This window comes from Sarcophilus harrisii, chromosome 4 (genome assembly GCF_902635505.1).
Source record: "Sarcophilus harrisii chromosome 4, mSarHar1.11, whole genome shotgun sequence".
NCBI classification, from domain to species: Eukaryota; Metazoa; Chordata; class Mammalia; order Dasyuromorphia; family Dasyuridae; genus Sarcophilus; species Sarcophilus harrisii.
In genome coordinates this window covers 448090556-448219408 of record NC_045429.1, presented here as the reverse complement: position 1 = coordinate 448219408, position 128853 = coordinate 448090556, and the positions used below count along the sequence as shown (strand labels likewise).

Here is a 128853-nt window from a genome sequence, read left to right as displayed (position 1 = left end):
GATCCGTCTAGATCCCGGACCTAGATTCTAGGGCACTGGAACTTTTTGGCCTCAGGATCTCTTAATATTCTTACAAAACCGAGACCACCAAGAGCTTTTGTTTCGGTGGTTCCATCTATGGCTGTTTACAGTCTTACATCACAATATTATTGTGAAAATAACGTTTGATTTTCTGGATCCCCTGAAAGGGTCCTGGGGTAACTATTGACCATATTTTCAGAATCATTGTGGTAGGCGACCCCCCCCCTTTACGATTTTAATTGGCTACCCTCCCCACAACGTATAGTTTTGGAGCAGGAGTGTATGAACTTTTAAAAACTGTTTTAAAATGCATAAAATAGAGGATTGCAATATCCTCTATTTTATGCATTTAAAAGCGACTTTTTTCTTAGAAAAGATACAGAGCAGAGCAAAAAAAAAAAAAAACAAAAACAAACAGATACAGAGCTTTCACTAGACTGTCAAAGGGGCGGAGCCTGCTCAGACATGCTTGTGAGAGTAGATTATTACCTTTTCTGAGGGAATATTACATCTAGGAAAGGGACAAACCCAACAAATCAGGGATTGGTTTATTGTTTTGTTGCTTGTCTAAACTTAAGAAAGTGATGGAGAAAATAGTAACATGAAAAAGTATTGTTTGGAGAGTCCATCGTTAAACATCCACAGACATAGCCTTGGGGCCATGACACACAAAAAGTCTAAGGATTTTTAGTAGAATTGCCTAAAGTAATAAGAGATTTAGTGACTGGCAACGGCTCACACCACAGGTCCATGTCAGAGGCGCACAGTAGGTGCTTAACAAACATTGCAATTATTATTATGCAAGTAACTGAAGCAGAATTCAAACTCAGACATCTGGATTCTAGCTCTAGTGTCCTTGCCAGTACCCTTCCCTGCCTGTAAATCTGTATTTCTGGAAGTCCTCCATTCTTGGGGGTATTACTGAGGAAGAGTAGAAAAGGGGGATGATTGAGGTTAACAATGATGGCTTTCAAAATGGAGAATAAAAGCATAAAAGACAAGTCCACGTTGGGAACATACATGGCTAGAGAAGACGGCCAGAGGGTTAAAGCATCCTTCTGACCCCCAAGATAATAAAAAGAAATAGAGGGAGGCCTCCAGTTTGGTGGGTAGACACTCTGGGGAGAATATAATGTATGACATGAGCAAGATTGATACTGGATAAGAAGGCCCAATGGGGAGAGAGAGGACTGTCCTGATGAAGATACACACTAAGAAGAAGCTCCCAGATTTACCCCAACTCTCTAAATGGGCACAGAGTGAGAGGAGAGCAACTTCTCTCACCCACTCTCCAACATCTCACCCTACTTTTACTATATTACTTGCCTGTAGCCTAAGCCATTCTTATTAGGTACCTGAAAGTATGGAAACCCAAACTTTCCCTTTCCATTCCAGCTGCTGATTCTGATCTTCTGCCATGAGGTAGTGATGTGTGTATATGTATAGAGTTAGGGAATATGTATTTGTATATCCTCTGGCTATGTAGACCAAAGCTTCAGGGCTCCAGTTAGTAATTAAGGGCCTGAAGCACCAAATGACAGATTTCCCAGCCTTCCCTGTTTGCCACCTGCCTTCCTGGGTTCCAAGACACCATGGCTACATCATATTTTCACATCAAGTCTCAGAAACTCCTATCTGTCCATTAGCCAAACCCTCCAGCACTTTGGGTATCAGAATCACCACCTGAAATGAAGAGGCTACATCACCTAACAGAGAGGTAAGATATTTTTGGACATGGCCAATGTGGGGATTTCTTTTGCCTAACTTTTCATGTTTTTTTTTTTTTTTTGACAAGAATTTTGTTTAAAAAAGAAAGAAAGAAAGAAAAGAAAAAAGAAAGAGAGAGAGGGAAGAAAGGAGGAAGGGAGGGAGGCAGGAAAGAAGAGAGAGAGAGAGAGAGAGGAGATGATGGAGGGAGGGAGGGAGGAAGGAAGGAAGAAAGAAAGAAAGAAAAGAAAAGAAAAAAAGAAACTTGGACAATCTCTAAGTGCCATGACAGAAAACTGAACCACTTTCACTTGAATTGTTTCAGGAAGATCCTGAAGATTATCTGGCAAGATAAAGTACCAGCTCAGGTCTTTTCTTAAGTTGAACTGCCAGGCATTCAAATTCTACTTCAGAGAGCTCAACTCCAATGGTTAGCCCACATAGTCTGAATGCCAAATGCAACATTACTTAAAAAACAGAGAATTTGCACATGGCAAACACCCACACGCTAGTCAGAAGTGGTACAAAGACACTCTCAAGGTCTTGCTGATGAATTTTAGTATCAACTGTGAGATAAAAGAGATGGGCACAGGACTGTCCAGCGTGCCACGCTCACATCAAAGAAGGGATTGTACTCCATGAGCAAAGCAGAATCAAAGTAGCAAAAAGGAAATGTGAGCTGCACAAATCTAGAGACATTTTCATCCCAAATGTTCTAATGGACTACTTGTTCTTGACCTATAGTAAAGCCTTCTGAACTCATATTATAGGACTGCCAGTCACAGCCAAACACATTGTACCCTGATCCCTTCATTGTGATGTTATCAGTCCTTTTCGAAAATGAAGGATGAATAACAATATGTGTATGCACACACACTCATGCACACCCAAAAGCCATTCCCAGGAAATAAGTGATCAAAAGATATGAATAAATAGTTCTTAAAAGAACTGCTAAATATTCAAAACCACATGAAAAATGCTTCACATTTCTAACAATAAGAGAAATGTAAATGAAAACAACCCTGGATTTTACCTAATATCCTGAAAAATGGGAAAGATGTTAAAATTTGGGAAATAATGTTGGTAGGATTGTGGGAAAACAGGCACACATGCATTGGAAAGCAATCTGGGTTTGTTTAAATAAAGCGATCAAAATACTCATAAAATAAATAAGTTTGGTCTTTCTCTTTTTTCCTTTACAGGGGGTGGGAGAGAGAAAAATAAATGTTTGTGAGGTAAAATGAAATAAAAAAAAAAACTTCTAAAAATGAAGGTATTGGACCCAGAAGTGTCTAAGTTCCTTTCTGGTGTGAGCATTCAAGGATTCTGTCATTTAGTTGAGAGGTTTTGAGCCTCAAAGAAATGAGAGGCTTATGCTGCCTGCCTCACCTATTTATGCTGCTTTCTCCTTCATTTCTTTTGAGCCTACCATGCCCAAGGCTTTCTATTATGCTTGTTTTCTCCTGCCTGTTCGCTCCCTCAATAGACAATTCATAATTACTCACATTTTAAATTATAAGAATATTACTAAGCATTTACACAGCCTTTTAAAATTGTGCATCTCATTTGAGCCTCACAACAGTCCTATGAAATAAATACTATCATCATCCCCATTTTATAGATGAAGAAATAGAGGTGCAGAGAAATTGAGGTTGATGTTATTATTCTCATTGTATAGTTGAGGAAACTGAGGCAGAGAGTAATTGTGACTTGCCCAGGGATAGACAGACAGTTAAATGCTAAGGCAGGATTTAGATTCAGATGTTCCTGTCTCCAGTTCCCATGTCTTACCTGGCTGCCCATTTGAAAAAGCATACATATCTTTCTTCAATATAATCCTTGGAAATAAATAATGGCTTTTTTTCTCCTCCCAGTTTCTAAGATGGCACTTAGAATTCAGTTACAAAGCTAGCACCCATATTTATATTGTGATCATTTTCATGTCCCAAAGAAAAGATCCCACAAACTCTGTAAGCCAACCCCCGACATGTACATATGAGGAAACTTTGTGTATAAGTAGCCATCACACCAAACAGCACCGAGCAAAGTCCTGGAGCAGATGATCTTCCTTCCTTGAACTACTTATTCAGCCTTCTTTTATTCAACTGACAGATTTTTGGAGGGTTTAGTAATAGTCAGATTTTTGCTCTGGTCATAATCAAGAACTATTTGGGGAGGGAGCCACAGAGATAGTAATCTTAGGCTAGAACAGGAAAGGTCGTTAGAGATATCTGATCCCTTCATAGATAATGAAACAGCTGTGAAAAAATTGGCTTAAATTTGGAAGAATTCAGAGAAACATTGGAAAGTTTGTATGAATTCCTACCATACAAAGAGAGCAGTACCAGATGAATTATAAATACAGTAAAGGGAAATAATACAGACAGATTATCTAACCCAAGGTTAGAACATAGAGAGTATATCAAAGAACTAGGATTTGAACTCAGGTCTTGTGACCCTCAGAACCCATTCACTCCAGGTGATGACAGAAAAATGACAGTTAAAGAGAGAGAGAAGCAAAAGACCTGGAAGCATTTGAACAGGGGTAGAAACTTTTTCTTTTTCTTTTTTTCTTTTTTAATAGCAATGGGGACAATAGGCTTGGTTCACATGTTAATTCTGCCACATTTCCCCTCTCCTTTTTATTCTCTAATGCCTGGTTCATTGGGAGGGAAAGTATGAAAGAATATATTGGGAAATAAAGGTACTATAAAAACAAAAGCTAACAATTTTTTTTGAGAAAAAGATTACAAAGATTTTTCTCAAAAGCAAATAGAATTGTGAAGTAGGAGATACAAAACTATTCATATCCTTTGAGTTTTTAAGGATTTGTCTATTTTTTATTTTTGTATCTTGACTCTTAGCACCTTGTAGATATCAAACTACATTATAAAGCAGTAAGCATTCAAAATATCTGGTATTGATTAAAAAAATTAGAAAAGTTGATCGATGGGATGGATTACATGAGAGAGAATCAGAAAAATGGAACTCAATAACCCTATATTCAATGAACCAGAAAACACAGTTACTTAATGAAAAAAATTCCCTACTTAAGAATAATTGCTGGGAAAATTGGAAAACAGTTTGGCAGAAATTAGGTTTAGACTAAGACCTTATATCATAGTTCACAATACATCTAGAATAGTTAGATAATCTGCATATTAGAGATCAACTCATGAAAAATTTAGAGAAGAAATGGATCGCATTTCATTCAAGATCTTGGTAGAACATGAAGTCTCAGCCAAAGAATAGAAGCAATAGTTACAAAAGAAAGTAGATAGTTTTCATTATAGGAAATTGAAAAGCTTTTACTCCAACAAAATTTATGCCCCTAATATAGAAAGGGAAATGACTTACTAGAAAAATATTTTTATTAAATTTCTTAGAGAAGGATTTTATATCTAAGATATATAGACAACTAAAAGAAATATAATACCAAAAGCTATTCCTTATACCAAAAGATCTTCCTTATAAGCAGATACTTTATAGGGGAAATTTAGCCTTGGGGTTTCTCGGGTACAAAGGCACAACTCAAGAAGGAGAGTCAGAGAGCTAGGGGAAATGCACCTGGCAAACCAGATCCCAGACCTGCCTAAAGATATTCTAATCAACATCTCAAAAGTTGTGTAAAGATACCCAGAAGTTGGGGGTTGGACAATGGGCTTGATAAAGAGTTCCTTCCTCACAAGGTTTTTGTGAGACTAAATAAAGATCATACACTATGATCAGGGGGATTTATACCAGAAATGCAGAGATGGTTCAATCTTTGGGAAAGTATCAGCAGAATTGACAATGTCAATAACAAAATAACCAAAAATCATATAATATTTCGACTATTGCAGAAAAAGCTTTTTACAAAATACAATATTCATTCCTATTAAAAAAACTCTAGAAAATATAAGAATAAATAACATTTTTCTTAAAATAATAAGTTGTGTTTACCTAAAATGAACAGCAAGTATTATCTACAATGAAAATAACTAAGAAGACTTCCTAATAAGATTAAGGGTAAAGCAAGGATATTTATTGTCACCACTATTATTCAATATTGGAATAGAAATGCTCATTATAACAATAAGAGAAGAAAAAAGAAATGGAAGGAATTAGAATAGGCAAGGAGATAATAAAGCTTTCATTCTTTGCAGATAATATGATATAATTAGAGAATCCCAGAGAAGCAACTCAAAAATTAGTTGACATAATTAACAACTTTAGCAAAATTACAGGATATAAAATAAATCCACACAAATCACCAGTATTTCTACATATTATCAACAAAACCCAGCAGCAAATATATATATATATATATATATATATATATATATATATATGTATATAAATTCCATTTAAAATAACTGCAAGGAACTGGAAATTGAGAGGTTGCCCATCAGTTGGGGAATGGCTGAATAAGTTATGGTGGATTAGTGTAATAGAATAAAATATGAATGTCATGGAATATTATTGTCCTATAAGAAATGATGAGCAGGTTGGCTTCAGAAATGTCTGGAAAGTTTTACATAAACTAAGGCTAAATGAAATGAGTAGAACCAGGAGAACAAGATCAATAAGATTATATAGTGATCAAATGTGATGGAAGTAGCTTTTTTCAACAGTGAGGTGATTCAAGGCAATTCCAATAGATTTGTGATGAAAAGAGCCATTGGAATCCAGAGAGAGAACTATGGGGACTTTATGTGGATCAAAGTGTACTATTTTCATCTTTTTTTGTTGTTGTTCTTGTTGTTTGCTTGTTGCCTTTTTTTTCTATTTTTTTTCCTTTCACTTTTTGATCTGATTTTTCTTGCACAGCATGACAAATATGGAAATATGTTTAGAAGACCTACACATGTTTAATCTATATTGGATTACTTACCATCTAAGGGTAAAGGGAATGGGAGGGAGAAAAATTGGGAATACAAAGTTTTGTAAAAGTAAATGTTAACCATCTTTACATGTATTGGAAAAATAAAAAGCTATTGGAAATAACTGCAGACTATAGAAAATACTTGGGAATCTACCTGCTAAGGCAAATTCAGAGGCTACATGAACACAATTACCAAAACACTTTCGTGGAATGTCAAAATTAAATGGGGCTTCTGAGACCATCTAATCCTACCCATTTGTTTTACAGATGAGAAAACTGAGTGAAATGATTCTGTCCCCTGTATGTGCCCAAATGTTTGTGGCAGCCCTGTTTGGAGTGGCCAGAAACTGGAAAATGAATGGATGCCCATCCATTGGAGAATGGTTGGGTAAATTGTGGTAAATGAATGTTATGAAATATTATTGTTCTGTAAGAAATGACCAGCAGGATGAATACAGAGAGGCTTGGAGAGACTTACATGAACTGATGCTAAGTGAAATGAGCAGAACCAGGAGATCATTACATACTTCAGCAACGATACTGTATGAAGATGTATTCTGATGGAAGTGGATTTCTTCGACAAAGAGAAGATCTAACTCAGTTTCAGTTGATCAAGGATGGACAGAAGCAGCTACACCCAAAGAACACTGGGAAATGAATGTAAACTGTTTGCATTTTTGTTTTTCTTTCCGGGTTATTTTTACCTTCTGAATCCAATTCTCCCTATGCAACAGGAGAACTGTTTGGTTCTGCACACATACATTGTATCTAGGATATACTGCAACATATTTAACATATATAGTACTGCTTGCCATCTAGGGGAGGGGGTGGAGGGAGGGAGGGGAAAAATCGGAACAGAAGTGAGTGCAAGGGATAATGTTGTAAAAAAAAAAATTACCCTGGCATGGATTCTGTCAATAAAAAGTTACTATTAAAAAAAAAAGAAATGATTCTGTCCCAGAGCACACAAGGAGTACTAGAGCAGAATCAGACTCTGGTGTTTTCACTACAAAGTTGGTGCTCTTTCTTTTATACCATATTTCTCATGTTGCTGACTGGTACTTCAGGGGAAACAATAGGGGAAAAGGGGAAATGGGAGAAAGAAGCATAATTGAAGAAAGAAATTTGATAACTGAGGCAACCAGCATGAAATGGACCTTCAGATAAACAATGAGTAATACTAGAGTCTAAATTTCAATAGATGGATCCCAGTGGAGAAGCCATCTGCACCCAGAGAGAGAACTATGAAAACTATGGATGGAAGCATAGTATTTTCACTTTTTATTTGTTTTCTTTTTCTTTTTTTTTTTTGGACTGATTTTTCTTGTTCAACATGACAAATATGAAAATATATTTAAAGGTATTACACATATTTAACCTATATCAGATATTTGATCTCTTGGGGAGGAGGGAGGGAAGAAAATTTAGAACACAAACTCTTCCAAAAACAAATGTTGAAAACTATCTTTACATGCATTTGCAAAATAAAATACTATTGAAAAATTTAAAAAAGGACAAGAACCTAGTAATACCACTTCATAGGGGCAGAGACTTGATCCTGTGAAGGTAGAAGATCCAGAGTCTCTGGGACACTATGAAACTAATGCTGGGAAGCTGCTTCCCAGGAAGGAGTAGAGTAGATCAGCTGGAGGAGGAATCCATTTGCTTTGTTGCCGTGGGGCAAGAGTATCCTATTTGGTAGCATTCTAATTTAATTATCCTTGCTAACAATTTTCTATTAGTTAATTCAGCTAACTTAATTAGATGAAAACTTGAGAATGATGTCAGAATGTATATATAACAAATTTTAAGATTACATAGCTTGCAAAATCATCATTTTAAGTATCTTCACCCTTTGAATGTCATCGCCCTATCTCAAAGCTCCAGTGTGCAACCTTAGTTAAGGTCTTGTAGGAAGTCTAGCCACTTTCCCAGAAAAAAGAGCCCCCTTCTCTCCATCCCCCCCCGACTTTTTGGGCATTTTAGTTATTTTTCCCAGATTATACTGATCCTTTTCTCTTCACTTCAGGTCTTTTTATATGCCATGTTATCTCTCTATGGGTATCAGGAAGAAAGCAAACTCTACTTTGTAATTCCACTAAATTAAACAGACACTTATTAAGCACCTGACACTCTGGAGGGCTCCAGAGATGCTGAGAAAAAAAATGAATCATTTCCTGCTCTCTGGAACTTAAATTATATTATGGTATTTATTAATTCATTCGACAACTATTGGTTAAACACCAGGCTGCCATGGAATCGAGAGTGGTGACCAGGTTAGGATACTGAGGTCACCACTCTCGTGTCCTAACCTGGTTCAAGACCTGTCCCAGATATATCCAGGCTCTGCCTCTATCTAACCTGTGTCTCAGAAATAATTCACCAGGGTTATTTGATCTACATCAGTGGAGGAAACTTTGTTGCTGGGAGCTTCCTGACCTAATAACATGAGCAACAAGATAGTGACCCAGACATCTTCCCCAAACCCCATGACTTCTCAAACATTTTCAGAACGGAAATTATGTGACAGAGATAAAGCAACTTCATCTTTTCCTGGAATCTAAAGGAAGCTGAACAAAAATGAGTTCTAAAATACAAATGAGAGAAATTTTCTAGCAGCTTATTGGCTTGGAGAGGAGTGGACTCCAAAGTGGGGGCAGATTCTTGACCCCAAAGCATATAGGATCAACCAATCAGAGGGTAGAAAGATGGTTTTTAATCTCACCTTCCATAGACAGGCAATCATGGAGTCTGTCTCCAATATAATCATCTTACTTTTAGGCCCCAACTTTTCCTATTCCTCTGTGAAAAAGTCCTAACTGCATCTTTCTGCCCCAGCCATATAATCTTTAGAGCAGGTACTTAGAGTGGCAGATATTTATGAGGAAATTCATTCCCATCCCTTCCTTCCATGCAGGTTATTTCTACTCTCTCTCCCCAGGTTACTTGTGACTACAGTAGATACCCTTGGCAGGACAGGCTCTGAGAAGCCCTAGATACACCTAATACCAGCCCTAGGTACCCCTGATATGACAAGTTCTGAGCCCCAGGTACCCCAGATATCTCAAAGTATCTAAGCAGGTACTGCTGGTAGGTACCCTTGCTATGACAGGCTCTGAGCATCAGGTACCCCTAAAATTAGTCCCAGGTAACTTCCACAGGTCAGAGCTTCCCCCCTTCTTGGTTTTCATGGAAACCATGAGCCTTACAGGAAGGGGCAGACATCAGGGGTTTGCACTCTGCATTGCAGATCATTCCTCCTTGCCAACTCCAAACTAACCAGTCTCACAAATTTTCCCATTGTTGCTGAGGGCACCACCACCATCCCAGTTTGCAATTGGGGTCATCCTCAGTTCTCCTCCCCCTCCGTATGCAATCACTTAGCAAGTCTGGATTCTACCTCTACACCACCTTTCCCATCTGTCTCTTCTCTATGAATACACCCTAGTTCAGGCCCTCATTACCTGTTACCTGGATTGTTATAACAGCCTCCTAATTTGTCTCCCTGCCTCAAGCCCCTGCCTGTTCTAGGCACCTTCCACACATTAGCCATGATGGTTTTTCCAAAACATGCAGGTCTGACTGTTATACCTCCCTCCTCAATAAACTCTAGTGGCTTCCTATGGTTTCTAGGATCAGATATTATTTTATCATGAGTGCATCCATTTCTAGTTTCTCTTTGTATATGTTTGATGATACCTATAACTATATGTAGAGGTAGCTAAGAGGTGTAGTGAGTCTAGTGTCTGGCTTGGAATCAGTAAAACTCATCTTTCTGAGTTCAAATCTGGCCTCAGATATTTACTAGCTGTGTGACCCGGGCCAAGTCATTTTACCCTGTTTGCCTCAGTTTCCTCACCCATAAAATGAGCTAGAGAAGGAAATGGCCAACCACTCCAGTGTCTTTGCCAAGAAAACTCCAAGGGGAGTCACAAAGAGTCGGAAAGGACTGAATTGAATCTGAATTGACTGAAATAATTATCTGTAAATTACAAATATATATATATATATGTTATAAAGTTATAAAGAAGTTTATAAATAAACATACATATTTATATACATATATAAATATATTATATATATATAAAGTATCTTTACTTATATTTCCTGTAAGTATTTACATTTCTATTTACTTATGAAATAAGTAAATATAGGTATTTCTATTTACTTATGACTGAGTAAATAGAAGTATTTTAGTGATTGTTGGTACATGAAGATTGTTGTTCTATCTTCTCAAAGATGACATTAGGGAGATGACACCATGACATGCAAGTGAATTGAATTTAAGTGAGAGAGGACTGTGCAAGGTCACTAGCCTCACTTTCTCCTCCAGATCCTTCTGGGTCCAGATATAGCTCAGGATAACTGGACATGACCCAGTGGGAGATTTTGGCCTTTTAAAATTTAGGTCTTTAATAAATCTTAGTTTGATTGAGGCAATCAGTGCTTAAGGATAGTTAAGAAATGAGACAGAAAACAGCCCTTTTTACCTAGTTAAAAAAAAAATCAATCTGGGAGGAAAACCCTCAAGAGTTTCTGGCCAAAAAAGAGAAATTGTTATTTACACTTACTCTGAATGGAATGTTAACAGCCTAAGAAACAATGACTGTGAAGAATTCACAGAAACCTTGGAAGACTTTTATGAACTGACAACAGCTGAAAGAAGCAGAATCCGGAAAACAGTATGTACACAGTGACTACAACAATGTAATTGGGAAGAATGTTAAATTAGATAATGAAAATAATAAAAATTCAATGTAATGGTATTGATCATTCCAGACTTTAGAGAAGAGATGAGAAAATGGATCTCCTTTTCATTAGAAAGATGGAGAATTATGGATGTGGAATGGGGGATATTTAGTTAGACTCAGCTGGTTTTTCTGAGTTGTTTAATTGTTTAATTTTAGATATCTATTACAAGGAAAGGCTTAGTGGGCAAGAAAAGGAATGTTTTTTTGACCATAGAACAATAACTGTATCTTGAAACCTCTGCTTAATTTCTGGGGGGGAGGGGGGGAAGGGAAGGCAGGGCTGATAGAAGGAAGGGCAGATTGAGGGAGGAAGAAGTCAAAAAGCAAAACATTAGTGAGGAGGAACAGGATGAAAGGAGAAAAGTATAAACAGAAAAAAAGGCTGGAGGAAAATATACAATAATCCTAATTGTGATTGTGAATGGGATAAACTCTCACATAAAACAGAAGTGAATAGCAAAGTGGATTAAAAACCAGAATTGTACAATATGTTCTTTACAAGAAACATATTTAAAGTAGAGAGATATATACAGAATAAAAGTAAAAGGCTGGAGCAGAATATATTATGTTTCAGCTGAAGTAAAAAAAAAACCACACACAGACTTTTAAGCAAAAGCAAAAATAGATTTAATTAAAAGCAGTAATGAAGGAAACTACACCTTGCTAAAGGTACCATGAACAATATCAATACTAAACATCTGTGCACCGTGGTATAGCATCTAAATTTTTAAAGGAGAAGTTAATTACAGGAAGAAATAGACAGCAAAATTAGACTAGTGGGGGACCTCAACCTCCCTCTTTCAGGACTAGATAAACCAAACTACAGAACAAGAAAAAAGTTAAAAAGGTGAATGGAATTCTAGAAAAGTTAGATATGATATGATAAATCTCTGGAGAAAATTGAATGAGGATAAAAAGAAATATATCATTTTTTCCCTTAGTGGTACATGGCATCTACACAAAAAGTGACCATATATATTAGGGCATAAAACCTCATAATAAAAAAGCAGAAAGGCATAAATATTAAATTTATTCTTTTCAGATCATGATGTAATAAAAATTATGATAAAGGGCCATGGAAAATAAATAGACTAAAATTTTATTGGAAATTAAATAATCTAATCCTAAAAATGAGTAGGTCCAACCACAATTCATATAAACAATCAATAATTTCATCAAAGAGAATAGCAATAATGAGACAATATACCAAAACTTATAGGATGCAACCAAAGCAGTTCTTAGGGGAAATTTTATATCTCTAAATGCTTGTATGAATAAAAATAGAGAAAGAGAAGATCAATGAATGAACATGCAACTAAGAAAAGTAGAAAAAGAACAAATTAAAAATCCCTGATTGAATACCAAATTAGAAATTTTGAAAAATCAAATGAAAGATTAATAAACTAGAAAGTAAGAAAACTTTTGAATTAATAAATAAAACTAAGGATTGGTTTTATGGGAAAAAAACAACAAAATAGGCAAACTCTTGGTTAATTTCATTAAGAAAAAGAAAGATAAAAAACCAAATTACCAATATTAAAAATGAAAAGGGTAAAATTGAAATTAAGATGAAATTAAAGCAATAATTCAGTTATTTTGCCTAATTGTATGCCAATTAATCTGCCAATATAAGTGAAATGAATGAGTACTTACGAAAATATAAACTGCCCAGATTAAGAGAAGAGGAAATGAAATACTTAAATAATCCCATTCTTTAAGAAAAAGAAATTCAACAAGCCAGCAATGAACTTCCTAAGAAAAAAATCTCCAGAGCCAGATAGATTTATAAGTGAATTCTACCAAACATTTAAAGAACAATTAATTCCTATATATTATTTGGGAGTTATTATTATTATTATGTTCTATTAATTATAAGCAATCAATTACATTTTTATTATTTTATATATAAATTATTTTGAAAAATAGGCAAAGAAGGATTTTTTCCCCCTTTTTTTAATGACACAGATATGGTGCTGATACCTAAACCATGAAGAACCAAAACAGAGAAAGAACATTATAGACCAATTTCCCTAAGGAATATTGTTGTAAAAATTTTAAATAAAATATTAGCAAAGAGATTTCAACAATTTATCACCAGTATAATACATTATGACCAGATGGGATTTATTCCATAATTAGGCTGGTTCAATATAAGGAAAATTATCAGTATAATCAACAATATCAACAACAAAAAATCATATTTTTATCTCAAAACATGCAGAAAAAACTTTTGAAAAAAATACAGTACCCATTCCTATTAAAAACACTAAAGAGTATAGGAATAAATGGTGTTTCCCTTAAAATGGCAAGCAGTATATATCTAAAACTATCAGCAAGCATTATGTGTAATGGGGATAAACTAGAAGCATTCCCAATAAGATCAGGGGTTAAACAAGGTTACCCATCATCACCACTGTTATTCAGTATTGTACTAGAAATGTTAACTTCAGCAATAAGAGAAGAAAAAGAATTGAAGTAATTAGAATAGGCACTGAGGAAATAAAACCATCACTCTTTGAAGATGGTTTGGTAGTATATTTGGAGAATCCTAGAAAATCAACTAAAAAAACTATTTAAAGCAGTAACTTTGAAGAAATAACAATTTTAGCAAAGTTGCAGGATATAAAATAAGCCCACATAAATTATCAACATTTCTATATATTACCAATAAAGTTTAGCAGCAAGACACAGAAAGAAAAATTCTATTTAAAATAACTAGACAATATAAAATATTTGGGAGTCTACCTGCCAACAACAGGAACAATATAAACATATTTACAAAACACTTCATACAAATAAACTCAGATCTAAACAACTGGAAAAATATCAATTGCTCATGGATAACCAAAACTAATATGATAAGAATTATAATTCTACTTAAGTTAATTTAATTATTCTGTGCCATAACAAATCATTAAAAAATTATTTTGTAGATTTAGAAAAAAAAACAAACAAAATTCATCTTGAAAAACAAAAGGTCAAAAATATCAAGGGAATTAATGAAAAACTTCAAAGGAAGATGATTAAGCTGAACCAGATTTAAAACTGTATTATAAAGTGGTAATCATCAAAACAATTTGTTACTGGCTAAGAAATAAGAGTGGTAAATCAAAGAAATAGGTTAGGTACATAAGATATAGTAGTAAATAGCTGAAGTAATCAACTATTTCATAAACTCAAAGACTCCAGCTTCTGGGATAAGAACTCATTATTTGAAAAAACTTCTGGGAAAATTGGAAAATAGAATGGCAAAGATTAGGTATCAATTAACATTCACACCCTATACTAAGATAAGGTCAAAATAAGTACATGATTTATACATGAAAGGTGACGGTAGAAGCAAATTAGGAGAGCAAAGAAGTTTACCTGTCAGATTTTTGGAGAAGAGAAGAATTTATGACCAAACAAGAAATAGAAAACATTATGAAATACAAAGTGGACAATTTTGATTACATTAAATTCAAATAGTTTTGCACAAACTATACTAATGCAACCAAAATTAGAAGGGAAGCAGAAAGCAAGGAAACAATTTTTATAAACAGTGTTTTTGATAAAGGTCTCATTTCTAAAATATATAGAGAACTGAGTCAGATTTTTAAGAATACAAGTTATTCCTCAATTAATAAATAGATAAAGAGTATGAACAGGCAATTTTCAGATGAAGAAATTAAAGCTATCTAGAGTCAAATTAAAAAAAAATTCTCTGAATCACTATTAGAGAAATGCAAATTAAAACAATTCTGAGGTTTCCTCCTTATACTTAGAGACTGGCTAATATGACCAAAAAAGAAAATGATAAATATTGGAGGAGATGTGGGAAAACCAGAACATTAATGTGTACTTGGTAATTTGGTGTAGTTGTGAACTGAACCTACCATGCTGGAGTATAATTTGGAAATATGCTCAAATGTACTCCAGTAATACCATGAATACCCACAGAGATCATAAGAAAGGGAAAAGAATCCATATGCACAAAAATATGTTTAGCAGCTCTTTTTGTGGTGTAAAGAATTAGAAATTGAGGGAATGCCCATAAATTGAGGAATGACTAAACAGACTATGGTATATAATTTAATACAATACTATGGAGCTATAAGAAATGGTGAGTAGGATGATTTTAGAAAAACCTGGAAAGAATTACATGAATTGGTGCAAAGTGATCAGTCATGATAGACTTAACTCTCCCCAAGCAATCCAACAATCCAAGACAGTTCCAAAAGACTTGTGATAGAAAATGCCATCCACATTGAGAAGGAAACTATGGAGTCTGAATGCAGATCAAAGCATTCTATTTTCATTTAAATTTTTTATCATATTTTTTTCCTTTTGTTCTGATTTTTCTTTCACAATAAGACTAATACGAAAATATGTTTAATATGATGGTACATTTATAGCCTATGTTGGATTGCTTGCTGTCTTGGGGAAGGGGATATAAAAGGAGGGGGGGGAGAAAAATTTGGAACTCAGAATCTTATAGAAATTAATGTTGAAAACTATCTTTACATATGATTGGAAAAAATACTATCAAGTGAAAAAAATAAGGTGGGAGGGAGAATAGGAAATAGTGTAGGAAGAAAGCTGGAGAATCACAGAATTTAAAATCGAAATGTCAGGTACGAAATAAGTCTCTAGTTCAACCCTAATGTTACATGATTTTTTCTTTACAATCTCCCTGATAAGAGATCTTCCTGGGTGTAATTGAAAACTTCTAGTGATAGGAAACTCAATTATTGCCAAGATAGCCCATAGTTCATATAATTAGGAAGTATCACCCTTTGCCCTTGAAGTCCAAATGGAGGAAATGATTCTCAAAAAGATTAGTAGACTACTTAGTTAGCAAGAACTAAGAGCACATATTCCATAGGAAGGGGCCAGAGAACCTCATAGAAGCTAGCAAGAGCTAAGAGCACATATCCCATACAAAGGGGCCAGAGAACCCCATAGAAGTTTTACAAAGAGCCAGAAAGGTCTTTCTCAGAAACTTGTTCCCATTGTCGCTACCTCTGCCCATTAGTTCCTAGAAAAACAAGTTAAATCTCTTTCTCATGGTAGTCCTTCAAAATACTGAGGATATGAAGATGATCTCATATCAGCCCAAACTCTTTTTCTTGAAGCTAAACATTCCCAGATCCTTCAGATGAAGCTCATAGGATGTAATCTACATGCCCCTATCATATAGGTCTTTCTGCTCTGGATACTTTCAAATGTGCCTCCAAAATGTGACCTCCAGAACCCCATAATGCTTTAATGTATTCTGACCAGAGTTGTAGACAGCAGAATCACTATTTCCTCAGTCCAACCTCTGTCTTAATGTAATCTAAGATTGCATTAGTTTTCTAGGCTTTCAGAAAACACTGTTTAATTCAAAAGATTAAATTTAGCATATGTTTGCTGGTAAGATTAAATTATCCAATTCTAGCATTCAGTGATACTATGCTGTCTCCCATATAATTGCCTAATTTTGAGTTTGTAATCCAGTAAAACCCTCAGATCTTTTTTTTTTTTTTTTAACACAAACGAATCATGTTTTTCCCATTTTGAATTTATGAAATTAATTTTTTGAACCCACAAGTAGTATTTTTACATTTATCTTTACTTAGTACATCCAAAAAAGTAAATTAATTTTTTCAATGAACAGAAATTTAATTTTCTGTTATTCCTACCTCCTAACTCCCAATTAAAAAAAAAAAAACTCAAACTCTTGCAACAAATATGTAGAGTAAAGTAAAACAGATGCCTACATTGGCCATGTCTTCAGAATACACATCACTGGGCCATCAATTCTCTGTCAGGAAGTGGGTAGCATGCTTCATGATTAGTCTTTTGGAATCTTATTGGATTTTCAAGGGTTGTTGAGTCTTTCAAATTGTCTTATTCAGTACCTTCTGATTAGATATATCTCATAATTTTAACTGCAAGGATCTCTTTGGACCCAGATTCTACCTATCAGCATGTTAGTCATCTCTCCAAGTTTTGTGTCATCTGCATAACTGACAATATAGGAGGTAGGACCTCCTGAGAGAGAAATGACAGACTAAGGATGCAAGTTAAAGCATATTGTTTGGTCATGGGCAGGATAGTAATATATGTTGTTAAATTACACATATTTATTGCAAAGATTTTGTTTTCTTTCTTTTTTCATTAAGGGAGGAGATAAGAAACAAAAAATTTTGCCAATTTTTAAAAATAGAATTTTATTTTTTCTCCAGTTACATGTCAAGAAAAAATTTTAAACATTCATTTTTACGAGATTTTCAGCTCTCAATTTTTTTTCCTCCTTCCCTTCCCTGCTTTTGAAGATGGTAGGCATTTCGATATGATTTATACATGTAATTTTTGCCAATTTAAAAAATAAGAGACAGAATAGAGGAAGGAGGAAGGGATATGGAAAGAGAAGAATAGGAAAAGAAATAGAGAAATAGTGAGAAAGGAGGTAAAAAAAAGTACTTGAAATATCTAAGCAGACAATTCAGTGTAAGTGCAATTCATAATGGGACAGTGTCTGGAGGGGATTGGAAGACACAGTGGGAGACTGAGTGAGGAGCAGGAATTTGAAGAAGGTTCAAGATGCCTCCCACATCTTAACTAAGAGGTGATGAACTTGAAGATGGAGACATTTTCAGATAAGACCAATGTTTGGGTTTGTTCTGAACAAAACTTATCTGTTATTAGGAAGGGTTTTTATTTTTATTGGGGGAGGGTTGAAGTTATGGGAGAGACCCTAGTAATGGAGATCCCTCCCCAAAGAAAGTAATTTCAAAGAGGAAAAAAATGGAGAAGAGGGCAAAGAGAAAATCAAAAGGGCAAGAAGAGCAATGTAGTTGCTACCATGTTAAAGTTATCATATATCTTCTTAAAACTCTGTTATAAATAATAGAGACTCAGAGTTTCATATATAACCTTAAATTTCTGTTTTTTGTACATAGAAGTATTCATATTGATCAAATTCATAATAGAAAAGAGAAGGTTGATGACAGTCATATAGATAGACAGGCTGACTGGAATGGCCACTTGAGCTTATTGGAGCTTATTGGATATCTTGGACCAAACCCTTTCAGACAATCCTTTAGGCTCTGTCCCTTTGCTCTTTTCCAAATCCCAGCCATGGGAATCAATGAATAAAGTAAAGGGTATTTCCAGAGCTAGAAAGGTCCTTAACAGTCATCTGCTATCAATATTAAATTAAATTCAGAATATGATCATATTGTAAACATGCTGATTTGGCTCCCAGATGCTACAGTGAGAATTACTGCTGCTCAGGTGGCTAGCACTCTGGTCTGGGAGGCAATCAATCAATCAGTAAGTATTTGAGAAGTGCCTTCCTTCATCTTCACTCAAGTTCCTAGCTATTTTCTGCCCAGCTGCTGTTGCTCTATCATACAACCTGCTCATTGGAGGACATGGCCCCGTCCATTCCACCCCTTGTTTTAGAACTCTAATCAATCAATGGAACCATTATCTCTGGAAAACGTGAGACTCCATTTATCATCCCTAGAACTTCCCAGATCAAAATAACTTTCCCTGACCACTCCCTCCTCCTCTTAAATATGTTGTCTCCTCTATTCAACTCAAAGTCCCTGAAGGACAATGACTTTCATCTTATATTTTTGTCTCTGGCTTTTAGCGTGTAATGAATAATTAGCAAATGCTTTTTTCTTTCATTCATTCATTGATTCATTCATTCACCTCCTACAATATTTATAGCAGTTCTTTTCGTGGTAGCTAAAAATTGGAAACCATTAATTGGGGAATAGTTAAGCTGTGGTGTATGATTGTGATGGGATATTATTGTGTAATGATTTTGCATAGTTCTGCCTCACTTAAATCAAATTCATTTTCAAGTCAAGGCATCACTTCCCTGCTGTCATTGATCCTCTTCAAGAATGAAGGACAAATAACATCTAGTTCTATGCTGGATACACAAGACAAATGCACTTAAAGGGCTTCTGTCCTATCAATTGGAAACTCCGGTTCTCCATCCCACTTCTTTTCTTTATGTATTATCTTGTTTGGGTTATTTCTACCTGGGATCTCAGTTTTCCTACTTTCCACTGGGGAAAAAAGTGTTTGTTTCATAGTGATGTGGTGAATATGGGACTGATGTTAGTACACTCAGAATAAAAGTGGAATTATGGAATTAAAAAAGGGAGATGGGATCCAAGCCCCTCCTTTTAGAGAAGAAGAAACTGAGTCACATAAGGATTAAAATGACTTGCCTGGGGTCACAAAATAACGGTCTGAACTGGGATTTGAACCTCAGACTTTCTGAGATTTCTTCTGTGCCTGAGTTTTTGACTCACATTGTGCAAAGTGTCTTCATTGTAAATCTCCACATTTAGGAAATCACTGGTGGATCAACCTTTCTCTTTTCCTATTTTCTTAGGCAACTAGGTGGCCCAGTGAGTAGAGCACCTATCCTATAGTCAGAAGATATGGATTCAAATCCAGGTTCAGACCCTTCCTAGGTGTGGGTTGTTGTGCAAATCAATTAAACCTCTCTGTGCTTCAGTTTCCTTACCTGTAAAATGGGAAAAATAGCAGTGCCTATTTCATGAGATTGTGAGGATCAAGTGAGATTTTTAAAAGTCTTATGCATAATTCCTGACAGTAGCAGCCCCTGAAACATAAAAATGGAGAGATGACCTTATGGCAAAGTTGCCTGCTCTCCTAATTTCTTCTTTTTAAAATTATTATTATTATAGCTTTTTATTCATAAAACATATGCACGGGTAATTTTTCAAAATTGACCCTTGCAAAACCTTCTATTCCAACTTTTCCCCTCCTTCCCTCCACCCCCTCCCCTAGCTGGCAGGTAGTCCAATATATGTTAAATATTAAAGTATATGTTAAATCCAATATATGTATACATATTTATACAGTTCTCTTGCTGTACAAGAAAAATTGGATGTAGAAAGAAAGAAAAAAACCTGAGAAGGAAAACAAAATGCAAGCAAATAACAACAGAGAGAGTGAGAATGCTCTGTTGTGGTCCACACTCAGCTCCCATGGTTTTCTCTTTGGATGTAGATGGCTCTCTTCATCACTGAACAAATGGAACTGGTTTGAATCATCTCAGTGTGGAAGAGCTGCTCTCCTAACTTCAAGGGGAATGGATAGGACAACTCTGTGCAGGTGTTAAGATGGAGGCTAGTGCTTCCATTTCGCAGATGGGGGAAACCGAGACCTAGAGATGAAATTGTGAATTCATCCAACCATTCTGGAGAGCAATTTGGAGCTGTGCCCAAAGAGCTATAAAACTGTGCATACCCTTGATCCAGTAATTTTACTGCTAGGTCTGTATCCTAAAGACATCCAAAAAAAAAAAAAGGGAAAAGGACCTATTTGCATAAAAATATTTATAGTATGTATATATAAAAATATATAATTTATATTATATATAAAAATATATAATAAAATATTATTATATATAATAATATAAAAATATTATTAGCTTTCGTGGTAGCTAAGAATTAGAAACCCATTAATTGGGGAATGGTTAAACAAGCTGTGGTATATGATTGTGATGGAATATTATTGTGTAATAAAAATAACAAGCAAGATGATTTCAGAAAAACCTGGAAAAACTTATACGAACCGATGCATAATGAAGTCAATAGAATCAGAAGAGTGTTGTACATGGTAGCACAATATTTTTCTATGAAGAATTGTGAATGACTTAGTTATTCTCAGCAATGCAATGATCTAATTGAATTCAAAAAAACTCCCGATAAAGCATACTATCCACTTCCAGAACTGATAGTATTTCAATACAGCTTGAAACATGCTATTTTTCACTTTTTTCTTTTTTCCTTTTTATTTGAGTCTTCTTGTGCAGAATAAGTAAGATAGAAATGTTTCACATAATTGCTCATGTATAACCTGTATCTGATTGCTTACCATCTCAGGGAGGAGGGAGGAAGGGATACAATTTGGAACTCAAAACTTTAAATAAAAATGTTACCAAATTAAAAAAAATTCTTGGCAACTTCCTGCTTATATGAGTTCAAATCTGGCCTCAGACACTTAGCTGTGTGACCTTGCTTCCTCCGTTTCCTCATCTGTAAAATGAACTGGAAAAGGAAATGGCAAACCACGCCGGTATTTTTGCCAAGAAAACCCCAAATGGGGTCACAAAGAGTCAGACATTGCCAGTTTTACATCTTTTGCCTGTCTCACACCATCTTAGTTCATCACTGCTTCTCTTCCTCACAGGAGTGCCCCCCCCCCATTCTTGAATTGGAAAATACAAGTTTTTGCACATAACCTATAGAAGTTGTATTGATGTTATGGAAAAAACAGGGATGAGGAGCTCCAGATATTGGCACACAAACTTGTGTGAGGCTTATTCAGCAGCCTGGCACAGTAGAAAGAGCCCTGGGCTAGAGGACCTTGACTTTTTTTTTTTTGGCCAAGCTCCATTACTTGCTGAATGACCTTAGGCAAGTGACTTAGGGGCCTTAGTTTCCCCAAGTGTCAAATGAAGACAACATTGCTGGCCCTGCTGTTCTAAAAGGGGATGTATTGAAAGTCTAACAGGACAATGGGTGGGAAATCTTGTTACGAAGATGATGGGGCCATTACTGTGAGTGGCCCCGCCATGCTGAGCTCTTTGGTGGGAGGCAGGCAGATCCTTCATCTGAGGATGTATGTTCCCTCTCCAGCACATTTATCTTTGAGGCTGGCTCAGGGAAAGGTGTCACTTATTTATTCCATTCTTATCAGTGCTACCTATTCAGGGAATGTTCTCTTCTGGGGCCAGGACCCTATTCCAAGGGGATCCCTAGTACAAAAGCGAGGATTGAGGAGGAATTCAAAGCTGGGCTTAATTTCTGCCTCTGAAACACATAGGCTGTATGATCTTGGGTAAGTCATTGACCTTAGCATTCCTTGCAACTGTCTAAAACTCTGGCAAATGACAAACACCATCCCATGATGTTTCTATCACTTATTCTGTATGGGATGGGTTCCTCCTTCCTTCACATTCACAGATAGTTAATACTCTCATAGAATCCTAGACCCAGGTCAGGATAGAACATCAGAGGTCATCTAGATCCATACCTTCATTTTATAGATGAGGAAAGCGAAGCCCAGCACAGGTGAAATAATTTACCCAAGATCACAAAGGCAGGAAATGGGAGAGTTAGGATTTGAACTCATCTCCTATAACTTCAAGTTTCTTATTATTTCCAATGAGTCACAAACAATAATCCCTCCCTGCTGTGCCTCCAGCTCAGAAATACTATGGAAATCATGGGTAAAATTGGAGGGGAAAGTGATTTGGAAAAATATTAAATGCAATTTAGGTGTGTTACCGATGATAATGATTAACCTTGAATTATCGGTAAGCCATGTATGTTTCTCGGCTGAAGATACAGGAATGAGAAATTGCAACTTACAGGACTATATATAGACCATTTTATGACCCTCAATATCTTCCTACTTTCTACCAGCTTAAGCCTTGGTCACTTTCAGATTTCTTGGGCCAGACAGTTTCTAGTTATTCTTTTTTATTCTCATCATCATCTTGGGGAGGTCTTTGAGTCAGCAGCTGAGGCTAATATCTCTGAATAGGGCAACAACCCCTTTCTCATTCTGGCTTCAGGCAGTACATAGAAGATGGGAGAAGTTTTTTTGGCTGGTTTTGTAGGTTGGCTACGGACAAGTTGAATTAGGATAGAGGCAATAGAATGATCCAGGTGAGAGAGAAAAAAAACCTGAGTGGTTTTTCCTGCATGTTTCTGGATTGTACTATGTTATGTATGTTCCTGGAGAAGTCTTGTATTCCAGATTATACTAGGAGCTAGATACCCAAAGTTTGAGCACAAAGACCCTTGAAAGGTTTGTTTGTGATAAATCTGAGTCATAAAATTAGCAATAATTTCATCCTTGACACAATCCCTGAGTCCTTCTCTATTTTCTTAGGTGTGCCTATTTCAGAGGTCATTGAATTTGGCAGTCAGAGTAATAGTACTCTTGAGATCAAAGAGGATCATAGCCTTAGAGTTGAAAGAGATCTTAGAGGCCATCTAGTCCAACCCTCTCATTTTGCAGATGAGGAGAATGAAGTTCAGAGTAGCCAAGTAATTTACCTAAAGTCACATAAGCAGTAATTATGGGAGTATTATTAATTCTGAACCCAGTTGAGTCTAAACCTCTAGTTCCATTAGGTTCCAGGGAAGTAGGGGTACATGTTGTCTCACCCTCACACTTGTGCATGTGCATTTGATGGGGGGATTGGACCATATACATACTTCTTCAGCCCTGGCTTTGAATTTCAAGCTTCTGATCTCTTAGAACAAATGTCGGGGGTGGATTCAAGATAGTAGAGAATAGACAGGGCTTTGTCTGGATTCTTGCTAGCTTCCTTCAGAATCAATACTAGATCAAGCCTCAGAATGCATTTTAGAGTGATAGAACCCACAAATATTTGGAGTGTAACAAACTTCCAGCAAAAGATATCTTTGAAGGACTTCAGGAAAAGGCTATCCCAATTGGGTGGGGAGGAGGGAGGAACCTGGCCCAATGTAGGTACAGGGAGGGGTGGCCCAGGTCAGAGAGTGGTCCTGTGCCACTTATGGTGGGAGGCTGTTAGTCAAAATATAGCAACATTGATTCTATCCTGATTCAGAAGGCCAATGGATCAGCAGACTAGCTGTGAGATCTTCACTGCAACTACAGAAGGCAAATCGTGAGCTGTGAATCCCAACATAACGAGAGGAGCTTGGCCAGGCTCAACTAACCCTGTGGGGAAGCCTGCAGCACTGGCTCCCGTTTAGCAAAGGAAACTCAGGACAATCTCCCTTGTTTAGGAGCAAACCTCAACCTTTAAAAATGAACAAAAAAGCAAAAAAAGCTCTGATCATAGATAAATGCAAATGGATGTTTAAAAAAAGCTAGCTGAAGAAAATAATTCACTAAAAATTAGAATTGGACAATTGGAAGTGAATGACTCGACGAAACTTTAAGAATCAGTTAACCAAAGGAAAAAAAGAAGAAAATTGGAAAGACAAATGACCTGGAAAATAGATCCAGGAGAGACAATCTCAGAATTATTGGACTACCTGAAAACATAATGAAGAAAAGAGCCTGGACAATATTGTTCAAAAAATCCTTAAGTAAAATTGCCCTGATATACTAGAACCAGAGGGTAAAATAGCCTTTGAAAGAATCAAATGATCACTACCTGAAAGAGACCTCAAAATAGAAACTCCAAGGAATATTGTAGCTAAATTCCAGAATTGTCAGCTCAAGAACAAATGAGATCATATTCTATGGAGTCCTGTTCTGGTTCTAAAACTAGAAGGAACTTGAAAGGCCATTGAGGCCAAACCCTTCATTTTCCAAATGCAAAAACACCCCCAGAGAAGTTAAGTGACACTAGTATTATAGGACTCATCCCTAGACCTGGACACAGATTCTCCTTTTTCCAGTGACTGATCCCTGATCATGGCTACAGGCCGAACCATTATCCTGAATCTGATCAATCTCTTTTGCTGGCCACAAAGTGCCTCTGATTTTAAGCTATTCACTAATTCTGACCACTACTGAGCCTTCAATTTAATTTAATTTGTAAGCATTTATTAAGTCCATACCATAGCTAGCTAGGTGCCATAGCACCAAACTATCCACAGACACTGTCTAGCTCTGGAACCTTAACTTCTGTTTGCCTCAGTTTCCCCAACTTAAAAGGGTGATAATAATATAATTATTATAATAATAGGAATTATAAAATGGGGGTAGAGTTGTGATAGTCGCACCTAGAGTGATGGCAAGGATCAAACAAGATGATATTTATAAAGCACTTAGCAGAGTGTTCTGGCACGAAGTAGGTATTCTATAAATGCTAGCCATTATTATTAGTTATTGTGTTCTGGGCACTGTGCACAATGCTGGGAATAAGGAAGGAAAAATGAAATTATTCTTGCCTTAAGAATCTTATTTTCCACTTGAAAATAACAATAACATAATAATAATGACAATTGACATGTATATAGTTCTTTAAGTTTTGCAAAATTCTTTTGATGGAGGTTAAGGGTGCTATTTACTCTGCCCCTTCCTCCCTCATATGTACATCTGTTGGGGTCTGCATAAAGTCATGGAGACTAGAAATAAAATGTCATGTGCAGGAAACAAGGGGGCAGTTTATCTGAAACCTAGACGAGATTTTAATTAGTCTTAACCCTAGAAACAGACTAACCCCTACATTGACAATCACCTTAACTGTAGTCACAGATTAATCTCTATCACCTGTGATCTACTGAGTCTTAATAACAATCATAGACCATACCTAACTTTGGCCACAGAGGGTAATTGAGATTATGGATGGTTCGATGCACCCCAGCCCCCTAAGGAAAAAAACCTGCTCCAAACCCACTTGTGGCTCCCTAGGGGGCAGGAATGCTCTCTTTCTGCCCAAGAGAAATTCAAATGTTTCATACATGGCAATGTGAAGATATCCCAGCTGGATGAACAAGAGCATTAGAACTAAAGGGCAAGGGAGAAATGGTCCCCCCTGAATAAGAGTTTCACTGAATAGTCTTTTGGATCTTTTCTCTTCAGGACCCTGATCTGAGCCCCAATCCCCTGCATATGTAGAAAAAGGTCTTTTGAAAGTCAGAAATCTGGGTTGAGGGAGGAAGGGGAAGCAAAGAAAAGGTTTCAGGTCAGTCACGGAAGGACCTGAATCACCTAGCTCCACCCAGTCTCATCTGCACGTAGCACTACTGACTTACTACTTACTGATTTACTACTAAGTTACTGACTTAGTAACTCCTACTTCTTCCTTCTATGGTCAAACTGATGCTGGTCATGCCCTCTGTCTGACCCTCTTCCCCAGGACTCTGAAACTCATGAAGGGGCTGTAGTATAAAGAAGAACCTGTAGTTAGAGTGGAAAGGGAACTTGGAGGTCACCCAATCCAATTCTCTTATTTTATTTACTTTTAAATTTAATTTGAAAAAATCTGAACACCAAAAGAGCTCATTTCCATTCATATAATAAAACATAAAAAGAGGATTCTCCATGAAACCAGGTATCCTCATTTTAGAACAATTGCTTTTAAAGAAGGTAAAATATACATTCTACAAAGTGCTTTCAAAACTATCCTGCTTGTCTAGACTTCCTTATGAACTTCCTTCTATTTTCTGTGCCTTTAAAAAATGTTTCATTGGCTCTTTTTAAAAAATCACTGTTGTCAATTCCCTTTCCTCCTCTGATAGCCTTTCCTTGAATTAACAGAGAGAAAGGAAAAAAATCCAAATCAAATCCTTATAACAATAAACATGGTCAAAGCAAAAACAAATGCTCACGGTGGCTGTGTCCAGAAATGTATCTCTTTGCATTTTGTGTCTATTATCTCTCTGTCAGGAGGTGGGTAACATATCTCACCAGAGACCCTCCAGGAACATCAGTTGTCGCATTTTACAAATGAGCAAAGTGGAACCAGGAGGAAAGGGGAAGTGACTTGTTTAAGGTGGCTTAAACAAGTCACCTGCTCAGTTGGAAACTCTGAGACTCCCAGGACTGCTAAATCTTAACCCAGACCCAGCCTTGAAGTTTTCTCTAAAAGGTAAGACAAGAGTAATCCTTTAGAGGAGGAAGAGGGATACGGAGAACTCGGATTTCACTTCCCAGACAATAAGAATAACCCGGGTTGGTCTATTGATCAATAAGAAATCTTCCATTACTTTCACTTATCCCAGGTGAAAAGGGCTGGACTTCTTGAGGTCAGTTTCCTTCCCCCCTTCATTCTCCTTTCCCACCAACTTGGCTGGACACCTGGTGGTTGTGCTGCTTGAGTATACCAAAGCCCAGGCTCCCCCATTCCCACAATTCTATTGCCCTAGAAACCAAGAATCTTGTCCTCCTCTGACTCAGCCATGTGGGAGCTGGGGAACTCTGTTCTCCATTGGCAGAGCTCATACCTAACATTAGTCACTTGGAAGCTGATATTTCTCATGGAAAGGGAAACCTTAAGAGTGGGGGACCTCTCTTGGTTTCCTAGAGCTGCCTCCCTCCAACCCACAGAACCCTTTAACTCCATCAGCCCTTTCTGTGGTCCCAATTCTTAGATTTCTGTCTAAGTTTGACTTCTGAGAATTTAATTAGCAAATGTAATAATAGACAAATGTAGATGTCTCCCACTCTCATCACCCCTCACACACAAATATGCAGACAAATAAATATGAATATATATATATATATATATATATATATATATATATATATATATATATATAGTAGATAAGGTGCTGGGGGCTCAAATGCTTGGATTCTTTCTTCTGTGCTTTCTCCCAAGGGCCTGAACTCATCTTTCCTAGGGGAGTTGAAGCTGAATATGCCCCATTGGCACTATAGGGGCCAGAAATTTCTGGCTCTTAGCTCCTACTGGGACTGGAGAACCACTCCTCCATACCTATTTAACAGGTGGCAAGACTGAGGTCCAAGAGGCAGCTCCTTGTTTCGGACAGCTCTTGGGCTCAATTATAGACTAGATAACCAGCAAGGAAATCATCTTGTGCTGGGGCCCCTGCTCCCTCCTTCATTAGCTCCCTCCCTCTCTCTACCACTTTTTCTTCCCTTTCCCTACTCAAAGGTTCCTCACCTGGTTTCCTTGAGAGATGTGGGTTGTAGCAGTGGCTGCTCCTTCACTCGCCCCTTCTGGGGGAGCCCCAGGAGTGGCTTGGGATGCTCTGTCTCTCCTCCCTGCCCAGGCTGCCCAGGTCACTCTGCTCTGCTCAGGCACCAGAGGGCTCTGTATGCTGCTCTGCCTGAGGCTCCGAGCCTTCTAGCAGTTCCCCACAATCTGTCCCGTGGCTGCCTGTTGCCAGCCTCTCGAAGGTGTCCTTTGACCCTCTCTCTGGTGCCTCCTTCTCTCCTTAGCACGTGGGAGGCAGCCGATCAGCGGGCAAACAGCCTGTGGAGTAGCCATGCCAGGGAGCAGGAGCTGGGTGCTCCTGCCAATCGCAGTCCTGGGTTCTTCTCGTGCCTGCTTACCTTTCACCTCACTCCACCGCCTGGGTTTCTGGGTGCCCAACCCCTAAGCTTTGGAGCCCAGGGAGGAGGAAGGAACCTCCTTGGGGTTCCTTTGGGGTATCCTACCAACCAGTGGGAGGGAGGTGCTTCTATCCTCTCTCAGATTGCTTATAGTCTGGGTTCTTGAGGTTCTAGCCCCTATGCCAGGACACAGAGCCATTCTCCTTTACCCTGAGCCCCTGCCTCTGGAAGTTGGCTCCAGTACTAAAGTTCTATCACCACATTGAGCCTTTATTCCTAATCTTGGGCTCCCATCCTCGACAACGAACATCCATCCATCTGACCCTCCATCCATCAGCTCAGACTTCTGTCCCCAGAAATGATCCTGCCATGCTCATCAATTAATAAACCAACCAATATTTATTAAGAGCCTGCTTTGTGCCAGCACCAAGCCACCATTCTTTTAAATACATTTTCATTTATGTTTTGTTTTTCTGTCACATTCATTATCCAGTATATTCCTTCTCTCTTCCCCTCACAGGGGCATTCTTTATGCCAAAGAATAAAAAATAAAGAGGAAAGAAAAACAGCTCAGCAAGACCAACCAGCATATCACTCACATCTGACAGAATGAAGGTTCATGGGAACCTAGCTTTAAAACTCAAAAGCCCTTAAGGGCCAGTTTGTCATCACCTTTCACCTTACATAGGTGGGAACTGAAGTCTACCTAGGGAGACGAATTCACTTGCCCAAGGGATGTAGTGTTTACACCCATAGTCCTTCACTTCTGCAAAAAGAGAGGAAAGTTAAATCCCTAATCTGTAGGGTTTCATTGACTGATAATTTCATTACTGAGTCCCATCCCTGACCCCAGCTTTCTCCCCAGCACTGGCCCTTTCTTGGTCAGCTCTTCTCTCTAGCATTGACCTCTCATCCTCATCTGACCCCAAACTCATTGACCCAACAGTCAATCCTTGTTTCCAACATGTTCCTCACACCCATCCCTGATACTGAACTACCATCATCCTTAGTAAGACTGACCCTTCATCCTGCATATTGAGGGGATTCTGCTGCCTAATATCCAGGGGCTTCCCACCTTCCTTTCAGAACACCTATGGAGAGCTCAGGAGAAATCATATAATCTTGCAAATTATTGGCTCCATAACTAGTTCCTCCTACCTTTTCTTGCTTGCAGTTCTTGGCCATACTGGCCCAAATCCCAACTGAGCTTTGCCCTTTTTTCTCTCTCCTAATTGGAATCCAACATTGGGTCAATGGCCAGTTAATATAGGAGTTTGGGTTGGTCTGCTCTGCAGGTGGATTCAGGACTTTCATAGAGCCAGGGAGTCTTCTAGGTTCACTGAAGAGATAAGACTGGGGCCAGTCTTGTGAGGCTTTCCAAGAGTCCATTTATAGACCAGGAACAAGAAGGGAACTAGAAGGTCATCTAGCTTAACTCTAAAGGTGAAGAAACATACCCAGAGAGATCTAGATCCTCTAACTCCAGAGCCCTCCCATTCTGCTGGGACCTGCTCTCTCCTTCCTATATCATAGCTCATTTATTTCATATTAACAAACTTTTAAAAAAAAGCACCTACTGTGAGCAGAATGAATTCTGGGCTTGGGATCTCCAGGAGAACTACAAAGCGTCAATGGGACATAATCCTTGCTCTTATTGGACTTAAGCTCAAAGAGGGGAAAATAAGACACATATATGTAATTTTTAACACAAGTTAATTACATGACAAGTAAATTAGAAAGGCCCAAGGGCCAGGTGTGGAGTCTGAAGAATAGAGCCTTCCTGTAAGCTCTTTTCTGAACTGGGGAGAGTACTGACTTAGCCTGAAGGGGCATGGGTTTGCAGTTGGGCAAGGGGGCTCCTTTCCCCATGAAGAGGAAGCTGAGGGTCCCAGGGTGAAAGGGCATCCAGCTGTGAGGTTCCCTTAGGTTACCTCGGGAATATCCACTGGGCTTGAAGCACTTTCTGGGAATGATTCAGTTTAATTCAATCAACAAGCAGATATGAACCATTTTCTGTGCTCAAAGCATTGTGTTGGGCACACCGAGAGGGTCTTGAGGTTCTTACAAACTAAAGGGGTGCACAGTTGCTCATTTTTCATTTCAAAGAGGACCCGTGACATTACAAGGTGAGGTCTTGACTCGCTTGGAAATTGGATTTAAATGAGACAGAATTGGCTAATGTCATCAGCTTCACTCTCATCCAGAATCACTGAAGTCGAGTGCTGAGACAAAAGTCAGGATCCCGCAGGATGCAGTGGACTGGCATCTTCCACATCTGACCAGGCGCTAAATATTCCTTCCTGAGCCACCTTTGTGTCTCATCCGCTCATTCTGCTGGGGAAACGCTCTCCATGCTTGGAGTAGACATCATGGGGACCATTATACAGGAAGTGATCCATGAAAGAAAAGCTAGATGGGAACCCGGCAAAGCAGAGTTTAGACTCTGAGGTTTAGTCTAAACCTCAAGGAAGGAAGAAAAAAAACTTAGCCTGAGGGAATATCATCCTTCTTCTAGCCTAGAATTAGTCAAGCAAGGACAGGGTTTGGGAGAGCAAAAAGAACAAAGAAGAGGCAGAGCCAAGATGGCAGGTGATGGTAGGGACTTGCCCAAGTTCTCCCCCAAACACTTAAAAAAAAACAATGGAAGAAGGGATAGAGACATGGGGGTAGGGTGGGAAAGAGACAGATTCAAGAAGCTTCTCAGCTCCTCTTTGTTCTTAAAATAAAGTAGTAATTCTTCTTTGGGGCTCTTAGAGCCCTTCCCCATTGGGCTCTAGTCTCTCCTTCCAGGGCAATCAGCAGCGTTATTTCCCTCAGCATCCTTATGTTCCCAGCAAACTAACCACAACAAGTCAGGTCCCATCTCTGTCCCTGTGTACAAAGCACCTTGTGCCTGTAGTGACCTTCCCCCCTCTCCCCCCACTTTATTCTGGTTTCCAGAAACCTCTGCTTCCTTCAAGGCTTAACTCAAGCCATCTCCAGCAAGATGCTCTCCCCAATTTTCCCAGTTGTTAATAACTACCTCTCTTTCCTAATCCTGCTTTTGTCTCTCTTCTGGATGTGGTTAACTGTGAATTGTATTCACCTGGGAGAAAAAATAAGCCGCTCGAAGGCAGGGAGACTCTGTGTCTCTGGTGCCAAATCCAGTGTCTGACACAGGAAATGTTGACTGATTGCTCTAGAGGTGAAAGGAGAGACAGCAATAAGAACCTGAGGTGGGGGACAGAGACACAGAGGGATGGACAAGGACGTGGAGGTTGGGGGTATGGAGGATGGGGTTGGAGACATGGAAGAAGGGATCGACAGACATGGAAGGGGAGGAATAAGGACAAGGAGTGGGGAGAAGGACAGAGAGGGACATGGGGACAGAACCACACCCACAAAAGGCATGGAAAGCCCACACCACTGTTTCCTGCCCTAACCAGGCATTTCCTTCTCTTTCCTCCTCTTCATCAATCTCACCTGAGAGCCACGGTTGGGTTCTGGATTGGATATTCTTTCCAGAAGATGACAGACACATGCAGAGACTGGCCAGAAGTGCAGCCCTTTGGGGATGGGGACATGCTTCCATTACTTCCAAACTTAGGGGTGAGAGTGAGACTAGGTGGGTACTGTGGATAAGGCAAGGAAGGAACACAGGGCGCAGTAGGAGAGCCTTCCTTCTCCTAAACAATCTTCTTCCGACTGGCTTCCTGAAAGGGGGGCATTACTTTGGAGTTTTTTTTTTTGGGGGGGGAGTTTCTCTGCCTTGATTTATCTTTTGGGTGACTGGGTAGCCCAGTGGATAAAGTGCTAGGCCTGGAGTCAGGGAGATCTAAGTTCAAATCACACCACAGACAGTGTGATTCTGGGCAAGTCACTTCATTTCTTTGTTTCTGTTTCCTCAACTGGAAAATCGTGAAGATCAAATAAAACATTTGTGAAATGCCTGGTACACAATAGGTGTTCAATAAATTCCTGGTTCCTTCCTGGTGTCTGACTCGGTATTTGGGTAGTTCGTATTTCTTTCAGGACATTCCCCTACCTGGGCTGAAGAGTCTGCTCTCTCTCCCCATCAGATTGGGCTCCCAAGGGACAAGATCTTTCTCTTCCTCCTCCCTCCTCCTCCTCCCCCCTCCCCCTGTCGCTCTGAGCGCAGAGTTCCCGGAGCAGAGCGCTTAGCACAGTGTCTGGCACACAGTTGGTGCTCTATTAATGTTTATTGACTAATTGGGATTGTCTCAAGTTCCCTCGATCAAAGGCTTCTGGGAGGCAGGCTCTCCCGCCATCAGAACAGGAGCAGGGGCTCCCCAGGGAAAGGCGCTGGGCCGGATCTTCCCCCCATCCCCCCATTCCTGCCCTTCAGGCAGAGGGGAGTGTCCAGAAGCTCAGACCATCCTGGGGTGCAAATCTGCCACTCAGTTCAGGACTCCCCGAGTGCAGGGTCGGGTCTTAACCACTAGCCGGAGGTTTCCCCAGGGCCAGGACTGTGCCTCCCCTAACAGACCAGAGCTGGGTCTATCCCAGCTGACCAGACTAAGGGCTCCTTCCTCAGTTTCCCTTTCAGTCTTCAGGCCAGGGGTTTGGCTGACTAAGGCAGGAAGTGGTGAAGCGGGATCGGGGTTGGATGCCGCTCGCCTGGCAGAGGCGACGCTTGCCGGGGACCACTGGGCCTCCGCGATTCGGGCCGTGGAGTGGGGGCTTCTGGGCCCCCGGGGTCGGGGCGGCCGGGGCGGCGGCTCCTTTAAGAGCGGCGGCAGCGCCCTCTGGCGGCCAGCCTGGGCTGCGGCCGATCCCGCGGCCGATCCCGGAGCCGGAGCCGGAGCCGGGGCCGGGCCTGGGGGCGGCGGCGGCGGTGGCGGCGGCATGTACCGGGCCCGGGCGGTGCGCGCGGGGCCGGACCCCGGGAGCCCCGGGGGCCGCTTCGGGATCCTCAGCACGGGCCAGCTCCGGGACCTGCTGCAGGACGAGCCCAAGCTGGACCGGATCGTGAGGCTCAGCAGGAAGGTAGGTAGGAGCGGTGTAGACGGGGCGGGCCGTGTAGACGCGGCCGGCCCCGCCCCGCCCCGCCCTGCTCCGCCTCTGGGCCCGGGGCGGGGAGGGAGGCGCCCTGGGACCTGCCCCTGCTGGGGGGTCCCCCCGGGGCTGGGGGCTGGGGGGCCGGGACCAGGCCGGAGCTCGGGACTGGGGGAGGGGGCGCCGAGGACGGAGGCGCTGTGGTCTGGGGGGACCCCCGGGGGGGGCGGCGGGCGGTGTGGCCGCGCCTAGTCGGGGCTCCCAGGCCGTGGGGGAGAGGACAGGTGTGCATCCATCCTCCCCGTGCTCGGGGGAGGGGCGGCTGGGCACTTGGCGGGGGGGCGGGAGGGGGCCGACCGGGAAGGCCCCAGGAGTCTGTGGGGACCGGACGGGAGGGGCGGGTGGGGGCATTCTGTTGGTGACAGAGGGGGAGGGGCCGGGGGCTCCATACGGCAGCGCACGGAGGGGTGGGCTTGCCCTATAGAGGACAGAGGGGAAGGGGCGTGTGTGTGTGTTTTCTATAGGAGCCCAAGGAGGAGGCGGTGTGTACATTCACGGGGGACAAAAGGGGAGGGGTGGATAGGTGGGTGTGCATTCTGAAGGGGACAGGCGGGGAGGATCTGGCTTCTAGAGGACAGAAGGGAAGGTGTGTGTTCTATAGGAGGCTGAAGGAGGAGAGGGGCCAATCTGTAAGGAAGAAGAGAGGGGTGGGTGTGCATTCTGCAGGGGGCAGAGGGAGGGCGCATCCTTGCAGGACTGGGGGGCAAGTGTATTGAGGGGCTCCGAGAGGAAGAGGGGTGTGCTTTCTCTGAGGGACCCAAGGCTTATGTCTCTCCTAGGTTCAGAGAGAATATATATAGTCCATAGGGGCCAGAAAAGAAGGTATGTGACCAGAGACAGAAGGAGGATGTGTAGAATATAGGGAAGGAATAGAAGGCAGGAGGGGAGGGAGGGCTGTGTGTATCTTACAGAGGGTAAAGGGCAGGATTGTTTGGCATCCTAAGGGAGAAGATATAAGTTGTCTACTATAGAAGTTAGAAGGAGAAGATGGGTGCATTCTATTGGGATAGAAGGGGAGGCTACATAGCTTATAAAAGACAATGATATGAGGGTGGTTTTCCTGTAGGAGACAGAAAGGGATATATTTTAGGGGGAAAGCTGGAGAAATGCAGGTATGTTCATCCTAAAGAGGATAGAAGAAGGTCTGTGGGGGACAGAAGGAATATCTACATTACCTCACATGGTTTTTAGGGTAATGTTCAGGGCTGATGTATTCTACAGGACATAGAGGGGAAGGGCTGTGCATTTTTATGGGCTAAAGGAGAAGGCTATGTATGTATGTATTCTATGGGGAATAGAAGGAAAAGGCACAGAGTTAAAGCCTTATATCCTAATAGGCTACAGAAAGACATTTGAGAACAGAGGAAGGGGGTGTGTATATTGTAGGAGAGAAAATATAGAAGAGATACATTGTATCAAGACTTGATACTTACCAAGCAATATAATCACTGGCCAGTCACTTATTCGATTTCCTCACCTGTAATAATACTTGGGCTCTTGAGAGGGGTATGTAGATTACAGAAAAGAAAACACAGAAGAGATACATTGTATCAAAGCTTGATACTTATTAACAATATAGTCATGGGCCAGTCACTTAAACATTCGATTTCTTCACCTGTAATAATACTTGGGCTCTTGAGAACAAAGGGAGGGGGTATGTATATTACAGGAGAGAAAGCACCAAAAAGATACATTGTATCAAGGGTTGATACTTACTAGCATCTAGTCATGCCAGTCGCTTAACATTCGATTTCCTCACCTGTAATAATACTTGGGCTCTTGAGAGGGGTATGTAGATTACAGGAAAGAAAGCACAGAAGAGATACATTGTATCAAGGCTTGATGCTTATTAACAATGTAGTCATGGGCCAGTCACTTAAACTTTCGATTTCTTCACCTGTAACAGGGAAATAATAATACTTGGGCTCCTTGTATCACAGGGTTACTAGGAGAAAAATCATTGTAAACCTCGGGGAAGCAAGTGTTTGTTATTAGGGGTTGAGAGAAGAGAGGTAGATGTGCGTTCTAGAAGGGACTTTAGAGTCCAACCCCTTTATCTGACAAATGAGGAAACTGAGGCTAGAGGAAGGTAAGAAGTGATTTGCTCAATATCATGCAGGAAGTGGGATTTGAACCCAGGTCCTCTGACCGTTTTTTAAATGATATCATGTTGCCTCCTCATATGTGGGGACAGCAAAAGTGGGTGAATGTGGGCCCTGAGTGAATGTACAGATACTTCAGCTCTGAGTGGATGAAATTTTATAGAAGGTAGAGAAGAGTGTCCTTCAGCATAAATAAAACCAAGTGGTATCTTCAACCCTCCTGGTCCAAAAGATCTCTGTGATCAGAGACATCCCCTCCTGCTCTGGGATTTGGAGTCAAAAGATTTCTGTTCAAATCCAGTCTTTTGGGCAAGTGACTTTATCTGTGGCTGGTGCTCAGTTTCTTCATTTGCAAGATGAAGGAGCTTGACTAGAATTTCTCCTAGGCCCCTTGCAACTGTAATGACAGAAGCAGAGGTGGGGGTCTCTGGGTGTGTAATGTGGTATCCTGTAGTTTCTTCCTATAGTGGTTTTTATTTTATTTTTGTTACAAGGGAAGGCTCACCTCGGGAGCAGAGTTGGGAAAGGGTATAGCTGGAAATGACTCCAGTAAAAATACAGAGGGCACCAATAAAAACAAACAAGATCCCCCCAAAAACAATTCTGTGGTGCAAGTTTTAATTCAGAGGCCCAACAAACTGGATTCACTCTCCCTTGGAAACTGTAAAATCTCTCAAAGTTCCTCCATTGTCCCATGGACAAAGGGAAGGACATGTATGTCAGAGGTCCTATGGGAAATTGGGCATTGCTCCCTCTGACCTTTGACTCCTACCCAGGCAGTTCCAAAAAGTTGGACACCCTTTATCAGTTTTCCCTTCCCGTGTATTTGCTTTGTTGTTTAGGTTCTCATTGCTTTGGGGTTGTACCTTCCAGATCAGGTATTTTGAAAAGCCTTAGAAAACGCAGTGTCCTGCTTGTAGTGCTTAATGATTCAAACTCTGCTAGCCACATGACCTTTTTCTAGTCTTCTGTGAGTGGAAGACACTGGGTTCCATCTCTGAGGTCTGTCTCTCCCAGCTTGAATGCTCCTTGGTGCTGATTGCCATCCTGCCTGTGACTTAGTGACAGGACTCTAACTGGAGGCAGATCGTGTTGGCAGATGTGCCTGCTGGGGGCTGGGGTCCTAAAGGACCTTCCCCACCCTCTGCTCATCCCCCTCTTAGACATCTGAAAGAGTGCTCCTTTCTCCCAACTAGAGAGGGTGCACATGTGAAACAAGATGAACTCTGGGAGTGTGGGGTTGGCTAATCCTGACCTCTGAGGTCATTTAGTTCAGTTCTCCCCCCCCCACCTTTTTTTTATTAGAGGAGGAAACTAGGGTTGGAGAAGTAAAATGTCTTGTGTGAAGTCCCACAGCAAATGAAAGACACAGCTTACATTTACGTTGTGCTTTAAGGTTTACAAAACCCTCTTACAATCATCCTGTGTCACCCACATCTTAACCCTGTGTAATTCTCCCCATTTGGGAGTAATTCCCCCCAAATTTGGATATAATTCACCCCATTTAGTATACTGTTCCCCACATTTGGGATGTATTTTTCCCCATGGGATACAATTCTCCATTTTGGGGGTACCATTCCCATATTTTAGGTACAATTCTCCCCCTTTGGAGTACAATTCTCCCATTTTGGGGGTGCAGTTCCCTACATTTTGACTGTAATTCTCCCCATTTTTTGGGGGAAAAGAGAAGCTGAGATCAGGGTCACAGAATAGGTTAAGTATGGCAGGATTTGAACCTGCCTTCCTGACTCCAAGTTAGGTGCCTTGCCCACTACATTGTATCTTAAACTGTGTCTCAGACTCATAGATTTATAATGGGAAGAAACTTCCAAAGTATTCCGGCTTCAAACCCAGTGCTCTTTCCCCTGTGCCACATTTGGGGGTCTCTGGTGCTCAGCCTGGTGTCTGGCACAGAGTGAAACCCAAGAAATGTTTTTTGACTGATTGATTGCATCGTGGCCAAAGCAAAATGAGATGTCGTTTGTCCGCTGACACCTGGGAGCGCACTGTACAGGTGGCTGGGTTTGTCTCTGTCCAGGGAAGGAAAACCTCGTCAGGGCAGGGACTGTGGCTTCTCCTCCCTTCTCTGAAGTATGTTGGGATACGGGGCTGGGCACACGGCAGAGGGGTTAATTTAAAAAAAAAAAGGGGGCTGGATGGGTGGATAGTTGAACAGATGGCTGGATAGACAGATAAATAAACAGATGGACAATTATGAATGTACGTATAAATGTGTGGGCAGATCAGTGGCTGGCTGGACAGATGGATGGATGGCTGGACAGACCACTTCTTTCTCTCTAGTTCCAGGGCCTGCAGCTGGAGCGGGAGGCTTGTCTGGCCTCTAACTACACCTTGGCCAAGGAGAACCTGGCCCTTCGGCCTCGGCTGGAGATGGGCAAAGCTGCTTTGGCCATTAAGTACCAAGAGCTCCGGGAGCTGGTGGAGAGCTGTTGGGACAAACAGCAGAGGCTGGGTAAGTGCAAGGAGCCGTCCCAAGCCTGCTCTTCTGCAAAGATCCCCACTGTTTGCTCTCAGAAGCATCCCCTCCTGCCCCATTAAAGTCATCGATGGACCCGACCGTGAAGGCGGGAGCTTGGTCTGGTAACACACTGGCCGGCCCCCTGTGAGCAAAGGAGGGATTAGCTCAGTGTCATTTTAGAAAGGTTGGAGCAAGGCCCTGAGAGGTTGGGCAGAATATGGGGGCGGGGGTAAAGATAAATATTGAAGGGAGGCAGATGAAGCTAAGTCCAGAGATTTGGGTCCCAGAGGCAAGGGAAGGGCTTTATGGGGGATCCTGCATTTCCGGTGGGAAGAGGCAGGGTGCCTAGAGATTGGGTTGACTTTTTGGCTTTGGGTTGACTCTGGGCCTCGGGCTCTTCCTCCCACCCCCCCTTCATTCTGGCCTGAGGCCGAGTGGGTGATCAGGAGGATGAGGGAGGGCATCCCCCAAAGTGAAGGGCTTTGGGAATGAAGTCACTCAGATTCTCAGCCCTGGCTCTTCGACACCCTCAAAATCCCCAAGTCATGCCACAGAACAACAGTCCTCCCCCCATTCTTTACTTTACAAGAAATGGGGTGGTACTGTATGGGCCTTGTAAGCAGGAAAAACTGCATCCAAGTCTTAACTCTGACCTGTCCTGGCTCCATGATTTTCCCTTGGTAAGTCAACTCATCTTTCTGTGTCCCAAGGGAGTTCTCTGAGGTGAAAAAAGGTGCTACCTGCACTGGTAGAGGGAGTTTCTTTTTCTGGGGGATCTTATACCAGTTAAATCATACCTCCAGTCCCCATCCTTTTCCCTAACTTAGGGACTTCTGATACTTATTAGAAGGATTTGCAAAGGCAAAGAAACACTAAATAATAACTAACATTTATATATCATTTACTATGTGCTAGGCAGTGTGCTAAACAATCATTGTCTCATTTGATTTTTATAACTCAGGAAGATAGGTGTTATATTATGCCCATTTTACAGATGAGGAAACTGAGGCAAACTGAGGTGAAAGGATTTGCCCAGTGTCACATTAAGCTAGTAAGTGTCTGAGACAGGATCACTTCAATCCCAGAGGTCTGTGCACTTTGGGCCCTCTGGTTTCCCACTAGAAAGGGTGAGGTGACTCCAGGAAGATAAATTCCTGGGCTCAGGGGGCCTTGGTTCCATCCAGGAGAAGGAAGGGGGGCTAGTTTTCTTTTGTTCCTGTGGTTCCCAGAGGTGAATGTGCAGCGCTGGAACCCCCAGTGTGCCCTGAACGGGCTCCGGGCAGAACTGGAGGAAGCCGAGCAGGAGGCTGAGGTGAGGAGAGAGGGATTGCTTTTCTTTTCCTTGTGATTATTATAAAATTTATCTCGTTTTTACTACTATTTTTCATTTTCACATCACATCCATTTCCAAATTATCTCCCTTTTTCTTCTGTGTAACCAATCCAGCCCTTGTACTAAAGATTAAAACATGAGGAGGGGAAAGAAGCTTATCAAAATTAAAATAAATGCTTATGTTTGACAGTGAAGGTTGTATTTCACCCCCATAGTCCACCTCCTACAAGGAAGGAGGGAGATATATTTTTCTAAACGCTTTTTCGGGGCAAAGCTTGCTCCTTATAATTACACAATTTTTACGGACTTTTGGCTTCGGTTGTTACGGTCATTGTATTATAATTATAATATTCTTTTACTGATTCTATTTACTTCACTCTGAATCCCTTTTAAAAAATCTTCCCAGGCTTCTCTGAAATATTTTATTTCTTAGATGCCGCTCTTGCTTTTGTCCATGCACCAGAATTTGTTTTGCCCTTTAGGGGGCTGTTTTGATGGGACTTGGGGAAGAGGAGAAGGGGAGGGAGACTTTGCTTGATTGCTCTAGTTCTTTTAGAGCTCTCTCCCTGTCCCCCGAGCCGTGACGGCTCATTCTGCCAACAGCCTGGCTGTTGGGGCGGCTCTGTCCTCCACTGCCATCTCTGCGTCTCTATTCCCTTCCTCTTTTCTTTTTATCCAAATGCTTCCAAGCCCTTCTCCTAGCTTTCCTCCTCCGAGGAGCCTTCCTCGACCACCGTGGATCTCTCTTTAAGCTGTTAGTGGCTATATTCACAGCCCTTGTGAGCCAGTCTTTAGCTGTTTATGCCCTAACTCCTCATGGGATCCCAAAGACCACCTTGTCCAAGCTGCAGAGGCCCCTCAGTGGGGGCAGTGGCAGAAGCTAGGATTGGTACCCTGGTGTTGTGACTGCCTTCCAGCCCTGTGCTCTCCCTCCCAGGTAGCCAGGCTCTTCTGAGTGCTGAGGGGACACAGTGGTGGAGGGCACGAGGTGGGCCCCACATTGAGGAACTGAGGTCCCCAATCTTGATTTTTGTCTCTTGATTCCTCATCCTCCTTCCTCTCTCCCACAAAGCTCTTCTCTTGTTTCCTTGTGCCCCAGGAGCAGATGGAACAGCTGCTACTCGGAGAGCAGAGTCTAGAGGCCTTCCTGCCGGCTTTCCAGAGGGGCCGGGCCCTGGCCCATCTTCGCCGGACCCAGGCTGAGAAGCTTCAGGAACTGCTGCTGAAGCAGGGGCGGCCCCAGCCCCCCACCCCTCCCCCTCCCCCCTCGCCCCCTCCTGCCGCAGCACCCACCAAACTCTTCCAGCTGCGCTATGCCTTGGCCCCCGCCACAGCAGCTCTGCTGCCCTCAGGGGTTGCCAGGGGCCTGCCCGCAGCCCCCCGAAACCTCCCGCCTCTGGACTCCCGCCCTGTCCTCCCGCCGGGCCAGGGTTCCCCCCTGCGCCTGCTCGGCCAGGCCTCCTTGCTGAGCCCCCGGCCCCCGCAGTCCGAACCCCCCCATCGGTAGGGCTTAGGATGTGGCCCCCGCTAGGAGGGCCCCCAGACAGACTTGACACCAGGCTCCTACCACCACCATCCTTGAGGAGTGAGGTGTTGGAGGGGCAGGCTCCCCTTCCCCCAGGACTCCAGCAAGGTCCCTGCCTCTGGAGGCAGAGCCCAGGAAAAGGGGCTCCAGGAAGATGAGACAGTGGGTAGAGCTGGGGGGGGCAGGGGATTTTGCCCCCCAGCTTTGAGGGAACTGCTATTTCTCTCTCCCTGGCTGGGGTGGGGGGAGGGTTTCCGGGCTGGCCAGAGCTTGCTTTTTCCTATGCCCCAAGAAGGGAGCATTCCCACATCTAGGCTTGCAGGGTGGGGGTGGGGGCATTTTCCATGATCCACCAGTAACCTGGGAAGGGGCCTCTCGCCGGGCATGACGCCAAGGCAGCTGGAGATGTCCTCAGATTTCTACCTGGTCTCTTCCTCTCCCCTGGTTCCATTCTTGTGGCTACCAGGAGGGCCTTCACCCAGGATGGCCAGGTAGCCCTTGGGACCACACACCGTCCCCCTCCCCCCATCGGCCCATCCATACACTTCAAGCCCTGGGCACCCCCGGCATGAAGGGGTGAGGGCGCTGTGGCATTGGGGGGGGAGGGGGCGCTTCTGTCCAGCAACAAGAGCGGGCGAACCAGAATGCCCGGCACCGAGAACACTCTGTCCTTTTCTGTCTTGTCTCTTTAGAATGGGACCTCCCAGAGGGCAGGGTCCTTGTCTTTGTGTGTTCTGTCTAGTGCCCTGCCCACCAGGCCCCTCAATAAATGTGATGGTGAAGATGATGATGAGACCGGCCTACTGAACACTGCATGCTCAGCTCATTCCCACCTTCTCTGCTTGCACTGTCCTTCCCCTTCCTCTGTGCCTCGCCAACTCCCGCCCGCCCGCCCGCCCTCCAGAGTCCTACCTCTGCCATGAAGCCCACCAGGCAATAAAGTCTTTTTTTTTGTGTGCACTGCTTGCCCAGTTGGAAACACAACAGAGAGGGGGTATGTGCCAACCGGCCCCGGGGCCCCTCGGACCTCATCGCCTTGTTCCCTGGGGGCTGCTTCCCCTCCATCTGTTCCAGGCCGGATCTCTGGCCACTCGGACTATCCTCTGCTGGGAGCGTGGAGGTCGGCCCGCAGACGGGGCCTTTCCCCCAAAGGTCTTTGGCTTTTGCTCCATGGGGAGACATGGCATAGAATCTGAAGCTTTAGAGCAGGGAGAGGTTCAAGAGACCATTTAGTCCAGGACCTTTAATTTACAGGTAAGGAAACTGAGGCTGACAGAGGTGAGGGGGCTTTCCAGGGTCACACAGGTGGTAAGGGGCCAAGCTGGGGCTTGAATTCCCAATCCAGGATCACTCTCTTCACTGGATCCCTCCTGCCTCTTACTGCTATGGCCCTTTCTCCAATCAGCATCAAAGTCTAAGGCAAGCCGGGAGGCCTGGCCTGGAGACCCAGCCTGGAGACCCGGTCCAGACCTCAGGCTAGTTGATACAACTGAATCTGAGGATCACTCCCACCCACCCCTTTTTTTTTGAGACAGGGTCTTCTAGGCAGGGTCCAGCTCTCATCAGCACCCAACCTTTGACCTGAGCCTTCCTCAGACCATCTTAGACCCCATTCTCGAGGGCCAAACTTGGAGTAGACCCCCAAATCAGCATAGCTCATTACAGCTCAGAACCTCACTTCCCCAGCAGTAGGGAGCATGAGCATGACCACCATGCCCAACTGGGAGTATTAGAAACATTTTGGGATAACTTTATTTTGATGTATTTGGCTCCTTTATAATGCTCTGGATTTTATGCATTTAAAGCCATTCGGCGAGGGGGTAGGGCACTTCACTGGGCAGCCAAGGGGGCCGATGGCACAGAAGAGTTAAGAACCCCTTATTTTGCAAAGAAGTGAATTGCTTGAGGAACTCGGCACAAAGGGGCAGAACTGGGGTTTGAACCCAGGTCTTCTGACCCCTAAGCCCAGTGATCTTCCCCCATTGGGGTTAAGAGACCGGGGCAGGGTTATTCTCCAGGAAGCCAAGTATCCTCGAGGACTTGGGGCATGAGCCTGGAGGCAGGTAATTGAGTCTGCAGGGTCCTGAGTCAGCCTCCTTTCCCCCAGGACCAGGGAGGACCATCTGGTGGGCTGGATGCAGGTTGGGGGAGGAGGCCAGGATGTTCTCACCGCAGGGATGGGCCCTTGGGAGGGGCCAATGGGCCTGCTAGGGAGAAGTGTTGCCATGGCAACTGGAAGGCCCTTGAAAAGCTTCATCATAGAAGGGCTTTGTGTGTGTGTGTGTGTGTGTGTGTGTGTGTGTGTGGTGGGGGGCACTGGGTAGATCCCTCAGTGATCCCATTGTACTAAAGGAACTGTGGTCTACGGTTTCCTCGGGAGACAGTGGTGGCGGGAGGGGCGGGGCTCACCACCCAGTGGGCTTGCCTCTGGGGAAGAAGGGAGAGAACATTAGAGTTGGCTGGTTAATGAGAAACTTCATTAACCGAAGGCTTCAGGATGTGGCCCTGACTGGGCAGTAGAGGGGGAGGGGAAGCAGGTGACTGGCAGGCAGAGGCAAGCTGGGCTAGGAAAATGGCTCTAAAGCTGGGAACAAAGGGAGTGCTGGGGATGTGCTAGCCAGCAGACACCACACACACACACACACACACACACACACACACACACACACACGCAGGTACCCATGCATAATGAGGGATAATAAGGAAGTGTTTGGTTATTGCAGACTGAACCACTTCCACTGGAATAAACCATTTCCGAAGGGGCTCCCTAGCACTTGCAGGATTAGGAGGTGGGCCACCCCAGCTAATTCTGATTTCTCATAAAGAAATCACATGGCGGAGTCATCAACCTGCTTCGGCTCCTGCCGCAGACCTGGTTAGAGATCTGACCTTGTTCCATGAATCTCCTTGGACCCCTTACAGATTTTAAGAAAATCTGAAAACTCTTTCCAAACCCAAAGGTGCCAGTTACTTTCCAGGACTCTGCTTTACCTGAGTTCTAACCAACGGATTTCTTTAACAAGCATTTCCCTCCCCAGGACTATTCCTTTAAAATAATACTAACATCAGCCTTTTGGGAGTCCTTTTCTTGCATAAAATGAGGCGTACTAATGGCACTGAAAAAGAAAGATCACAAGTAGGTTCCCAGCTTTTACAAGAGGCTAAATTTTAACTATTCCATAGCCTTGAAATGGGAGTCCTGACTGAGTAGAGCTGGGAAGGGGGTGTGGCTCCCCTCCCAGGTGGTGATGGAAAAGATAGAAGGGCAGCTTCAACTAAGTGACTTGGAGAGACTGGAGCTATTCAGGGTCCTGGCTAAGGACCCTTCCCAGAAAGCCTTAGATGATCTGTGACGCTAAGCATTAGTTCAGATATTGGGGTTGGCACGCTTGCACACAGGCAGGGCAGGGCAAAAAAAGAGGCATTGTGACCGAGTCAGGATGGTAATGAATGCGCCACATTCGGCCAGGATATGGCTGCTTGGTCTGGCTAGGCCAGACGGGAAGCTTCTGGACATCTTCCGCTTTTCTGGACTCCAGAAGGAATTTTGGAGCTCCTGAATGTCGTCATTCTCCGAGATCAGAAGGATCATGGGCCAAACCTTGGCTAGACCTCTTGTGGTTAGGGGTGAGACAGCTTGGGAAGGTGCTTGATTTTTTTTTTTTTCCAGGTCTAGATTCTACCCTACTCAGTGGTACCCACCCAAATAGGGTGAAGAGGATGGAGGGGGACAAGAATGAGTATGCTGGCCCTCCCCACCAAAACTAATCAATTCAGCTGTCCGCTTCTACTCAGTTAATAGGTATTTATTAAGTGTCTAAGTGTCAGGAACTATGCAAGACACCATGGCTACAAATACAGAAATGAGGCTGTCTCTCCATAAGAAATACATACATCAAGGGAAATAGACAGGAAGAACAGAACCTATCTTCCCGGGCTTTAAGCTCCATCACCCAATCCCTCTTTCTCCAATCTTTCCATATTAGTTTATCAGCACTTTCAGTAACAGGTCACATTTGTATAACACTTTATGGTTTAGAATTTTATTTCATCACCACTTTAAGAAGTATCGTTGACAATATTATCCCCATTGGATGAGGTTGGCTGAGCTGTCCAAGGGCAGCTGGGACCCAACCTGGGACTTCTGCCCCTTGTCGGAGTAGTGGTGGCTGAAGACCCCGGCATCTTCTGGCCGACACGAATGACTCTCTCTGAACTTGGTGTTCAGGCTATACTCGAAGCATTTCTCTTTCGGGAGACAGAAGTCACCGGCTGTTTATGATCCATGGGCGTCTCCTCCATGCCAGGCTGAGACACTGGAGGAGAGCATCGGGAGAGCAGAGTACAGTGTCTGGAACACATTGAACTGAAATGAATCGTATTATTGGCCAGTGACATGGAAAGAAGAGCAAGCTGAAATCTGATCTGCAGTAGGAAGGATGCGGATGCCTGGTTAAAGGAATGAACCATCAATCTTTAAACCTCCAGGGAAAGAATGTGGGGAATGATCTCAGACTGGCTGGTCCTGAGGGCCCAGAGTGGGAGGATTCAGCCAAAGACACCCAGTGACTCGGGAGCGGAGCTTCCAAAGGAAATGGGGATCCGGCTTCCTTCTGACTCAGCCAGCTCCAAATCTGACTCTAACCAGTTCATGAGGAGGTGGGAGGCAGGCTCCCCCAGAACCCCGTACCCTCCTTCGGTGCTTGGCACCATGCTCCCCACTGCCCCAGCCCGTCCTTCCTTCTCTGCTCACGTCTCTTGCATGCACCACCACAGTGGCCTCCCAGATGGTCTCTGTGGACTCAGTTTCTCCCCCACTCTGCTTGCCATCTGAACAGCTGCCAAAGTGACATCCCTAATTAGTACAATCTGTCACTTCTTCACTCAAGAAGCTCAGTGCCTTCCCATTGCTTCTGGTATAAAATACAGACTCCTGGTTGGCATCTATGGCCAGGCCTGGGACATCTGGCCACGCATTCCTCCCTCTCACACAATACCTGCCACCAGCCAAATTAATCAACTGCCTGGTCTCACAACATTTTGCCTCCCACCTCGGGATTTTTACCCAGTGGTGCCCCATCCCTGATCCAAGCCAGGGCCCTTCACTGGTCTGTGCAAACATCACTTTCCTCTAGGTGCTCCCCAGTTGTCTCATCCCTCCCATCGCTGCATTTCTTTTGCTTCCAGTCTGTACTGGCTTCCCCACGTAAGTATTATATGCGTAGAATGGAAACTCCAAGGTCAGAGTACATCTACCACTTTAGTCTCTGGGCCAGAGTTAGGTGCCTGCTTGGAACTGTTGAACGACTGCAATTTTAACTAGGATGACAACACAAAGATTGCTACTTCTCTCTTCCAAAATCTGTGTTCTGGGGTGGGTGGGATAGTGAGCCTGGGAATTTGACTATGCTGCTGCCCAGGACCCTGTGAGGAAATGCACTTTTAGCTTTTGGCCTTCTTCTCAAGCCAGTTGTTCCCTCCTATTGGGTAGAATTTGAGGCTAAAGGGGGCAGGGAGACACCCTGCTCTTCTTGGGAATGTTCAGTCTGCCAGGGCTGCTCTTAGGATCCTAGGGACAGGAAGGGCCCAGGCAACATCACTTAGAAACAGCGCCTGGATGGTGACTTTGGGAAACGAGTCCATGGCTACAGCACTTTGGCAAAGGCCTCTGGGCTTCACAGAGAGAACAGAAAATCAGAGAAGTGCTATGCTCCCATTCTTAGGGGCACTCCTCTCTCACCCCATCAGTCCCAGGGAGTGTTGGGAAGAACACTAGGAAATCTCTGGCTCACAAACTCTGATTCTGACACTTGTTTGGGTGACTTTACCTTCTGACTCTTATTTCTTTAGCTGTAAAATAAGGCAACCGTTACTTCTGCTGCTCACTCCAGCGGGTTGTAGTGAAAGTGCTTCATAAACCTTGAGGTGAACGTTCTATGAACGCCAGCTGCTGCTGTTACAACTGACAATGAGCATTTAACAGGAGAAGCTGTCGATGTCGCACCACACTCTTGATTTCAGGGTGAGGATCCAGTTTGAGAGAGAGCTGAGGTAAATGAGGGAGGGCAGCACCAAGGGACAGGGAAAACAGACTAGATCAAGTTGGACCTTATGTTTTCAAGTATAGAGATTAGAGGAATGATCCTATTCTGGAGAAATGTTTAAAGCAGCAAGAAATGTTTATAGCATTAAGACAATCCTTCTGGGTTCAGAAATGCCTTCTAGAGGTACCAGATATTCAAGTCCCACCTTGTCTCTGTCAGCTGAGTGACCTTGGCTGCCGAAGCCGGCCAATTTTAACCTTCACCATTCCAAATCTCGAGCTGTTTTAAGTGACTGTCATGTTATCCCCAATCTCTACCACTCCACAGGACTGGAAAAGACAATGCTTATTTGCCTGTCCTTGGGCTGGGGGACAGGCACATGACATAGGAAGGACATCCAAAGACACCCAGGAAAGGTAAGGCCAAAAACGCAGCAGAAAACGTCTTGTCCAAGACGCCTGGGATATTTAAAAGGCCAGAGCAGTCTGACACATGAGAAAGGGCCCAAGGACACAGGCTTGAACAGGGAATTGAAATGCAACCACAAGGGAACTAATCTTCTGATCAGACAAACAGCTGTTTCGGACGAAACCCTGCTGATTTTGCACTGACTCCATCTTTTCAGACAGTGACAGATACTCAATGCTGCCTTAACTCAGCTGCATTTGAGATCTGTCCCTCTTCCAAACCAGGCCGGAACAGGTTGGCTTAAGTAAAGTCAGTAAAGGCCTCCATTTCCTCTTCCCAGGGGACAAAGAAGACTTCCCTCTGAATACTCCTTCCTTCTACGATACTTAGCAGCTTCAGGAGGGGTTGTCCTGGGCCTCCAGCTTTTGATCTTACTTGCAGGGCTTCAATCACACTTAAGCAGATGGTTTCTAAATCTTTTTCTTGACCTTTCTCCCAAGTTCCAAACCCATCACTTAAGCTACTTTCACCCCCCACTGAAAATCCAGCTGCCTACTCATCATTCCCCTTAATCTTGCTTCTTTTGACGCCACAATTTGTCAGGAGCATAAACCCCCATTCAGTCCTTCCTGTTTAAAAACTTGGTTTATTAAAATTCCTTCTCCTTCTCCACCACCACTACTGAACAAACGGCACTCACCTGCTTGGATCGATGCAGTAATTTCCCTACATTTTCAGTGTTCCACTCAAACCCAAACACCACATCTCACAATGTCAGAGGTACCTTTGCAGGGAACTGTGGAGCCGGACATTTGAGCCACCATTTACCCTAATCCTTGGCTCATCCTTTGCCTGTCCCATCCTCCCCGTTCCCCATCCCTTCTGCATTTTAGTGGGACCCCGTTTTGTGCCATTTCTCCGGCCGTGGGCACAGCCTGCACAGCATCCACCGCTTGCAGTCAACTAGTGAGCAGTACAGTCGGTGCTCGAGAATACGTTTTTTATTGTGTATACTGGCCAGGAGAGAAAGCACCCACGGCTTCCTTGGCACCTTCCGCCCCAGTAAAATGTCAGAAACAGAAAGGGCCCCGGGGTCTTCCGATTCAGCCCGCTGCTTCCGAGCAGGCGCTGGCCACAACTGCAGCGGGGCCACACGGACCCAGGGATGGCAGCAGAGGCCGAGGCTGCGGCCTGGGACTGATGACAAAGACAGAAGCTCGAGGATGCATTGAGACGTGGTTCATTTGGCTCGGGGACCCCGCGCCCCCCCCGCGGCCCGAGGCCCGGGTGGCGCGCGGCTAGTTGCGGTGCGACAAGCCCAGGAAGCCCAGCAGCAGGATCAGGCCCAGGAGCATGCTCTCATCCCAGCGCAGGCCCGAGCGTTGGCGCACTTCGCGGGCTTTGCGCATGGCCTCGCGGCGCGCCCGCAGCCGCTGCTCGCGCTCCAGCTGCTCCCCGTAGTGCGCGCGGTAGAAGGCGTCGAAGTCAAACATGTGCTGGCCTCCGGGGGCGGGCCGCGCGCGCTGGGGGCCGTAGGCGGAGTGCACGGACGCGGGAGGCCGGGGCCGGGGCGAGGAGGGCGCGTGCGCGGCGACTTGAGCGTGCTCGGCGCCCAGCAGGCCGCGGTCGTACTGGCGGCGGAGCGCGGCGTTGCTCAGCACCACGTAGGCCTGGCCGATGCGCGTGAAGCGCTCCGCCGCCTCCGCGCTGCCCGAGTTGCGGTCCGGGTGATAGAGGAAGCTCTGCCGGTAGTAGGCTGCCTTGATCTGCGCCTGCGTAGCCGTGACCGGGACGTCCAGCAGGTCGTACAGCGCCGTGCGCGAGTACCGGGAGGGGCCGGCGCTTACTTGTTCCTTCCCGGTCCAGGGGCCGCCTCTGCCGGCCGAGCTGGCCCGGGCCGCCTTCCGCCCAGCGGGCCACCACAGCTGGGGACACCGCCGGCCCACTAGGGCCGCCATCTTGCGCGGGGCGGGGTGGAGGCGGAAGGGCCGGCCAATGAGACGGGCAGGGTTACCTGACGAGCTCTCCTCAGGGCCAATCGCGTAGAGGAGGAAGACGGTTCAGGAAGGGGCGGGCCCAGGAGGGCTCCAGTGCGCTTGCGCTTGCGCGAAGAGATGACACAACTTAAGCCTCCGAGGCGGCGGTTGGGCCCTAAAGGCGGCGCTGGGAGATGACGCGAATGCCGCGCTGAAGGGAGTCGTGGAGTGTAGCCATGGCGTGCGGCGGCCGAAGGCCGGAGCACCGCGGGCCCCCTGAGCTGGTGAGCCCCTCCCGTTCCCGCGAACCCCGGCCCGCTGCCTCCGACCCCCCTCTCACTGCCGCCCTCTCTCTCTCTCTGTCTCCCCCGCAGTTTTACAACGAGGATGAAGCCCGGAAGTACACTCACAAGTAGGAGCCGGGCCTGGCGGAAGTTTGGGGAGCCGGGAGGGGGCGGGGCCCGGCGTCTGCTCGTCCTGGGACCGGCCTCAGTCTTCTTGGCTGTAAAATGGGAATAATCGCAGCGCACCCCCTCAGGGTGGATGTGGGGGCAAAAGGAGAGGAGGGGGCAGCATCCCAGCGATTAAGTTATCGGGGGGAGCGATGAGCGGGGGGAGGTCTCCCGGTGGCCCGTGGGGTGGGTGTCTGTGGCGTAAGGAATTGAAGGCAGGGGGAGAGGGGGGCACCTGCCCCGGGGCTTTTCGGGAGCTCCAAGCGCGGCGTGGGCGCCCCGTGCATGACTTCGTGGGCTGCTCCGGGCCTCAGAGGGCGGGGATGCGGCCTGGGGCCTTCGGCGGCCCCTTCCCCTGCTGGGGTCCCTGACCACGCTGTTTGTGGGCTCTGCGAGCGCTGGGAGAGCCCCCTGACAAGGGCACGGGGGCCTTTGTGCAGCACGAGGGACACCGATGGGTCCCTCGGCTGAGGGCCCCTGACCCCGGCCAGGGGCTCCCTGCGCAGGAGAGAGGCTGGGGGGGAGGGGAGGAGTGTGGGGGATGGGCGTGGGCAGGCGCAGGAGCAGGCTCCGGGTGGGGGATGGGCGTGGGCAGGCGCGGGAGTATCTGGGGGGGGGGGGCACAGGCGGAGAGTCGCCCCGGGCCGGTCTTGCCCTAGGTTACACTGGGGTTTCCGTGGGAGGGATGACTACGGTGATATCGCTAGAAGGTCTGTTCAGGGATGGCCGGGGGTCTGGCCGGGCCTTCTTTGCTGCCAAGAGCCGTTAGCCAGGCTGGGGTCCCTGCCCCCCTCCTTCCTCCAGCTCGCGGATGATTGAGATCCAGACCCAGATGTCGGAGCGGGCAGTGGAGCTGCTCAGTCTGCCCGAGGACCAGCCCTGCTTCCTGCTGGATGTCGGGTGAGAGGGCGGCTCTCTTGGGAGGTCTCCCGGGCCCTCCTCCCGGCCCTGGTTCCCTGACCTCTCCTCCCGCTTTGCCTTCCAGCTGCGGCTCCGGGCTCAGTGGCGACTTCATCTCGGAGCAGGGGCACTACTGGGTGGGCATTGACATCAGCTCCGCCATGCTGGGTGAGTGGGCCCTGGGGGGTGGGGGGTGGGGGGGATGGGCAGCCGCAGGGACTGGCTCCAACCTCTGGGATCGTCTCTCTGGCAGACGTGGCTGTGGATCGAGAGGTGGAGGGAGACCTGCTTAAGGGGGACATGGGTCAGGGCATTCCCTTCCGGCCGGGCTCATTCGATGGCTGTATCAGGTAAGCGGGGTCGCTGCCATTGGGGCAGGGACGGTTAACCTGAGTGCCCGCGGCAGCTGAGCGCTGTGGGGAGAGCTCCGGGCCCAGAGGCAGGAAGGCCTTGGGCCCTCATTAGCTTCTGGAGATTCCCTGATCCTTGAGGGATTTGGAGAGATCTCGCACCTACCTGTGTTTGTGGTGCTGTGTTAGCAGAACTTCAAGGCCGACCACAGTCCTTTTAGAACTTAGCTTCTAGAAAAGGACCCATGAGTAGATGCCACGTGTCCGAGTTGGTATTTCAGCAGTGTGATTTGGGGGAGAGGAGTGTGGAGGGAGGGGCAAAAATCACTGCAAGATGAGCATGAGCTGAATGGGTGACCTTGGATTGGGACGTGAAATGGGGAGAAAGCTGAGGGGGAAGTTCAGAGGTGGGTCTTGTCAGGGATGCTGAGCCACCTCTCCCCACTAGGGATGACTTCTTGGGGAAAGAGATTAGAAGAGATGAGGGGAAAGTTACATGTTAACTTTCTGACATTTTAAGGAGGAGGGGATGCCTGTTTAAAAGTTCAAGTGTATCTAGCCAACCTTCCACTGGCTTTTGCAAGCTGCTTTTCATTCAAGGGTCTATTTAAGAGTACTATTTTAAGGAGACCCTTGAATGAAAAGCAGCTTGCAAAAGCCAGTGGAAGGTTGGCTAGGTTGGGGGCTGAGAAAAAGCATCTTGTTGTGCCTTCAGGGATTAACCTTCAGGGGCATTCTTGGGTTAAATGGTAGAAATTGAACAGGTCCAGGGAGAGGTGACAGGAGCCACTAAACCAGGCTCAGATTCGAGGAGAAGGATCATTGGATGGGACCGGGGGATGGAGAGGGAGCAGCTTCCGCTGGGGCATGGGGAGGCCACGCCCTCTTGGATCCAGGGAGGGAGGGGTGGGGAGTGAGCTGGGGGTGGACCAGCGTGCGGGGCTTGGCCGTGCTCCTGAAGATGCCTTTTGCCCTTCCATCAGCATCTCCGCTGTGCAGTGGCTCTGCAACGCCGACCAGAGGATGCACAACCCCGCCAAGCGCCTGCACCGCTTCTTTTCATCCCTTTATTCTGCGCTGGTGAGTAGGCACTCTCCTGGCTTTTTGGAGCGGCCTTGGGGCTCTCCGCTGTCCTAGGCAGCCCCTTGGCTGGCCAGAGACCCACCATGTCCATTCTCCTGCAGGCCCGAGGAGCTCGAGCGGTCTTGCAGCTGTATCCAGAGAATGCTGAGCAGGTAAGTCCGCTGCCATGGGACGAGCTAGGGAGCCAGGGTTCAAACTGCGAGGGGATGGCCGGCATCAGAGAGGTGGAAGAAGACCTTAGAGGCTGTCTTGTCCAGTCCATATCTGAAAGGAATATTCTCCATCTCGCACCATCTTTATTTTAACTAATCCTATGGATTTTATTTCATATACTTAAAAATCTCATTATTCTAAGGAACCTTTAGGCTTCTTTGGTTCCTAACGTTGAAAAGGCTGAAAACCTTTTTTCTAAGACTTAGCAAATTTTTCCTTTCCTTCATGCCTCAGTTTTGAGTGTTGGTGAAAGGCTTAGGGTCGGGGACCTGGAGACACTTCGGTCCACCAGTGATTGGTTAGAAGGGGGAGGAACGCTCCTTTTGCTAGTCTTGGATCTCTGCATTCTCCAGGTCTGATGAGAATTCAGTGGCCCCCTTCCCTAGTCCAGACTGGGGCCTGAGCACTTGTTGACCATAATTCTGTAAGAGTTTCCTTGCCTAGAGGGGACGTGGGTCCCAAAGGCCTTCAGAGGAGAGCAGCAACTCCAGGGGATTTGGGACTTTTCCCCTATGTGGGGCCATGGACCTGACTTCTTGTTTGTGGGGTGGGGAAGTTTGTTCTTACTGTGAGGTCCGAGCGCGAACCTCGGTCTGGGGACGGCTCTCGTGGAGCTCAGGGGCAGCTTGTGGGAAGTTAAGGTTCTTTCTGTGGTGTGGACACAGGATGTCCTGGGGAGACTCCTCCTGTGCAGCTTGGTGAGCCTTGTGAGGTGCCCAGGTCATTTTCCCACAGTGGAAGCAAGCACACCTTTGTTATGTGTTTCCTACGTGGCGGACACGGTCCTTGGTGCAGAGGGTACGAGGCAGGCAGGGAAACTGTCTCTGTTGTGAAACACTCACTCTCGTCTGTGGCTCCTCCAGCTCTCTGGCTTGGGGCGGCTCAGGGAAGGTTTCCTCTGTTCCTACTACTCGGGTTTGGCGAGGGCCAGAGGCATCTGACGGCCCCGAGAGCTTCAGGAGAGGCTGGGGCCGGGGCAGTTGGGCCCCTCCTGAAGCCTGCTCCTGGGGGGGCTTTCTCTGCCCACAGCTGGAGCTGATCACAACCCAGGCAATGAAGGCCGGCTTCACTGGAGGAATGGTAGTGGACTTCCCCAACAGCACGAAAGCTAAGAAGTGAGTCTGGGGTTGTCATCCTGCCTCTGGGGAGGTGGGGTGGAGAGAAAGGCCATCCAGATGGGCATGTGCTGCTGGTGTGTTTGACATGGTGGGGGTGGCGCCAGCTTAAGGGAACATTAGGGGAAATGAGGGCACTTAGTTCATCAAGACTGCCTCCTTGATGTGCTTTTTCTTCAGGTTCTTCCTCTGTCTATTTGTTGGGCCTTCGGGTGTGCTGCCCACGGTAAGGAAGAGCTTCTTGTTCAGATTACATGGCACCTCAGTCCCCTCACTGTCTGAAGAAAGGGGACAGGGCGGGCTGGGAAGCTGGAGAGTGCTTGCTGGGTACCCACAATGACTAGCATGGCCAGAGCCTGGTCCTTTGGGTCACTCAAGGGGAGGTTTTATATTTTGTTTTGTCAGACTTGTCTCTGGGTACCCCAGATGGGCCCAAACCTGTTAAGTTCAGGTGGTTTAGCTCTGAGAAACTCGTGGATGTGTGTGTATGGGGGGAGAGGGGTTGCTTTCTTCACACCCCCAGAAGTAGGGGCCCACCCACAGAGGGGGATGACTTGCCTGGAGCTGGACAGTTGGCAGAGGCCGGCCTCAAACCCAGGGCAGGGACAGTGTTTGGATTGGTGTGCTTGGTGCCCTTCCCACTACCAGGCTGTCCCTGCCTTCTGACCTTGACTCTTTTTGCAGGGCTTGGGCACTGAGTGTGGAGATGAACAAGAGAGGAAAGAGTCCAAGTTCTCCAAGGAAAGGTAGACTTCTGATGCAGCCTCTTTCCTGGCTGATTTGGGCAATTCCTGGGGAGGAGGGAGATGGAGTTTGAAGAGCTCTGACTATATGGTCAGAGTGGAGGAAGTCCCCTTTGGGGCAGGAAGCTTGGAGAGACAGTCGGCTTTCCCTGTCCTCTCCATGTTTTACTTTAAACAGTGAGATTGTGTTGGGAAAAGTCTGTGGGGTCTGGTGTTCACTCCCTGTTTCAACTGCTCTCCCCTCCTGCCCTTTATGGCCAGGAATAGCTTAAAAGAATTAAGAATCGTTAACAGTTGGGCCCAAAGAAGGAAGGAAAGAGAGAGAAAAGACTTGGGACAAGTGAAGGGAGTGAAACTGGATTGTGCGGCTCACTCCCTAAAACGTTCCGACCCTGTCTTGATGGGTGGCCGCACAGACCCAGGCTGCCCATCATCTTGAGCGTCTCTGAGCCATGGGGCTGCTGGGATGCTTGCCCCCAGCAGCCAGGGCAAGGGACCAAGAGCATCCCTGGAGGACTCTCGTCGGGGCCGCCCTTAGCCACAGCGGCCGCGTTTTCCTGCCTCAGACACTCAAGTGCCTCTGTGCTGTTCAGTGGGTACTGCCTGGCCCATCTTGGGGTTGGGGTTTGGGGTGACGTGGCCCTGGTCTGAGGGCAAGAGCTCCACCAGCCCTCCTGGCTGTCAGCGGAGTCCTAGGCTGTCAGAACACAGCCCTGTCAAGTTACAGGTGGTGAAACTGAGGCCCAAGGAGGGTGGGGGATGCTCAGGTGACGGCTCTGGGGCCGTTCAGACTGAGCCCGGCCTCTTGGCTCCCATTCAGGTGTAACTTTCTCTTGCTCCCGACTTTTAACAGCTTTTCTAGAGTCTAGGGTAATTTCTGAGGTCAGAGGAGAGGGAAGAATCATTCCTGGCGGAGAGACAAAGGCAGCTTCATGGAGAGGCGGCCTTGGAGTTGAGGGGCAGGAGGCGGCAGGGATCGAGGAGGGCTGGCTGGGGGCTGAAGGGCCCAAAGGGCCCTTCCCAGAAGAGGATGCCTTGAGGGAGTGGGGCTCCTCCTGGCCCACGCTCCATTGTGTGCCGTCCGCCACTGGCACCTGGAGAAGAGAGAAAGAATGATCATTGCTGAGGTGTTAGAGAGGGTAGGACAGGGGACGTGACCCCTTAGCTCACAAATCCTCTTCCCTCCAGGTTGCGGTATAAGACAGCAAAGGGGAAGTCGCTGAAGAAGAGCCGGGACTGGATACTGGAGAAGAAGGAGCGGCGGCGACGGCAGGGCAAGTAAGTGTGTAGAAGATCTGGCTGTGCGTTCAGGGGTGAAGGCAGAGAGGCAGGACAGCCCCCTTTAGTGAATCCTGGAATACGCCGAGGCCAGGTGGGGAGTTCAGGGATGCCACCCACGTGCTCCCCCAGCCTTGGGGGGGAGAGGGAGCAGGATGTGGGCGACAGAGATGGCCAGGGACATTCCCTGTCTGGCTCAGGAGACGGCCTCCCCAATGCTGGACCTTGGATCTCCCCCTGGGTCTCGTGCTTTCAGTGGTTTAGGGTGTAAACCTTGGCCTCCCATGGGTTCCTCTATTCATTTCCCTTCTGACGCCCTGTTCCCCTTGTAGGGAGGTGCGAGCTGACACACGTTACACGGGCCGCAAACGGAGGCCTCACTTCTGAGCAGCTGCTCGCGTCCTCTGGACCCGGCTCAGGGCTCGGCCCCATTGCCCTTTGGGCCGCTCATCTGCTGCTTGTCTGCCATGGTCCGGCGGCTGTGGCCCCCAGAAGTCCGCCATTGGAGCCCCAAGGCTTGTGGCTCTCCATTTGTGCCTTAACTTTGCTGACCCAGGAGGTGGGGACTGGCTCTAGCTTCTGCCAAGGAGTGCGTGGGGCTGGAGGCCTGGGACTGGTCTGCTCCTGGGCCGGGGCTTGTGTTTGCAAGAGCCCGCCCCGCCGTGAAATGGCATCCTGGGCACGGGGTGGGGGGGCTTGGGTAGTGCAAGGTTCCTGCAAGAGAAGACTCGGATTGTTTCATCTTATTTTTGAATAAAATACAACTTGGCAAAAGTGAGACATTCTTGAAAGTGGATGTTGTGTTTCCTGTCCGTGCTGGGGCAGCCGTAGGAGACTGACCACTTCCCATGTCATTGACCTGACTTCCAGCTCATGGAGCCCAGAGACAGCTTGGGTCAGTGGGCAGTGGGAGCATCAACCCAACTTCCCAGGCTCTTCCCCACTGAGCCGTCCTGCTTCTTGGTAAGCAGTGAGGGCTGAGGAAACCAGGGATAAAGGGGAAGAGGCCGTGGCAAGAGGCCCACAGGAGGAGAGCAAAAATGCCAGCCGGCCTGGAGCAATTGCTTTGGCCTGTGCCTTTCCTGCTGCTGGTGGGTAGCTTGGGAGTTTGGATGCGTGGGACTCCTTGAGGGAAGTGGGGCGCAGAGCCCAGCTTGCAGCCCCAGAGGGGCTAATGACACCAAGGGAGCAGTGGACTGTTTTCTAATGAGGGCCCAGGGTTCAGGTTGTGCCATTTGTCAGGTCTTGTGCTAGATCCGGGGATAAGGAAGCAAAAACGAGACTGGTGCTGGAGTCTTGTTCCTTGGAGTGTTTTGGGGGAATCACAGGAAAGGAGAGTTCTCCCTGATGCTTTTGGAATGAGGGCGCAGCGAATTGGAGAAATTTAGAAATGAGACGAGTGCTGATAGGTTTCTCGCCCCTTTTCATTCCTCCTTTGGGGAAGGTCCCATGTCTGATGTCACCCACGCTCTCCTTTTCAGGGATCCTGGGGTTCCCGGGGCTCGGTCTTGCTGGATGCAGAGTGTGTGAAAGAGTATGAAATACATTAGTTTGGAGGGCCCCCCTTGCTCTAACCACTGGGCTCAGATGGAACTCTGGCCTGGGGAAAACAAAAACCAGGGGAAATGTCAGTTAATTGGCAAGCGTCAGGAGTTGGGCCGGGGTTTATTCACCAGTGAGGAGCCAAAGACTCCAGGGAGAAATGTGGATGTAAGTCACTGTCCCATTTCTCCACCCCCCTCTCCACTGGGGAGGGACTTAAACTTCCAAAACAGTCTGGTAAGGGTCTCAGCTGTCAGTACGCATGTGTGTGGGGACGTATTTTACGGGAGCTGGAGTTCTTATATTTGATCCATTTACATTCCAAGTGAGGCGGGAGAGCACCCGTATTTACAGGATCCTAAAAAGTAAAACCAGATCCTTGTGGGGATACAGAACTCCAGGGACCAGAAGTTAGAACATGTGAGTAGTAACTGAGGGTGGGGGAAGTGACAGGGAAAAGGGCCTTTTGTCCCTCGGAGGAGCCCAGCATTCTGCACGGCAGCTTGGGGAGGAGCGGCCTTCCAGACCGGAGCCGGTGGGGGCCAAAGCCCGGAGCCGGGAGGTGGTGTGAGAACTGGGGGAGGTCAGTCTGGCTAGAACAGGGGCCGAGGGACAGGGTGGGGCCAGATGGCAAGCTGAGGGCTTGGGAGCTAGTAAAGGTTCTTGAGCAGAGAGTGCTCCCAGAATGTCAGGGGAGCAGGCGTGTGGCAGATGGGCCGGTGCGGGCTGGAAATGATGGTGGGGTTACCCGTTAAGGAGGCGTTGTGGGGGGGAGAGAAGCGAGGGACCACAGCCGAAGAAGCTCCCTCTGCCTCCCACCATGGCTTGCCATTTCTACTCTCAACAAAGGGTCGGTGGCTTTCCCACTGACGTCAGAGCCTAGGATTTGGAGCAGGGAGGAGCCCGGGAGCCCCTGCCCCGGCGCCCGGGCTCCTTCCAGGCCATTGCCAGCCCCTTGCCTGGGCCCCGTCCCTCAGGCAGCTGCTGGTCTGCCAGGTCAGCCTGGGGAGCCCAGCTTTCCTGAGCCTCCGAGCACCTCGACGACCGTTGGAGAACCCCCCTCAGCCACCCTAGGCAGGATGGGATGCAGGCCACAGACTCTGGGGGCCCAGGAGACCAGGACCCGGCAACGGAGGAAAGGAGCCGGAGCCTTCTGTCCGGTACAGATACAAATGTTTATTCTACATAAAAATTTCACAAAATGGGCAGCTGGTTGCACCAAGAGCTTTGGTGAGAAGGGAGAGGGGAGGGGCAGCGCAGGACAGTGGTCACAGTCACTGGGCCGGAGCGAAGCCTTGGGGGGCAGGGGCACAGGGAGTCTGGGCGGGCCCTGGCGAGGGCACCGAGCACGCGGGCGCAGATGTACCGTACACATGTACAACACACATACACACACACAAACAGACACTCACACCCACACACAGCCACTCCCGGAGGAGCATGGGCACCCCCGGGAGCCTGTGCCTGCCAGGGCACCCACAGGAAGGAGGGAGGAATGGGGCAGGGGCAGCTCCAAGTGGGGATTTTGTTTCTGGACTCCCCCAAAGTCCCAAGCAGCGGGAGGAGGGCCCCCTGCTGGCTGATGAATACTGCGACAACGTCACCCCCGTCAGACCTGGCACAAGGCACATCAAGCGAGGGAGAAGGCAGGAGGGGTACGGGAGGGCACAGTGAAGCCTGGGGCTCAGGGAGCATGCCCTGTACATGCAACATCCACGGGCGCAGGGACCCCAACCCGGAGGGCTGAGGAACGAGGGGCCGGACCGGCGGGCGACTGGAGGGCTCCATCGCTGCCCCCCGAGGGCCCAGGCCCGGCTGCCCACTCCCTCCCCATCACAGGAACTCAAGGGGAGGGGGACAAGACCCCGGGAGAGGGGCGGAGGGGGGTTTGCCCTGCAGGCCTCGGGGCTGGACTTGGATGTTCTCCGTCTTTCTCTGGGTTCTCACGGACATGAGCGAGAGGCTGGGAGAGCCGGAAAGGGTCGGAGGTTGAACCCTGGGCAGTGCCAGCCTGGCAGTGATCAGCAGTGTCACCTCGCTGGTCCCTCCCTGAGAATGGGCAACAGCACCAAGGGGCCCCGACCCGGTTCTGGCCATTGTGGGACTCGATCCGGGAGGGGACAGTCCGAGGTCAGGGGCCTGGGGCTTGTGGGAGGGGGCAGCGGCCCTGAGCTGGGCGAGGGCACTCAGGCCTGGCGCTCAGCCCAGGGTGGGCCTGGCTTGGGGTGGATGGGCGGGGTCAGAGGGGGGTCTGGGGAGTTCTGGGAGGCCTGGGGGTCCCTGGGCCCGTGGCCGCCCCTTCCCTTTTCCGCTTCCCTTGGCTGGTTTTCCTCTCACAGCCCTTTCCACCCCAGAATCCCAGCCCTGCCCCCACTGCCCGGCCCTGCCCCCGAGGCCCTCAGCCCCTTCCACACAGACACACACAGTGTTACAATGAGATCATGCACATGACATGGCTCAGCTGCTCTGGGAGGGGGCCAGCCCTTGTGGCGGGGTGGGGGAGGGGCGCACGAGCACGAGGGGGGGGCTCTGGGCCCCGGTGTGGGGCCGCTTCCCCAGGGGCCCCGCGTTAGCAGCAGCTGTTGGCACCTCCTTGTCGTGGGCGGTCCGAAGGGGGGATGGGGAGGGCCGCGGTCTACCCAAAGATGCCCCCGAACGTGGAGGCAATGATGATGCCCAGGATCACGCAGCAGATGATGATCATGATCTTCTTCTGTGGAGGAAGAGAGATGGTGGGTGGGGGGGAGAAAGGGGGTGGGCTGAGGAGGAGGAGCAGGGGGAGGAGGGAGGGGATCTGAGGAGTAGGGGGAGGAGGGGGGGCCCCGGGAGGAGGAGCAAGGGGAGGAGGGGGGCCCGGGGAGGAGGAGCAGGGGGAGGAGGCCCAGAGGGGCTGAGGAGGAGGAGGAGCAGGGGGAGGAGGCCCGGGGGGCTGAGTGCTGGGGAGGGAGGAAAGGGCCCAGGCTCCCAGGGCCAAGGTTCCGAGCCTGCAGATGCTTCCGGAAGAAGCCAGGGCCCCCTCACCCTTCGGGCCTTGCTCTGGTACTTGACGGCCTTCTTGGTGTCCGACACGGCGCGCTCCACGTAGTCCACGGAGTGCTCCACGTTGTACTCGATGCGGTCGATCATCTCACCCTAGGAGGCCAAGGGCCAGGCTGGAGGGCGCCCTGGGGCAGAAGGGAGAGAGAGGTCAGAGGGGGGTGAGGGTTGGGGCCCCCACAAGCCGGGGGGGGGGGGGGGGGGGGGTGGCTGGGGATGGGACATGCCCTCCCTGCAGTTTGTACAGAAGCGGCTCCTGCCCGCACCGGGCCCAGGGGGAGGCGGGGAGGAGGGAGGGGAGGAACGCGACCAGTCAGTCAGTCAGCAAACAGCTGCCAAAACTTCCCTTGCGGCCGCCGGGGATACAGAGTGAAGTTAAAAAGGCCGGTCCTGCCCCACGGGGTCATCCTTGTAGCAAGAGGGCAGGAGAAGGGCTGAGTGTCAGAGAAGGGCCGAGTGTCAGAGACGGAGGCCCAGAGTGGGTGTGAAACACTGGCCGCCGCTCTCTCTCTCCCGGGTCATTGTGGGAGGGTTATAAGCCGAACTGCCGTGGGGACCCGGGCTTGTTCTCCCGGTTCTGGCCTTGCCTGGCCCGCGCTGCCTCAGTTTCCCTGTCCGTGCAGAGGGTGGCGGGGACTGCAGCCGGGGAAGCCTCGAGGCGCTGTGTTTGCTGAGTGATGTGTGACTGGAGGAGCCACTGGGGGCAGGGCTGGGGGAGCCGCAGGGGGGGGCTGGAGCCCAGGCTGGGGGGTCAGGCTGTGCAGAGTCATGCAGAGGAGGGGGAGGACCATGCAGGGGTGCCTCGGGGGGGGGGCACATGCAGCACTTGTTACCTGGGGGCTCCATCCAGGGCAGCGTGTTGGACAGAAAGGGCGGGCGAGGTTAGAGACCCCCTCCCCACGGTGCTGGGCTTGCTGAGGGCCCCCCAGCCACAGACCCACCCCTCGGTCTCAGCCCTGACGGAGGCCGGCAAGGAGGCGAGCCGGGATGGGGGCAGGGGATGGCCTGGGAGCACTGAGCCCCCCGCCGTGGGACGGAGCTCACCTGGCTCTCCACCAGCATGGCCATGTCTGTGAACATGTCGTGGAGCTCTCGGATGCTGTTCTCCAGCTTGATGATCTCGCTGTGCCTGGTCTCAATCTCGCTCAGGGCCTGCTTGGTGATGTTGGAGTCCATGATGATCTGGGGGAGGCAGGAAGGCATCGGGTGTGGAGGCTGCCTCGGCCCTGGTCTCTCCCAGAGGGGCTCGATACAGAGGGCGGAGGCCAGAGGCCTGGACCGGAGGGGGGGGGAGGGGGAGAGCCTGGGCTCTGGTGGCCTGAAGCGTGGAGGCTGGCCTCCCCCTCTCTCTCCCTCCTCCCTCCTCCCTATCCCTCCCTCCTTCCTCCTTCCTCCTCCCTTCTCCCTCCTCCCTCCTCCTTCCTCTCTCCTCCCTCCCTCCTCCCTCCTCCTTCCTCTCTCCTCCCTCCTCTCTCCTCCCTCTCCGGGGCTACTTTCCTCCTGTGGTTTTTATTTTGAACCTAATGAAGTCAAGGAAGTCAATGTACACACACATACACACAACTCTCTCTCATACACTCACACTCACACAATGCATATTGTACACAGAAGTGCAAACATTACATCATAGAGCTCATCTGTCTTAATAATAAAATAAAAAGGTTATATGTAACCTGAAGCACACAGTGACTATTACATAGTTTGCTTTTCCTTTTAAATACATAATAAATCTAAAATGGAAGCTTAAAAATTGTGTCTCTCTGGTCTCTCTCCTGTTTTTGTCTCTACAATGAAAAATGCAGAGACTGTTTTCTTTCTCCCTTTCCCTTCTCCCCCTCTCTCTTCTCCCTCTTCATTTCTCTTCCTTTTCTCCTTTGCCTTTGCTCCCCTTTTCTCTCCTTTTCTCCCTTCCTTCCTTTGTTCCTTTGCCCCTTTTCTACCTCCTTCTCCTCCTCCTCTTCCTCTTGGTTCTTTCTCCCAACCTCTCTCTTCCTTTCCATCTGTTAGTCCTTCTCTTCCTTTTGGGAGACCCTACCCACAGTTCTCTCTCCTTGAAGAGCGTCCTCACATCCTGATTTCTTTCTGTTAAATATCCTTGTTCCTTCCCCTAAGCTTCATGTACTGAGATCTAGGGGGCCGCTCGTCGTCCCGATGACTTTCCTACAGGTGCCCACTACCTCCTCCATGCCCTTCCTGAGCTCGCCCAGGATGCGGCGCCCTCCGGGACACCCTCTGGAGGCTGGACCCATCTTGGGTTCGCCCAGGCTCGGAATCTCTTTCTTGGCTGTTTTATCAGACTTGGGGGCTTGTGGTCCACTAAAACTCCCTTCCCTTTTCCAGAGGAACTCCTTTTCTCACCCCAAATCTAAGATTTACGTTTGTTTTTATGGAAAGTCCCAGAATCCCAGGCTGCCAGGATCTCGCGGGGTCTCCTTGGGAGTCACCGACCTCTCCCTCCCAGCTTTGGGCCATCTGCGGATTTGACTGGCCCAAGCCCTCCTCGGACATCAGGGCTCGGGTTGCCATCTAAGCCCCCTGCCTGCTGGTGCCCCCGTTGGAGACCGGGCTTTGTCTGTGGCTGAGAACAAAAATCACGGGGTCCCAGGCAGGGCCTGAGGGGTTGTCAGAGGGAGCGAGCCCCTCCTCGAAGGAAGAGGAAGAAGGCGAAGGTGACACAGCCGAGTTGAGAACCGAACCCGGGCCCTCAGCCCCCAAATCCACTGCTTTAGCTGCCCCTGTTTGTGACTTACCCCTGAAGCAAAGATGGCGGGGTTCCCGCTCTCCAACATGTTCTCCAGCTCCTCACTTGTGGTCGTTCTGCCAGCTGCACGGAGGGTGGAACCCAGAGGAGGTGAGCCGGCCGTCCCCCTTCTCCCTTCCCAGCACCAGGCCACGGGCCTGCTGCCCCCTGCCCCCGGCCCCGGGTCCCAGGGCACTCACTGATCTCCAGCTGCCTTTGGATTCGGCCCTTGCAGCGCTCCCTATAGTCAGACTGGGTGGCGTTGTATTCGGACATGACCTCCACAAACTTTCGGGACAACGTGGAGTGCTGGGAGGGAGCAGGCGGGCGTTCAGGTGGGCCCTGCGGGCTGGCCGCCCTCGCGCCCCCCCCCCCCGAGCACACCCCCCACGTGGCCACTCACCTGGGTCTTCCGAATCCTCAGGTCCGCGGACGACCTGTTCAGTCCCTCCTCCTGCTCAATACTCTGCTCGATACCTGCGGAGGAGCAAGGCTGGCAGCTCCCACCCCAGGGTCTGCTCTGACCCCCTCCCAGGCTGCAGGGGGGAGGCCCCCACCGTCACCCGCTTCTGGAAGCGATGCGGACTCATGGCTTAGAGATGAGAGGGACCCTAGCTTTACACATGAGGGGAGGGCACAGCTTAGGAAATAAATTAAAAAGGCAGGGAAGCTCCAAAGTCAGAGGAGCTGGGTTCAAATAATTCCAGGGAAAATAATTACCACTTGTGTGCCCTTGGCAACTCTTGGGGTCTCAGTTACCTCATCTGTAAAATGGAAGGTTGGTCTAGATGACCTTTGAAGCCCCTCCCAGATGTAGATCTGTGACCTTACAATCTAAATCTTCCAATCTCTGGGCCTGAACTAGTTGACCTCTGAGGTACACTTCTAAGCCTAGGCTGGACAGAGCCTCCAAGGCTGGTACTCCTGTGACCCCAACAAAATCAGAGGATATCAGCTAGAATTTGTTGTTCGGCCATTTTGATCGTGTCCAATTCTCATTTGGGGTTTTCTTGGCAAAGATACTGCAGGGGTGGCCATTTCCTTCTCCAGTTCATTTGACAGATGAGGAAACTGAGGCAAGCAGGGTAAGTGACTTGCTCAGAGTCATAGAGCTAATAAGTGTCTGAGGCTGGATTCGAATTAAGGTCTTCTTGACTCCAAGGCTAGTGTTCTATGGCGCATCTAGTTGCCCCAAGTCAGTTGGAAAAGGGCCCTAAAATCTCACCTGGCCTAAGCCCCTCATCTTATAGGTGAGGACACCAAGGGGGACATGCCTAGGGTCACATGGAGTCAGTGAAGGACCCAGGACTCGTATTCAGGTCTCAAGCTCTTCCCATTCATTTGACCGACATGAAGAGGAACTGGAGCACAAAACCAAACAATAACACCCCCATTTGTACCATGCTTTAGGATTTTACAAGCACTTTCTTACATTATTGGTTCTTGGGTCTGGAACCAGAAGGGACCTCTGAGGTCACGGCATCTAGTCCTTCATTTTTCAGATGAGGAAACTGAGGCTCCCAGAAGTGGAGCATTTCCCTATAGGGTTACCTTCCTCTACTCTCTTGGTATCTTAGGGGCAGTGAGGTGGGAGTGGAAAGAGCTCTGTCCATTGTCAGGAAAGCCTGAGTTCAAAGCTGGCTTCAGACATTTCCTAGCTGTGTGACCCTGACTCACCCTGTCTGCCTCAGTTTTCCCATCCGCTAAATGAACTGGAGAAAGAAAATGGCGAACCACTCTGGTATCTTTGCCAAGAAAACCCCAATGGAATCATGAAGAGTTGGACGTGACTAAACAATCTATTACCAGATAATCTCCCTTATTAATATTTAAGCCCATTTTTGTCTTTTTTTTTTTTTTTTTAATCTCCAGCACTTTGCACAGGGCTTGAGGTACAGAAAACAAGTAATAAATGTTTACTGATTGTGCAAGACCACACAAGGAGGGATGAGGGGATTCGGACCCCTGCTTCCAAATCCAAGGTTCTTTCTATTACGCCGCACTGCCTCCTCTCCTCACCCACTGTGCCAAGCTGGCCCAAGTTTGGGAAAGATTTCCCAAAAGGTTTCTATTTGCCAAACTGTGGAAAGGGAACAGAAGCTGAGGCTGCGTCCGATGAGCCCGCGAGGCTCGTCTCTGTGGGGTGGGTCCAAGCCCAAAAGGTGAAACTTAAAAAAGGGGTGGGAAGGGGGTGAAGTTTATAAAAGAAAAGGGGCTCCCCCCGGCCTTTCCTCCCCACAGTAAAAATAGAATTGGATCCCTCTCGGGTTCCAGGGGCATAAAATGAGGCAGCCCTCCCCTGGAAGCTGCCCAGGGCTCCCCAGCCCCCCTCTGCGCCCACACACTTACTCTTGAGTTTGGAGCGGACTTTGTTGGCAGTCTTTTTTATGTCTGACATGAGTTCTTCCAGCTCTTCTTTTGTCTCTGGTGGTGTGGGGGGAAGGAGAGAAGAAGAGGAGACACAATCCTTAGGGCCGAGAGAAGCTCCTTCCCGGCTCCCTCCCGGCCAGTGCGGCGAGGGGGGGATGAGAAGCAGGAGCTCGGGAGTGCCCTCCAGTGCCCCCTCCACCATTCACCCTACCAGCCAGAGGGATTGGGCTGGAGAGCGATTTAAATGTCTCTTAACCAAAAGGTGAATCCTCCACCCGGGTTTGTGAGGCTCCAGCCCCTTCTTCAGCACCAGGGACAGGGACCCAGGCCACTGGCTGGGCTAGCCTGTCAGAGAGCAGGAGACTCCTTAGGAGAGGGGAGGGGCTGATGCTCCCACTCCAGTCTCCCCCATCCCACTCCCCCCTCTCAGAAACACTCACCCCTTCCTCCCCCGGCCCTTCAAGTAACAAATGAGTGGGGTCTAAATTTAAGGCAGGAACAATTGCGGAACAGCTGGCTTTGTAGTGAATGGAACATTTAATGGAGGCTTGGTGAAGAGAGGGGTGGGACAGGTGGGGTGGGGCGGCCCCCCATGGTCCCTGGATAGGAGGGATCCCCTTTTCACCTCTCTGTATCCCAGGAGAAGTTCCAGCAGAGGGTCCAAGGGTGGGGGTCTGCACACGTTGGTGGGGGGGGGTATTTTCCGTGTATGTGTGAGTATGAGAATGTGTGTGAATGTGTCTGTGAGTGAGTGTGTGTCTGTTGAGTGAGTGTGTGTGAGTGTGTAACTGTGAGAGTGTGAGTGTGTGTATGTGAGAGTGTGTGTGTGTAAGTGTGTGTGTGTGAGAGAATGTGTGAGTGTGTGAGAATGTGTAAGAGTGTTTGTGTGTGTGTGTAAGGAGCATGGAGGGCAGTAGAGCAGCTCTAGAGAGGGGATTTAGGGAGTCAAGGAGCAGAAGCTTCCCAAACACAGAGCCACGGAGAGGGAAGTTTGCAGGAGGGCAGGGAAATGGAAAACTGTCTGCAGAGGTTGGGATAAGAATCAAAGAGGAGGACAAGATAGCTAAGCAAGATCCTCATCATCCCTTAATGAGGTAATGAGGGGAAAATTCATTTACTAGCTACACTGTCAACTGGGCCTTCCTGTTCAAATAAAAAAAAAATAATGGCTGACGTCCCAGTCCCTAAAGAAAAGGGTTGAGTTCATTTTACAGAGGAGGGAACTGAGGCCCAGAGAGATGAAGTGATTTCTCCCAGGTGTTGCGATAGCACAGTTAGGGAAGGGTAATCAAACGTGGGCTTCAGTCCCTTCACTGTCCCCACTGGTCCTTCTCTTTCACTCTCTTCCCTCCTCCTGCTCCTTACACCAGCGCGGGCTCCTTCCTCTCAGTTTTGCTAAGTCCCCAACGCTTGGCTCTTTCTGCCTTACTAGTTAGTGGGGGAAACTGAGGCATGAAGCCCCCTCAAAGGCTGGAAGGCCAGTCAGTGCTCTTGGCTGCATCTTCCCAGTCCTCCCCCTGCAGGACCCTTCCACCTTGGTGATGGGGGGGGGAGGGGAGGGGAGGGAGACTGGCTTCTGTTCCCACAGAATCAGCAGTTTCTGTTCTGAGACCTGCTCACACTTTGTCTGTGCGCGCAGCTGGGGAAGGGGAGGTCTGCGCCTGTGAGGGTGAGGGGTGTTGAGGACGGGCTCCTCCCTCCCCCTTGAGATGCTTCCTGGGGAGGAAGGAGAGTTACAATATTCCTGTAAGTCACAGACTCACACTTCTAACCGAACCCTGTTCTTCCTTCCTCCTCCTCCTCCGGGAGTGTCTGCAGCACATGTGCACTTGTGTGCTCTTACTGTCGCCCTCCCCTGCCCCGGAGACACACGCACATGTGCACACACAGAATACAACGTACGGGGGGCACAGCCCTCTCGGGCCTGAGTCCCTGAGTCTCTGAGCAGGGCAGCTGGACAGCTCCCCCCACTTTCCCAAGGTGACGTCTGGGGAATCTTCATTCAGTTCAGACCAATTCCTCCTCTCTCCGTCCCTCTCCTTGTCCTGCCATCGACAGGACGCCAGTGACCCTCCTCGCTTGCTTGAAGGATTGTCCTTCCTCCCTCCTCCTCCCAGGAAAATGTTTCCCAATAATTAGTTACCCCAAAGCTTTAAATAGTATTTAGAGGAACCAGGTAATCAATGAGATATTGCAGAAGGGCTGAAGGCTGGAAATGGAGGCTGTTGTTCGTGCCCCTAACACACACACTCACACACTCACACTCTCACACAGTCACACACACCCCTCTCTACAAGTTGGCCAATGGACCCCATCCTGGTCCCCTCTCGGAGCTGACCTGGTGGCGGCGGCAGAAGCAGAGTGAGCTCTGGCCTCCACTGCCATCTGCTCCTCTTGGGAAAGGGCGTGTGTGTGTGTGTGTGTGTGTGTGTGTGTGTGTGTGTGTGTGTAGCTACCTCATCAGCCTCCTCCCAGACAACCCAGCTGCTCCCCTGACTCCAGGACGGGCAGATAAGGTGCTGCCTGCCAACAGGGCAGGAAGGATGGGCAGGCTGGGAGTTTGGTTGCCAGGAGAGAAGGGGCACAGGTGGGAGAGCTTGCTTCTCTGGGGCAAGAGATCCAGCAAAGGGGAAGAGGGCTTGAGCTCAGGGACTTCTGAGTCTTCTTCCACCTCCTAACCCTGCTCAAGGAAGCTCAAGGAAGACAAAGGAAAAAAACTGATTTTGGAGTATGAGGATCTGAGTTCAAATCCTATCTTTAACACTGCCCGTGTGACTCGGGGCATATTACTTGAGCTTTTCAGGCCCCAGCTTTCTTATCTGTAAATGAGGGGTCCTCTGGATCCCCTCCCAGCTTTGCTTCTTCACACCCAGCCCTGGGCCCCTCTCATCCCAGAGCCAGAGACCTTGAAGTCTGCTCTCTCAGGAGAGGGGGGGACTCTCACCCTCATGTCCCAAGGGCCTACTCACTCTCATCCGGGTTGGGGGCGGCGAGGATGGCGCTGTGCTTCCTCTTCACCTCTTCCACGTTTTCTGAGATCTTGTCAATGAAACCTCGGATCTCTTCCACCTGGGGGGGGGGTAATTATCAAGAAATCTGGGGACGGGACAAGTCACGATGGGAAGCACCGCTGGGCCCAGTGCCTGTTCTGGATGGATCTGGGGGAAGCATTAATCAGGATGAAGCAGGGAGCTGGGCCTGGCCCCTTCCATGGGCCAAAGGGACAATGGGCTCACAAGTCCAAAGACCTGGAACCTCGTTCCATCTCATGCTGTGGGACTTTGGGAGAACCATTTCTCTGGGACTCAGAAAAGTCTCTGATTGATAAACAGCTGTCAATCTATCCCACTTGTTGGGTTGTTATAAGGATCCCAATGGATTACAGATTTAGAAGCAGAAGCGACTTCAGAGAACACATCCGGGCCAGAGGAAATGGATGACTTGCCCCGTATCACACAGAAAGTAAGCATCAGAGGGGAGGAGTCTCCCCCACTCCCAAGTACAGAACAGTATTTAAAGTGCTTTGAAAATTAGAAGGCAGTAGCCAGATTTCAGGGGGGATTTTGATTCCTTTTCCCTTCAGGATCCCCTTTGATGTCTCACCAAGGGTCTCCGGATAGACCTTAGCTCAGCAATTTCTCCCAACATTTGCATACATGTGAGCACTCAGCTCTGTGCCCCCCCCCTCCTCACCCCATCTTCAGAGCTAGAGGCCTCGAAGGCCTCAGGAGGAATTTCACGCAGATTTTCCCAATCACCCTTTACTCTCATCACTTGGGAGCAGTGAGGAGGAAAGCTGTGTCCTCTTCATCTCTTCCATGTTCTCTGAAATCTTGTTAGGATGTATAGACATATAGCACACGTGTTTATGCACATATATGTATGTTCACATTATAATATCTACATATTTTGATACATACAGGTACTATCTTCCCCGGGAGAATGTAAAGTCCTATAAGGGTACAGGGTTGTTTCATTATGTCATTTTCTTCCCCATGTGCACTGTACCTGGCACATAGTAGGTGCCTAATAATTGCTGATTGCATTAATGATGTAAAGGAAAGGAAGGGTGAAGGGCGAAAGGAAGAACTAGGGTACTGCTCTGCAGGGGTTGATTTGGGATCCCTTGGTGGGGCTGAGGGACAACACACTGGGCTCCCACCTGCTCGAAGAACTCATCCATGAAACGGTCTCGGTCCATGGTAACGGTGACCTCATCATCGTCATCACTGTCCTTTGCCTGCATACAAACATACGCCGATGTTCATGGATGTGAAAGCACAAAAAGCCCCTACCAATAGACCCAAGGCAGGTCTACCTTTGAGCCCTGTGGTGCCATCTATTGGGAGATTCAGCCTGGTGCTCTCAGTGTCAGGCCATGGGAAGATGCCTTGAGGTTTCTAAAGGCTGTGTATAGATGGGGGACAGGTGGCTCGGCTGCTCCGAGCTTGAACCCCTCTGGACTTCCCTCACCCTCCAGTGCTAATGAGCCCTGCAAAGCAGGGCAGTCTGCAGCAGGAGGTTCCATTCCTACCTCTTAGGGTTTCTTGGCAAAGATCCTGGAGCAGCTCATTATTTCCATCTCCAGCTCATTTTACAGATGAGGAAACTGAGGCACCAATCAGGGTAAAGTGACTTGCCCAAGTCACACAGCTAATAAATGTCTGCGGCCAGATTTGAACTCAGGAAGATGAGTCTTCTTGACTCCAGCCCTGGCGCTCTTTCCACTGTGCCACCTAGCTGCAGTCTATCAGTTATCATCTATTATTTGATAGAGTAGAAACCCTTGGAAGGCAGAGACTGTCTTTGTATTGAATATTTATAGAATTTAGTGTAGTGTTTAGTACACAGTAGGCACTTAATAAATGTATTTTCTCCTCTCACCTTGTATCCCTAGCACCTTGGATAGTGCTTGACATAATAAGCTTAATAATAACATTTCCATAACATTTTAAGGTTTGCAAAGTACTTTACATCTTCAAAATAACTCTGGAAGGTAGGTGCAATTATTATCCCCATTTTATAGATGAGAAACTGAAGCCCAGAGGAGCTTAATAAATGCTAGTTGATTTGTCTTTACTTATATATACACACATATTAATATACTTGATAGAATATAAATTCCTGAAAGTCACAGACTTTTATTGTTGTCTTTGTATTCCTGGGGTTTAAGACAGTACCAGGCACATATCAGGTGCTTAATAAATGCTCGCTGAGTGACCATTATCATCCTTAAAGTTACGCCAGTGTCACAACAACGTGGTCGGAACCAGGTAAAGTTTGCAAGGCACTCGACATCCATTATCATACCTGGGCCTCAGAAACAAGCCTGGGAAGGAGGAATCATGGGGGTTTTCATCTCATCTTCCAGATGAGCAAACTGAGCCTGATAAATGGCCTGCCCATGGGACTATTGCAAAGATCGCATCAGAGAGGATCCTAACCCAGCTTTCCTTGACTCCAACTTTTAACATTCTCCCCTCCCCTTTTTCCTCCAGTAATCCTTCACTAGCCCATCCCGTAGCTCCATCTTTGTAGATAGACCCTGTTCTTAACCTATTTTATGTCATGAACCAGCAGTCTGGTCAACCCTTTGGACCCCTTGGGAAAATGTTTTTAAATGCGTAAAATAAAATACATAGTCATCTAAATGTATAGTTTTTTCCCATTCAGTTTCGAGTCCTTCAATTATCCACGGGGCCCAGCTGAAGACCCTTGGAGAGATCCAGTACTACATAAGGATTTCTGCAGGCTGCACACAGACTGCTTTAAAATGTAAGGTTGTGTATATTTAATTATTTTTATATGTAATTTAAATGTAATTTCTTTGTTATATCTGAATCTGGCTCAGGCTCCATTATGATCAGTGGGTTGGGTGCTTGACCCTCTCTAGGAGAGGGGGCCACAGTCATGGATTTGTTCCCCTAGGATTGCTACTCAGCTGTTTGAAAGCACAAGGGTAGGGATAGAGGGGACCTGGGAGTCACAAGGACCTGGAAGTGGGATCATTCACCTTCTATTGCAGAGAGGACTCAGATCTGCCAGATCTCTCTCTCTCAGAGATCATCTCTCTCAGAGAGAGAGAGATGGAGAGAGACAGAGACAGAGACAGGGACACAGAGACAGAGAGACAGAGACAGAGACAGAAAGAGACACAGAGAGAGACACACACACAGAGAGAGACAGAGAGACAGAGACACACACACACACACACACAGACAGAGAGAGAGACAGAAAGAAAGACAGAGAGACACAGAGAATGAGAGGGACAGAGACAGGACAGAGAGATAATGAAAGACAGAGAGACAGAGAAAGAGATACAGAAAGAGACAGAGAGACAGAAACAGGAAGGCAGAGAAACACAGAGAAAGGCAGAGAGAGAGAACAAGAGTCAAAGAGAGATAGAGACAGAGACCAAGCCAGAGGCAGATGCAGAGAGAGAGAGACAGAGAGAGAGAGAGAGAGAGAGAGAGAGAGAGAGAGAGAGAGAGAGAGAGAGAGAGAGAGAGAGAGAGAGATAGACGATCAGAGACAGAGACAAATGGGGAAAGAGAAACAGAGAGAGAGAGCTCCTTTCCAGAAGGAAGTAATCAGTGATTGGGTTTAAAAAATGATAAAAAGGAAAAAAAGAAAACCTGAGGGGTTGGGTGTGGGTGGGTGGAGTCCTGGAGGAGGCAGAAGGAGCCCATGGGGCATGGGGGTCCTCGTCCTACTCTGCATGGGCAGGGCCCCTTAGCTGGGCCTATTTCAGGCAGCTGCCCTGGGAAGTCACATGCTCTGGGGCTCCAGGCGCTGGTGCTTTAATTAAGGCTGATTCCAGGCTCCCTTTCCGGGGAGGTCCCTGCGGGAGGAGGCCGACAGCTGGCCCTCGCTCTTCTGGATTTCTCCGGCCCGGGCTGGGTGGGGCCGCCATGAAAGGCCCGGCTAAGGCCGAAGAGAGGGGGAGGTGGGGAAAGAGAGGGGCCGGGAGGCTGCCTCCTCGCCCTGGGGACGTGTGGGGGAAATAAACACTGGGGCCGGCTCCCAGTACCACTGCTAGTCTGGGGGAAAGCGGCTGCCCCTGCCCGATGGAGTGGGCACAGCTGGGCAGAGGGAAGCGGGCGCCAGAGGGGAGAAAGGAGGTCAGAGGGCACTTGGAGGGAGAAGCCACAGCTGCTTCCCCTCCCTCAGACTCTGTGTGTGTGCGTGCAAGTGTGTGTGTGTGAGCGTGAGTATGTGTGTGAGTGTGTCTGTGTTTGTGTGAGTGTATGTGTGAGTGTGTGTGTGCACACACGTACTTGCACGGCCCCGGGGACAGCAGAAAAGCAGCTTTCTCAGGCAGGTGCCCGGGAGCTCCCCTCCCCCAGCCTCCCAGACTAGGAGAGGGAGCAGGTGCTGTGCCCGCCCAGAAGCGGTGGAACAACAGTCACCCCATCAGGAGTAATTACATCTTTGGCTTCCCTGTCTCCAGACGATGCAGCCCACCCACCCAGAACTGTCATTCCCGGGCCCTTCCTCAGTCTTGGGCTTTGTTACGGCTGCCCTCCTGTTCCTCCCATGGCAGCGTGCCTGCCCACCCCACCGATGGACAAAGTGAGGCGTTCTTGGGGTGAGGAGCTGCCCACAGGTGTCTGAGATGGGGATGGCCCCCTCCCCCCTCTGGTTAACAGCTCCAGGGGGTGGGGACCATGGCCTCGCTTCCCTTAGCTGACTCTCCCTCCAGCCAGCCCAGGGTTCCTCGCACGGCTAAGTCCGGGGAGGGGCGGAGGAGACCACCCAGATGGGTTTCTGGCTAGGGAAGGCTATAGCAAGGAAACAGAGCCCTGGATTTGACTCTCGGCTCTTCACCTAGAACTGCGTGGCCTTGGATAAGCCCCTTTTCTGACCATCACCTTCCCCATCCACAAAATGGGAAGTTTGAGGTCTCTTTCTTGCTCCTGGACAGTGACCGTGAAGGTCAAGGATATCTCAGCCTCCCAGTGGAGACTTAGGCCTAGTGAGGGGTAGGCACAGCTGGCACAGGGAAGCTGGCACGGGGAAGCATCAGACTCTGGCACTGGAGCCCTGCCCATGACTGGCTGTTCAAGGGTCCCACTGGGTCCCTTGAGTTTGAGGAGACTTTGGACTCCACTCTTTTCACCCTCCCTATGAGGGTCATGGGAAGTCATCCCCAGTTTTCAGAAGACAGGGAGCAATGACCGGGGGAGAGACTCGTTCTGTAAGGATCCCCCACCAGTTGCCCTTCTGTCTTCCAGCAGGATCTCAAGTTCCTCCCTAGCTCGAAGGGATGGAGCTGAGGGGCTGAAACCCCATTTTCTTTTCTCTTGGACCAGGCATGTGTCGGGGGAGGCCAAAGGGAATATGTCCCGGACCCCACTGGATTTCTAATAGTATCATTCATCGTTCTGAATGGTGTCGTTTCTGATTGGCAGGTGATTCATGGGAATCATAGGGAGGAGCTGCAGAATAGGGAAACTGAATCCTGCCTCTGACACTGTGACCTTAGCCAGTCTGCTCATCTGTTAAATGGAGGTAATAAAGCCTGTGGCTGGCATGAGACTAAAGAGAGAATACTGGCAGTGCTTTTGCTCATCTCTTGGGTTTGGCAGAGGAAGGGGGAGGCAGCGATGGCTCTCTCACAGTCCAGGGTACCTCTGCAGCCCCCCCCCCCACACCTCTCAAGGGATGGCTGCCAGGCTCCTCTGGCAGGGGCCAGGGCTAGCTGGAACTCCTGGTCCAAGCTGCTGAGGAGGAGGGATGAGGGATGAGGGATGAGGGAGGTGGGAGGTGGGAAGTTGAAGTTGGTGAAGGAAGCGGGTGTGAAACAACTCCAAGCCTTCTGCTGCTGGGCTGTCACGGCTCCTCCCACGGCAGCTAAAATAAACCCCTCACTCAGCCCTGCTGCTGCTATGTGGCACCCCACAGACTGAGAAGCTGGGGGGATCTCCAAGCACTGAACCTAGTTCTCCTGGGGCTGATCTGGCTCAATAAAGGTCAGCTAATCTCTTCCTGGGGAAACTGAGGCAAGAAGGTAAGAGCAGACTCTCCTTGGTCAGGATCAAAGAGAGGCCGAGAGAGGATCCAGCCTGATCTCTCCTCTGTACCTACTTTTCCTTTCTCTGTTCCAAGGGAGGGAGAGAGCGACTAGATCAGGACAAAGGAGTGGCGAGGACCTTTGACAGGAAACAGGCAGCTCTGTTCTCGAGAATGAATAATGATAGTCTGGGGCCGAGGTAGACAAAGCGGGGCTGGGCAGCTGCATCACAGGGGACAATGGGACCCCTACGCAGCCTGGCTCTGGCCCTGCCACAGGAATAGATCAGGCAGGGTGGCAGGCAGGTTTTCCTTCCCATGGACTGCTTCCCTAAGGCTGTCCAGCTGAATCCCAGCCTCTCAAAGAGGTAAAGAGCACAGGTGTGTCGGATTCTTTCCATCTCCTCCTCCTCCCTCCTCCACACCGTTGGGAAGACTTGAGCTGAATTGTTTCTCGAGCAGTGGGGAGGGGTTTCACTGAGCTGTTCACACCTTCTGGTCTGCTCCCTCCTGCCTCATGCTTAGCAGATAACTGGGGAGGTGAGCAAGGTTTGGGGAGAGGATTAGTGCTCGGTCTGGGATCGGGTTTTGGGATGAGGGTTAGGAAGGCAGGACTAAGGAGTATGGGCTCAATCTGTGGTCAGCGTCTGGAATCACTGGCCAATTTGTTATGTAAAAGTAACCGACTTGCAGAAGGACTGACCCACGACTTACATCTTTTCTGACTCTGTTTCTCTCACGCCTGAAATTTAATAGAGTGGCCTTGCCTCTTCCTTCTGCCCAAAATAAAGCAAGTTCCTCAAGATCACTGGACCATCCATTCAAAGAAGGGATATGAGTCACCATGCTGCCCAACCCCCTTGTTTTACAGATGAGCAAACTGAGGCTCAGAAAGATGAGTGACTTGTCCAAAGACACATGGATAGTAGATGAAAGTGCTAGATTTAAGTTGAGTTCTGTGACTAAATTTGGCTTTCTCTCATTTCAAGGAGTTAGAAGCTCATGTTTAAAAAAAAAAACTTTCCAATAAAAATTTATAGAAAAGAAACATTATTGAGAAAGTATAAAAACTTGAAAATGTCATATAACTGGGGAAGGATTGATCAAATTAGGGAAATCAATGCAGCTGACTTGAGGATGTAGCTAAGAGGCACAAAGCCAAGGAGGAGAAAAAGATGGTGCTACTTATGAAGGGATGGTGCCCAATGGGGGAAAAGTTTCTTATGCCCCCATGGACCCTGGCTCTATGAGAGGAAAACATACATGAATTGTGGTGGGTGGGGAAATGGAGCTAAGAGATGGGAGACATAGAAGGAGAAATTCATAGCCAAGCTAATGGCTCTAGATAGGAAGGAGGCTGATCTGGTGTTAGCCAGATTTTTAGCCCTGGATCTGCCCCTTACAAATCATTTTCCCTAGTGGAATCTCATTTGTACAAGAAGTTTTGCTGAGATGAAATCTAAGGTCCCTTTTAGCTATGAATCTCTGCTCCAAAATATGTATTGGATACTTATCCTGAAGGTCATTTAAAACATTTATGAATATATATTCAATTGGTTCCGTCATTGTTTAAAATGTTTCAAGTGGCGTTCATGATAAATGACTTATTTAAAAAAGATGTCTGCTGGGAGCGTTCTATTCTGGAAGTCTGGAGCCTCCCTCTGCACCCTTGGCAATTAGTCCTCTGTCCGTGGTACTGAACTCTCCTCCCGAATATTTAGTGCTCTGTACCAGCTGCTAAGCTCCCATGTCTGAAGCTGGTCTCTTGTCCCTGACTCTGAGCCCCTAAATCTGACCTGAGTCCCTGTCTCTGGTGCTGAGCCCCTGAATCTGGTGCTGAGCCCCTGAATCTGGTGCTGAGCCCCTGTCTCTGGTGCTGAGCCTCTCTCTCTGGTATAAAGCCATACTCTGCTCCCAAATCTTACATTAAACCAGTAAAGGCTCTAGAAAAACTATCACACACACAATTAGCCCCAGATGTCATCTGTTCCTGTTCTCCCCCACCTTCTCCCCCACCCCCCAGTCAGTCTTTAAGCACCTCCTATCCACAGAGCCCTGCACTGGGGAGGGGCTGACCACATGAGCACCACACATTCTGGAGTCTCCCTAAGGCGAGCACCAAGGGCTTCTGCCATGTCTTGGTCTCCCATGCCTTTCGGATGTTGTTTGAGAAGATCTGCTCCTACATCTCCTGGGGAAGACTGATTTGCCCAGTGGCTCTAGTATTCCTCAGGTCCTGCTGAGGCAGGGATGGTGGGGGAGGGAACCCTCACTGTTGTCCTAAACAGAGCCCCCAGCCCCAGACTGACCCCTAGACCTGCTCACAAATTGAGTTCTAATTAAACCCCCCCACCACACCCTATGACCACAGTACTCTGCTTAATTTGTACCCTCTCTACAGAATCACCCCCAGAGAAGCCTCTGGCCTTTGGTTCATTCTAGGTAGAGAGCTTCAGTCTAACATTGCAGGCAGGCTGCCCGGGAGTGCTGTTGACTGGTGCCAAAATTAATCTAACCCCATGCCTGCTGCTCTTCCTCTCTGTACCATGGCTATTTTGGGACCACACGACACAGACAGGGAAGATGGAGATGGTGAGGGGTTGAGGGAAAGGAATGACATACCAAGAGCAACAAGACAGGACAGCTCCATGTGTAGGCAGAGTAGGCGGCCACCCACATGTGAAGCTGTGAGAGGCCTGAGAAAAGCTTCCCCTGTCCTCAAAATATCTACCCTGCCATCTGCCATGAGCCCGAAATTCTACCATTAGAAAGTCACTCCTTTGGGAATGCTGCCCCCAGACTCCCCTTTTAGAATCCATGAGGAAAACAATGTTTTGTGGCCACCTGATATAGTCGGAAAGGAAATAATTGGGAGTCAGGAGCCCTGGTTCCTAGCCTTAGCTCTAACTCTCAGTGTGGACTTGGGTAAGCCCCTTCCTTTCTCCAGACTTGAGCTGACTCCTCTGTAAGGAGAAGAAGCTGACCTAGATTCTGTTTCCTGTCTTTTTCAGATCTAGACAGTCTAGAATACCAAACCCCACTACCCCCTCCACACTCCTGTTGGAATATGTTTATCAGCTCACTTATCCTCAACAGGAGAGATGGCCGGTGAGATCATGGGACACTTGGGAGAGACGAAGCACTGCATGGAGGGATGGGACTCAGAAAGGGGGGGCACTGGGCAATGAAAAGAACACTGACTTGCCCAAGTTCATTCAGTTGGGATGAGACTGAGGTGAGACCCAGGATAGCTTTAGATCTATCCCAAATCCAAAGATGGCTGTCTGTCCACCAGGCCAGGTTGTATCTCATATGTTTTATACACACATGATTCTTTAGGGGTTTCAGTTTTGAGCATGACACTTAAAAAAAAGGCAGCACAAAAGCTGGACATGGGGAGGCAAGGGAGGTGCTGGTGCTCAGAGATAAGATCAGATGCAAAAAGGCTGGAAAATCAGCTCTAGAAGACAGGGTGAAGGGGTCTGAGAGTTCTTTAGAGAAGATCTGGAGCCAGAGCACATCTTGGAAAGGGGAGTTTAGGAGGGAGAATCAGACAAAGGACCAGGATCACAACTTCAGAGCTGGAAAGGAATATTAGAGGCCATCTAGTACCCATTTTATAGATGAGAAAATTGAGGTACAGAGAAATTAAGTGACTTGCCAAAGCTAATAAATGTCTTGGGTGAAATTTGAACCCAGGTCTTCAAGATTCCAAGCCCACTACCTTCATTTTATAGATGAGAAACTGATGTTCAGAGAGGCTTATGAAACCAAGATCACACAGGTAGTAAATGGCAGTGCCTGGATTTGAATCCACTCCTTTAACTCCAAAGCCAGCCCTCTTTTCTTTCTGCCTCCCTAGAGAGGGTCGAGAGATGACCCAATTATGGTTTTGGAGGCATTTTTGAGGAAGATGCTTAGCTGTCATTCTTATTGTGAAAGAAACAGGCCTCGGAGTATTTGGGACAGACATATGGAGGAGCTTTTTGCCACCGGGGTCCAAACTCCAGAATGGGGGATGACTGGAGAAAAAAAGATGCCCATTCCTTGTAGGTGGGGCTCGGCAGCTAGGGAGTGATCCCGGTGACCCGCTGCGATTCCTTCCGGCTCCGGGCATGGAGGATTCTAAGAATCCGGGCTCAGAGAGGCTGTGATTCTTGCAGGAGGCAGGAAGGAAGTTGCCAGCACTCCAGGGATGATTCCCTTTGGGTGATGTCAGTTCTGGACAGATTGATTCATCCCAGCTGATGGTGCTAAGCCGAGAGCTTCTGTCACCAGGCAGTCCTCCCCCACCCTTTTTAATGACTAATCAAAGTCCCAATTAAAAAAAGCACAGAAGGCAAATAGATGGGTCAGGACTGTGGGAAGGTGGAGCTGAGCTCAAAGAGAAGGTGCTGAGGGATTCCAGAGCGTTTGCTCACACTTTTTTGACCTCCCCCTCAAACCCCAGGGCAAGGAGTAGTTCATACTGACTTCCTGGATGTGGGGAGGGCTCCAGAGAAATCAGGAGACAGTGGGTGTGGTGATATGGTGTAAAGACAGCTGCGATGGGGGCAGCTAGATGTGTACACTGGATAGAGCGGCAGCCCTGAAGTCAGGAGGAGCTGAGTTCAAATCTGGCCTCAGACACTTAACACTTCCTAGCTGTGTGACTCTGGGCAAATCACTTAACCCTAATTGCAAAAAAAAAAAAAAATAATAATAATAACTGACTTTGGTGTTAAAGACATGTTTGAATCCTGATTTTGATGCTACCTGTGTGGCCTTGGACAAGTTACATCATCTTTCTGGGCCTCAATTTCCCCATCTGTAAAATGAAGAAATTGGGCTGGATGATCTCTAAGGTCCCTTCTAGCTCTAGAGTATCTCTGAACCTAAAGTCCAATCTCAGATCTATGATCCCATGACTAATTCCATTTCCAATGGCCATCTCCGGCCATGGAGACCTGTCTCTGTTTGCTTGTTTCTCAGTCTTGCTCATTTGAGGTCCTGGTGACAGAAGATACCAGGGAACTATCAATAAATCAACCAACAAGCATTTGTTAAGAGCTTTCTAGGTGCTAGACTTTCCAGCCCCTGCCTAATCCACAAGGAACCACCATCTAATTGGGGGACAGAACATGGAAATACATCTTTTCACAATGGATACAAAGCAAATTTGAGAAGGTGCTAGTAGGGCTGGGCAAGGTTTCGCTGGAAGGAAAAACTAAAACTGAGCTTGAAAAAAAAAGTCCAATTTCAGTTCTAAAAAGGGGGAAACTGAGGCTCAGAGAAGAACATACAGATGGTTAAGTACCAGAGCCGGGATTTGAATTCAAGTCTCTTGAGTCATTGGAGGAGAAGGCATGAGGGAAGGAAATGGGGATAACATGGACGAACAGCATCTACTCTTCTCTCCCACTGATGGCTAACCTGGGCATCACAGCTCAGATCTCTTATCCCTAGGTGGAGTCCTCTCTTTGTTCTGGTAAATCCCTTGCAGTGACAGAAGCCTCAGCCTCTCTACTCTCTCCTAATTTTATGGAGAAGCATCATGGTTTGGGACCAAAAGCTGAGAAGACCTGGGGGGAAGTCCTTCCCTCTCATGTGCTGGCTGGGCAAAAGTACTTCATCTCTCAGCACTATAGGCCGCTCAGCGAGGTGCCAACCTGCATTAGCGGAGGGCATTGCCTGAGAGGAGACTCTGATGAGTTCTATTCTTATCCTGTCTCGTTTCTGAGGTTCATGGAAGTCTGGGACCACACACCTGAGGAGACACAGTAATAGAACAGATGGGAAATCTAACAGGTGTTTCTCTCTCTCTCTCTCTCTCTCTCTCTCTCTCTCTCTCTCTCCTCTCTCTCTCTCTCTCTCTGTCTTTCTATCTTTCTGTCTCCCTCTAAGAGATGGGGCCTTGCTGTGGAAGGAAATTAGATAAAGACTATCTGCAGACAAATAATGGGTCTCCAACCGGAGATATTTTGTTTTAAAATTCTTGAATCCTAGAGTTGGACCTCAGAGACTCTTGGGACCCACCTCCACCTCTTCCTGAATCTCCCTAAGTGACAAGCACTTTGGAGACCTCTAGTGAGGGGGACTTCCTCCCTCCCCAGGCAGCTCATTTCCCATTTGGGGCAGCTCTAATTATTAGGAAGTTTTCCCTATATGAAGTCTAAATTTGCTTCGTAGGAACTTCCACCCGTTGTCCTTAGTTCTGGCCCTTGGGGCCAAGCAGAGAGTATCCCATGACTCTTCCATAAGACAATGGTGCATCTTTGAAAGCAGACATCTCATCTGTCCTTTCCCCTCCCCCATTCCACCCCCAGGCTAAACATCCCCAGTTCTTTCAATGAAAGGAAGCCGGTTCTCCAGTTCTTTTTCTATTGTGACCATTGAATGGCCTTGTCTATGGGTTCCTAAACATGGCACCCAGGATAGTCAGGAAAGCTAACGTTTAGAGAACTGTGGTGAAGGTTACTTTACACTATTATCTCATTTTATCCCATCACCAAACTTGGGAGGTAGGTGCTACTGCTATCCTCATTTTACACAGAAGGAAAATGAGGCAGACAAGCTATGTGACTCATCCAGGAGCACGGAGCTGAGATAGGATCCAATCCAGGTCTTCCTGACTCCAAATCCAGAACTCTATCCACTAGACTACCTAGACACCTCTAGATTTGAATATAATACTCCAGATGATCAGGGCAAAGTCAGCCACCCTATTTTGCAGATGGGAAAACTGAGGCCCAAAGAGGGGAAGTCACTTTCCATAGCAAGGTCATAAGTGGAATATAAATTGAACTCTATTTTTGATGCACTGGGGAGCTGATTATGTAGGGTTTAATCAACATGGAGATGTGAGTCAAGAAACATTTCTTAAACACTGTGTGCCAAGCACTGTGCTAGGGATACAAAAAAGAGGCAAAAGACAGTCCCTGATTTCAAGGAATTTGCAATCTAAAAGAGGGAGAATAAGGGGAGAATCCAAAGAGGGTATGTTGGGGAGGAGGTAGCAGGGTGGGACACCCCATTCTAGACTCTAAGGAGGGGGACTGGGCCATTTTTTCACTCCCATTTGTTTTCTAAATCTGGCTAAAAAGTAGGAGTCAATCCTATTAGGTCAGCGTTGGCCAGACCCTGACCACGGGCCACTGATGCAGTCATGGAAGCCTAGGTTGGGGCCCTGTTTGAAAACAGATTTCTCAGCTCCCCTTCACACATCTCCCCCTCCTCCTCTTCCAAAATTCTAGGAACCACCAAGAGTTGGGGGATCACAGCCATACTCTCTGCATGGAGCTCGAGAGTACCCTGCATGCAATAACATGGGGTGAAGGGGAGAAAGATAAGGGCATGGGGACCCCTTCACTGCCTTCTTTATTATAGGACCACTCATTTGATCACTTAGTGGGGGAGAAGATTTGTTTTAGGGACAGTACTAGGTAGGGGGCCATCAAAGAACTTCTGTTTAAAACATAGCATAGAGTTCATTCCTTCAATCATATTAATAAAAATCAGAAAAGTGGGAGGGAAATGGTGCCAAGGGGACCTGGGTTCCAACCTCACCTCTGACACATCCTGGTTGTGTGACTTGAATTGCTCAGGACTCCAGGCGTCTCTTAAGAGCACAAAATGCATCCAAAATACTGATTTGCTTTGGGAGGACTTCCTTTACCTTGGAAATTTCATTAAGAAAACCTCAGTCTAGCCCCTATCTCCTAATAAGAGAGGCTGCTTACTTACTAGCTGTGTGACCACAGGCAAAACCTCTCTGAGCCTCAGTTTCTCGATTTGTAAACTTGAGATAAATTCACCTGTGCCGTGAAGCTCCAGTGAGATAACAGATGTAAAGCATTTTGCTAACTTCAAAATATGAACTAAATGTCAAATAAGGGCAGAAAGAGATCTTAGAGGCCTCCTTATGTTGGTAGGACACACTCTCCTGCCTTTTTGCCTTCCCTCATGAAGTGACCTCCTACTCTTTCCTACCAATCATATCAATTATGAAGCACCTGAACTCATAGGATCCTAGATCTAGAGCTGGAAAGGACTTCAAAGGTTGCCCAGATCAAACCTGCATTTTACTGAAAGGAAAACTGAGCCACAAAAAAAAAAAAAAATTAAATGACTGTTTAAGATCCTACAAGAATAAGTGGCAAAAAGAGGACAAAAATTCCTATCTTCTGGCTCCAAAATGCACGCCTCTTTTTGTTATTTGTGATTGCTCAGCCATTCTGATTCTTTGTGACCTTAATTGAGGTTTTCTTGGCAAAGATACTGGAGGGATTAGCCATTTCCTTTTCCAGCTTATTTTATAACTCTTCAGATGAGGGTTAAGGGACACAGCTACTAATTATCCAAGGCCAGATTTGAACTCAGGAATATGAGTCTTCCCGCTTTCAGATCTGGTCCTCTGTGCACTATAGTGTCACTTAGACTCCATTTTTTCATCACTTTACATTGCCTATCTAAAAGGTAGAAAGTGCTAGGTGCTGGGAATATGAAGACAAAAATGACACAGTCCTTATTCTGTTGGAGCTGACCTTCTTTCAGAAGTCCCAGCCATTGGTCAGATTTTGTTCTGATTGGCTGTTCTTAAAATTTTAGGATACACCTCACCTTTTGTGAATCACTTATGTGTCATTGTTGCATTTCAGATGTACCTAATTTCATAATTTTGAAAAAAAATTCTGTTCAAGGTATCTGTTTACAGGTCAGAAAATAAGAAAATGTAATTGTGCAATGCTCAGATATACACAAAAAATTTAAATAAATTGACTAAATCTGGAAAAACAAAACAAAATAAATAAACAAAAAGAAGTCCCACACTCTACATCCTCAAGCACCTGTTTAAATTTGACCTTTCATTCAATATTGAGTTGTCTCATCTTGTCCAGGCAGCCTTCCTTGGATGCCCTGACCCTCTCCTTTCTCTGACCTTCACAGTGCTCCTTTAGCCCTTAGCTCTCTACTTCTCTACTGTATGTGTGTGTGTGTGTGTGTGTGTGTGTGCGCGCGCGCACGCCTCATCTTACGCCAAGGGCTCTAGTCCCTCAAGGATTTATCCTTATCTCTGGTGGTGACGATGGAAAGTTACTTTTGTGGCAGCTGAATGGCCTGGAAATTTTCTGTCTGGGGAGGTGCCCTGGCTGAGTTCTGCTAGAGAATCAGTCTAATTGGCTTTGAGTTGGGGTGGAGAAGAGCTATGATTTCAACTCCTCCTAAATAACTGTTTCGATATTGTTGAAATGCTGAATTTGGAGTTAGAGGACTTGGGTTCAAATCCTAGCTCTTTCTCTTACTTTCTTGGCTAAATCTTGGCTAAACCACATTTTATTGACTCCCACTTTCCTCTTGTGTAAAAAGAGGGAGTTGATAGCTACAGCCAGAGAAAGAACACTGGGAAATGAGTGTGGACCACAACATAACATTTGCATTCTTTCTGTTATTGTTTGCCTGCATTTTTGGTTTTTTCTTCCCAGGTTATTTTTACCTTCTTTCTAAATCCCATTTTTCTTGTGCAACAAGACAACTATATAAATATGTATACATATATTGTATTTAACAGATACTTTAACATGTTTAACATGTATGGGACTACCTGTCATCTAGGGGAGAGGGTGGGGAGAAGAAGGGGAAAAGTTGAAACAGAAAAGTTGAAAGGTCAACACTGAAAAATTACCCATGCATATGTTTTGTATATAAAAAGCTATAATAAAAAATGTAAAAAAAAAAGAGGGGGTTGAAATAGATGGCCTTTAAGGTCTAGTCTCACCCTAAGTCTGTAAACATGTGCTCCCCTATATTATGGGTTTTTTCTATTGGATAGGATGTACTGCTACACGGGGCTTAGCTTCCACTCAACCAGGGTCCAATGGGAAGCCTTCTTGCCTCACCTGTAAAACAGGAAAACTAACCTTTGCTCCCAAGACTCTAGCTGAGGATGGTGTAGGAGGAAGAAAAGGGTGAAAAAGAAGGAATTTGTGACAAAAGAATGAAATTGGGTCCATGGCTGTGGAACACTGAGAGAATGTGCCAGCTCCTTCCCAAAGTGTGACTTTTATAAATAAGCTTTCCATCTCCTTCCAAATCTGGCAAAGGAAAAGGGGGTGGCGGAAGAGAGGGAAAAGGAGATGAGCGAACTGCACATCCAGCCTTCCTCTGGCTGCTGCATTCAGTGCTTGTCCTCAAACAGGATCTGTCTGTCATGGAAGGAACTCAAATCCTTCCATTCTCTCCATCCAGATCAAGTACTTCCTTCTGAGAATATGACACTCCCCAGCTCTGAACTGTTTCTAGATCTAGAATTGGGGGATCTGAGCTCATCACAGGATGATAAATTGGAACTAGGAAAGAGCTTGCAGAGCATCATGGGATCAGAGATTTACAATCATAATCAAATCAATACCTCTTTTTCTGCTGTGTTATATTAATCTATTCCCTTATGGTTCCATTCACCATCCCTGTAACTTTTCAAACTAAAAAAAAATCTTTTTTAGTCACCACTTCCCTTTGTAACGTGTTGTGGATAATCTATTAGCTAGAAAGGACCTTACATATCATTCAATCCATTTTCCTCAATTTACCAAAGAGGAAACTGAGATCAAATTAAGTGGCTTGTTCAAGACCAGATAGATGGGAAGAATTTAGGTTGGAGGAAAAACTTGAACTCAGGTCCTTGGGGCTTCAGGGATGGCTTGCCATCCATTAGTGGTGTTAAATTCAAATATAAACAGATGGCTCCCCTGAGATTGACTTAGAAAACCGCATATTAACATTATCTATGTCTTGTTGTTGTATTTTTGTTTATTTTGTTCCCAATTACATTTTAATCTGGCTCAGGCTACATTGAGTTTTGCAGAGTTTGACACTTCTGCATTACATCATGCTGTCTTTCTCTCTCTTTTTTCATTTATAAAACAGGGAGAATATTACTCTCATTACCTTCTTCATAGCAGTATTTCCAGGATAGCAGCTCTAGAAAACTGAAAGGGTTAAATGAGCCAGTTTATTCTTAATATTGTATTCTTCACAATACTGAGCGTGATCAATAACTACTTATTGATTGATTGACTAAGTAATGGCTGCTGAAGACTGGCTCCTTGTCAGGAGACAAACTACAAGTGGGAGAACAGAGATGGCTCCTGCCTTTGGCCCAGAACTAACGGTCCCTCATTATGATGAAGGATGTAGCTTCTCTATTGTGTTTTCTTTTTTCAAAGAACTACCACTATTTCTAGTCATTCTTTAATTTATTCATCCATTCATTCAACATTTATTAGCGCACATTATGCACAGCCTCTTATATAACTCGAGGGAGGGAAGTATGGCGCGGATTATTCTCCCTGAGGTATAGTAGTATGGTTTTATTCATTGATTCCAACTCTTGTCAGCAACACAGCATTGGAAGGGCTGTTAGAAAGTTGAGTCCAACCCAGATCCAAACAAAAATAGCTTCTCTTGAATTCTCCCCAAGAGGTCATCCAGCTTTTGTGCTCAAAGGCTTCCATGAAGGGAAACCCATCCCCCTAGAGTTGCTCATTTCACTTTAGATAGAGCTAATTGTTAGAGTTCTTTACATTAGGCCCAAATCCACTGTCCCCAGTTTTACCTCTTGGGACCAAATCAAATATTTCTTCCCTATGACAATCCTTCAAATACTTGAAGACAGCTCTCACATCCTCCCCACAAGACTACTCTTTTCCAGGCTAACCACCCTCATTTCCTAAAACTGATTTCCAGGTCATTCACCATCCTGGTAGCTCTCATTTGTATATTCTTTTGCTTAGCCACCTAGAACTGAATGTGGTGATCCAGATGTAGTCTGACCAAGGCAGAATATGAGAGCATCACTTCCCTAAGCCCCTGAATACTCTGCTTCCTGTCACCAACCATATTATTTTTATTTTTTTTCCTACCGTTATATCCCAAACTGATTCATACTAGATTTGAAGCCTACTAAAACCCCAGTATTTTTTCAGATAAACTGCCGGCTAAACCATGTCGTCCTTCTCTTGTGGTTGTGACATTGATTTTTTGAATCAAATATGAGATTTTACATTTATCACCGTAAAATTCCATCTTATCAGATTCATCCTGATACGGAGATCTTTTTGGCTTACGCTACTGTAGCCAGTGCATTAATTAGCTGTCTCGTTTTACTTACGATCATCTACAGATTTGGTAAGTATATTATTTATGACTATTAATCATTGATGAAAATGTTAACTTGAGAATGGGGCCAAGAACAGATCTCTGTGCCCGTCCAAATTGATATGGAATGATTATGCTAAATCCAATTATATGTATCATCATTGGTTAGCTCCTAGATTTCCATCTTAATCCACATGAATAGAATGAAAGATCCTATCACCAACTTTTAAAAATTTGGGTACACTATAACTAAAGCAGCTATTCGAAGCATCTAGGCAGTACAATGGATGGAGCGTGGAGCTTGAAATAAGGAATAGTTGAGTTCAAATCCTGTGTCCCGATTAGCTGTATGACCCTGGGCAAGTCACTTAACCTCAATTGTCTCCAAAAAATCTCAATATAAATGTTAGCTATATAACAGAGCTCCCAATTTATTTATCATGTCCAAAAAAGAAATTAGGCTCATCTGGTTTGAACCGTTCTTAATTGTAATCATCATTTTCTTTTCTAAATCCCTTTAATAATAGGTTTTGGAATAGGTTAAGAAATCTAAGCCAAAGCAAAATAACTATATAGACATATATACATATAGTGTATTTTAACATATACTTTAACATATTTAGCATGTATTGGTCAACCTGCCAACTGGGAGAGCGATGGGGGGGAAGGAGGAGAAAAGTTGGAACAGAAGGTTTTGCGACTGTCAATGCTGAAAAATTGCCCATGCATATATCTTGTAAATAAAAAGCTATTAAAAATAAATCTAAGCCAAGATCATTGACCTATAGTTTATAAACTCCATTTCTTCCCTTTTTTGGAAACCTGAATATTTGCTTTTCTTGTATGTGTGGGGGTCCTGCTCCTGTTTCCCTAATCAATCCTGGCAAGTTCTTTCAGGGTATTTCCTGAGGATGAAGCTCTGACCTCATCCTAGACAGCTGGTCATTCTTTTCCATCTCCTTATTTATCTTGGTTTCATCTCCTTATTAATCATTTTCCAGTTCAAAGGTCATTCTTCCTGGGAGAGAAAATGGATGCAATGTCAGAGTTACCCTTTCTACGTTCTCTCCTTTGTTGGTTATCATGTCTCCATCCACCCTGGTCTAGATTTTCTCAGATCCTTCCCCACTCCAACATCCTGTTGCTTCTGAGACTCCCCTGCTCTGGGGAACGAGCAGAAGATGTTTAATCTCTCTTGTTCACAACAATCCTTCTAATACTTGCAGACAGATATCACGACTTGTCTTCCCCTTCATTGTGTGCTCATATTTTGTGAAATGGGGGAAAAAACTACAAAATAGGATTCTTATGCTCTGGGAGGTCATAATCTTGTGAGGAGATAAGATATACCCACAACAATTAATTTGTCACGTAAGGCAATCTATACTAAGTGTTAAATGTGAAGATCGGACAGTAATTGCTGAAGAGGTCATTGTAGGAAGAGATCATTGGTCACTGGAAGTAATCAATGAAGACTTCATGGTGGTGGTGGTGGGACTTGAATGGTGAGTGGGATGTAGATTGGTGCATAAAAAGAGATCTAGGTCTTTTCTATTATAGTGAGGTATAATGAAAAGAAAAGGCAAGAGTTCTGGGAGTAAGAAGAATGGGGTACAGCAAGAGATAAGGTTGACAGAATTTAGCTTACAGAGGGTCAAGTACTTGTGAAAGGATTTTGAACTTTATTCATTACCCATTAGAGATGGTGGAATTTCAGAGGTAATCTAGTCCAACATTTTTCCTGTCCCCCATTTTACAGATGAAGAAACTGAGGCTCAGACGATTAATTACATTGTTCAAGGTTGCTACATTTTACAGTTTATGGATGATGAATTAGATCTGGAAGGGACTTTAGAGGTCATTTTGTTCTAACTTCTTATTTTACAGACAAGGCAACTGAGACCCAGATGGGTTCATTATCTTGTTCAAAACCTTTTACGAATCACGGGTAACAGATTTTACATCTAGAATCAGAAGGGACTTTAGAGGGCATTTAGTTTCCCCCTCAAATTTTACGGATGAGAAAACTGAGGCCCAAAGAAGTTCTCAGAAGAAAAGTTTCAGAGCTGGGATTCAAATCCAGGTCCTCTAAATCCACATGTAGTTCTGCCTCCCCTAGATCTAGAGTTGGAAGGAAATTCAGAGGCCTCTGAGTTCAGAACCCCGTTTTATAGATTAGGAAATTGTGGCCCACAAAGATTAAGAATTTTGTCCAAGGCTACAGAAGCAAGATTTGAACCCAGATTACCGGCCCTCTTCCCACCCTTTAGACAACAGACAGAAAGGTGGCTTAAGGTCACTCAGAAAATCTGTGGCCGGCCAGCTTGGAACCTTGGCCTCTTGGCAGTAGCTACTCAGATGCTCTTTTTCCCCGAATAAGTTCCCATTTCTTTTGACCCCCTGACTCCTGGCTCTTGGCTTCCCAGGCTGAGGATGGCAATACTCGGCATAAACCCCTGAGGATGCTGGAAGAAGGCAGGGACTGGAGAAGATTCTGCGTGATCCAAATGAACTAGAAAGCCAAGATGGCAAGATGGCCAGGGGCTCCTGCCCATAGCCAGGGCTCTGGGATCTCAACTACTCAGGCCTGTGTCCCTTAAATGAGGCCTTAGGATTCCTGAGTCCACTTAGTAACAGTAAGATAAGGCCAGGGAGAGAGAGGTGCCCCATGATGAGGGGCAGGATTTGAGGCTGGGAGGGACTCTGTAGTCCAACCCAGTAAGATAGACAGTAAGTAGCTGAGCTGAGATCTGAACCTGGGGCCTCTGATTGTAAACCTATTGCTCTTCCCACTGTACCACATTTTGTTATTTTTTTGTTGATTTTATTTATTTTTCAATTAACGAACATTTTCTCTCATTTCTTCTTCCCTTTGAAAAGAGGGATTATCTGCATGTTTTCTATAATTTTGCCAAATCCAGGGATTATACACCAAGAAAATAAAAACTTGAACAAGTGGAGACTTTCCATGGGAAGATGATAATCCAAGCTCCTGCTCAGACTCTCCCTCTTCCCCCCTCCTAAATTGTTTCTCCAGCAGCACTGCTGCTGCCTAAAACATTCACCCTCTATGATCAACAGGGAACATAACATATAAGGGACAATCTACCAAATAAATCCCCAAATTGTCCTTGTCCAAAAAGTATGTCTCATCCTGTCCCTTGAATCTCACAATGCCTTATTTAAAAAAATTATCCATTTATTTATTTTTTATTATTATAGCTTTTTATTTACAAGATATTGCAGGGGTAATTTTTCAGCATTGACAATTGCAAAACCTTTTGTTCCAATTTTTCCCCTTCTTACCCCCAGATGGCAGGTAGACCAATACATCATAATGCCTTCTTAAGGATCCTGGCAAATGATGTAGGACCACTAAATCAGAGTGGATCATAGTGATCACTGAATCCCACCCCCTTGTTTTCATTTTTTGTCCTTGTACACTCACTGACTAGCATAATGTCTGGCATATAGTAGGTGCTTAATAAATGCCAATTTCAAAGAGCTCCAATCTGTCTAGGACCTAGTGGATGTGCTTAGGAAGAACAACCAGGGAAGGTTCTGTTACCTCTCTCTGTTGACTTCACTCTATAATCTTGGGCAACTCACTTAACCTCTGTGCCCCAGTTTTTCAGTCACCAATAAGAGGTTCTTTGTTTTCTCTGACCTACCTATGTCACCCATAGGGACGTACAAAATAATGGATGTGAAAGGGATTAGGAGGCTGGAGAGTGCAGAATGGATGCCCATCATCTAGCCATGGATTCTGGGGCACAGAGATATAGAGGCTGGTTATTATCATGTCCAAGAATTCTTCCTCTTTACTTCTCCATTGACTTTTTCTTTCTCCTCCCCCTCACTGTGTAAGCTGTGAAAGCACAGTCTCTTTCTGTGAAGGGTCAAAGAACTTGCCTAAAAATAAGCCCATTATACATTTACTCATCCATGAGCTAATGCTGTCTACCTCCTCTCAGGAATTACCACTGAACAGACAAATAGGAAACTCCTGGACAACCACAAACCCAGGCTGGGGAAGTATTTAGAGAATTAACAACATAAGAGACCACATCTTTTTCCTCTGGAATCCCAAGCCACTTAGCACAGGCCCCTGGCACAGATAAAGGCCCCAATGCTTGAGGGAGGCTTCTCCATCCCTTCCCAGACACGGGCACTACCATTTAGAGAGCCCTGAGCTGGGCAAAGGGTACCAGAGGGAAGAGCCAGGTTCCTCAACTTTGGGAGTCCTGGATTTGATAGCAGAGAGTCCTTAGTTGGTTTCGGATGAAGGGAGACAAAGTCCTCATACTCAAAGCTAATGGAGGTGACATATTACTTTGTATTCTCTAGGATCTTGTCAAGACCAGGAATTACATCAAAAAAATAAAAACATGGACAAATGAAGACTTCCTGTGGTTCCTAATAACATCCCCCCCTTCTCCATCAGCTAAATGTGAAACCTAAGTTGTTTCTCCAGCAGCAGTGATGGACTGCACTGGAACATCCACACTCTTGCCCAATCTCACCTGTTGTCAATGGGGAAGGGTTGGTGAGATTATTTGGGAGACAGCAGGTAAGCCTGTGGTCAATGATAGGGGGTCGATCAATTCCCAGGATTAAGAGTGAGTCTGTGCCCAGGGTTTAATGGGGGTTCTGGGGTTAGGGGTTAATCTGTGGCTTAGACTATGGCTTAATCTATAGATTGGGTCAGAGATATGGTTTATAAGATATCAGGGTTTATTTTTTCTTTCTTTACCACCAGGATAGGACTTTAACAGGATATTCTATGAGAAGCTATTCCCAAAGCCAATGTCAAGATGAAGGATAAAGAGCTCCACTTCTCCCTAAATCCTTGGCTTTCAGAGTTGAGAGTACAATCTTCTAGCCATGAGCTTCCTTCTGGCCTGAACTGGTATTAAGCAGAGTGACTCTGAGGTAGGGTGGAGGAGGGGAAGCACTTAGACGCTCAAATCAGTACAAATAAAATCTCTTTGGACACAGAAAAATGCATGTTTCCAACTTGGTTCATGATTCCAAGCTGCAAGCTAGCAGCCTCTGAAAGAAAGGGGATGGAGGCAATAGAGCTAGAAACCAATTACGGCAGAAGCCTGAATCCCCGACAATGCCTTCTGGTCTGGTTGGTTTCCTGGGTATGAGTCTACTCTTAAGGGTAAAGGCTTCCTGTCCTAATTATGGCTTCAAGGGCTTGAAATTGGGAGTGGCAATACATGCATGATGACTCCCATACCATATTTCAGTACAGAGTTCTAACTGCCAGAGACAGATGAACAGAGAAGTGTCATTATTCTGGATTTCCCTGAAGTCCCAAATTTGGAGAAATTGAGTCCCATCTGACCCCCATATTCAGGCACGTCATTCAACACAATGTGAACAGACAGTACTATGTGAATAGACATTCCTTTCTACATTTCTTTGGTATCCCCAGTACATCCATCTCTGTCTTCCTTCCCCCTTCTCTCTCTCCTTCCCTCCCTCCCTCTTTCCCTCCTTCCTTTCCTCCATCTCTCTCTCTTTCTCTTTCTCTCCCCCTCTCATTCTCTTTCTCTCATTCTCTCTCTGTCATTCTCTCTCTCTTTCTCCCTCTCATTCTCCTTCTTTCTCTCTTTTTCTGTCATTCTCTCTGTTTGTCATTCTCTCTCTCTTTCTCTCTCTCTCCCTCTCTTTCTCTTCTCTCTCTCTCTCTCTGTCATTCTCTCTCTCTTTCTCCCTCTCATTCTCCTTCTTTCTCTCTCTTTCTGTCATTCTCTCTGTCATTCTCTCTCTTTCTCCCTCTCATTCATTCTCTCTCTCTCTCTCTCTCTCTCTCTCTCTCTCTCTCTCTCACACACACACACACACACACACACACACATACACAGTTACTAACATTCAAAGAAATGAACAAAAAGGCCAAGAGGCCGGAGGTGGGGAAAACAAGGGGGTACAATTAACCAGGCCCTGGATAATGGGGCACAGGGTGATTATTCCTCCAATGTGGTTCAGGTGCACATCTCCCTGACTCTCCCTGCTCTAGAGCTTTGAGCAGTTGGGGTTTGAAGGCAGAAGCCCTGTCTTAGTCATCCTTTTATTTTCCTCAGCACCTGGTCCAGGGCCTGGCACACAGTAGGCATGCCATAAATATTTGCCAAATTGAATTAGGGAGTTGAAGGGCTGCACTCTGGAAAATTTCCCAACCTCCAAAGCTTTTTCTTCCACCCTCTTCTGGTTTCCAGAGAGCCGGAAGCCTCGGAATAGGGCAGATTCCTGGGACCTGGACAAATGTTCAGGGAAGCTAAAGAAACACAACAAATCAGTTGGTTGGGGAAAAAAAGAAAAAGGAATCTGCCCAGGGACAATGAAATAAGACGAGTGATAGCACAGAGGGGGAAAGATTGGGCAGGTGGTTGTCCCGTCCCCTATTAATGGCAGCGATGAGGGAATTTCTCCTTCATTTTCCCTCTACCCCCTCAGGATGGGGCCTGCTCAAAAGAAGGCTCAAGACCCCAGGCACTGCTGCAGCAGAGAAGAGGTTGTGGGAACTGGTGACAATCGGGGGGTGGTGGGGCGGAGAGGCACGTATAATCGCTAATCAGAAGTAGGGGGAGGTCCCAGGAGCCCCTGCACACGGTGGTGGGAGGTGACCAAGGGGGAAGACAGTAAGGGACCTGTCCCCCTTTACTGCAAGGGGGCGAGAATCCAATTCACGGAAAACAGGCAGAAGATGTGTGTGGGGGGAAGACCAACCCAAGTTCCAAAGTGAGATCCAAGCCGAAGAGAACGGAAGCAAGGGGTCCGCGAGGAGGGGGTCTGCGCCCCTCGAGTTTTTCCTCCCTCTTCTCTTTTAATGATACAAAGTAGCAAGGCCGATGCGGGAGTCCAGGTGGCCCCCCGCCTCCTCAATCCAGGGACGGTCGGTCCCTCCAGACAGCCCCGTTTCCAGAGCCAGCTCTGGGCTAGCACATACATCTTGTCCGCCCTCCCCCAGGCCCGAAGAGCTGAGTCTGGTCCTCCCTTCTCCCACTCCCTCCCCCATCCCCCAGCCCCAGAGGGCAGCACCTCGGACAGCTCCGGGAGCCTGAACTCGGCAGGGAAGTGGGGGAAGAGGAAGACTCGAGGAGAACACCCCTCTTTCGGCGATCCAAGAAGCCTGGGCGCCCTCGGAGTCTGGGGGCTAAAGTCCTAGGCGTCACCCCCAGAATCCTCTCCCGCAATAAAAGGGGAAAAGAAAAGTTTCTTCGGGCCTCTAGGGAGGTTGAGGCAGCCGCCCCCGGTTCGAGGGGAAATGGGGAGCGAAGACCAAAGTCTCGGGGAGGTCGTCAGGGGCTGGGGGGCTTCCCGCAGCTCCCCCACCCCTTCGGGGGAAAGGCAGGGGGGCGCGCCCGCCCTCGGAGCTCCCGCCCTGGGCGTGTCCCGCAGCGAAGCCCCGGCGGCTGGGCTTCCGCGCTCCGCCCCGTCTGGGCTCGGGGAGCCGGGCTCGGGGAGCGTACTCACCGTGCGGAGCTCCTGGGTCCGGTCCTTCATGCTCCCGGGAGTGGAGGCGGCAGCTTCGGCGGCAGGGGCGGCAGCAGCGGCGGCAGCGGTGGCGGCGGCTCCAGCCGTCTGGGCTTCGTTCGCATGCGCGACCGCGGCCCTGCAGATGCGCAGCGCCTCCCCCGGCCCCGCCCCGGCCCCCGGGACCCTCTCTCGGGGACCCAGGCCCCGAGCACCCCGCCCTGGCCCCGCCCCTCCCGGGAGCGGCCCAGAGCTTGGGCCCGCCCACGCCCCCTCCCGGGAATCCCCGCCCGGGCACTCCCTCCGCGGGGCCCCCGCGCCCGGGGACTCCAGCCGAGCTCCCACCCCTTATTTCGCCGGCCTCGACCCCGCCCCATCTCCTGTTCCGTCCGCCTTCCCCAGCCCCCGTGCCCAGCCGCCTCTCCTTGGGACCCATCTCACTTCACTCGTGTCCGCCCTGGGGACCCTTCCTTGCCTTACTTTCCCCCTCTTCAAGTCCTCCCTGTCCCACGGACCCCGCCTCGTCCCTTCACCTTTCCTACAACCTGACCCCACGGACAGGATGCAGTACCTGCCTTCTCCTGGTATTGGGCTGGGTCCTGGAAAGGGCTGTTCAGGAGGTTACTTCTTCGTAGAATGAGAGCTGGGGTTCAGCTGACCTGGAATCCACATGACCTTGAGCAAATTACTTGGACGTCTCCGAACCTCAGTTTCCCCACCTGTAAAACTAAGTGATGCTTTTGATGACTCTACAAGTCCTTTCTGGGGCTTAGATCCTATGGTTCGTCCCTTCCTGGAGACATTTCCTTCTCCAGGCTACCCTGGTCCTGGGTTCGCAGGGAGTCTAGAGGCCCCATCCCGGTGGTGAGGCTGCCCCAGGTGCCGGAGACATTTTGGACCAGCCCTGGAGTTTTCCTGAGCTCTATCACTTGAGAAAAGCACTAGGGGACAAACATTATACAGAGAGTTTTAAAGGCTCTGTCCTCAGTACCAGTTCTTCCCCTTTCCTTGTTTATGGAACTGAGTCAAGACCATCTGTTTTCAGGGCCAGCTCCTCATTCAGGCCTTACCCTCCTCAGGGGCGTGGGCTTTTAGCTTTGTTCTCTGGACCCAGTCTCAACTTCAAGCCCCAAAGACACTTATTCCCCGTCCAAACTGCCTCCCTCACCCAGGGCAGACAAGGTGTTGCTTTGGCTCTGTGCCCCTTCTCTGTATCCCTACGTGTCCGGTCCTGGCTCTCTTCCCAGAGGCCGATGGCAGCCTTGGGGCCGTGCCCATTTTTTCTTGTCCTCCCTCTAAACCCTGGCATGAAGCACACAAAGACGTCTCATCATTTGCTTAAACAGAGGCGCATTAAAACAATTCATGGCATCGGGCATTCTGGCCCTTCTTCGGCTCAGCCTCCGGGTCCCTGCCCAGCATCGCCAGGGCAGACAGAGAGGAGTGGGGACCTACTTCTTCCCCTCCTAAAATCTTCTGGTCAGAGAAGGACGTGGCCCTCACCCAAGAGATCCTCCTGTCTAATGGGGTAGACAGACTAATGATCAATAGACTTTAAAACCAGACAGATTAATACTCCACGCGAAATATGTGTGCAGTATTGGGGGGGAAGTAAGTTTTTCCTGTTGCATCTTGTGGGCTAGATGTGGCCTAGCAGGTAGGAAATTCAGGTGGCCCAGAAATGTAACGAATGGTCAATCCCAAAGAACAGCTGGGTTGTACAGTGGATAGAGAGCCGGGGCTGGAGTCCCAAAGACCTGGTTGGACCCCCTGAGAAATTCTTCCTCAGATACTTAGCAGCTGTGTAGTTACTATCGTTATTATTGCAATTTTATTAATGACTGATTCTTCATGACCACATCAGTGGTTTTCTTGGCAAAGACACTGGATCCTTCTTTATTTCATTTTTACAGATGAGGAAACTGAGGCAAACAGGATTAAGCAACTTGTTCAGAATCACACAGCTAGTATCTGAGGTTGGATTTGAACTCAGATCATCCTGGCTACAGGTTCAGTGCTCTATCCATTGTGCCACCTAAGCTGCCCAGTGTAACTCTGGGCAAGTCATTTAACTTTTCAGCCTCAGCTTCTTCATCTGTAAAAAAAATGGACATTAAAAAGCAGCTTCCTTACAGCTTTGTTATAAGGACCAATTTTTATTTTAATATGGTCCACAAACTTTAACATGCCTTATAGATACGAGCTATTATTAATGCTCTATTATTCATTTAATTAATAAATATTATTATCAACGATTGCTATTATTAACCACATTGGAGAGGTTATTTATTATTAACTATTTGTTAACTTCCACGTTGGAAGAAGGTCTCTAGGGAGACCTCAAATGGGAAAACATCATAGAATGTGGGGATCATGAAGTTATGATTTATTATCAATAAATGCTTGATTTGTGTTTCTATTTTATATACCTATATATCTGGGGTCATGTAAAAATTTCTTGGACAAAAAGAGCTCAGAGTGGAAAAAGTTGAAGAAGTCCTAGAGTAGACCATTGATTGAAATTGAAGATTAAATTAATCAGGATAAATGAAAAAATTCTAGTTAGTTTCAAAAGATCAGTTTTCCAAGTTCAAGAGGAAGAAGGCAAGACTTGACAGCAGTTTGTTTAAAGACTAGAGAGCAAGCTCAATATAAGTTAACAGTGCCCCAGGACAGCCATATAAGCGAACACTATTTTATTATTTTTTTTTAAAAGGATGCATTAGGGGAGTCCTAATGCACAGGACCAGAGAGATCAGTGTTCTATTATGCTTTGATATTAGCAGATGCTGATCCTGGATTCATTTTTAGGTGCTTGGTTTGAAGGACATTGGAAGCAGGGACTTTTCAGTGGAGGGAAACTCCTGGAGATCATGCCCCATAAGGACTCGTTGAAGGGATTGGGGCATTTAGTCTGAAAAAAAAAAAGAGAGAGCCTTAGGGGAGATCTGATAATGGCTCCCCAGTGTTTGAGAGGCTGCCATGTGCATGGAAATTTGGTTGTTTTGTTCACTTGTAGAAGGTAGAATGAGGAACAGTAGATGAAATGGCAGAAAGGCAGAGTTGGGTTTGTGTGAAGAGCTTCCTAAGAATTAGTGCTACTTTATCCCAAAATGGAATAAATTGTCTGAGGCAGTGTTGGGAAGGGGAGAGATGTGTGGGAAGTAGAGACTTTACTGGAGATCTTCAAAGAAGCCGGGGGTCAGATTGTCTTGAATGTTGGTGGAAGGGACTCTTCAGATGGGCCTTGGACTGATTACACTCAGACGTGTCCTGTTTGTGTGGCAGGGATAATTAGGAAGATTTCCTGGAGGAGGTGACCTCTGTTACCTGGGCTTGGAGGAGGTAAAAAGACATGGCTTAGGGGAAAGGATGTGTGTGTTTGAGTTCACCCAAGAACTCCCCTTTGATCATGTCAAAGCCTTCTGTGGGTGCCATACTTTCAGGCATGATCTTTGATTCCATGTGTTTCCCTGTCTCTATCTTGTACACCGATATTTTATGAGAAAGGAATAAAACTGCATCGAAAGGTTATTCAGCAGCTGAGAGAGAAACTCCCTGTGGTGTGTTATTTGCAACAAAGCTATCACCTGGCAAACTGGCCCTGCTCATTTTCTGGGCCCTTGTAGGGGACCTGGAGCTGAGCCCAGGGATTCCCAACCCTGGGAAAAGACAATATTTCTGATCTCATAAGTGCTGATTCCTATTCCCATACCCCAATCCCTGGTACTTATCCTTTCTCCCCTCTGTCCTGAAGTTGAAACTATTTTAAATTTCATTCCATCAAGCAACCAAGAATTCGGGCAAATCCTTATCTACCTTTTCATAACTCTGGACTTAGCCCAACAACTCTGGCTGATTGTTATCCACATGATATTTCTAATTGCCAAAATTCAAGGTGTCTAAAGTTAAATGTGTTCTTTCTTCTCATTCTCACTGCATTTAAAAAAAAAAAAAAGCAAACCCCAAACCTTCTGCCTTTTCCTCTCTATCTGATCAGACGCCAGATTAAACCATGCCAGAAACCATCCCATCCAGTCTCACCATCATCTACCTCAGCTTTCCAGCTTTTGCTCTTGGCTCTTAATTACATTAAGTGGACCATTGCTTCTGGAAATGTTAATCCACACACAATCTCTGTCACTCTAGATTAAAGCAGCCTTCCCTGGCCATCAGTGCCTTCCTTCAAATATTAGCTTTTTAAAGGTAAAGACTCTCATTTTTATAATTGTATCCTTTATCTGGCACATGGTAAGTGCTTAATAAATGCTCATTCATTCATTTGTTCACTAGCTAAACTTTCTTGTCTATCAATAGTATTATTCTATTAGTCATGGAATTGTACTCTCTCAGAGCTGGACAAGAATCCTTTCTTTCATATACCTGTCAAGTGTTATTCGGACTTGCAGATCTCCAGTTGGGCAGAACGGTTGCCTCCTCCTTAGGAAGCTGCTTTTGGAAAGCTTTCATTGTAAAGTTTTCCCCCTTCCATCAAAGCCAGAATCTGACTCAAATTTCCACCTATTACTCATTCATTCTGCAAACATTCATTAAGTGCTCACTATGTCCAAAGATTCTCACTCTGGGGCTAAGCAGTACAAAGCTTCCTTATTATGATCACACATATATTACTATGAAGTAGATGATCAACTCCTGGGCCATAGAAACAGTATTTAATGATAATTTGTATAAAACAGATTAATATCATATTATCAGATCATAGATTTAGAGCTGAAGGAATCTCAGAGAGCTTTTGGTCTGACTGCTTGAAGCTAAAGGAAGCGAAGTAGATTGCTCAAGAAATCAGACTTGGACCCAAATTTTCTGTCCCCAGAGTCAGTTTTCTTTCCACTGTACCATACTACATATAATAGATATCCAATACATATTTGGTGATTGCTGAATGACTTTTTTCTTTAGGCAATAGGGAGCCCTTGTAGGTTCTTGAGTAAAAAATAACCTGATAAAAACAGTATTTTAGGAAGATTGACTTGACTTTGATGCATTGGACAGATTGACAAAGGGAGATACTAGTAGCAGTTAGGATCCTGCTGCAATAACTCAAGAGATAATTTCCCATTTATATACACTATTCTCTCTCTCTCTCTCTCTCTCTCTCTCTCTCTCTCTCTCTCTCTCTCTCTCCTCTTCTCTTCTCTTTTTCTCCTTCCTTCCTTTTGTCTCTCCATCCCATTCTTCAGGGTCTAATCCTTCTTCCACAGAATTGCTTAAATCCTTGGAGACCGTCATCAGTTATCCCCTAAATCCTCTCTCCTCCAGGCAAGACTCCTTTGATCTATCCTTCTTTAGAGTTTCTCCCAACCATGATATTTTCTGATTGCCCACTTCTAGATGATCAGTTTGTCAATATCCAATATGTCAAAACTGGAGGCTTAGAACTGAACACAATGTTCCCATTGGTCCGGCCACATCAGAGCACAGCAGAGATTATTTCTAATTTCTAAAAGGCTATTCTAGACTTCTTAAGGTTTAACACCTTAAAACTTAACTAAGACATTTGGAATATCTGTAGATATCTCTAGTTTGTGTGTAAGTTGTTTGCATATTGTGAATAGTATTGAGCTCCTTTAGGACAAGAACTGGTTATTACTTTGGGGGGGTGGGGGCTGGGGGGGCAATCTCCAGAGCTTAGCATAGTGCCTGGCACAGAGTAAGCACTCAATAACTGCTTGTTGCCTGATTGACTGAATGAGGTAATGAGGGTTTGGTCTCTATTGATTGAAGTAGAAATGGAAAGGAGAGGACAGATATGAGAGATATTTCCAAGAAAGCCTCCACCAGACTTCAGGATTGATTATCTATGGAAGGCAGGAAAGAGAGATGACTCCTAGAATTTGAGCCTGCCTAACTGATCAATAATGTGACAGGGCAGTCAAAAAGGTCAGCACTATATTAGGAAGCACTGGAAGGTCTAGTTTCCAGGAAGAGAGGGGGTTAAATCTCTGTTGTGCTCTGCTTTGGCCAGTGTTTGGTTCCAGGTCCCCAGTTCTGACATTTAAAATCGACAGATTAAACATTCATAAATGGGTAACAATGATGTTAGGAGATTGGGAGAAACTCTAAAAGGAGGATAAATCAAAGAATCTTTGTCTAGAGTTGAGAAGATTTAGGTGATACCTCATGGCTATCTTCTCAAATTGAAGCAGTTCTATGGAAGAAAGATTAGAACCTGAAAAGCAGAGCCAAGAACAATGGGGAAAAGTGGCAAAAAAAAAAAAAGTGTATTTAGGCTCATTGACAGGAAGTTTCTTAACAAATAGGAGTGTCCAAATTGGATAAAACTGGTTTTTGGAGAGCTTCTTGGTAGTCTCTGAGCAGAGGATGGACTATCACTTGTTGAGTACGTAACAATGGGGGTTCCCTTCAAGTATTAGTTGGTGTCTTACAATTCTGACACTGTAATTCTGGGTTTGCTCTCACTGGACGTGTTGAAGTAGACACTGGGTGGCCGCTTTTTGGGAATACTGTAGGGGATTCATTGCAAGAGCTGAGGAAAGTAGAGAACAAAATCCTCTTCTTTTGATCAGTAATTCTAACCTCTGCAATCTTGCTGCAATTTTACCTTCCATTACTGCTCTATACTAATTCCAATCAGACTGTTCAGTTCATCCTCCACCTATGCAAATTATACTTCTCTTTTGAAACCTCATCTTTTCCAGGTACCCATAAAAAGGTATTTTTGCCTCACCAAGCCAATCCATTCTCTGTATTCTCTCAATCGTACACCCGACTTATTCAATCCTTGCATGAGGGATGTTCTCACTTTTGAGTCAGTGTGTAATGTTTGAGGAGTATTGAATTTAGAACCAGAGAACCAGGTTTCAAATGCCAACTTTGGAACTTACGATGTGGGTGATGTTGGGCACTTCACTTCCCCAGGATCTACTTTCTTCCTAGGTAAAATAAAGGGTTGGATTAGGTGACCTCAGAGACTCCTTGCCAGTCTAAATCGGTGATCCTTTAGACAGTTTTGGGGAATGGTAGAAGTGGCTGTTTCAAGTCTATCTCCTGAGTGAGTACAGATGTGAGTCTGGGCTTTAGAAGATGGCCAGCTTTTCCTTCTGAAATTTCCTATCTATTTAGCATGTTATCTTACGGATATCTGTATTTGTTTGTATTATCTCTCCCATGAATGGAAGAGCCTTGAGGGAAGTGGCCATTTCTGCTTTTTCCTTGAAACTTAGCACTGAGCTTGCTATTTAATAATTTATTTAACAACAAATAGAAGGATTTATTAAATGCCCTGATGTATTGATGATGTGGACTTTTGAGCTTACTCTTTCTTTGTCATGAAGAAATCCCAACTGGCTCCTATCACACATAACCAAGTCTCAGACTACCCTGTTTGTATAGAGCGATTGTAAGACTGGAACCCTTTATCAGCCTCCAGTGTCTATCCCTCCAATCTCTGGACATCTTTAAACAACCTTTGAGATACCGACTAGCATATCTATAGACAGGTCAGGGACCTGGTCAGCCAAGTGCTTTCCATCTGGCTCTTTCTTCATCCCTCCCTTTGAACTGTCAAATTCTTCCCTGCTACTTCCCCATTCCCCCTGAGAAACCCCCAAGATTGTGTTTCCTCTATAAAAGATGTGCTCATGATGAAGATCTTTGCTAAGTCCTTTTTAGACTAATCCCTCTATGAGGTACTCTCCTTCCCTCATAGTATCTTCCCTTTAGTGGCACCTTTCTCCTTACTCTAGCTAACTCTGGTCAATCTGCTAAACTCCTCTATGGAGTTAACCTGCCAGTCAATGGCATGGTCAGACCTTATGGTATATTCCTTTATTGGATTCTTCCAAACCTCCTTTCCTTGGTAACCCTTTTGCTCCGCTAAATCTATCTCCTATTTGCCACTCCTGGTGCCTATTTTAGCTCTTCATTTGTTCTGTAGCCTCTTCTCCTAAATAAATGGGCCTTTTGGAAAGAGAACGACCATGGTGAATTTGTCACATGTTTATCTCGAGCTAAGAATTGCTACCTTGACCTCCTTATTAAGTGCTAGGGATACAAATTCAAAGAATGAAATGATCCCGACAACAAGATGCATAAATATTAACAGAATCAACACGAGCCTGGATAGTTTGGGAAGGAGGGCACCCCTCCCAGGGCAGATCAACAAAGGTTTCCTGTGGAACAAGGCTCCTTCAACTCTCTCCACTTGGGACTCTTTTTTGGCCAGAGTAATTTTTATGGGACCCCAGGGGTATAGTACATAAAAAGACATACAAAACAAACATTTACCGATAATAAATCATAATTTCACAACCCACACATTCAGGGACGAGACCCCAAATGGGGTAGAGAACCACAGTTTAAGAAGCTGGGAAGATGGTTTTTGAAATTGAGGAAGGGGACTTTTAAGAGGTGAAGATAAGGAGAGAAAGCTGGCCAGATATTGTGAGTCGACTGATTGAATAACTGGAAGTTGGAAGACCTGGGTTTTCATTTCAGATCTGCCAGTCACTGGCAGATTAGGTGACCCTGGGTCAGTCAATTTCCCCTTCTGAGCTTCAGATTTCTTCTCTGTAAAATGAGAATGCTAAATTAAAGTGTTCTCCGAGGTCTCTTCCAGCTCTCTACCAGATTGGCAGCTCTTAGCCCTGAGGGGAGGTTCTCCATGGCAGAGAGTAGCTCACAGTGGCTTGTTTTGCTGGCTAAAATCTGATCAGCAGGTTTCAGAGATGGAATTAGCTTTTATTTCATCCCCTTCTCTGGAGACTTCCCAGCAGCTGCTTCCAGAAGGAAAAGGACAGATCTGGGCAGAGAATCAATCATCCTGAGGGCACCCTCCCTCTCAAGCCCCACTCCCCTTAGTCTCGAGTCCCATTCATCTTGGCTTCCTCTAATTGGAAGTACAAGGCGCTAGAGGAGGACGGGAGTGCTGAAACAGCTTCTTGAGGGTCATGGGGCTGGGTAATACAGCGCTCCTGCCTTTCTCCTAGGAGGCAAGAGCACAAATAGCAAACAGCCAGTTGATTAACCCTTTGACTCCTGCATTTTCCACCAGATCCCTCGGGGCAAGGTCAGGGCAGAGTGAAGGACGATGGGGTGAGAAAGCACCGGCCTGTGAATTAGGGATACTTAACCTGGACAGATGATAAGGGAATCTAGGGTCTTGGATGAGAAAAAAAAAACAAAAAAACAAACAAAAAAACCCTAGAGCTTTATTTTTCATGCTCTAACTGAAATCTAGCATTTCCTTTCATTATTTAAAAACATTCTTCTGAGAAGGGGGGGGGGGAACCAGATTGCCAAAGGAGTAGGAGGCACAAAGATGAAGAATCCTTGTTCTTAGGGGACCTGGCAACTCCTATACATCCCCCTCCACCAGAGACCCAGTCCCCAGCCCCAGTCCTCTCTTCCCTCCCCCATTCTCCAGCCCCATTATCCCTTCCCTCCCCCTTTCCCCAGTCCAATTTTTCTCTTCCCTCCCCCAGTCCCTAACCCAATTTACCTCTCCCCTCCCCCACTAGCTCCACCCCCAGCTTCTCAAGGGCTATTTTCTCACTCCCCGATGGGGACAAATGCATCACCTCCTTAGAAAGAAATAATTTCCTGGAAAACTTGCAGGGAAAGGTGGCCCTGACTGTTACATCACTTCTTCCGGGGGCCTAGTCGTGATTCCCAGTAGTCTCTTGGATACAGCACAATCCCTCGAACCTGAGGTTAGAAAACCCCATGTTCTGGCTTCATTTCCCAGGATGCCCAAAGGCTCAAAGCAGTAAAAAGCTGTATTGGTTTAAGATGCACGAAGACATTTGGGACATCTTATGTAAGTGTAAACTAGGGGGTGTTATAGCACAGAGAGTGCAGGGCTTGGAATTAGGATAACTCATTTTCCTCAGTTCAAATCTGTCCTCAGGCTAGTTGTGTGACCCTGGGTGAGTCACTTCACCCTGTTGGTCTCAGTTTCCTCATCTGTCAAATGGGCCGGAGGAGGAAATGGCCAACCACTTCTGTATCTCTGCCAAGAAAACCCCAGATGGAGTCATGGAAGTCGGTCACAACTGAACAACAGCAACCTATTATGCATGAGATGTCTCAGTCAATCAAAACTACTGACTGGTCTCTGACCCAGGCGTTGCATCCACGCTTCTGTGGATTTGCATGAATTGTCCCCCTTTTCCTGAAATGTAATCCCTGTTCATCTCTTTTCAGAATCCTTAATTAAGCCTCCAAGGCTTTATTCAAATGTGAGCTTGATATAACACACACAGGGATACACAGTGCTGGGCTGAGGAAGAGCTGGGTTCAAATGCTGCCTATGACTCTTACTAGCTGTGTGACCCTGGGCGAGTCACAGAGGTTACCCCTATGAGCCTAAAAGGTTTCCCATCTGTGCAGCTGAACTGACTGGGATGTTCTCTTTCAGTTGGATCTGTGATACTCTGAATCACTCTGCTGGTGGTGATGGGGTGAATGAGGATGTGTGTGTGTGTGTGTGTGTGTGTGTGTGTGTGTGTGTGTCAGAGACAGCGAGAGACAGAGACAGAGAAAGAGAGATAGAGAGAGACAGGAGAGACAGAGAGAGAGAGACGGAGAGAAACAAAGACAGAGAGAGACAGAGACAGTGAGACAGAGAGACAGAGACAGAGAGACACAAAGAGACAGAAAAAGAGAGACAGAGAGAGACAGAGAGAGAGAGAGACAGAGAGAAACAAAGACAGAGAGAGACAGAGACAGTGAGACAGAGAGACAGAGACAGAGAGACCCAAAGAGACAGAAAAAGAGAGACAGAGAGAGACAGAAGAGACAGAGAGAGAGACAGGAGAGAAACAAAGACAGAGAGAGACAGAGACAGAGAGACCCAAAGAGACAGAAAAAGAGAGACAGAGAGAGACAGAAGAGACAGAGAGAGAGACAGGAGAGAAACAAAGACAGAGAGAGACAGAGAAAGAGAGGCAGGAGAGACAGAGACAGTGAGACAGAAAGAGACAGAAAAAGAGAGACAGGAGAGAGAGATAGAAAGACAGAGACAGAAACAGAGAAAGAGAGACAGAGAGAGATAGGAGAGACAGAGAAAAAGAGACAGGAGAGAGAGACAGAGACAGAGAGAGATAGGAGAGAGACAGAGAGACAGAGAAAGAGACATACACAGAGACAGAGACAGAGAGACACTGAGAGACAGAAAAAGAAAGACAGGAGAGACAGAGAGAGGGAAAGAGAGGAGACAGAGAGATAGACAGAGACAAAGACAGGGAGAGAGACAGAGAGAGACAAAGGGAGGGAGGGAGGGCGAGAAAGACAGAGGGAGGGGGAGACAGTGAGACAGAGGGAGAAGACAGAGAGAGATGGCAGAGACAAAGACATAAAGAGAAAAGGGGAAAGGGTAACAGAGACAGAGATAGAGGGAGAAAGGGAGAGAAAGAGAGAGGGAAAAAGGAAGGAGGGAGAAAAGAAGACAGAAAGAGAGAAATGAGAGAGAGACAGAGACAGAGAGACAGACAGAGACAGAGGAGGAGGGAGAGAGGGAGAGGAGGGAGACAGACACAGAGAGAGAAAAGCAAGAAGGGAGGGAGGAAGAGGAAAAGAAGGAGGGAGAGAGACAAAGAAAGAGATGTCAGAGACACACAGAAGGAAGGAGACAGAGAGGGAAAGGTGGGGACTAGGAAGATAAAGGGAAAGAGGGAGAGAGAGAAACAGAGACAGAGACAGAAAGACAGAAATCTTATACCATAATCCTCTGCTTTTAAAAAGGGAAACTGCAAGTCTCAGAGGGGTTCCAGGATGGTCTCGCTAAAGCATCCTCCAACCCCAACCCAGCACTAGAGGAAGCAATGGGGTGGCTAAATGGAGAGAGGTAGATGGAAAATCAATGGTGGGAGAGACCACACAAGGACATGAAATGGGGAGGGGAATATATCAGGCTAGAGGAGCACATCCATTGGAGGGCACATAGCTGATATGTCAGGGAAGTGTGTTTGGGCCTTTGTTGCCCAGGGGTGAAGGGGTACGGAGAGAAAGAAAACACCTAGAATGCTAGCTGTGCCTTTCCCTTCTGTCTCCACTCAGGCTCAGCCTCCTTCCTGAAGACCATTGCTGGGTTATTTCCCCTCCTCCAAGGAAAATATACTTCAAGCTGGTGATTTGCTCATCCCCCTGGAGCTCTCTGTCTCTGTCTCTCTCTATCTGTGTTTCTCTCTGTCTTTCTCACTGTCTCTCTCCTGTCTCCTGTGCCCACCTTTCTTATAGAGACCTTCCTGGCTAATCTTAAAAATCTGTGACTTTTAATTTCCATAGAAATGAGTGGAACTCTCTCCTGTTTCTCCCTGCCCTGAGAGATTGGAGTTATTCTCCATGCATCCTGGAAACAGAAGATTATAGATTTAGACCAGGAAGGGACCTTGAATCAGTTCTTATGTAATCATGGCATATTCCCCAAGCAGTTATTTGATTAATAGTTTATCAGCTGTAAGTCTCACGATTTTGAAAATAGTCACATGGAAATGAACCGACGGCCCATGAAGCATTGCAACCCCCTTTAGCCCAATGTTCTTCCTTCTAAGAGATCCTCTTAGTTCATGTGTGTGAGGCCCAGCTTTCTCTCAGTCCTTAGAATCTCTCCTCAAGCAATTTTAGCTGAGGGGACATTTTTCTGCCAGCTGATTTTTTTTTCATCATTGTTCCTTACACCAATGTTCCTTTTCTGTCCCTTTCAGCAAGTGCATAATTAAGGGGCAGGATCATTGAGCTAGAGGTGGAAGGGATGTCACAGACCATTTAGTTCAGGTCCTTCATTTTACAGAGGAGGAAACTGAGGTCCTGGGTGGTGATTTGTCCAGGACTGCATGGATAGTACTTGAGAAAGGATTCCAACTTGTCTGGTCAATCCATTAATTTCATCGTTTTCTCCCTGCCCTTTTTCGTTCCACCACATGGGAACATCCTCCTTTATGTCCATGATTCAAGGTCCAGTTCAGGTCCAATCACCTCTTTCATGGGCCATTTTCCCCCCTGAAATCCCACGGGACTTTCTCTTATCCCAAACTTCTGGAAGTGGCGGCCAGGAAAGGGTACCTTGCCTTGGGAAGCTACGGGGATGGTGAGTGGTGATATGGAGCAATTGATTGGCAGTCCTCTCCAGGAATTACATTGTTGATTGGATTATAGTTTCTAGAGCTGGGGCAGGATAGCAGGAAGATGGACAGAGAGGGGTATTAGGGATTTGGGCTTGGTTGGTTGGTAAACTTTCTCCCATCATAAACTCAGGGCTCCAGGGCTAGAGCTGGGATGCTGGTCCAGGTTTGAGGTAGTAAGGGGAGTGTGGTAGCCTGGCCTTCCTGGAAGGGGAAGAGGGCTCTCTCTAGAAGGAGAAAAGGAGCATCCCCAGGGCTACAGAAAGACACTCATCCCCGTTTTGCTAAAGCTTAGGCAGAATTGGGCCACTCAAACTTACCTAGAGGCCACAGGTGGCAAGTTAACTCAGCTCCGGGACACCAAACAGTGGTAGCCAAATGAGTTCACAAAAATTATGCCTGGCTCTGTCCTGTCCCTTTAGAAAAACCCTGGGATTTAGCAAGTGAGTGGAGTGGATGTTCTTTTCAAATCTGACCATGATATCAAACCAGAGGGGAATGATTTTCTGCCTAAGATCTCTGAAGCACATCCAGTGGGGAGGAAGGTAGGGGACAGGGCTCCTAGCTGATGTATCAGGGAAGTGTGTTTGGGGCTTTGTTGCCTGGGGGTGAAGGGGATCAACTGTTCTTTTTAGAAGTTTAAGAGGGAAGAGAAGGAAAATCAGGATAGTGACTTGAGGATAACCAGGTTAAGGGAAGTTTTTTATTTTGGGGTGTTGGGCAAATGCCCTATCTCCCCAGAGCTTTGACTCGCTAGGAGTGAGACTTTCCTTCCTTCCCTCCCTCCTCTCCTCTTCTCTCTCTCTCTCTCTCTCTCTCTCTCTCTCTCTCTCTCTCACACACACACACACACACACACACACACACACACATACACATACACACACACATACAGAGAGAAAGAGATGGAGAGGCAGGCAGACAGGGAGACAGACAGAGGGAAAGAGACAGAGAAAGATGGAGAGATAGAGATAGAAACAGAGACATACAGAGATATGGGAAGAAACAGATAAAGATAGAGAACAAGATAGACAGAGATAGAAACACAGAGAGAAACAGACAGAAAGAGACAGAAAGGAAAACACACACACACACACACACACAGAGAGAGAGAGAGAGAGAGAGAGAGAGAGAGAGAGAGAGAGCAGTTCTAGTAGAATGAATGGAGCTTTTATGGGACTAATCATGTAACAAGGATGAAGGACAAGAGCAGGTAGCTGTAGGACTGCACTGGAGCCCATGTACTCATAGTAGGGTTCAAGGGAGGACATGACAAGATTCCTGAGGGAAGAAGGCTGAGCTTGGTTTGTATTACTGGAGGAAATGCTCACAACTCTGAGATCAAAGATCCATTAAAGCGTCAATGGGGATAGAAACCAGATGCCAGGGGACTGCGGAGTGAAGTGGGTGGTGAAGTGGGTGGGTAGAGTTTGGGAATATAGACTATTCTTTCTAGAAGTTTAAGAGGAAAGAGAAGGAAAACCAGGACAGTGACTTGAGGGTAGCCAGGATAAGGGAAGGTTTTTATCTGGGGGGTGTCGGGCCAGTGCCCTATTTCCCCAGGGCTTTGGCTGTCACCTCTGTGCAGAGAAAGCCCTGATGTCCAGCCGGAACATTTGTGGGATGACGGGAAGGAGTCAGTATGTGGAGAGCCTGAAGATGTGCGAGAAGGAATGATAAATGGAGCAAGGTCACAGAGCAGAGCTGCTGTGGAAGCCCTGAGTGAAGCAGTTCACTCCAGCAGAAGGGCCCCTTCATCCTCTGAGTCTGAGCTGAGAGAAGGCAGAGAGCTGGGAGGTTTGCTAGAGGGGACAGGAGGGCTCCAGACAGATGGCCTCAATCATCTCCGAGAAGTAGAAAAGGAACTCAGCTGCTGGTAGGAGGAGGGTGGGGGTGAGCTTGCCAGCTGGGGAGTGTGATAGTTAATCAGAGCTGAAGGAAGAGATTGCCACGGAGCTGTGCTTAGGTGAGGGGAGATCACACACAGTTTGCAGTGCACATTTTAGGAAGGTGTTGTGATTTCTTCCAGCTGCATCCGATGATTAGGACCCGGAACAGAAAAAGGGAATGATGGAGGAGAGCCAAGATTGGAACAATGGAAGGACAAGGGGCAAGGTTTCCAAGCATAACCGAGTTTCCCAGCCAAGCTTGGGACATCTTGCAAACCGCTTCTTAGGCAAGACTTTAGATTGCTGGAGAGAATGCTGACCCAGAACTGAGAAGCTATATGAGAGGTACTGCCTTTACCTGCCTGAAGCTTCCCAAGTTCCAACTCCTTCCTGGAGTTGGATCCAAAGAAAGAATGTCTTTTCTGGAATGGAAAACGCTTTCCACATTCAGAAATGGAACTATGGAAATTAATGCAGATCAAAGTATACTATTTTCATCTCTTTTTTTGTTTTGTTTTATTTTTCTTTCTCACGATTTTTCCCTTTTGTTCTGATTTTTCTTTCACAACATGACTGAGATGGAAATATAGTTAAAAGTATTGCACATCTATAACCTATATAGGATTGCTTACTGTCTTGGGAGAGGGGGTAGCAATGGAAGGAGGGAGAAAAAATTGGAACTCAAAATTTTATAAAGCTGAATGTTGAAAACTATCTTTACAGGTCATTGGGAAAAGAAAATACTATTGAGAATATCTTCTTTTTCCAAATCTCTTGCACCAAATCTGCCCTCTCTCTGTATTGTCATTCTCTATACCAATGGACTGTTGTGCATAAGGAGCAACATGCAAAATGTCCTGGCCTTGGCTGGAAACCCGTGTTACATAAACATGGAGGGTTGGAAAAGGAGTGATGACCTGGAAGAAATGAAAGAGAGTTAAAAACTGGAGGTCTTGAGGAGAACAAAAACAGGTTCAGAGACAGGTGAAGTCCCTAGAGAGGATGGGAGATTATGATCCATAAGGGGATTTTCAGGCTTTCATGTATGATTCAGGAGATGGAACAATAGTTCTGGAGTGAGAAGGTCTTGCTCAAATCCCACTTGCAACATTTTCTTTCTGGCCCCGAGCAAATCCATTAAATTTTCTGGACCTCACTTTCCCTATTTGTAAAAATAGGGGTTTAGATGACATGGTCTTGAAGGTCCTTTCCAGCTCTAGAGTTATGAGCTATTAAATGTCAAAGAAATGGCAGGGATTGCCTCCTCCATAAAGAAGGGAATTTCTCAGGTCAGTCTCTGGGTCTATTTTATAGGTTCTTTCTTTTCTGGGAAGGGGACTGGCCAAGAAGGAGCAGGCTGAGCTCCGGGGGGGCTGCTGAGAACCCCGGGTGGGTGGTTGCTTCCACTGGCTGGTAGACACAGTTCCTGAGAGGACATTCTGGATGTAACCCTGGGCAGGTCAAGTCACTTCACTGTTTACCTCAGTTTCCTCATCTGCAAAATGAACTTGAGAAGGAAATGGCAAAGGACTTCAGTGTCTTTGCCAAGATGGATTCACAGAGACTCAGAAATCATTAAAATGATTGAAGAACAGTAATGGTGACATCCCACAATGCCTTGTATACAGCAGATGCTCAGCAAATGTTTGTAGAATGAATGAATGATTTCATGGGAGAATGAATCCAGAGAGCAAAGGGTAAAGTGTCAGTAAAGGAGTATACTTTTCCCTCCCTAGCCCCACAGCTGTGCAGCCATCCTCCTCAGTTCCCTTCAGCTTTTTCCCAAAGACAAGGGCTTTGTGTGACTCACACACACACACACACACACACACACAGCTGAGTGGGTGCTTTTGTCACAGGACCCAGGAGTCTTTCCTGAGGGGGAGGCCTGAAGGCGGGAGCCATCCTTTCCCAGTTCCTTTGTGTTCTTACAGCCTTCTCTTCCCAGCTGGGAGAATACAGAGGCAGTCCAGGCAGAGCAGACCCCTTTGAGTCCCCCAGACAGGACAATGAAATCCTGGCTCCCCATAGGAATCTGGCTTCTCTGGTTTCCCTTGTCAAAAGTCACAGTTTGGGGAATGGATTTCTCTCAAGACAAATTGATTTTGATTGGCTCCTAATCCGAAGGCATCAGAATATTGGACTGAATTTTCAATTTGGGATTTTCTTCCCATTTATGAAAATGATGACCTTTGTCCTTCTCCAGGCTTGTGGCGTCTCTCCCACTTTTGATGCTCTTCCAAGGATCACTGATGGGGGCTCACATGGATCGGCTCTTTCAGTACCTGAGATTTAATACACTGGGCTGAGTGATTTGCATTTATCAAAGGAAGCTAGTGTTCTCTTATTTCCTTATCACGGCTATCGACTCCCTATTAGCCATTTTTGTTCTGCTATCTCCAGGATGAGGTTCCTTTTTCTCGGTAGAAAAAAACAGAAGCAGAAAAATAATCCAGCAGCTCTTTTGTTAGTGATCATTGACTCCTCTACCCCAAGCTAAGTCCTGATTCTTTTTCTTGAGCTTCCTTTCCACCCAATATAGCTCTCCTCCCTTTTTTGTTCCTCGCTTCCCTTGGCAGCTTCAAGTCATTATGAGCTTTAACATTCCTCACACTTCTTACAGGATTATACCATCCTTTATACTTATCCTCCATTAACTAGTCTTATTTTCTTTTCCCTTTAAAAACTGAATTGGTTGATGAGTTTCCTGGGCATCCACATCACTGAATTGTTTCCCTTTGTATCTTCAGAATTTCAATCTTGAACTTCGCTCATACCTCTTACATTTGCTTCCCTTGTAGCACTTTAGTCTTTGAGATCCTATCCAGATTTCTTTTAAAGCCTTAGAAAACTGTTTTTCTAAAATCTAGGCTCCATATCAATCTAAACCTGGGTTTCTTCTCCTCTACCCTTCTCTGAGTGGTCCCTTCCTCCCAGGGTTCCCATTATTTCCACCTCAGCAATCAGTTCCACTCTGTTAGAAATAGACATAGAACAGAATTTCCCTTCCCTGGATCCTTCACTTTTCAAAGGATTTGATTATCATTAGATTAAGGCAAAGTCAAGAAATTAATAACTGTTCTGCTTTGAGCATAGAAAGTTGTGGAAGATGTCAGAATAACTGAAACTCCCAACTCTGTTAAATCATGTCTTTATATCAGGTTAATGATCTATTTCCAAACTTCTCATCCATTTCCTCTTTCTGTCCCGGTGATCTTTGGTATAGTACAGTGGAAAATCATTTCTATTTCTTCCTCCATTGACCTTGACCTAATATTCTCTATCATATTTCTTCTTTGGTTCCTGAATTCTTTACAAGGATATATCATCTTAATATACAATGCTCCCCTCCCTAGCATTCCCCCCTTTAAACCTTTTTATTCAAATAGGTTTCATTTTCTTATTTTCTTATTTTTATTTTCATTCTTATTCAAGAAATGCCTATGGATCCTTTATAAGTTTTATCCCATAAAATCTGAGAAGTCAAATATACCTCCTTACAATAAGATCCCTAATTCTCCCTTTTGGCCTGACTTGGGCACTTGTGCATAGATATAAGAAGCCATGTTTTTTTTGTACTGACTCCTGTCTGGGATGTCATCTTCTGTGAGTATCTGGGTATCTCAGCTGTTATTATTTTCCCTTCTTTATAGCTACTTGATATGTTATATAATTTCAAGGCTCGTTCTCTCTCTCTCTCTCATATATATATACATATATATGTGTGTGCGCTTGCGTGTGTGTTTCTATTATTCTATCTACCAAGAAAGAATAGGGAAGAGACAGAGAGAGACAGACTGAAAGAGTGGATCAGAGAGAGGCGGAGAGAAGCAGTATTCCCTCTCCCCTTTCTTGTTTAACTTAAAGCCCTTTTGATTAGATTTCCAAGATACATTCTTCCCAGGCTTTGTTAGGTGTATTCCATCTTGGGCCAAGAATCTGTCATCCCTATATTTCAGGCCATGGTCCAGAAATCCAAAACCTATTTTCACACACCACCTTCTTAGTCAGCTGTTCGCTTCCCAAATTAATCTTTCTCTTTTGTGTCTCTTGTCTCCTATGGGCGACAGTGAAGAAAATACAACCTGTATCCCTATGGTCTCCAGTTTCTTGCCAAATTCTTCCTAATCTTTGCAATATTTCTTAGGTTCCTTCTCTCAGTGATGTCTGTTCAAGTGACTGAACAGAGTAGGTAATTGTCTTCTACTTGAATAAATCATGGGAGGTTTGATGTTGTATCTTAAATACTTGCTCCAGGAAGACAGTGAACCTCTGTATTGTTACCAGGTCAACAAACAGCTGCTTTGCTTTCCCCTGAATGGGGAGTCTCAAGCTCCTCCTCCCCATTTCTTTCTCTTATCTTTACTTGACAATTTCTGTGGCTTCACCTAATTATCTGGAGAAGGAGGAACTTCCTCCTCCTCAGAGATGCTCTTCAAGAGGTCTTCCAAAACCAAATCCTTATTTAGAGCAGGGATTCTCAACCTGGAATCTGTGAACTTAAAACAGTAACAACACCACAACATTTATTAACCATATTTCAATTCAATTGGTTTCTTTTGCAAACTTATGCATTTTATTATGTATATATATATACACACACACATATATATAAAACATTTTTATATATTTGAAAATATTCTGTAGGAAATTGTGGAGATATCCATCAATTAGGGAATGGCTGAACATGTGATATATGATTGTAATGGAATACTGTGATGAGCAGAGTTCCAGTGGTCTTGTGTTGGAGAGAGGCATCCACACCCAGAGAGAAGCCTGTGGGGACTGAATGTGGATCACAACATAGCATTTTCACTCTTTTTGTTGTTGTTTCCTTGCATTTTGTTTTCTTTCTCATTTTTTTTCTTTTTTGATCTGATTTTTCTTGTGCAACATGATAACTGTGAAAATATATATAGAAGAATTGCACATGTTTAATAGATTATTTGCCATCTAGGGGAGAAGATGGGGGAAAGGGAGGGAGAAAAAAATTTGGAACACAAGGTTTTGCAAGGATGAATGCTGAAAATTATTTATGCATCTGTTTTAAAAAGAAAAAGCTTAAAATAAGAAAATAAAAAAAGAAATGATGAGCAGGATGACCTCAGAAAAAGCTGGGAAGACTTACATGAACTGATGCAAAGTGAAGTGAACAGAACCAGGAGAACATTGGACACACTAATGGCAAGATTGCATGATGATCAACTGTGAATGACATGGCTATTCTCAGCAATACTATGGTCTAAGATAACTCCAAAGGACTCTTGAAAAATGCTACCAGAGAAAATTCTGATGGAGTCTGAGTGCAGATTGAAGCATATTATTTTTCACTTTCTTTATATTTTTGCCTTTTTTTTCTTCCAACATAGGTAACATGGAAATGTGTTTTGCATGACTTCATGTGCTTGATTGATAATATATTGCTTGCCTTCTCAATAGGTGGGGAAGGGAAGCTGGAGGAAGAGAGAATTGGGAATTCAAAATTTTTTAAAAAGTTAAAATAAATAAGGTATAGTTATTAAAAAAAATAAAAACATGATTTTGAAAAGGGGAGCTATAGTTTTCCTTATCTGGTGAAAGGGGTTTATGATACAAAAAAAAGTGAAAAAGCCCTGTTTTAAAGGCTATAAAAACATTTTCTTCAAATGTCTCTCCCAACGAGACTAGCATATACTTCTCATTTAGGTTTCATTGACCCAAACAGTAATCCAGTCTATATCTTTGGTTTTTATTACACCTTTATATAGAGTGCCATGAACCTAAATGGAAAAGACACATTAGGAGTTGTTGGATAAGTTGTTGGATAAGTTGCTCAGTACTTGGGTGGAAGTGTTGGATGATCTTCTGATGAGATCCTGAGTAACTCGGTGGGGTTGGCAGAAAAAGGCTGAAGTGCTGATAAGATTTCTACATTTACTCCATGAAGGAAGCAGCCTTATAGTCCCGCCCTTTTTGGAAGTCGTGGATAGCTCCACCTTGCTATGTCTGGTCAGAAATCCAAGAGTTGTCAACTCCCTTCCTCTTTGAGGTTAAATTTCCCCTATAAATCTATCCATGACCTAAGCCATCTTTGTTGAATCCATTTTGGGGTTATCGTAGTCTGCCTCATGGTATTTTTCTCTTCCCTTCTCCCCCATGCCTTATGGTGTCTTTCTCTTTCTTATAGCTAACTAAATCTTTTAGGGTGCTAAATCTCTTTTAGGATTTAGCCTGCTAGTCAATGGTATACTCCCACCTCATGGAGCATTTCCTTTCTCCTGGTTGATTGTTAGTTCCACTAGGGAACTTGTCTTTTCTGTTGTTAATTGTTAAAACCCCTTTTCTTTTTCCCTTTTTTTTTTTTTGTATTTATAACTGGATTTTATATGTAATAGCCTTTTATTTTTCAAAATACATGCAAAGATAGTTTTTATTTAACATTCATTCTTTTTTTTTTTTTTTAAATAACTTTTTATTGACAGAACCCATGCCTGGGTAATTTTTTACAACATTATCCCTTGCACTCACTTCTGTTCCGATTTTTCCCCTCTCTCCCTCCACCCTCTCCCCCAGATGGCAGGCAGTCCTATACATGTTAAATAGGTCACAGTATATCCTAGATACAATATATTAACATTCACTCTTGCAAAACCTTGTGTTCCAAATTTTTTTCCCTCCCCCCTCCCTCCAACCCTAGATAGCAAGTAATCCAATCTAGGTTAAACGTGCAATTCTTCTAAACACTTTCCCACATTTATCACGCTGCACAAGAAAAATCAAATCAAAAGGGAAAAAATGAAAAAAAACAAACAAACAAGCAAACAGCAACATGTGTTATGATCCACATTCAGTCCCCAGTCCTCTTTCTGGATGCAGATGGCTCTCTTTATCCCAAGTCTATTGGAATTGGCCTATATCACTAAAGCTCCTTTTCTTACCAAGTGCTGTGTGGGACGAGAAGACCCCTACCCAAAATGACTACTCAGAGATCACTCAAAGTAGAAAGCAGAAAATTGTTTATTATAGCATCTCCTGAGAGGTGGCCAGTCCTTCCATGAGAAACAAAAGGAAGGGAAAGTACTCACAGCAGGAGGGCCGAAGAATTAGTGAATATACCTGGCTTTTATAGATTTTGTTACAAGAGATTACATCACAAGTAAGAGAGGATGGGTGGGTGGGGCATCTAATTAGTTCTTGCTATCCAGAGAGATTAGAATGGAAGGTTTCTGGCTTAGGCCTTCAGGCTTTAGATAATTGAGGCAACAGTGGTCAAGCTAATAGACTACGATAAATGTCAAATATTGATAAATGTCACATATTGATAAATGCCACTGGCTAATATTAAGTAAATATGTCTGCATATGCAGGACACAGGGAAATAACAAAAAGGGGGGAATTCATACAACACTTATCTTGGAAGTTCTTTATCTTTCTATCTCATACTCTTTCATATTTACTATTGTTGATGCTGTGGGGTTCAGCACCGAAATGATGTGGATGATAGCAGAAGGTGGTAGATACCAAAAGGTGGGGTTCAGTCATGTGAAGAATTCACAATGGCCATTCTCTGGCAAAGGGTAGATTTTACTTAGGGAAGAGTTTACAGACAAAATGAAAGGATACTCTGGGAATTGTAAATAGGAAATCGAGTGGGAGAGCATAGGAAAGCCAAGTTCCTCAGTGGAACTCAACAGTTACCAGTAGAAAGGAAGCACCCTATGAAGCCCTTAGTTGGCGGGCTAAATCCTTGAAAGGGACTTAGCCCCCTAAAAGAGTTAGGTAGCTATAAGGAGGAGAAGGGGATTGGGAAGCATTGGGAGTTAGGAGAGATTCCACATGGCATGGGGGAAGAGGAAAGGGAAAGGGAAGGAGAAAGGCATTATGAGGTGGAGTGCCATGGTGGACTGACCCAAAGGAGGGCAGCAGCCATGGGATGGCCCATAAGTAGTTTTTTTAGGGAATATCCAACCTCAGGGACATGGGATTTTTGACAGGACATGGCAAGGTGAGACTGCTTAAAACCCCTAAAGCTGAGTCTCAGAGGGTTGACATAACTTGGATTTCAGACCTCTCCAGAGAGTGAGATCATGGAGCTAAATGGATCTCTACTAGTTTCTTCTTCCTGCTTGCTTCAGGAATCATTTCTTTAGTTTCTCTCCGTTCAACAAATTATCCAGGACTTCACTGGTGTTTATTATTTCCCTTCATTTTGTCTGTAACTTCTCCTAAATAAACCTTTTTGCTTTTGTGAAGAATTCTTCACATGACTGAACCCCAACTTTTGGTGCCTACATTAATTTCAATTTTTGTTGCCTGAACAGCAAACATATATCACTTCTATGACTATCTCTCCTTTCCCCCATTAGATTCAGGGGTTTCTGGGATCTCCTGTACCTTCTATGAGCTCTGCACCAAAGGACCATCGTTACAGTTCTAGCAGAAAATAATTCCAACCCTCTGACTTTCTCCTATGGGCAGTACTTGTGTCTTACCTGCTATCTACTTATCTTGGGGTTTACTGGCTAGATTTCTTAAGGATTCGATTTGTCAAAACCAATCTGATGCTCATTGATTGGCCACCAATAGATCCTAGACCAAGCCCCATTTGGTCATTGTTTGGGTCCTGATTGACTCAGATGGAATGTAAATAGCAATCTTTTCTGCTTAGACCAGAAATCCTGAGGGTCTTACTCTTCCAGATCCATTCATTCATTTTTAAAATTTATTTAGATTTTTGTGAACTAGGTGAAAGAGGAGATTCTTTACCTCAATTGCTACCTCGCCTTAATCACTGAATGGGTGCTACCTCAGACAAAGTGAGACCTTTTGAAGACTTTAGTTTTAAAAGGCCAGCATCCATCAGTCATCCTGAACTATATCTGATTACTGGACCCAGATGGTTCTGGAGAGGAAAAGACTTTGCACAGGCCCATATTGCTTAAATCCAAGTCACTTGCCTGTCACGGCATCACTTCCCTGATGTTATGGGCCTCTGTGCATCTCTCTCATGCCTTTCTGACAGAACCAGCCTTGTCCATGATACCTTCCTTCAAAAGGTTTCTTGAGGTTCTGAATCTAACCAGCTCTGAATCCCTAGGGGTTTTTTTTTTGTTTTTTTTTAGCCCATGTACTAGCTGATGCTCCCCAAAATGATTTTAAAGTGAGGTTTCCCAATGGAGATTTTTCTTCATATCTTTGAGATCCCCCCCAACATTTTGTGCCCTGATTTCAATAATTCTTCAATGCCTGGTGGGCTCTACACAAGATCCTAGCATTTTACCCCTAAAATGCTTCTCAGATTTTGGTAAATGAATCTGCTATGTGTTGTTCTAGGTTAAATAGATCTCTCCATAAGTCCATAGGTTAAATAGAGCTCTCCATAAATCTCAAAGTCATCCAAGTTTCACCATTACTCTGTTCCTCTATTATATAATTTAAGATGCTTTCCAATTCCATAAAACCTTTGGTACAAGTGTAATGCAGATTTTCCATCAGGGACATTCTCCAGGTCAGGAGTCCCCTTCTGAGAAAATTCCTAATTTGAGCCTGTGGTTGTCTGATGTACAATATTGTTCCTCTGTAGGACTTGGGAATGAACCTGTGTGAAAGCTTTCTTGAGGTTCTGAATCTAATTTCAGCTCTGAATCTTTATTTTATTTATTTATTTATTTTTTAGCCCATGCATTGGCTGAAGCTCCCAAACGGTTTCAAAGTGAGGTTTCCCAATGGAGATTTTTCTTCATATCTTTGAGATTCCCCCTCCCCCATTTTTAGGGTCCCAATTTCAATAATTCTTCAATGCCTGATGGGCTCTACATAAGATCCTAGTATTTCTGATACAGAGAAAACACTATAGACTCCGACTTGCTCACATACCTGGTGTCTGATGAGATAACTGATTCTGATGGAAAGAATTTTACTTTAGCTTCCTGTCCGGGTGAGAATCCTAGTATCTCCTAAAATTTAATTCTCTCGGTTGATATTGATATGATATATATATTATAATACCTTATTGGAAACCAACTTCTAGGGTATGATTCTCTCTTTGGATTTTGTTGAGTGTGGTTGAATGATCGTTTGAGTCTGGTTAACATACAACTGAAACATCAGTGACTTATCCTAACCTTATCTCAGAATAGGTTATTCTGCAGTTTCACATCTCCTGTATTTTGTCTTTCAAAACTTTATAAACAGCCTTAGTTCTAAAACAAGGTCTACTTCAAATATCAGTAATACTGTATGAATTTTGATATTCATTAAAAGATCAATACTACTTATTTTGTATTTAATTTATATTTTAATATATTTAATATGTATTGGTCATCCTGCCAGTTAGGAGAGGGGGTAGGAGGAAGGAGGGGAAAAATTGGAACAAAGGTTTGGCAATTGTCAATGCTGTAAAATTGCCGATGCATATAACTCGTAAATAAAAAGCTATTAAAAAAAAAAGCTCAATACCTCAATTTAGTGAATCACTAAAAGATTATACAGGACATCTAGGTAGTACAATGGTTAGAGTGCTGGACCTGGAATCAGAAGAATCCAAATCCAAACCCAGCCTCAGACATTTAGTAGTTGCATGACCTTGGGCAAGTCAAGTAACCCTGCTTGCCTCAGTTTCCTCATCTGTAAAATGATCTGGAGGAGGAAATGCTCAACCACTTCAATATCTTTGCCAAGAAAACTCCAGATGAGGTGATGAAAAGTAGGTCATAAATGAACAACAACAAAAAGTTATCCATTAACTGACCAAAAAAGTAAACCAAATTTCTTTTTTTAATTTAATAGCCTTTTATTTATAGGTTATATGTATGGGTAACTTTACAGCATTGACAATTGCCAAACCTCTTGTTCCAGTTTTTCCCCTCTTACCCCCCCACCCCCTCCTCCAAATGGCAGGATGACCAGTAGATGTTAAATATATTAAAATATAAATTAGATACACAATAAGTATTCATGACCAAACCATTATTTTGCTGTAAACCAAGTTTCAAAACAATGAATACTCAGTGAATATTAGCAATAAGTTATGAAAATTAGCAGCAATAACAGTAAGTATATGCAAAGGGGAACATGCAGATAAACAGTTATAATAACAATAGTACTCTGTTTGCCTGTTGCCATGCAATTAGATACCAACTAGAGTTCTCTTTGGCCACATCTGGTGATAAGCATTAATGTACAGATGCAACAAAGGGGTATAGTAAACAGAACACAGTGAAAACTGGTACACCTATAAGAACTGAAAAAAAAAACTCCACCACAATGCAAAATAAAACATCATCCAAAATAAGATTTAATGGATAACTTCAGTTAAAGGGGAGGAAATTAAAATATCAAAAGAGAAAATAATGAAATAACCAATAAGCAAAACTGCACAAATTATTTAAACAATTATACAACAAAATTGAAAGAAAAACATTTAGTAAATATAAAGTGAACGAAAAAGTTCTGACATATCATATCATTCTTTAAAAGGAGCCAAAATCATGCTAATTTCAATTTTAAACTCTAGTTATATATGAAAAAAAGAATTTATATAAAATATTTTAAAAGTGACAATTCAGGAAAAAATTGATACTAAAATGTGCATGCAATGCAGGAAATTCTTCTTTAAAAAACCCAATATCTAAAATCCCAAAGAAGAAAAACAAAAACAAAAACAAAAAATCAAAAAAAAAAAAAAAAAAAAATCATGGTTGGATATTTACTTGTAACCAGCAGATGGTGTTGTCACTTCATGCTCTCTGAACTTGACTTACTCATAACTAGTAAGGGGTACAATATCCACAGTGATAGATATGGTTCATTTTTGCTTTTTAGGAACTTATTTAGGTTACTAACAAAATCAAACTCTTTTTTTTTTTTATTGAGAGGAAACTTTAATGTTTTGGGCTATACCTCTGAACTGATTATCTCGGCGTATATCAAGCTAGTCACTGGCTTCCTCCATTCCAATTCTTCCTGTGTGCAATTTGCTAACAGATTTCAATCACAAAGCATTTGTGATTAATCAATTTATACTAAACCAAAAAAAAGCAGGAATTAGAAACAGCTTAGAGAAAAAGAAAAAAAAATCATCTAAAAATACCTGCCAGCTCTAGGTAAAGGGGGATGAGAATAAATAGCTAAATATGGCTCAATAGATAGAGTGCTAGACCTGAAATAAGAAAGCCTTGAATTCAAATCTGGGCTCAGATTGCACCTATCTGCCTCAGTTTCCCCATGGAAATGGAGGTGATAAGAACACTTATTTTTGAGGGTCAAGTATTACATAAATGCTAGCTATAATTATGGGATGGGGGAATGGAATCTTGTCTTCCTTGTCCTATCTTTACTCTTAAAAGGGCAACAATAGGTGTGGGACAATATCATCCACAAAAACAGTCAGAGACTCTCAATGTAAAAAAAAGCAAAAAGGGGTTTATTACTATCTTGTGAGAAAGGGCATCTCCCATCTGACAAGGCGTTCTTCAGTGAGGAAATGCAAAGCATAAACTGCAAAACACCAGATTAAATAGCCTGAACTCAGGAGTTCCTGAAGCCCCTGCCTGGCCCATTATTTGGGGGAGTCTGGGTTTACATTTTCATGAGGAAATCTATCCCAGAAACAAAAAAATACCAGTCTACAATAATAAACTTTTACTTAAACTTCCCTAGAGAACTGCTATACAAGCAGATATATTTGGATAAGAGAATTCAAAGCCATCATCAATTTAAAAGAAGTACTTAAATGCTAATTAAGAGGTGGTGGGAAACCGGAGGGGACAAACACCTATGACTTTTAGCTATAGCTCTATTTGTTAGTATAAAGTCTCAAGTCACAATTAAAATATAATTTAAGGCCATATTCCCATGAGAATGTCTTCACTCAATTGAAACTATTTCTAATCATATGAAAAGATGCTCCAAGTCATTATTAATCAGAGAAATGCAAATTAAGACAACTCTAAGATACCACTACACACCTGTCAGATTGGCTAAGATGACAGGAAAAAATAATGATGATTGTTGGAGGGGATGCGGGAAAACTGGGACATTGATGCATTGTTGGTGGAGTTGTGAACGAATCCAACCATTTTGGAGAGTAGTTTGGAATTATGCTCAAAAAGTTATCAAACTGTGCATACCCTTTGATCCAGCAGTGTTACTACTGGGATTATATCCCAAAGAGATTATAAAGAAGGGAAAGGGACCTGTATGTGCACGAATGTTTGTGGCAGCCCTCTTTGTAGTGGCTAGAAACTGGAAAATGAGTGGATGCCCATCAGTTGGAGAATGGCTGAATAAATTGTGGTATATGAATATTATGGAATATTACTGTTCTGTAAGAAATGACCAACAGGATGATTTCAGAAAGGCCTGGAGAGACTTACACGAACTGATGCTGAGTGAAATGAGCAGGACCAGGAGATCATTATATACTTCAACAACAATACTATATGATGACCAGTTCTGATGGACCAGGCCATCCTCAGCAACGAGATCAACCAAATCATTTCTAATGGAGCAGTAATGAACTGAACTAGCTATGCCCAGAAAAAGAACTCTGGGAGATGACTAAAAACCATTACATTGAATTCCCAATCCCTATATTTATGCACACCTGCATTTTTGATTTCCTTCACAAGCTAATTGTACAATATTTCAGAGTCTGATTCTTTTTGTACAGCAAAATAACGTTTTGGTCATGTATACTTATTGTGTATCTAATTTATATTTTAATATATTTAACATCTACTGGTCATCCTGCCATCTGGGGGAGGGGGTGGGGGGGTAAGAGGTGAAAAATTGGAACAAGAGGTTTGGCAATTGTTAATGCTGTAAAGTTACCCATATATATAACCTGGAAATAAAAGGCTATTAAATAAAAAAAAAAAAAAGAGAGAGAGAATGTCTTCACTCAGTTAATTTCACACAAATATACACCTTTTTCTGGAGTTTGAATTGGAGGAGTGCTAAGATAGTATAAGTATAGGTATAATGTATCTGTAGTATGTGTACATGGAGTATATGTGTAATAGAGTGCCGAGCCAGGAGTAAGGAAGACCTGAATTCAGATTCAGCCTCAGATACTTACTAGCTGTGATGTGGACTCAGGCAGCCCAGAACTCTAGTTCCTGTATCCTGTAACAAGGCTCAGATTCTCACAAGTCCATGCAATCATATTCTGGAGTCGTTATATTTATAGATATTTGGGGGTTTGAGGGCTAGATTTATTTTTATTTTTATTCTTTTTTTTCTTTTTTCTAAAAGCTGACAATTTGTTTTTTTGACCTTCAGTTTTTATTCACGATTTCTTGGAATACAGCTCTGAAAAAACAGGCTTCAAAAAATTCCAATGGAGCTACTTGACTAGGCCTTGAAACCAAAATCACTCAGGCTCTCATTGAATGACCAATAATAACCTCAACCCAAACCTCAGGGGTTCCCGGTTTAGGTTCTAATGGCTTGCTATTGTTTACCCTTCAAAAGAGGACCAAGACTTCAGGGAGGTGATGCCATTGGTGGAGTCCTGAGTGACTAGGTAGGGTTGGCAGAGAAAGACTGAAGTATTGATGGGATTACTGCCTACAGCAAGCAGAGAAGGGCACTGATGGGGAGCAATTTCATGTCATAGTCCCCCTCTTCTGTGGAGGTCTTGGGCAGCCTCGCCTTGCTATGTTGGCTAAAAAATCCAAGTTATGTAAACCCTTGAGATTAAATTTCCCCTGTCAATCTGTCCATGGTTCAGGCCATCTTTGTTGAATCCCTCTTGGGGTGTCTTTCTCCTCACCTCCCCCATGCCATGAGGTGTCTCTCTTCTCATCCCTTACTCTGCCTCTATTCTTTCTATTTCTTATAATTAACCAATTCTTTTAAGACGCTAAATCCATTTTAGGATTTAATCTGCCAGCAAAGGCCACACCCCAACTTCATGGGTGTTCCCTTTCTCTTGGTTAATTTTGAAGTCCTCTAAGGAACGACTCTTTTCCAACATTGTTAAAACTCTTTTCCTTGCTAACTCTTCCAACTCTAACTCCCAACATATTTATCATTTCTGGCATCTATTGTTTCTCTTCCTTTTGTCTCTAACTTGTCCTAAATAAACCTAAGCCAAAGAGAATGGCCAATGTGAATTCTTCACATGATCAAACACCAATATTTGGCACCTACGCCAATCTCATCATTTGGTGCTGAACCCTGAACACATCATTTGGCACCAGGAACTGCTCCCCAAAATCACATCACCGAGATATGCCAGTGAACTGGATTGAATGGAGGGAGAACTGGACAAAGTCACTAGCCTCTCCTTCTCCTCCAGAGCCATCTTGGTCCGGTAGTCATGATGGGGGTGTGAAATCGTGTTCCCTTGAATCTGTAAAATTAGCGCTCTGAAATCCTGTCCCCTTTGATTCCTGCCCTCCCAGACTCCAGAGAGTCTATGAGAGAGAGCATATCCTCCTGGCTGGCCTTTTCTAAGGCAAACCACCCCATTGATCTTTTGGGATACAGACTCTTTTCAGGAAATTCCAAGTTCTAGAAGCTTTCAAAAAGTGATTTCCATTCAATGGGAGATCTAGGCCTGGGGACTTTGGCTTTCTTTTCAACCTGAAAACGGAGCTTTTAAAAGATATTTCCAAACTCACTTTGCAGAATGACCAAAAACCTTCCAGGACTTGTGTCCACTGTGAAGAGACCTTTTCTCAGAGAAAAGCCTTTTGTTATTTCCCTAATACAACTTTGCCACTAGGAAGTCAGTCTCTTAGCAAAACTGACTTCTCATCCAACAGTAAACTTCCATTTTTGTCTCTTAATATTTCGGGTTTGTGAATTTTTGTGAATTGACGTTGAACTCTGCGCAGACCAGAAGGGGTTCCCACAACTCTCTGCATTGCCACTAAGCTCATCATTCACTTGCAGATAAGGATGACTGGAGATGGCCCTGGATGAAGGTCTTCTACAGGTCTCAGGTTAATTGAGGCAATATTCATTCAGATATTTAGGCTAAGTAAGAAATGAGGCAAAAAATGGCCTCATTCATGGGAGGGAGGGAGGGAGGGAGGAAGGAAGGAAGGAAGAACTAAGAAGGAAGGAAAGAAGGAAGGAGGAAAAGAAAGAAGGAAGGAGGAAAAGAAAGAAGGAAGAAAGGAAGGAAAAAAGGAAGGAAGGAGGAAAAGAAGGAAAGAAGGAAGGAAGGAAGGAAGGAAGGAAGAAAGGAAGGAAGGAAGGAAAGAAGGAAGAAAGGAAGGAAGGAAGGAAGGAAGAAAGGAAGGAAAGAAGGAAGGAAAGAAGGAAGAAAGGAAGGAAGGAAGGAAGGAAGGAAGAAAGGAAGGAAGGAAGGAAGGAAGGAAGGAAGGAAGAGCTAGTATAGTTGCTTCATTTCAGCAATGGGAAGTGATTTATCCAAAGTTTTATGTGAATGCTTTAATGGCTCTGTGACTTACCCAGTGATATGATTACATGGAGGAGTATCATGTCATTATGACATGAAGAAATCATTTCCTAGGCATCTATCATAAAACAAAAAGTTACCATCACATGAAATAGTTCACAGGCTTAATCAAACATGGCAAGGTGATTAAGCCACTCAGGAACCTTTTAGTCTCAGGAAAGAGGACTTAGGGAGGAACAAATGAGTAAATAACATGGTTGAGGCTGTCTTAAGTAGGCTAACAAGACACTGAAAAACTAACTTCCATTTGTAGGTGATTATGGTTGATAGAATTCACACCAGACCCTTGTGTGTGTGTGTGTGTGTGTGTAGTTGAAGAACTTCCAGCAGCTGCATGTAGTCAAGATAAGGTGAAGAACTTCCAAGGACGTTTAAATTCCTCTTCTATATTTTAGTTTCTCTAGGTCTCTGTGACCTGTGTGGGTATGTTGAGTGGTAGTCAATATATACTTAGATTTTAGACATATGTATTTAACCTCGAATGATGACATTTATCACTGTTCAAGTTACCAACATCTGGCCAATTAGTTGCCTGATGTATGGTTCCTCCCAGAACTAGGAATCTGCTGTTTTTGGCACGAATAACATCCAATCAAGGGATAGGGGGGCACCTATCTCTTAATGTTCTCCAACTCATGATGTAATCCTTTGTATCTAAACCCTATAAAAACTGTATACCTTATCTCCTTCTTTAGCTCTTCTACCGTGAGCTCTCTCTCTTTCCCTCCTCGTGGTGGAATTGCTCATTCTCATGAGAATTAATTAAATAAACAACTTTTCTGCTTTTTACTTCGAGAGGTCTCTGAGTAATCATTTTTGGATAGGATTTCTATCCCTCACACCCTAAAAGGGATTTAGCAAAGATCTACATCAGGGCAGATGTTTTATAGAGGAAATGTAGCCTGGGATGGCGGCTCAGGGTCAATCCCAGGTTGGCATCTGATTGGATAAGTCAAGGTGGGTTCCCCCTAGCTGGAATGGAATTGTAATTGAAAGTCAACTTAAACCAAAAACTCACTTAAGAATAAGAGGCTCATTTAAACCTGAGACTTCTATGCTCTTCTTGTTTGCCCCCCACCAGGGATTATTATAAACCTATCAGTGCTTCAGGCTTTCTCTGCTAACATCCACCTAGCTCCCCAGGATCTCATGAATTATCTTAGCATTTCCTGACAAGGGGACAGAATAAGCTTGTTTAGAGTTCCCACCACCAAGATCCCTAAGCTAGCAAGTGCTTGAGGTAGGATTCTAATTTAGGACTTCCTGTCTCCAGCTCTATTCATTATTCATTCAATAAACATTTATTAAGCACCTACTATGTGTCTGGCACTGTGCTAAGCACTGGGGATACAAAAAAAAAAAAAAAGGGCAAAAGACAGTTCCTGCCCTAAAAGAGTCTCTTTAAAAAAGCACATTGGGCACTTCTTAGCTGTGTGACTCTGGGCAAGTCACTTAAGCTCAATTGCCTAAGCAAAAAAAAAAAAAAAAAGCACACTGGGGAAGTAAAGAGGTTGATGAAGGGATAGAAATCCGAGATTCAGAATTCTTGCTGGTTTCTTCTGGGGTTTTTTCTATGTGACTTTGTGAGACGTCTTCCTTTCTTAGCCTTGCGAGAGGAGTCTGGGAAGGGAGGTTCCCAGGCTTTTCCCAAGAGCTTTCTGGGCTTGGGCCAGTCACGGAGGCAGAGCCAGGTTTAAGAGGGCACCTTCGGACAAAGGTGATCCTGTGCAATCATGGAAAGCAAGGCAGCTGACTTTTCAATGACTTAGAATGTCACTTAGATACCATAGAGTGAGGAGGAGATAAGAACTGAAGCTGACCTTCAAATGTAATTCTGGCCACCCCATGGAAGAGGATTTTCTGGATCCAGTGTCAGTCAATTAACAAGGAGCTATGTTTCAGGCACAGGGTTGGTGCTAGCAGGTGGATAAGTGCTCACTGGGGCTAGGACAGGAAAGATGGAAGGGGAGAGGTGGGACAGCTGGGTAGTGCAATGGGTAGAGCACCAGCCCTGAAGTCAGGAGGACCTGAGTTCAAATCTAGTCTCAGACACTTAACATCTCCTAGCTGGGTGGGCAAGTCACTTAACCCCAATTGCCTCAGCTTAAAAAAAAAAAAAAAAAAAAAAAAGGAAGGGGAGAATTGAAGAATGGAGAGCTGGGAAAGGGAGGGAAGAACAGTATAAAAAAAATAGAGATGAAGAGGAAAGAAAGAGGAGAGAAAGTGAGATGGATAAAGAAACAGGATAAAGATACAGAGCAATTCCCAAGTATGGTCCAGAAACCCCTGAGACCCTTTCAGGAAGCCACAAAGTTAAAATTATTTTTACTATAATTCTAAAATGATTTATTTCCAAACATGGTAAGTATGGAGAGATATAAACAAAAGCTCTTTGGCCCGTCCTTAATAATTTTTAAGTCTGTCAAAAATCCAGAGGCTAAAATGTTTGAGAATTGCTGGTCTACAGGTTCTCTGAGGATCTTTTTTTTTTTTTTTTTGGAACTTTGCCTATAATGGGAGATGTGTTTGTTGAAATGAATTCCAAGGCTCCGATTTGTTTCTTTGAGGCTTTTTTTGATCTTCTAAAGTTCTCTTGTATTGAGCAAATATTCCCTGGAAGAGAGAACACCTTAAGTTCTTATCAGTTAGTACAGCATGTGGGGTCTTGATGGAGGTGGGGGAGCAAAGCTCTGTGGGAGCGAGGTGAGAGTGCCAGGAGAGGACTGAAGGGACAAAGTCCTGCTTTGATTATTTTACAGTTTGGGGATAAATTCTGTCCATCAGTACAGCTTGATAGGCAGGATTATGTTGGTAAATGTTTAACAACCTGTTCCTTGGGGGAAAAAAAAAAGTACAAGGGACACAATTTTAAGTAGAATTCACCTCATTAACATTTTCTACCTAATTTTCACAAGTCGAGAAATCAACAAAATGATAGATCAAGCCCTGATCTGTAGTAGCATTTTCCCATTTCTGAAGTATAAATGCTCACACAAAAAATTTAACAACCAGCTCTCTTGTGAGCTGCTCAGGCATACCACTCACTGCTGTATAGGTTTAAAAACACATTTTTTTCCACCAAAAAATATACTTTATTTTAGAAAAAAAATTGAAAAATTGCTGCTGATATTTTTCACTTTTACATTGTTCTTATTTCTTAATCTTAATTTCCTTCTCCCTCTCTAGAACAGCCTCCATTTCTTGAAGCAGAGGTTTCCAATCTAGGGGTCTGTGAACTTAAAATTCTTTTGCTCTTCATTGTTCTGCTATATCTGACTCTTCGTGATCCCATTTGGGGTTATCTTGCAGAGATACTGGAATGGTTTGCTATTTCTTTCTCCAGATGAAAAAACTGAGGCATCCAGGAAGTGACTTGTTCAGGGTCACACAGCTAGTGTCTAAAGCCAGTGAATTTCTGAAAATGATTCCTGACCCATTCAATATGTATTTCAATATCATTGGTTTCCTTTATAATCCAATGTATTTTATTCTATTTATTTAAGAACAACATGTTGAGAAGGGGTCTATGACTTTTTCTTTCCCTGAAGCAATTGGGGTTAAGTGACTTGCCCAGAGTCACACAGCTAGGAAGTGTTAAGTGTCTGAGGTCAGATTTGAACCCAGGTCCTCCTGACTTTAGGGCTGGTGTTCTATCCACTTGTGGTCTATGACTTTTTAAAAAGGATAAAAATCTCTGCCTTGGGGTGAAAAATTTGAAAAAGAAGAAAATCTTA

At 45.5% G+C, this 128853-nt stretch overlaps 5 protein-coding genes and 1 non-coding gene across 6 annotated transcripts in view; 4 read left to right on the top strand and 2 right to left on the bottom strand.

Annotated features, from left to right (window-relative positions):
* The first annotated feature begins 33183 nt into the window (after positions 1–33183).
* Positions 33184–41791, top strand: VPS37D (VPS37D subunit of ESCRT-I). The gene is made up of 4 exons (XM_031967948.1): positions 33184–33324; positions 37797–37968; positions 39204–39286; positions 40406–41791. Exons 1-4 carry the CDS (start codon positions 33184–33186, stop codon positions 40811–40813), a joined length of 804 nt encoding a protein of 267 aa, XP_031823808.1. The 3' UTR covers positions 40814–41791.
* A 6790-nt stretch (positions 41792–48581) lies between these two features.
* On the bottom strand, positions 48582–49241 carry DNAJC30 (DnaJ heat shock protein family (Hsp40) member C30). The gene has a single exon (XM_031968749.1). The coding sequence runs from the start codon at positions 49239–49241 to the stop codon at positions 48582–48584; it is 660 nt and encodes a 219-aa protein (XP_031824609.1).
* Positions 49242–49378: 137 nt separating this feature from the next.
* Positions 49379–56173, top strand: BUD23 (BUD23 rRNA methyltransferase and ribosome maturation factor). The gene is made up of 12 exons (XM_031967947.1): positions 49379–49543; positions 49634–49671; positions 50516–50611; positions 50697–50779; positions 50865–50961; positions 51945–52041; positions 52146–52196; positions 53287–53372; positions 53553–53598; positions 54057–54118; positions 55304–55393; positions 55726–56173. Exons 1-12 carry the CDS (start codon positions 49496–49498, stop codon positions 55778–55780), a joined length of 849 nt encoding a protein of 282 aa, XP_031823807.1. The 5' UTR covers positions 49379–49495; the 3' UTR covers positions 55781–56173.
* LOC111720831 lies at positions 54556–54687 on the top strand. The gene has a single exon (XR_002770328.1).
* Positions 56174–58091: 1918 nt separating the features above from the next.
* Positions 58092–93897, bottom strand: STX1A (syntaxin 1A). Its single transcript, XM_031967946.1, has 10 exons — positions 93714–93897; positions 69244–69321; positions 68051–68150; positions 65061–65135; positions 63115–63188; positions 62912–63020; positions 62722–62795; positions 61016–61153; positions 59957–60067; positions 58092–59648 (listed from the first exon to the last, which is right to left on the bottom strand). The coding sequence occupies exons 1-10, from the start codon at positions 93741–93743 to the stop codon at positions 59571–59573; spliced, it is 867 nt and encodes a 288-aa protein (XP_031823806.1). The 5' UTR covers positions 93744–93897; the 3' UTR covers positions 58092–59570.
* A 33877-nt stretch (positions 93898–127774) lies between these two features.
* The window catches only part of LOC116423667, a 13487-nt gene continuing 12408 nt past the window's right edge, over positions 127775–128853 (top strand). Inside the window, 1 exon segment of the mRNA XM_031968748.1 lies at positions 127775–127822. Coding sequence (XP_031824608.1) covers positions 127775–127822 — 48 coding nt within the window.

Coding starts and splice junctions, on each gene's coding strand:
- VPS37D (XM_031967948.1), top strand. CDS start 33,184: ATGTACCGGGCCCGGGCGGTGCGCGCGGGGCCGGACCCCGGGAGCCCC. Junction 33,325..37,796: donor TCGTGAGGCTCAGCAGGAAG/GTAGGTAGGAGC, acceptor CTTTCTCTCTAG/TTCCAGGGCCTGCAGCTGGA. Junction 39,287..40,405: donor AAGCCGAGCAGGAGGCTGAG/GTGAGGAGAGAG, acceptor CTTGTGCCCCAG/GAGCAGATGGAACAGCTGCT.
- DNAJC30 (XM_031968749.1), bottom strand. CDS start 49,241: ATGGCGGCCCTAGTGGGCCGGCGGTGTCCCCAGCTGTGGTGGCCCGCT.
- BUD23 (XM_031967947.1), top strand. CDS start 49,496: ATGGCGTGCGGCGGCCGAAGGCCGGAGCACCGCGGGCCCCCTGAGCTG. Junction 53,599..54,056: donor CTTCGGGTGTGCTGCCCACG/GTAAGGAAGAGC, acceptor CTCTTTTTGCAG/GGCTTGGGCACTGAGTGTGG. Junction 55,394..55,725: donor CGGCGGCGACGGCAGGGCAA/GTAAGTGTGTAG, acceptor TTCCCCTTGTAG/GGAGGTGCGAGCTGACACAC.
- STX1A (XM_031967946.1), bottom strand. CDS start 93,743: ATGAAGGACCGGACCCAGGAGCTCCGCACG. Junction 69,322..93,713: donor GGACCCAGGAGCTCCGCACG/GTGAGTACGCTC, acceptor GTTTGTATGCAG/GCAAAGGACAGTGATGACGA. Junction 68,151..69,243: donor TGGATGAGTTCTTCGAGCAG/GTGGGAGCCCAG, acceptor CCCCCCCCCCAG/GTGGAAGAGATCCGAGGTTT.